Source organism: Equus quagga, chromosome 11 (assembly GCF_021613505.1).
Source record: "Equus quagga isolate Etosha38 chromosome 11, UCLA_HA_Equagga_1.0, whole genome shotgun sequence".
Lineage (NCBI taxonomy): Eukaryota > Metazoa > Chordata > Mammalia > Perissodactyla > Equidae > Equus > Equus quagga.
Genome location: NC_060277.1, coordinates 53,843,987 through 53,988,165, shown reverse-complemented (window position 1 = coordinate 53,988,165; position 144,179 = coordinate 53,843,987). Strand labels below are relative to the sequence as shown.

Here is a 144,179-nt window from a genome sequence, read left to right as displayed (position 1 = left end):
TAGCCAGTACCATGCGGTTCTGAGTAGACCAACATGCAGCAAGCCTCTGAATTAGGTAAGAGCTTCTATCTGATGGGTAAGATGCAGAGAAGTGTGTCATTGTAACTGCTATATATACACTGTTTTAAAAACAAGCATGACCCTTGTTCAAGCTCCCTACACCTGACCTAGATCTTTCCACACAAGGAACTTTGGAGGACTCTTTCGCATCTTTTAATTCTTTTGAGGTGACAGCCTTTAAAGAGAGAAGTTGATTCTATTTAGGATATCAGAATCAAACATGGCACTGAGGTGTATATATAGCCACAGATAAAGAGAACTCCAAAAACTTACAGAATAGAATCTTGGGGCAATAAGCTTGAACCAGCTTGTATTCAATTAATTGTGCAGATACACAAAATTAAGTGCCTGCTAGAAATACAAGGTTGACTCTCCTGTATTTTTATTGCCCACAGGAATTTTCTGATGAATTGATTTCAATCTTTGGAAGCCAAGCTAAGAAGTATTAGGGAATGGCATCAGAGAGATAAAAAAGATTAAAAAGAGATTTGCTGTAATGATCCTCTGTACCAATCTAGATACCAGCGGAAACAGATGGTATGCTCAAATAAGGAAAATTTGAGAATTTTAAGAAAGGACTATTTACAGAGATGTCAGCAGGGCATAGGGAAACCACAGGGCCTCGGGGCTGGTCGTTCTAGTTAGCATTCCTATGGCTGAAGAGTTGAGGGGAGGCAGTGGTTACCAAGAGAAAGCGATGTGGAAAAGACCATCTTCCAGGAGCTGTGACGCTCAGCTGAGGGACACAATCAGCTAGCTGAGAACCCATGAGGAGGGGTGCCGCCACATCGACCAAATCCAACTAATAACCAGAGAGCAAGAGAGACTGTTGATGTCATCTCCAAAGATCAGCCTGCCTGCCGTAGAACAGGTTAGAGAATGAGGGCAATGGCTCTGAAGGGACAAAAGGAAGGTACCCAGTACAGCATCTGTCTTACAACTCAGTGCGTGTAGCAGATGAGGCTGATGACAGTCTACAACCAGGGGAGCACAGAGTATCTGTTGGCATAGTCCATGGAACAGAAACATTTCATTCAGATCAAAGGGAAAGGCACAAACATGCCTTTGGCAGGGAGGTCAGAGGACAGGGATTCCTTCACTGCTGGGGAATGCATCCCTTCCAAGAACAAAAAGATCATTAGTTTTGGACTCGGCTTCTCCTAATCTGTTTGTAGGACCCAAATATACCGAAAGTCTGCAATTTCACAGGGTCAACCTAAACCCATAACTGTATTTTCTTAGCCACATTCACTACAGCACCTGATACAGAAAGAAAATTAACTGAGAAGGGATATAAAGTAAGGAAGATGAATGTTCTTAAGATTATTACAGGCCAGATGCACATATTTTAAGCATTATTTGTTTTCAGTAGGTCAAATTTGCGATGCTGGCTACACATAGGTGAGAGTATTATGATGGTCTCCATTTGGGCCAGTAATTGTTCTGTGTGTTCAGGAAGGTTCATTTTTCTGTGTATGCTGCTGGCAAACTATCAACATTGTATGAAGGACCTGGACTTCCATTTCTCTCGTTGGAATATTTTAAGAGTAATCTCAACTGACATCTAGGACTCGTGTCTGTGACATGATACGCCACTGTAAAATTTTAACATATGGTAAACTCAGATGTTAATGTAAAAGTGTCAGATACATTAATACCTCTATAATGAAAAGTATGCCAGAATATCTTTTATATTGTCTGCTTGCTAGGGTTTGTAACATCTTCAGATAAATAGATAGATAAATATAGATAGATGAATGAGAGATAGATTCTTAACTGCTTCCCTACTTTTTTTTGCAATTCAGAAAAATAAAACCAGGGTCATTGTTTGTGCTAAATGGATCAAACTTCCATCTAGGAATTTCAGAGAAAAGTTCGCACCATACCAAAAAAAACTTTCTTGGTGGTCAGTTACTCGGTAAAAAAAAAAAAGTTTGTCAGAAAAAGATTCACTATTGAGGTTTCACCAAGAACTCCGCCCACTTTTTATGAGATGGGCTCCTGGTCTCTAAACCCAGTCTGTGAAAGGGAGTGGGTTGATGGAGAACACAACGCTCACATGGGTTCACTGGTGAATTCTACCAAACATTTAAAGAAGAAATGATACCAATTCTGCACAATCTCTCTCTTCTAGAAAATAAAAGAGGACGGAACACTTCTCAACTCATTTTATGAAGCCAGTGTTGCCCTGATACCAAAATAGATAGAAACATGACAAGAAAGCTACAGACCAAAACTACAGACCTCATGAACATAGACCAAGGATCAGGAAACTACAGTCTGTGGGCCGGCTGTCCGTAAAAAGTTTTATTGGAATACAATGACATCCATTCATTTGTTATGGCAGAGTTGAACAGCTGCAGATGCAACATAAAATATGTGGTCTGCACTTCAATTATATTCACTACGCAGCCTTTTGCGGAGCTTGCCAACTCTTGACATAGATGCAAAATTCCTCAAAATAGCAAAAAAGTTGAGTCAAACAATATATAAAATATATAGTAACCAAGTCCATACAAGGGGAGGTGAGGCAAGGCTGGATGCCAGAGCCAAAGCAGAATGAGGAGGGCACATATGCATAGGGACAGGGGCAGCAGCCCAAGTAGACAGAGAGAGTATCTGCTTAGGCTGCAGTGCCCTAGAGTGGGCTGTAGGGACCAAGGCATAATGAGGAGGGTGTTCGCATCACAGGCAGCAATGGCAACAAGAGAATAGTTCCTACACAGGGGATTGAAACACTGTGTAAATATATAGCCAATAACCTTCTGCCACCAGAACGTAACTAAAAATCCCAAAAGAAAGTCCTAAAAGAATCATGGGGATATGTCAAAAAGTAACAGATGCCAGCCCAATTGTGGATAATTTGAGCATCAAAATAAATTATGATATTAATAGAATATAGTTTATTGAATAAAAATAGATATCAATGAGTTCATACTTAAATAAATAAAGAAGAAGAAAGCTATTCTCTAGAATCAGAAGGCCAACTAATAAGTATAGAAGGAACAATTGAATTATAAACAATTGCCATTTGGCAGCCATTCATAGTAATAAATAATTCAGCCAAGAAACATCAATGGATATTCAAACTAGATGTATTGGTGTGCCGGAGTCGACTGTTAAATCTTCGGCAATTTTGTGAATCAGTTGTTAAAATTATTAAAATTTAAATTATATGAATGTGTAATTAAGTAAATTACATTTAAACAAAGGTAACAAGTACTGAAACCTCACCACTTGGGCTCAAATACCTCTCTCTGAGCCACTGCAACCCAGAGCACATATTCGTCTGCTTTGGCTCTGACACCTTGTGCCACACCACTGCTACCCCCTCCCCCTGCACAGATGCCCTCTTCACCTTACTCTGGCTCTGACATTTCATTCTGCCTCCCTTCTCCTCCTAGGTGGATGCCTACCTCATTTCCTTTCATAGAGGTAAAATCATCACCTGCAGCTCTAGGCTTATATTTTAAGAGGTCAGCATTGCCAGAGACCAACAGCTTTCCTTCCCAATGGTTCTAGGGGGAGTTTTAAGAAAGGGGGAGGCCAAAAGTGTTTTATGGAGCAAACATCAAAAAGAATAATATAAAAAGAAAAAGGCTTTTATGCAGTGATCATTAGTGCCCTTGCAGGGGCCACTTGAGCAGAGTCATGGGAATGCAGGTCACATTCCATGGAATTATGGCTTAAATTGATGGTAAGGAGATGGAAGCAACAGGCAAAGACTCATTTTTCAAGAAGTTTGGCAGTCAAAGGAAGGAACAAGAAGAAGTATGTAAAGGCATGATTTTTTTCAAAGTGGAAATCTGAATATATTTACAGGCAGGCAGGAAGGAACTCATAAATTGTGCTGTGTTTGAGAACTCTGGAAATTTATTCAAATAAAGGGGTTAGATAGCTAATTGGCTACTATTTGAACTGTGCTCCAAATGATGCTACTTTCCTATTTTCTAAGAAACCATCCTGTGCTATAAACTAAGAGCTTGTGAAGGGCAAGGGATGCCTTACTTCACCAGTTTACCAAAAGAGGCTGACACAGTGCTTCCGAATAGATTAATTAATAACAAAAAACATATTTAAAGTGTGCTCTGTTGAAATAGAGCACTCAGGATTGACGGATTGCACTTGGAAGGCCTCCGATTTCCAATCTGCACTATCAAGCCAACAGAAGTAGGGCACAAAGCACAGCCTGGCCAAGGCTGCAAGACCCTCTAGAGAGACGTGGCCAAGGAATTCGGGCTTTGCACTGGAACATCATATGTCTGTAAGATAAGCCATTCAATTCCCAGGAGGATATTTGCTCAGGGATTTGCTCAAACGATATTTGAGTGCCTACCCTGTGTTTTGATAGTATCACACATCTATAAGCTGGGTTTCCTTAGTGTCAGTTGAGAAGCTCTTGTGTTTGCTTTTCAGATAACTTCTCTGACTTCTCACTACAATCTAAAAATATCTATCCCTGGGACAGTAATCCAGTTTGGAAATCTTGATCCATTCTTAAATGAGAACACGCTGCACCTAGGGCAGGCACTGGATCTCCTTGTGTCCTCTTTTCTCCTTCCTCCTTCCTTGAGGGTAAGACTGATTTAGAAGAACCATTGCCCACTTGAACAGTAAGCACAGCTGCATGCTCAAGACAGTCTTTGTCAGTCTCCATCTACTTAATCCTAAGGAAAAACGAGAATGAGGAGCAAGTGAAGAAAAGTCCCTTAATAACGATATAATACCTCTGTTGGGATTTGCAGGATTTGAGTTTCAATTTAGCCAGAATTGGCTAGGAAATTCAAATGTGTCTGAAATGCGTCAAAGGGCACAAAAACAGATGCACGATGAGGAAGAGCTATTGCTCTTCCTGTCTACTGACTCTCTACAAACAAACATGTCGACTGGTCACCTAATAAAAGTTTTACAAACGAGTTTAGTTTCCCCTTTGAACTCAGGAAAGTGAGTCCAGGCAAGACAAGAGCTCTAAGTAACCTGGTGCCCCCCAGTCTCATTCTCTCCCCTCTGGCTTGCCGCTGCCTCTCTGTTTCCCAGCCAACGGCTGAAAGACAGAATTCCAGAGTGACTGTGAGACTCTGCTGTGCCAGGGGAAAGCCTGGAGTAATAAACGGGCACTTCTAATCAGGTCACACTGGAAGTAAATCTCTCTCTCACCCTCTATCCATCACCTCCACGCTGATCCTCAAGATAAATGTTAAATTTCTCAGCTTGATTTCAAGACCCTTTCTCCACCATCTGGATCCCATTTCCCTCTCCCAACCTATCCCCGAGGCTGCCCAGTCTCCCCTTCCCTCACTCCCTGTTCCTTCACACCTTTTTACAAGTGGCTGCATCTGCCAGCAATGCCTTTCCTCCAGGAAACTAACATCACTTAGTTATGTTGCAATGGCCTTATCTGAGAAGACAGTAAAATCCCGAAGGAAGTGCTCACTGGCACCTCTTGCCACCTACAAATGAGCCTAAGTTTCAGTCTACAGTTTTACCTTTGGTCTTTTTTCAGGGAAACCTAAAATCTGTCTTCAGTAATCTACTTTGAATTGATACACCATTAGGATTCTAATGGAAACAAGAAGATCACCAATGAAACATCCAGAGAAAGACTCCACATCATATATCTGATGGGTGCAATTTGACTGTCAGCGTGAATGTGTATTGGACTGTATTATGGATGATATTTGAAGCCACTACTGCTGGCTACCTTTGCTCAGTTACGGCTAAAACGCTGAACGACTTATCAGTGTCAATGGGTGTCATCAAATTTTTTCAAGTAAAAACCCATTTGAAAATTTTAATTAAAGCTTATCATTTAAAAGTCTTTGGAAACTATAACTTAAGCTTCTGAGGTAATTGGGTATTCAAGAAGTTCACTTAAAATCAACTTCATGACTATTATGTATCATTTCTATAAAGACAGCTATAGCACCAGAATAACCAGAAATTATTTATAGTCTACATTTAATAGAGCTATTTATCCTAATGTTTCATGGAGATAATCACTAGAAGTTCCTTATAATCTATGATAAATATCAAGAGAGAATAATATCTGAATGATATTTATTGGAAGTTAGACAATGGCTCTACTAATCTCTTCTTTTGTGTTTCTCCCATAATATTTTCTTCCTTATATCCCCAGGTTTTTATGGCTTCTACATTAAAAATTAGGCCTTCCTTCTAGGGGCTGGCCTGTTGGCTTAGTGGTTAAGTTCGCATGCTCTGCGTCAGTGGCCCAGCATTCATAAGGTTCAGATCCTAGGCATGGACCTACACACCACTCATCAAGCCATGCTGTGGTGTCATCCACATACAAAATAGAGGAAGATTGGCACAGGTGTTAGCTCAAGGCCAATCTTATTCACCAAAAAGAAAAAGAGATTAGGCCTTCTATTGGTTTTCTCAAGATAACATTTTCTTGATGTTTTTAGAGAGAGGGAACATGAGCTATGGATAAGGCAACAAGGAAAAACAAGCTGACCACAGAATTAAGTGCTGTGAAGAATGACAGAATACATGCCAAAAGATGACATACTAATAGGATGAGACTTTTAGATCTTGCTTTGATGTGCCAAAGCTGAATTGATTCAAGCTGCTCTTGAAATGAAGATTCCTTGGAACTTTAATGGGTAGATGATGCTGGCTGGGGAAAGAAATACCCCAAGTAAAATCAAATATAACTGATAAAAGCTGGAAGAACTTCAAAAAGGAATCCATACAGCGTTGGTGTAATAGAGAGTATTCCTTAGCTTTGGGAGCCAAAGGATTCTTATACCTAGAAAAGCTATTCTAAGCACAGTAATAAATTAAATGATTGTTCTCACTTTTAATGAGAATGCCTATGCTCACCTCAGTTGGCCTTCTTTCCTTTCTCATGATGAATGGAAAACAATGAACAAAATCAAGTAGTGGATATTATTCCATTTTTTCATATTTTCAAAATTTACCAAATTATCTTAGACAACAATCCTTGAGCCTTCTCATAAATGCATTCATCCAATATTTATATGAATATTATATTTTCATGAGTCATCATATTCAACATTTCTTTTGGAGAGTTTACTTCCAAATTAAATATGCAATAAAAAGTCCTCAAAATATCACTGAGAAAGTTTTCTTTTCTTCTATATTTAGTCGATAAGCTAACATATTGTAGCCATCATTTCTCTTCTCATTGTTGAACAAAATTTAGCTCTCAATCTCTCTCTCTCTCTCTCTCTCTCTCTCTGTGTGTCTCTTTCCAGATGTATTTCTTCTCTACACCAATTTCTTCATTTGTTTTTCTCTGCTTACTTTCCTTCCATCCTCTCTCATTCATGCTCACATTTGACATTTTAGTAGCTAGGCTTCTGAAAAATTTCTAATAGCACATTACAGCCCTCCAGGAAAGCAGAACTCTGTAAGTCTAATGAATAAATCTGGTTTTACTGAAAATTTATCTGCTTTTTAATAAAGTATAAGGTAAAAGTTGTTTTCAAACCATCCATTTTTGTACTTTCTGAGAACTGAGAATGGAAAAGTTTAAAAAAAAAAAGAGTTCAATGGGAATGGCAAAGTGGACCTCAAAAAAGTCTAAGAACTGAGTGAAGACATTAGACCTAAAAGTGCGCCTAGAACATTCTAAAGCTAGAGTCCAGGGACGCTGGGGTCTGCAACACAGCACAGATTGTTAAGCATTGATGGAAAACCCATTGATATCTCATCAGTGACTTAGTTCTCCTTAATTATAGCTGACAAATAGAAATGGCAAGCAATAGATATATTGGAGTATATGAGGAAGCCATTTGGTGTAAACCTAATTTGGCCTGACTTTGTTTTTTCCAAAACAGCCTGACAGTGGCCATCGAGCATGCATTGTATATCTACTTTAAACATTTCCTATGGCAAGAATAAATGCCCTTAAGATAAAGGTGCAACTTTCCCCCACATTGGCATTTCCTTTAAGGATAAACATCTCTCCCTAGGCTAGGAACTGACTGCTGCGCTCACGTGTGACCACAAAGCTCGAGACAACAGACCTGCCACCCTGCTGTGTCCATCAATTGCTGTGCTAACAGAGCAGTCTTGTGGCTATTGTAAAAGGGACATTTCAATCATATGTGATACCTGCTCTTTGAGGGTATATAACCACTGTGTACACCCCACTTCTTTGGTGCCCTTCCTTCCTTAAGGAAGGAAGGAAGGCCCCGGGCTATGGTCCTCACATTTTGGCTCAGAATAAACTCACCCAAATTTTCATTTATAGATTGGTTATGGATTATTTGTCTCAACGTAGCTTTTGGGAATCAAGGAAAAGGCTGCCTTCTCCCATATGAACTCCTTACATTTCAGTTCTCCCCAACTTCCTGTGCCTTTCTATCAGTTTTCCTTGTCTAGAGGAAGTCCAGCCTTAGATTCTTTGTCACTTGAGACTGTAGGGGAGGAAGACATTTCCTCTACCCACTGTGGGTTCTTCTGGCCAGAGAACAAATTAAATTCACATGAGACAGAATAACAGGAGAAAATTAAACAAAGCTTTATAACATGTATACATGAGAGAGGCTCAGGAAACCTGAGCAACTCGCCAAAATGGATGAAGCCACCACCTTAAATATCATCTTCAGCTAAAGGCAAAGGAGGAGGTTGGGGGCGGGGGAAGTCAATCATGAGAGATTACCACACAAGTGCAGTAAACAAGATGCAGATTTAAGTCCTTGCCTTTGGCATTGATAAGAGTTTCTAGAGATGAGGTCATTCCCCTCCTTCCTGGTACAGAGAGGGAGACACCTTTACAGATGGAGATTTCCTTTACAATGTAAATGTCTCTTAACAAAGGGTAAGTAAATTCTACTTTTCGGAGTTGCTTTCCTGTCTGCAGTTTATTAAAAGTAACCAGCCCCAAATAATCCTCATGCTGAAGAGACATATCTTGGGGTGGCCAATTCCAGTCCCCCACAAGACAGTAAGCATTCTTCCTTACAAAGATAATGATGAGGTTCAGGGCAGGCCACCCCAAGATGCACCACTCTGGTATGCAGACTATTTCGAGCTGAAGACAATAAAGGCTCAGAAGACTCAAGAAGAGCATCCAACTCCCTACCCCCAAACTGCCTAAAAGACTCTAACATAGAAGGTCTGTTCCAGGAAGGAGCTCATACCATATGATAGCTATAGTATGATGTAAAATAGGTATGATAAAAGGACACCTACGAACCCATTTTTTTGGCCTAACAAAATCTTTTTAACAGACATTTGCATTGCATTCCATCTCTATGTAAATTGTCTTCCTCCCATTTGAAGCCCCAAATCACTATCCCCAACATCCTCCTTGTCTGTAGCTAAAGATACTTAAACAGGCAGTCTCAGCCAAATGGCTAAGTTACTCAGTTTCTTCTGGGTTTCTCCCATGTATACTTGCTATTAAATTTTGTTTGACTTTCTCTTGCTAACCTGCCTCTTTGATTATTTGACCAGCCATAAGAACCTTAAGGAAAAGCGGAGGTAATTCTCCCATTTCCTTGACAATAACATTTCACCACAGCACCTGAGATGGTTTCCAATTCAGCCTGTTTGTACTTGTATCTGTTTCCACTATTTAAAAATGACAAGGCCTGTCTCTCAGTCCAACCTGCCACTTTCTCTTTCAGCCATTTATGCCGTTTTCAGTTTAGAATCAGAGGATAATTTCCAGCCATTTTTACATGAGGTAAAATAGAGGCTGGAAAAAATAAAACATTTTCCCCAAAGATCATTGAATTGGCTAGTGGCCAATCCACTTTTAATTTCAGTCCAGTGGCCTTTCCATAAATCTGGTCCCCTTGTGTATCAATCAGAGTCCCAAAAGAAAAGAAATTTCTCCCAAAGGGTGCGTATCATAAGGTTTTAATAAAGAGATGATTTACAGAGGTATGAGCAAATTAAGAAAATAAACTAAAATGGTAAAGCATCCAGAAATTAGCAATGGGAACTTGCCTGGGAAGGCATCACCACCCCCAGTGCAGAAGAGACACACGGAGAGAAAACAATGATGTTGTTGTTGTCAGAGTTCAGTGAGAGCCAAGGCTGAGAGGAAGAAACCCAGCAGGAGGTAGAACGACAGAATGACAGAGCTATTGCCAGAGATGAGACATCAAAAAGAGTTCTCTCCTCCCACTCATCTCCTGCTGGTGCTTCTCATTGCCTGAGCCCAGCCCAAAGGCGGCCAGAGAGATTCCAAACCATTTCGTCCTAAGCAGTCAGCTTCCAGAAGTCAAGAATGTGCAATAGAATAGGTTAGCGCCAGAGGGAAAAAGGAGAATAGCCAGCAGTCTTTATGTGAACACATTTATGAACTAATGATTCTATTTTTGAAGTATAATTCATACCACTAGAGATATGAATCATTCCGATTTAAAAGAGTTAGCTTGATAGTTAATTTGAAATTTCATCCCTGTGTAATCTTACTTATAAAAATAAATATATTTTATATGTAAAAATATACACGACCTCAAATACTCCGAAAAACTAGAAAACTCTTTTGTTCTCTGGCCAATCAATCACTCAGCATCAGGAAATTTATGTTACTAAGCCATATGCTTTCTGAAGTACAGTATAAGCCTCCACAGTTCAGGGGTTTTTACTATATTTAGTATATTTAGTAATACTATCCTCACCTATGTTATGGTACATATTCTGGCATATTTCCAAGGAAGTAGCACCATTTTACATTCTTGTCATCGAGTGTATGATGGTTTAAATTTCTCCACATCTTTGCCAACACTTTTTATTATCTTTTTTATTATAACCGTCTTAATGGGTGTAAAGTAGTATTCCACTGTGATTTTGACTTGCATTTCCCTGATAAATAATGATGTTGAACACCATTTCATGTATTTATTGACCATTTTTCTACCTCATTTCGAGAAATGTCTAAGACCCTACGCCCATTTTTTAATTGGGTTATATGTCTTTTCATTACTGAGTTGTAAGAGCTCTTTATATATACATATATATGCAAGTCCCTTATCAGATATACAATTTGCAAATATTTTCTCCAATATTGTGGGTTATCGCTTCACTTTCTTGATGGTATTCTTTAAAGCACAAGTTTTAAATGTTGATGAACTCCACTTTATCTACTTGTCATTTTGTTGCTTGTGCTCACATCTGAGAAGGTTTTGCCTAAAGCAAGGTAATAGAGATTTACTCCTATATTTACTTCTAAAAGGTTTATCATTTTATGTCTTACATTTAGGTCTATAATCTATTCTGAGTTAATTTTTGTGCATGATGTGAAGATAACTATTTCATTCTTTTGCATGTGTATGTACAGGGGTCCCAGTACCATTTATTGAAAGACTCTTCTTTCCCATTGAATTGTCTGAGCACCCTTGTTGAAAATCAATTCAACGTAAGTGTCAGGGTTACTCACAGACTCTCATTCCATCCGTGTTCTGTCTGTCTGTGCTGATGCCTCTACCATACTGCCTTGAGCGCCGTAGCTTTATAGGAGGTTTTGAAATCAGGATGTTTGGATCCTCCAACTTTCCACCTTTGTAATTCTTCTTCAAGATTGTTTTAGCTATTCTAGGTTCCTTGAACTTCCTTATTAATTTTAGGAGCAGCTTGTCAATATCTGCAAAGAAGCTGGCTAGGACTTTGATAAAGGTTGTGTTTAATCTGTAGATCAATCTGAGGAATATTGCCATTTTAATAATATTAAGTTTTCAAATCTATGGATATGGTATATCTCTCTACTTAATTGGGACCTCTTTAATTTCTCTCAATATTTTTGTTTTCAGAGTATAAGTTTTGTTAAATTTATTCCTATTTTATTCTTTTTAATGCTATTGTAAATGGAATTTTTTCTCAATTTAATTTGCACATTGCTCATTGCAAGTGGATAGAAACTCAATTGATTTTTGTATATTAATCCTATATCTTGAAAACTTGCTCACCTCATTTATCAATTCTCATAGTTTTTTAGTGGGTTCCTTAGAATTTTCTATACATAACATCATATCATCCTCACATAGATATAGTTGTACTCCTTCCCTTCCAATCTGGAAGTCTTTTATTTCTTTTTCTTGCTTAACAGCCCTGCCTAGAACCTCCAGGATAACGTGAATAGAAGTGGCAAGAGTGGTCATCTTTTTTTTGTTTTTTTTTAGGAAGATTAGTGCTACCAATCTCCCTCTTTTTGCTGAGGAAGACTGGCCCTGAGCTAACATCTGTGCCCATCTTCCTCTACTTTATATGTGGGACGCCTACCACAGCATGGCTTGCCAGAAGGTGCCGTGTCCGCATCCAGGATCTGAAACAGAGAACCCCAGGCCGCTGAGAAGTGGAACGTGCGAACTTAACCGCTGCGCCACTGGGCCACCTCAAGAGTGGTCGTCTTTGTCTTGCTCCTGATCTTAGGGGGAAAGCATTCAGTCTATCACCATTGAGTTTGATTTTAGCTGTGAGGGTTTTTGCAGCTTTCTTTATCACGTAGACGAAGCTCCCTTCTATTCTAAGTTTATTGAATGTTTTTATCTTGAAATAGTATTAGGTTTTGTCAAATACTTTTTTGGAGTATATGGAAGTGATTGCATGGTTTTTGGTTCTTTATTCTACTGATACGGTATATTACATTAAATGATTTTCAACTGTTAAACTATCCCTGAATTCCTTGGATAAACCTCACTTGGTCATGTGTATAATTCTTTTTATATGCTACTGGATTTCGTTTACTAGCATTTTGTTGGAGATTTTGGCTTCTGTCTTCATAAAAGATATTGGTCTATAATGCTATATTTTTCTTTTGACGTCTTTGTCTGGTTTTGATATCAGGGTTACCAGACGCATAAAATGGATTGGAAATATTCTATTCTATTCTATTTTTTGGAAGAATTTGTAAAAATTGGTATTGATTTTTCTTTAAATATTTAGCAGAGTTTACCAGTAAAGCCATCTGTGGCTGGGACTTTCATTGTGGGTAGGTTTTGACTAATTTAATATCTTCACTTGACATAGATCTGTTCAGATTGTCTTTTTTGAGTCAGTTTTGATAGTTTGTGTCCTTCTAGAAATTTGTTCATTCATCTAAACTATATAATTTGTTGGCATGCAGTTGTTCATATTACTTCCCCATAATCTTTTTAATTTCTGAAAGACGGTAGTAATGTCCCTCTTTCATTCCTGATTTTTCTCATTTGAGTCTTTTTCTTTTTTTCTTGGTCAGTCTAGCTAAAGATTTGTCAATTTTATTTTCTCAAAGAATTAAGTTTTGATTTTGTTGATTTCCTCTCCTACTTTTTGCTACTCTCTACTTCATTAATGTCCTAACTAATCTTTATTATTTTATTCCGTTTGCTTATTTGGGGTCCAGTTTGTTTTTCTTTATTTAGTGTCTCTATGGTGGAAGGTTAGAATATTCATTTGAGATCTTTCGTCTTTTTAATATGAGCATATACAGCCATAAATTTCTTTCTAAGCACTGCTTATCCGCATCTCAGAAGTTTTGATATGTTTTGTGTGGATTTTCTTTCATCTCAAAGTATCTTCTCATTTCCCTTGTGATTTCTTCTTTGACTTATTGGTATGTTGTTTGATTTCCACATATTTGTGAATTTCAAAGATTCCTTTCTGCTGATTTCTAATTTAATACCATTGTTGTCAGAAAATATACTTGCATTAATTGAGGATTTTTTAGGGCCAAGTTTATGGTTTATCCTGGAGAATGTTCCATGTGCACTTGAGTTGAATAGATATTCTGCTGTTTTGGGTGGAGTTTTCTGTAGATATCTGTCAAGTCTAGTTTGTTTATAATATTGTTCAAGTCTTCTGTTTTATTATTGATCTTCTGCCTAGTTGTTCAATTCAGTACTGAAAATGGGATATTGAAGTCTCTTATTGTTGAAGTGTCTATTTCTCCCTTAATTTCCATAAGTATTGGGGCTCTATTTTTAGGTGCATGCATAATTTTATATATTCCTGATGGATTGACTCTATCATCATTATAAAATGACCATCTCTAACTCTGGTAACATTTTTTGTTTTAAAGTATTTTGTTTGACATTATTACAGCTACTCCCCCTGGCTTATGGACGATGTTTGCATGATATATATTTTTCAGCTCTTTTACTTTCAGTCTATTTGTATCTTTTAATACAAAGTGTGTCTCCTGTAGGCAAAATATAGTTGAATCTTGTTTTTTTATCCAGTCTGATATTGTTCAAGCCAGTCACATTTGATGTTATTTTGACATCATTGGATTTATGTCTGCCATTTGACTTTTTCTTTCCTGTATGTTTCATATCATTCTTTTCTTCTATTTCTCCATTATTCCTTCCTTTTTCATTAAGTATATATTTTCTAATGCAATATTTTAACTCTTTTCATGATTTTTTCCCTGTATTTTAGAGTTATTTTCTTAGTGGTTGGTCTAGGGCTTACCATTACATCGTCACTTATCAGAGTCTACTTCGTATTTATAACAGCTTGATTCCAGTGAGACACAGGAACACTTCCTGTATAGCTCTAACCCCTCCCCCTCCATTTTGTGACTATACACATGTATGTTACACATATCAATTACACACAAAACAAAATGATAATCTATTGCTATAAATTATTATTTTACATGATTTTATGTTCTTTAAAGAAACCGAAAGAAGACAAGAAAGCAATTATATATTTATAGAGTTTGTTGTATTAACCTTCTTATTTACCATGTTTGGTTCTCTTCATTTCTTCTAATGGATCCAAGTTACCATTTGATATAATTTTCTCACTCCAATATAGCTTTGCTCCCATCTACAAACTTTGTGCTGTTGTCATCAAATATATTACATTTCTATATGTTATAGGCCCAATTATATACATATTGTATTAAACAATTGCTTTTTAAATCAGATAAAAGAAGAAATATGCATTTTTCTCCTTTGTATTATCCTTTATAATGACTTAATTATAATTTATAGTGATAAATTAAATTCTTTGTACTGTCTTTTATAATTACATAGTTATAATTTACAGTTACATTATTACTAATTATCTTTATAATTACGTAATTACCTTTACCAGTGCTTTTGTTTTTCATGAAGATTTGAATTACTGTCTGAGAACACTTACTTTCAGCCTGAAAAACTTCTTTTAGTGTTTCTGATGGGTCTGCAAGGCATGAATTCTCTCAGTTTTGTTTATCTTGAAATGTCTTTCTTTCACCTTTATATTTGAAAAATAATTTTGCTACATGTAAGATTCTTGGTTGACAGTATTTTTTTCTTTCAGTAATTTGAATGTGTCATGCTACTGTCATCTGGACTTCACTGTTTCTGACGGAAAATTAGCAATTAATCTTATTGGGGTTCCCTTGTATATGATGAGTCATTTTATTCTTGCTGCTTTCAAAATTTTATTTTTGTCTTTCAATGTTTTGACTACAGTATGTTTTGCTGTGGATCTCTTTGCATTTATACTACTTGAAGTTTGCTGAGTTCCTCCAATGTGTAGATTAATGCTTTCTAGGAAATTTCGGAAGTTTTGACTCTTTTCTCTCTCTCCTCTCCTGGTATTTCCCTGAGGCTCCGTTAATTTTATTTATTTATTTTTCCCCTATTCTTTGGAATGCATAATCTCTATCAATCTATCTTCAGTTTCACTAATTCTTTCTTCTGCCAATTCAAATCTACTTTTGAGTCCCTCTAGTAATTTTTTTCATTTCGGCTATTATACTTCTCAGCTCCAGAATTTTCGCTTGCTTCTCTCCTATAATTTTTATTTCTTTATTGATATTCTCTATTTGAAGAGACATTGTCATCATATCTTCCTTTACTTCTTTATGTATGGTTTCCTTTAGTTCTTTGAACATATTTATAATGGTTGTTTTGAAGTCTTTGTTAATTCTGACCCTCACACACATCTGGGCCTCTCACAGGCAGCTTCTCTGGCCTGCTCTTTCCCATGTATGGGTCACACTTTCCTGTTTCTTTCTATGTCTTATAAAATTTTGTTGAAAATTGTACTTTTCAGGTAATATGTTGTGGTAATTCTGGACTGATTTTCCCTTCTCCCCAGGACTTCTTGTTGTTGTTGTTGTTATCTGTTTAATGGCTTAGCTAGATTATTTTAGTGATACTGATTTCCTTTGCAGTGTGAAGCCTCTGATGTTGCTTCTCAAAGAGTGTACACAGCCACCCTAGGATGACAGCAGTTTATCAGAGCTCTTTTTTACTGTCTTTTTCCCTGATCTCTCTGTTAGCCTCTCTGCCTCTGTTGGGATCACAATAGCTGTTAGGCTCTATTAATTGCCAGCTGATTACTCTATTGTTTTTGACAATGTCCTGAGGTATAAATTGCTCCTCAGTCTGATCCAGTTATATTGTGGCCCCATTACAATCTTTGAAGTTTGTTCTGACCCCAGGAGGGCTTTTCCTAACTATATCTTTCCCTGATTCTCTCTGGCAAACTAGCTGGCCTGGTATTTAGCTTGCAGCTCTGATGGAGCTACCAGCCTCTCCTAAATGGCATACCAACAAATTTCCATTGTTTCCAAGAGCATCCTCAGGCTTGAACATCCCTACATTCTGCTCTAAATAAAGTAAATTCCTTTAGGGAGAACTTAGGAACTCTTTCTTCCTGTGGCCTACGTCCATGCACCACTACCCCACAACCAGGCAAAATCTCTGAGCCACTACTCTGGGACTGGAGACAGAGACAGCCCGTGCATCTTATAGTGAAATTTCTGCCTCGGTCCTGAGTGGAGTGACAGTCTTTAGTCTTTGTGGCTTGCCTCGCCTGGAATGCAAACTCCACTCTACAAAAGAGCTGGGGTCAGGTCAGTTGGTGCCCCAGTATTCTCAGCTTGCTGCGCCTGGAGTAGCATCCCCACCTTATGAGTGGCTTCTCAGTGGAGGAAGAGATCCCCTTACTTCTTAGCCTCATTTTCTTGGAATCTAGTTTCTGCAACATGGACCTGGAGGGATGATAGAATTGGAACAACCCTCTCATGAGCTGGGATAATTACTGGGGAAGTCTCTAATGCCTCCTTACAGGATATGTATCTGGCTTAATTTTTTAATATGGTCAAAAATATCATAAGTATTGACATTAATCTTCCCACAACTCGAGAAGTAGGTATGAGGTCCAAGTTTTCAGAACTTTCGAATCAGAGAGGTTAAGAAATGTCTTAAGATCACAATTAGAAAACACCAACAGCATGGTTCAAACCCAGGTGTATGTGAGAGCAAAGTTTCCACTCTTGACTACATCACGACGCATAGACAGGAGTACGCCTGCACCACCACAGGCAAACAGTAAGGACAGCATGGTGTAGAAAAAAGGCATAGACTGGGAACCTCCTCTCTTTTCTAAATGGATGCCCTTTGGTAATAGTATAATTTTTAAAAACTTTTTTCTCATCTGTACAATGGGGATAATAATTGCAAGAATGCCTAAGTGGAGGCACTTAGCACCATGCCAGGCACAAAATAGCTTACATGTCTGTTTTATTTCCTATGTTTAAAATATCCATGGAAAATATTTTATGACTTCAATAGAAGTTCTCTCAATGTCTAACTTAATATGTTCTTGCATCAATTACGTTTTGCATTCTATCTTGAAATTAATATTGCTAATTGAAAAACTAAGAAATGAGAGGTTGGGAAAAAACAAAATATATATTATAAGAAAATCTAAAGTTAAAAGGTATATGTAGAAGATAAAATGTGAAAAACGTCTTTGTTAGTTGAACTCCACTCAAATAAATTGACCTTAAATAACATGATCCAGTGGTATTTCTTTTAAGAGATCCAAACAGCAGAAATTTAAACTGATAACTATCTCACATCTGCTTCAATTTGGCAGCCCTGGGAAATGTTCTGATTAAAGGTATTTCCCATCTGACATGCTTGGTTTATCCCATTTGGGATAACTTTAGCTACAATCAAAAAGCTCCAATGATTGACAACAGTTCTCACCAGTACCTCTCTCAACACATAAATTTTATAATAAACTCCATTGTCTAACCATCCTGTCATTGTTGACTTTTGGGAGAGTTGCTTCGGCTAAAGAGTTCTTTTTAGTGAAAGAAAATAAAACCTCCTTTCTTCTCTGTGGCATTTCCTGAAGACCTGAGGCGTTTTTCATTAACAACTCAGTGAGACTTTGGAGCAGCCTCTATATCTTACTTTCCAGTTATGAACGTTGAAAAAGAAGAAAACATGAAATGTCTCCCATAGTCTAGCCAACTATCTACCCTTCATTGCTCACATTGCCTTGAATTCACAAAAGTAGGTTTTGGTTTGAACCCTCAGGAGCTTCCTGGGTAAAATCTGAAATTAGCCCCCATACACGGAGGGCAAGAAGAGACCAAAGAAAGAGGCAGACCACTCCAGATTGGTAGATGGCAGACTTAATAAGCAAAGAAACTTACATACAAGGTTTGTCTTGGGCGGCCACAAGGCAAGAAGATCTCTGCACCCACCTGCCAGAACCTTAAAAGTTTATGTACAGGCCTTAACCAGGTTCAGTCACATATTCAGTCCAGAGGGTCTCAGCAACACCTCACTCTGTCAAGGCTGCATCCTTGAAACCACTCCTACTGTGGGAATGGTTGGCAGAACATGCGCTCCAAGGACAGGGGAGGAGATGAGGAGTCTCCGATTGCCCGGGTCCAGTTCACGGGTAAATCAGCACTCATGTCCTCTCAATGACCTCCTCTAACATTCTGTCCCTTGTGTTTTGCTCTTACAATCTTATATGTCCGTCTCGTCTGCAATGTGCCCTGAGCATCAGCAAGAAGGTTCACTAGCATGCAGATGGCTTGTTTGGCGGCTCTCTGGCTACGTTGGAGGCAGATGCCACAGCAGCAATATAGATCCTTCTCAACTTACGATGGGGCTATGTCCCAATAAAACCACTGTAGATTGAAAATATCATAAGCTGAAGATGCATTTAATACACCTAACCTGTGGAACACCACAGCTTAGCCTAGCCTACCTTACACATGCTCAGAACACATACATTAGCATACAGTTTGGCAAAAGCATGTAACACAAAGCCTATTTTATAATAAAGTGTTGAATATCTCATGTAATTTATTGAATACTGTACTGAAGATGAAAAACAGAATCATTGTCTGGATACAGAATGGTTGCAAGTATGTCTGATGTTTACCTGTAAGATCGCAGGGCCAAGTGGGAGCTGTGGCTGTTGCTGCTGCCCAGCATCATGAGAGAGTATCCTACCACATATCGCTAGCCAAGAAAAGATTAAAATTCAAAGTACAGTTTCTACTGAATGCATATCATCGTAAAGTCGAAAAATTCTAAATCGAAATATCATAAGTCAGGGAGCTTCTGTATAGGCACATACAAGAGAAAACACAGATTAACACAGATTAAGAAAATGATTCCCAAAATAAGTAACAATTTTTTCCATTATGAACTCCATGATCCAAATCACTGATTGATTAAGTCCCCTAGGCTAGGGGTCAGATCACTCAGGGTGTTTACTTGTGTCTCCATGTGATTTAGTAAAGATGATACAGTAGCAGACTCATCAGTTATGAACATGCAACATTCCGTTTGCATAATGGCACAGGTGCTTTCTTGAGAGGCAGTGATAACGTCCAAGGCCATCCTATTTTGAAGGATAGTTTTCTCATTGGAGACATTTCCGGGTTCAGTAAGGACAGGCTCTGCTGGCTATCATTTAAGGCTTACTGGGTGAATGTAGTAAGGGCTTTGATGTGTGCTAAATGTCCTCCAGGCATTTGTCATTTAAATGGTTATACCAGTGAAAAACAGAACAGATCCATCTCGTGTCTGGACACCACAGGAATAGCAGAACTCTAAAGTCAAAAAGACAGATATTTAGTAGGACCTTGTATGGGAAGGTCTTCCTGTTCTACGAGAATTACACTTGTGGCCTGATCCTTAGGTGTTAGTGTAGTTGCACCTTTAGGAATCTGACCTGGTTGTACATACGATACGTGTTGGCCAGGGCAAGCCGCACTGTTAGGCATGAGGAGATGGACTGGGAGTGGGATACACCAGACCAGGATTTCCATCTTTTCCCCTCTTTCAATGGTGCACGTTCCATTCCAAGTATAGTGCATTTCAACAGGTCTGGCTTGCAGCAGGACAACAGGATCCCAGTGGAGACTGAGCAGTTCCCCTCCACTGGAGGTTCAAAGTAATTCATCCCAGTGGGATGTCCCATTGCAAATTCCAGTAGATAACACCTCTCATAGGCATGATGGTGCTTGGTGTTCTCAGCAGCACAGCACATTGATCCACAGTGAGACTTATGGCAATGGCTGTTTCCCGCAATTTCTATATCTTTCTGGTGTTGACTGTCTCAATAGGGGTCCCCAGTCTGGCATACATAGGACAGAATAGGCCCTACTATTTGATCCTTCAAATGTATTAATGCCTAGGGCAGTACTTTAGTCCACAGGGCTAAGAGGTTTCACTTGTAAGTAATTTAATCTGCTTCTTTAATATTCCATTTTTCCTTTCTACCAACCCTGCTACTTGCATGCTGTAGGGGAGATGGAACCTCCATTTAATGTCAGGTTTTTTTGCCCATTCTTGCACATCATGACTTTTGAAATGTTGACCCCGGTCACCATCTATTCAACGAGAGCATCTGTACATGGCACTCAGCTTCTCCAACCCTCTAAAGGTGGCAGCCTGGTTTGTGCAGCAACAGGAAAATCTTGGGTTAGGCCAGACATGGTGTTCATATAAATCAAGGCATATTTAGAACCCTTACTTGGAGGAGGGGGCCAATATAATCAATTTTCCAATCCCTCAATGGCTGGGAACTCCAATGGATGCTCCCAGACTCCCATGGCAGTTGCCTTGGGCATTGGTTAGAACATGCAGGACATGCTGTCACTGTATTAAGCAAGTCCCTGTATCTCAAGGGCAATCCAGCATCCTCAGCATGTGCCATCCCACCTGAGCGCTACAGTGGTTCCTCTTCCTATGCATCCAATCTGTTGTGTTTACTGAAAGATCACTTGCTAGGGCTCATACCCAAGCCAGGGTGTCAGCTTCCTTATTTTGTCGGGGTGTCAGTGCCTGATGAGCCGGGACAGTATGCTGAGATGGAGACAGTATGGACTGCCTCAGGCCCTTCCAGGCAAAATTTTACTGGACCATTTTGGGACAGCTTTTGGCTTTTCCAGCTCCCTCTCTGCCTCAGGTCTTTCCCACAGCCCATACCCATACCTGGGATTTGTCAGTTTCCCCCAGGTCAGCACTGGATCGCCCAACATCATAAATGTCTTGCTCCACAACTGGGCTCAGCATGGATATCGGTGTCCCAAACCAGGTACACGGGACGGACTGGAGTATCTTGACTTTTATTCCTACAGTGAATGTGGTTCCATCGGGGCCTTCAAAGACTGGGGCATAGATGGTCTATGTCGTTCCCAACTCCCTAAGGATTTGTTGTACTTCCTCTATCGATTTTCAAGGTTCCATGGGCCCAGGGAGATCTCTCTCATTGGGCCAGGCCCCCCTGTGGGCTACAATAATCCAATCTATTGGGTTGGAGTGAGTACCTTGAACCCTCCCCCTCCGGCCCCCAGCACCATGCAGACCCTGCCAGAGGGCAGGGTGTGCGGTGAAGTTGCTCATTTTCTCTACCTCCTGCCCAGTCACAGAAATGCCATCACCCCCATATCCCACAGCTGCACTAACCATGCCTGGACACTTTCCCTGGCCTGTTGGCAGTTGTATCAATAAGCTCAGCAGGAGTATGTTCTCTCATTACAAATGTTTCCTGAACTGAAGCCTGCCCTGCTGGCTGGGGTTGTTGCTGTGCTTTTGTTTTCCTTTGTATTGAGTCGAATGGCTTAGGGCATTTTGTCCATTTCACTGCTAATCACTGTAACATCCTCCTCTTCACTCTCACTTTCCCAGGGATTCTATCTCTTAGCATCTCAATCAGGCTTTGCCACAGCGCTGGGACCTTAATCCATGGCAGCTTGCACCCTCCTAGCTTTGCACAACAGCACGCTACAATCTCCAACATATTATCCTGCTCTCCCACCTGGTCTGCCAGCCCCGAAGCTAGCAGAGTAGTGGACAACCGCACACCTTTCTCTAACCTCAGCTCTTCCAACTTTTTAACTGGAGCATCAGCCTCTAGTTGGGCATCAGTGACCAACTGAATTGCCCCTGGTAGAGACCAGCCTACTGCGGCAGCCATTCATTTCCCTTCTTTGCCACAGTGTGCTCTGCACTCCACAAAGAAGCACATCAAACCAGGCAGTACTTTGGGGGTGTCCCCATACTCGTAAGCATTTAAGCCTTGACCCCACATGGAGGTCAATGGCCAACACAGGATTTCCCCTGCACATGCTTCTTTCCCAAGACTCATTTCTTCAGTCTCCTAGCTAGCTCACTACTTGTTGGTTCAAAATCTTGAGAGGTTCCCAGGTAAAATCTGAAACTGACCCTTGTGCACACAGGGCAAGCAGAGACTGAAGAAAGAGGCAGACTGTTCCAGATTGGTAGGTGGAAGGCTTAATAAGCAAAGGAACTTACATACAAGACTTGTCTTAGGTGGCCACAAAACAAGTAGATCTCCATATCTGCCCACCTGAATCTTAAAAGTTCAGAGGTCTTAACTGGGTTCAAGCACATATTCAGCCCAGGTGGTCTCAACAACCCATTACTCTCCCAAGGCAGTCCTTGAAATAGCTCCTAGCGTAGGAATGGTGAGCTGACTTACATTCCAAGGACAGAGGAGGGGATGAGGAGCCTCCAGTTGCCTGGGTGCAGCTCACGGGTCAACAGGCAGTCACATTTTCTTGATGACTTCCTCCAACAATAGGATAATACCATGAAAAGAAGCATAGATTGTATAATAGCCCAAAGTAAGGAATATAAAAGCTTTCTTGTCGCTGGTGGCTCCTCAAAGAGTAGAAAAACCCAGCGGCATCTTCCCCTGCTCTGCAACAAAGTAGACATGAAGTTCAATTACAAGTGAATTATTCGCTCTTCATACAGTGTTTTGCTGTGTCAAATAGAATCTGTTGTATCAAGCAAAAGAGTTTGTTTCACCTGAAATTACTCATTCAAAATATTTATTGAACACAACCTAAATACCAGCACTTTGGTGGCTGCTGGAAACACAGAAGTGAACAAAACAAATATGGTCCCTGCCCCTATAGAAACTTTCCATGCAACAAGGAAGGCCAACATTGAGTAAGGAATTGCTGGTATGATCGAAGGAATCAAAGGAAAGTTAGCATTATTAACAAACATTGCAGGGATCTTGAACTTTGGAAGTGACAGGACAGGTGTCTGAAAGGAAGTGATTTTCTCAGCATCAAATTAAAGGATGAGTAGGATGTGACCAAATGAAGATAGCATGTTCCAGGTAAAGGAAATAGCACCTATACAGACTCAGGATTAAGAAGGACTAAGGCATGAAGTCCAGTATAGTTGGAGAAAATCAATTGAGATAAGGAGGAACCATGATGTCAAAGGGTGGGAAGAGCCCCAATCCTTGATGGTTTATGAGTCTTGACAAGGTTTCAGAACTAGACACCACTAAAAGATTTTAAGAAATGCAGTGTTATGACCAGATTTGCATTCTCAACAACCATTTTGCCTGCCAAGCTGTGAGAAAAATGACGGGAAAAAGATCAGTTAGTCTTCTGAGGAATCCAGACAAGACAATGGGGCATAGAGGAAGAGAATGGCAGAGGGGATACAGAGAGGTGAACAGTTGAAGGATGCTTAGAAGATAGAATCAAAAGGTTTTAGTGGTTGATGGGATGTGGAAAGTGAGGGAAAGGGAAGTCACGTTAATTCCTAGGTTTCTGGGTTAAGCATTTGAGAGAATGGTTGTACCATTCACAAAGACAAAAAACTTGTCTTGTAGAAAAAAGATGGTGTGGAAAGGAGTGGGGAGGGATCTCACTTTGTTCATATTGAATTTGAAATGCCTGTAAAATGTCCAGCTGGAGGTATGCCAACTCATTGGATATACATGCCTAAAGAATCAGAAGAAAGGACTGGGCTAAAAATACAGTTTTGGCATAAAAATGATATCCAAAGCCAAAGAGAGAAAGTGTAAAAGTTTCCCATCCTGGTTGATCATATGACTCATCTGAAAAATGTATTTAAAATAGATATATTCTTGGGCCTCCATCTCCAACATGTTGACTGAGAATCTCTAGATAGTAGTTTATCTCCTTAGCTCTATTTTATAATTATCTAGTGAGTTTTTAAACGTCCTTATCAGCAGACCTTACCCTAGTTCAATTAACCAGAATTTATGAGGATAGGATTCAAACATGAGGACTCTTTTAAAGTTCCCAGGTGATTCCAGTGGGTATCAAAGTTAAGAACTACTGCCCTAGGGGAATGGCGGTAATCTGTATAATTACGAAAGCATCCAGATTATACAATTATCAGCCAGATTTGAGCCTCATGTTTTCAGCCATCTTTCACTAGGATCTCTGCTCAAATAAGCCTTTCCTAACCACTCTACCTAAACTAGCATACAAACCACATACACCCAGCACTCTCCATCCTTCTTTCCTGCTTTATTTTCCTTCATGGCGCTTATCATCCTCTGACTGTATTTGCTTTTCCTGTTTATCTATTGTCTGTTTCCCACTCTAAAAATGTGAACCCCATGAGGTCAGGGACTTTGTCTATGTTTTCCTATGTAGGAAGAATCCCAGCACCTAACACGTAGTAGGTGCTTAATCTAATATTTGTGGAAGGAGGGAATGAAAAGGGATCTAGAGTTCAAGTAGAGAGGCTCCTTTTGTTGAAACAGGAGGAAAGGATGGGTACAGATGCAGGTGGGTTAGTAGCCCTAGTGGTAGAAAGGTGAAGTTTCAGTTGGGCTTCTCATTCCTATATGAAAGAGCTGCTTCTATGAGAAGTAGAAAGAAATCTCATGATCAGAGTGAGATACAGGGTTGGAACTTGAAAAATTTTGGAAACAGTTGAGACCATGCCTAGTCAACTACTGAGTAGTGTTGACAGGCAAGTTGAGGTTGAACATCACGAATTTGTAAACCACTTTGCCTCAATGGGTGATTTTCTCCAACTGTGCTAGGTATCCTTGGTACAGACATGGAGATTACAAGCAGTTGAGATAATCTGGAGTTAGGGTTTTAATACATAGATGTGACAGAAGGATAAAGGAGCAAGCGAGTTTGGTTCATTTGAATAACAGGATATTAAATGGGACTCTTCCCTTTCATTCAGAATTGGGCAAATAAATGTCCATAAAGATGTAAACAACCATTGAGTACCACCACATTCTAAAGAGAGCCATAAAGTACACTCCCTCAGAACTGGCTGTGCCATGAAACTATCACTCCATCACCCCCAATTAGCCTATATTTGCAAAAGACTGAAAATCAAGAAGAATCCACTGAAGCCAGTAAGCATTGGTGTAGTGTAGAGAGTTATGGCTTTTACTCTCCATTAAAGAAAGAATGCTTCAAACCCTCACCAAGTAAGCCACATGAGAGAGGCTCTCAGAAAACCACTCATAGAGACTGAGGGGTATCTTCAAAAAGGGCATGTTATCCACTGGGTGGATATCTATTACACAGTGGAGTTGCCTACTTAACTTACATGCCTATGTACCTCATTGTGAGGCAGCAAGGAAAAGAGAGGAGGCATTTGCAGGGGGAGACTTTCTTCTTTCATTTGGCTTGACAAGGATGCTTGAGTCTCCCGTGGTCAAACGGCCACGTTATTAAAAAATAGCCAGACTTGAGCCATCTTACTGGAATCCCTTCTAAGAGGACTTCAGGCCAGAGGGAGGAACCTTAGCAGCAAGCAATTGTGAAGCATACCATGGGGACAAAAGCTGAGTGGGAGTTGAGAGAGGTCATTTTGAGATACTGGGCAGTGGATAGGGCCCCTGCAGGCCCCTCTGAAAAGCATACACAGGCACTCCACGTGAGGAGCAGCATTTGGGTACCTGCCACACAGTGAGCACTGACAGTAAAGAGAGGATTCCAGTGGCACATGTTAAGTGGAGAAGACCTTAACCTCTTTTTGTCTAGTCTTCTCTCTTCACCTGAATTCTGAAAAAGCTGGAGTGAAAGAGCTGACATACCACCTCTGCAGTCCAAGTTCCTGGGTAAATTCTGACTTTAAGGCAGGAAGGAAAATGAGCACTAAATTGGGTTTGAGATTAAAGTTTGCAAGTGGATTAAATTGGACTATGATTTAAAGCAATGATCTAAAAGCAATGAAATCTTTCTGAGGTATGCTAAGGGGTAGGAAAGAATATCCCACAGAACATAACTGAAGGCAGTGGCTAAAGATAAATAAAACTAGTTTTGCACTCCTTGGAGTTCAGGCTCTTCAATAAATGGGGTTTGTTACCAAGACGTGGAATCCAAGCTGGATAAGGAAGGAAGTGAAGACAAGGAGGAGCTGACGGACGGGAAGAACACAAAAGGCTCACTGCCTTGAGCGTCATGATGAAGCTAAAAACAGTTGCAGAGGGGGCACTGAGCAGGCGAACTGGAAACCCAGAAGAATGGAGCATCTCAATCAGTGGTTTCAAAGCAGTGGCAGTTTGTAATGAATACAAGTTCAAGTTCAGTCCTTAAAGAGGCTGAGTGGCTGAGGTTGAGTAAAAAAAAAGGTCTTTGAAGATAAGAAAGTCAAATAACTGAGAGAATGTTGGACGTGTCATCCAACGTGGATGCTCAATTCACCCCAGAAGATGGCAGATATTGGGTTGCACTGAGGGCCACGTACTAAAGCCTCTACTGAATGGGGTGGAGTAACCACAATGCAAATAAATGATAGTGATGGGGAGCTGGGTATGAGCTTCAAACGACAAAGGCTTTCCACAGAAGGAAGATTTATTGGTCTGGAAGCAGCGCTGAAGAATGAGGAAGACACGTCCACAACCACCAACTCTGGAGGGCACAGACAGTCTCTTCAGTGTCTTCAGGGTTAAGCCAGGAGGTGCTGGGGTTGTTCACTAAAGGGGATGGGCATCTGGGGGAGTTTGTTAATAATGGAATAAGGATTCCAGATAGTCCAGTGGAAAGTTGGTGATAAGGAGGAATAGGAAGTTAGCAGACAGAGTCAAGATTCGCAGAGACATCTGTATACCACTCATAGAATCCTGAGCAGGAGACATGACATGGTCAGGTTTGCATTTTAGATAAGCCACTCTAGCATCTGCGTGGAATACTTGAGGGGGGCCAAGGCTACAGGAAGGGAGATCATTTAAAAGACTGTTATTTTATTCATGACAAGAAGTCCAAAGGTCTAAAATTGAATAGTAACAACAGGGTGATTGAGATATATATATATAACTAGACCTGACTGATTGGGTTTGAGAAGTGGAAGAAGGAAGAGTTTACAAAGACTCTTAAATTTCTAGCCTGAGAACTTGGTGGTTGGTGAGGACAAAGGAGGAAAATCAGATTTATGGGGAGATATGTTCAGATTTGGACATTGTGACTGAAGCCTCGAGTTGACCCCCAGTATTCATCTCCCTTCTTACATTGTGATAGACTAGCTAACTTTAGTTTGGCATATGGCCATCCAAAATAAAGGTAACATTTCATACTTGCAGCTAGATGTAGCCAAATGACTAAGTTCTGGCTAATGGTATGCAAAATAAATTTGTTATTATAATATCGGTTGTGTTTGCATCTTCCAGGAAGTGTGCTCAAAAGGAGGGTGGGTTTGTCTACACGCCTTCCTCCTTCCTGTAGGGAATATGGACATAATAGCTAGAGCTCTATTAACCATCTTGGATCATAAGGCTAACTTGGCCATGGAAACCACAAACAGCAGAGCAGCAAGATAGAAAGAGCCTGGGTCTTTGACTTCTTAAAAATGAGAAATAAAGAAATTTCTTGTTTAAGCCACTGTTATTTTGTGGCTCTCTGTGACTCACAGCTGAAACTAATCCTAATAAATACTAGATGTGTTAAATATGAGGCATCTGTGGAACTTCAAGGAGGGATACACACTTGGATATACTGATAGGGAACTAGGCAAGAGATCAGAGTTGGAGACAGGGTCTGTAAGTGAGCACATATGGGCCATTCCCTGCAAGCAAATCCATGTGATTTTTCCCTCTAGGCTTCAGTGGCCTGGATCTAAGAGTGAAAAAGTGAATAAATGTTCACTTAGACATCCACATCTAAATTTATTTTCTAACCACAAGTATAAGGTGACTTAGGGATCAATATTAATTTGCATTTAAAAGATTGTCTTTGAAAATAAAAGATTTACATCAGCTACTCTTTGCATAATAGGTTACCCTTCCTAAGGCACTCAGACCACTTGAGGACAATATAATCAATACCCTTTTTATTATGGAGAAATTATGACTAAAACCAAAGGAGGAATAATCTTATATGCCAAATACAGTGCAATGGATATAATAAATAGTAAATACTTAGGAATAATCACATTGACCTTATTTGTACAAAAAATAAAATGTAAATTTTATTTGAGCAATTGCATAGGCAGCATAATTCTTTGTAGACTCAAAAACAGATGCTCACAAATCTGAGAATACATACATGCAGCCACCTGTTAAGCTTGTTAAACTGTGAATCCCATTGTACAAAATACTCCATAAAAAATACTCAGAAATTAGGGTCTATGTAAATACTACTTTTAAGTTTTGAAAGCTTTCCCACTGTAGACCTCGTTAGAAGCTACAACCTCTTCCTACAGTTATTTCAGGCTAGTTTCTTAAAATTAAGGGTCCTAGCTTCAAATATAAATTATAAGTGATGAATTTCTTATGCTTCCAAATTTAAAGAGCTAGAAAAAGTATTTCACGTTGTTCTGTATTCCCCCAATGAAAGTTTGGACAAATAAATCAACACTTACATGTTTGATTTTGTGGGGTTTCACCGTTAGTTTTTATACCCAGGCTATCTGATCTCTTCTCTCTATAGCTTGTCAGTGTGCGCTCAATCAGGGATTACAAAAATAATTTTAACATAAGATTCAGCAAACTTAAGGAAGAAATATACTATGAAAATAAAAATCACAGCATGCATTTCAGCTAGTTATTAATTTTGTGCTTATCACCTGGTTAGGACTGCCTTGGCCCCTTAGTCCCTTGGCCCCTCTCCCAGAATAAACTAGAAGGTAGTGACTGAGTGCCTTGACAACATCAAGAATCAAACTCACATGCAGCCACTGAGAGAAGGTGGAATTCCTTTGCGCCTCCATTCTGTGTGGCCCCGGGCCACAGCTGGGCCAGTGACAATCTGAACTGAACCCATCTTTAGGCTCCTGATACAGAGGCGCTTCATCAAGGAGCATCAGAAACCCAAATGAATCAGAAATTAATCAAAATAAATTCACAGAACTTTGAGGTTTGAAAGCTCCCGCCCAGAGACTAAGCGTTCCCAGGAAGGGAGGGGGAAGGGAGACTACCTGCTAATAAAACTGGGTGAAGAACCCCGAGACCTAGAATCTTAGTCTTGTTCTGGTACTAATTAGCCGAGTCTGTTTCTTCCTATGAAAGCAAAGAATTGGACTGGGATGACCTCAGTGGTCTCTTCTAACTTTAAAAGGTGTGCATATTGGGAATTACAGGTGCATGCTATGAATTTAGCAATCTGCTTAAAGCCTCCTGAATAAAATACATCCATTTATTGTCTATTCCTTTTGATCTTGGTCTCCAGAAAATACTTAACTCAGACGTTTTGCTCTGTAGAAAAGTTTCTATCACTACGACTCAATCTTCAATTGATGTTAGTTCTTTCAAAAAAATATTTACATGGTTTTCTTTGATATTTAGAATGACATTACCGCATTTGTAAAACTGCAAAAGGAAGGTATCACTAAATGTAAAAATTTCCATTAAGGAATTTTCCTTTCTGCAATTAAACATGCTATAGGTAAAGTATGGTACAGGAAAGTGATCATACGCATATGAAGTCATGTGGCTGTCAGAGGTTCTTTGGTTGTTTGGGGTCTCCTAGGATACCTAGTTGTTTTTCCATCAACCCACACATCCTCTACATTCCTAAAAGATCCTTTGGAATCTGCGGGGCTTTTTAAGGCTCCCACCACTCTGTTTTATGACTTCACCATATCATTAAAAATCTAAAGTTATTTAGCATAATTTAACAGTCTTAGCAAGATGTGTAACCGTATCCAAGGATATGAATCTGTTTGTTGTAACAACCGCCTGAACACTCCAAAAGGCCATTCAAAGAAAAATCATACCACGACAAATTTTCAGTAGTTTTATTGAAAAATGCCTCTTTTGTTTCAGAAATAAATAATATAAGGCAGTGAAATTCACAATCTGCAGTTAAAATATAAAAGCAGCAATTCTACGGCCATAGTCTTGCAAACATTTTCCAACTGCTTTTGATAACTAAGAAACATTATGTTCCGGAAAAGAAGTTCATACTAAATATACAACACAAACATGCAATTCCATCTGTGCAGAATAATCTGCAATTTGGCATAAATGTTAGTGTGTCTAAAACAAGGAGGTTTAAGGCAATAAGGAACTGTATCCCGTCGATACAGTAATTTCAGCTACATGGCTTAAGTTTTGCGGTTGTTAAAGACGTGTAGGAGCACTCTATGCCCTAATGTATAACAGAAGGGAAAAGAGGAAGATAGATAATTGCAATGGAGTTGACTTCTCCCTCCTTTTGGGTTTCAGGAGGGGTATTACTTCGTGGTGTAATTGAACTGCAAATAAGTATTGGAAAAGATAAACTGCCCTCTGAAAATATACAGTCGTTCTGGGTTCCAGGACTTACTGCTTGACCTAGGAGTGTCATTGAGGCTGCCGCCGTGCTAGCTAAAGGCACAAGGCACGTTCTCTCCTTGCCGTTTTCGTGAACAAAGTACTGTGCAAGCATTTCAAGCGCAAAGGCAAAGATGTCTACAGACTGCGTGCAGCGAGCTAGGCTTCCTGCAGAAACAAGGTTCCTTGCGCTCAGAAAGGGTACTCTTGGCTGAAGCAAGGCCGGAAGAACCACGGAGATAGAACGCACACTGCTCTATCTGACCTGTGGACGAGAGTCCCAACACCTCCCCCCAGCCTGGCCGCGCCGCGCGGCCCCAGGTTCAAGGCCCGGGGCGGCGGGACCTGGCGCGCCGCCAGCGCGCGCGGGGAGGCTGCTCGTCGGCTGGCTGGTCGGCGCCGTAGTCCTCGTACTCGTCCGCCGTCCGCTCAGGCTCCACTGGCACGACGAAGGGCTCGCGCTCAGGCAGGTAGGCCCCGCCCTCGGGCACGTAAGGCTCTGTCCGATTCAACATTACAGTTATGGCATGATTTGGAAGGCACACACATAGCAAAAGCTAGATCATCACCCGAGGTGATGGCACGCCAGTCTTATCTCACAACTATAAATAGAAAAGTTACAATGTTCTGATGACTCTCATTTGCAGAGAGAATTTGATGATGATCAAATCATGAAATGGCCCTTTTTTTAAACCTTCAAAGATCCAGCAGTAGATACAATCATTGCACAAATACCTGGGAAGGGTCAGAGAGACTAGGCCAGACAACTGCAAACGCAGAACCTAGGTGGGATTTTTGCGAATCCCCAAGCAACTGTTCATGACTTCAAACTCCTCAATTCAAAGAACAATTTGGAAAGACGGAGAGGTGAGGGGAAGATTTATTGGCTCCCAAAAACTGAACTGGGGAGGTGAAAATAGGCTATCACCAGGTAACATACAGTACATGACATTCTCTGTGGCTCTCTCCCCCGCAGACTGAGTTACAGCTGCCGGGTGAGGAACACCAGTGGCTACAGCGAGACAGGAAGAAAAACTGTGACTATAAAACTTTGGTTTGAAAATCGCAGTTACGAAACCCAAATGAGAGCACATGTACAAAGAATAATAATAATAAGACACATGCCCTCTGTCAGACATATCACTATCAAGCAAGAGATGAGGAGCTTGCATTCCGGGTCATGCCGGCTTAGAGAGAGCGCAGGCTTTGATGCAGAAGCTTGCCGCAGAATTGTTAAGTGATTTTAGTGGACAGGGTCACATACAAATCATTTACAAGCCACAGTTAGTTTATTATTTACATAAGACATTTCTCTTTAACCAGGTTAATTGTTTTTCTCAAAATGGCATGATTTCAGCTGGTTAGTAGTTTTATTATGCGCCTCTTTCACAACCGAGGCTCCCCATGACTGTGTGTTTGAACTTTTTTTTTTAATAATATTTACCTACATTATTACTGGAATGCATCAAGCTTATAAACTAACACCACTGCTTTTGTCTCATTCAAGTTAGTATAGTCTCCACCCTCCTTTATGATATCAATCCAGTTCATTAACCATATCTGTAGTGAGATTCCATACAGACTCATTTCCTAATAAGCACGTGCGCAAACATCTCAGAAACAGGATTTTCATGTATTCAAACTGTAAGCAGCACTGGCGACTTAGAAAATTTGTTAGCCGGAACCTGAAACAGGTCAAAGATGATAGTGTTTAAAAGTTGAATTACTATGCAAAAAATATATATACACATCCATCTAAGTATCTAATGGTTAAAGTATATATATATATATCCATATATTTCCAATTATTCACACATACCATAAGGCAGAGATAATTTAAATTTATTTTATGAAGAATTAAATTGTAATTTTGTGAATGGGTTGCATGAGAAATTTACATTAAGATTCATTACTACTTCTGGTCATATGTAAGGATGCACATAAATATATAGATATATAGATATTTAGATATCCAACTACTCATGCACTATTTGCTAGTAGCCAACCATATCAAACAGCAGTATCGTTTTTAAAACTTGCAAGATGCTTGAGGGTGCGCTGCTGAAAAGGTCACCACTGACCACAGCATGACTTTCTCATTTCCAGATCAGCATAGCTTCTCCATCCTCACATTCCCCAAAATCAGGCATAAGAGACTTCTGCCCTCTATAATCGTCAAACACTAGAATTTTACTACCAACTCTTTAAAAAGTATTACGTGCTAGATTTCATAAATATGAATTCCTTGGACAGTGTAAGACAGTGAATTATTTTTAGTTGTCTGCACCATATTATCAAATAATTTGCCTACACATTAGAGTCCCAAAACAATTTTTATATATATAACAATTTTTATATATTCTTGACATTCCATAATTGTATTCAACAAATCCCTGTTCCCAGCCTTTAGGTTAAAAAAAAATTCAATTGGTAGCATTCTTTTGAACTCCCAAGAGAAACAGAGAGGTTTATATGATGTCATTTGAGAAATGCAAAAATATAGGAAGGAAGAGGATATAATTACTCAACTCTTAACAATGAAATAATGTTTTATGCTTTGAGAACCCAATTGCTATATAATCAAAACACACAAGTGAAAGAGTTGGTATCTTCAAGAAATTCTCACATCAACCTTCCTCCAATCCTAGGGAACTCCATTTCCATGAAGGTTGTTTAATTCAGGTGAATTTGGGTTCCTACAATGGCAACAACATACCTGGATAGCCTTGCCCGTTGTATGGGATGCTGGCACACTGGGAGGAGTCACAGTACCCAGGAGGACCTGGGGGGCCTCGGATACCTGAGTTTCCAGGACGACCAGGGGGCCCAGGGGGACCTCTTGAACCTGTAGACCCTGGTGGACCTGTTCTGGATTCTCCTTGTGGACCTAGTGTGCAGGTAAAACAAATATTTCCTCTCTTATTAAATACATCTCCCGAGGCAACCAACAATACTTTGGCACCTCCACTGCCCCAAGACTAGACGATTCATTAGTGTCTGGCAAGAAAATATTTCCTTAAGAAATCACCAATATGAACCAAAGTGTGGAACTTTCTTACCAGTGATTCATAAAGAGTTAATGTGAGAAATCCAACTACTTTAATGATTTTATTCAAAGAAAACTGACTTAGCAAGAATTAAGCCAAACTGAAGATAGGAGTGAGTTCTCTGGTTTGCTCCCACTCTCACAGAGGTAGGACCACCTGAAGGGAATGGCAACATCAGCCACGTCAGATGCCAGGAACACAGAGAGCACCTGCTCCTCACCTCCAGGCTCTGTGAAGCAATGTTGCTTCTGGACTAAGTGATAGTCACTGATGGTTAACATAAACCTAAAGATTTAACCGCTAGGACTGATCTTGGTTGCAAGGGTCTCGTGGACCTTATAATGAAGGAAAAAAATTATTTTCAATCCAGTAAATGAGATGCATAAAAAACTAGATGACGATTATTTCTTTCAAAACATCAGTAAAGAACCTATGAATGAAATCTTGCAGTGTGTCAGGCTTTTTAGTGAGACTGTATTTCTCAGTCTACTAGCAACATCTTGAAGAGCACTAGAAGAAACAGGAAATGGCACTATTCTTCTAGGCCATGAGGCCAAAAAAACAAACAGGAATTCCATGAAAAAGGAAATAGCAACCCTCTGTGTCACTGAAACTCATTCCCTCATAGAGTAAAGTTATAGTGAATGCTTAAGAGAACACAGTCAAACATTTTTTGAACAAAGAGAATATAAAAATAAGGAGCTTATACAAGCTGAACCTCTTGCTAAAATGTGTTCCATGCCCTAGGCATGCCTGAAGCTACCAGGGTTAGGCCGTGGCTCCTGGGGGCTGTAGGCTCTGAGTATTTATACCGTGTACTTACTTGATGTTCTAGCAAACCTACCTGGGGGGCCAGGCAGCCCTCGCGGTCCTGGAGATCCAGTACCCCTCTCGCCTTTCTCTCCTGGCAAACCTAAGGAAGGACAAAAAGAGAAAGCGCAGGGAGAAAATTATCTGAAAACATGTCGTTTTCATCTTAACTGATAATACTTGATTCAAGTAATTCATTTCTCCTAGTGAAAGCAGAACCTAATTTTTCACAGAAGTTTACTCTTTAAGCCAAATTCTTTCTAGACATTTGTGTAATTCCAGATTCATGGCCAAGAAATATATCTGGCTACAAGTCAGGGGAAAAATTATTTGAAGAAAACAAACATGTCGAATATATTTTTTTAGAAACAGTAATTAAGGACAGAAATTTTGAATAAATAGTTACAACCCATTGAAAAACACCTTATCTTTAGTAGCCCTATTAATACAGTATCCAAACCATCCGAATTATAGAAATATCTAAGTTTTCTCGAGAATAACAACTACTTTGACAAAAGCAAGTACCCAAAGTCCTGAACCATCTGGACTCAGATAATCCTACTTTTCTTCTTTTCCTTCAATTACACTTATCTACCATGAAATTAAAGCCAAACAAACACTTAAAATGAGTGCCAGGTCCTGAATAAAGGAACCAAAAGAATTTGGATCTAAAACTGTAGGGCTGCTTAGGTGTATTCAATTCCTGCCCAAGTCTTGCCAGTCATAACAATTAAGAAGATTTTAGTGCCTGATTCAGTTTGCCAAGATTACAGATTTTCCTGTTAACAACAACAATCAGAAAACAGCGTTATCTTTCCTGAGATCTCCTGACACAGTCATCCAGTTTTCTAAGCCATGGATCTCGATGGCTTGTGGCTGCCCGCACAGGAAGACAGGTTCATGGACACAGCTCTCCTGGGGCTGTCCAAACAAGACTAGCTAATGCAGATGGCCAGGTTCAGTGTCCCGTGCCTTTCAACCTGACCCAGCTCCTACCCTTGCAGATTCCTTCCTTGATCCCCATGCACCAGCCAGAAATGCTGACCTCGTTCACCCGGGGGGCCCTGCATCCCTGGTGTGCCGGGGAAGCCTGGCCGCCCCCCAGGTCCTGGTTCTCCTCTGGCTCCCGCACTGCCAGGGGGGCCTGGGGGACCCGGCGGGCCCGGCTGGTTGCGACTGGAGTGGTAATCATTTGGAATCTGATTCAGCATCTGATTGAATCTGCTCATCTGGCCTACAAATAGAAATAAGACTTGTTAGTAAGAAACCCAATAAGGGAGGGATGAGAAGGTGGAACTGTTTTCTCTTGGTGTCTAGTGAAATGCATCTCTATTCGTCCCCCCTCCAGGAAACATTCTAATTAGAATCCTAAAAATAAAATAAAACCCTCCAGCCATCCAGGACAAAAGGATCCCTCATAAACATTTGTCTCCACAAGCATTGCTATAAACATAAAAACCTCGTAAAATTTAATATGGTTCCCATATGAAGCTCTGAGGTTTGCCAAAAGATATCACTCAAAAAAGGCCCTTTTTAAATTAACAAATTATACTATTTTTGTGTGTACCTAAGGCAAGGATAATCAGGCCTTAGTGTAAATGGGGGTTGCCTGTGGGATATGTTGAAAAATACAGATTTCTGGGCCTCCTCTGCAAAGACAGTGATTCATGAGGTTTAGGGTGTGGCCCAGGAACCCTCATTTCTAACCAGCAGCGCAGGTGCTTCTCGTGCAGGTGTCCTGACTGAGCCTTCTGAAAGAGGGAGCCTGAGCGTGAGCCACACTCAGTGCACAAGCACGGAGCCCTATCACGTACCGGGCCTCACGGAACAGGAAGAGAGAGGCTGTGAAAAATAAGGGGCAATAAAAGGTCCCCACCGAAATGGACTTTCTACGATCAAATTAATCTTGGGGGGCCTGCTCCCACAAAATCATAGAATAACTTAAGGTCATAATATAAAAGATTCAATGTTTGCTGCTTCTATATATTCTCAGATGAAGATCAGTATACATCCTAATATGGAAACCGAAAAACCCTTCTAAAATATGATTTTGTATCAGATCGAATATAAGGATAGCATTTTTTTACCCTGGGTTATTATTTTATCTTGCTGACAATCATTAAAATATCACTAGCTTTATCTAACCAGATACAAAACTGACAATATATAAAAATAAGAGATCATCAAAAATGAAATAGAGGGCCAGCCAAGGTGGCGCAGTGGTTGAGTTTGTGCGTTCCATTTTGGCAGCCCAGGGTTCACCGGTTCAGATCCCGGGTATGGACCTGCACACTGCTTGGCAAAGTATGCTGTGGTAATGTCCCACATAAAATAGAGGAAGATGGGCACAGATGTTAGCTCAGGGCCAGTCTTCCTCAGCAAAAAAGGGAGGATTGGCAGCAGATGTTAGCTCAGAGCTAATCTTCCTCAAAAGAAAAAAAAGAAATAGAAACATATGTCTTAGAAATGTCATGACTCACTCTGAATTTTCCTCCAATTATTTAAAAAAATATTCATACATTGAAAAGAAAAGAAATTTTACCACTTATCAATTGTTCACAGACTTGTCTTGCAACTGCTCGCATCATGTTCTGAGAAGCAATGTCTCCCTTGGTAATTAAATCAAGGAGAATCATTAGTATATTATTTCTATAGTTTCAGACTTCAATGTTTAACACACAAAATAAATGGAAGTAAATTTTAAGAAATACATACTCTATCGCCTTTCTCTCCTTTCAGTCCAGATGGACCCTGAAACACAGGAATTTCATATATTAGAAACTGACAAAAATGGTCTAAAATGACTCATGGACATGATGATGAAAGAGAGCAAGTTCTGTTTCCTAACAAACTAGCAAAACGACACATCACATTTATATCCATGTTACTCACGTTTTGCTTGTCTGTAAAAAGGAATCAAATCTCTCTCTCTCTGTCTCTCTCAGAAGCACATGTCCTTCAAAATAGTGCTGAGATATGAATTTTATGATCACAAATTTAGAAGTTATGTATTATGCATGCATTTTATGATGCCATTCACAGTATAGGCCTGAAACTGAAATACATATGAAAATTGCCCCTTGTAACATTATCGCTTCTGTCACGGCTGGGTAGCTCAGCTGGTTATTGTAGATTGTCCATGAGCTTGATCTTGGTTCAATTCTAGTAAGAACCACTGGGCTTTTTGTCAATTCCCTAACTAAATATATATCTCTAATTTCTTCCAATGATTTTTTGTGCATTGAGTATAAAAGGAACCACCTGTCTCCCTTATTAAATAACTGAATCCAAATGGTGGTCCCACATCCAAACACAAATACACAACATTTGTCCCTACTCTGTCAGACCTCTCACTGGCCATGAGAGGATCTTGGAAAAAGTTTCCTTATAGTACAAGAAGTTTTTATCTTTTAGTAATGTATTTCCAGGCTGCCAACTGCTATCACGGAAGGAACATCCAAACCACTGACAAATCTGATATTCAGATCATATTACAAACCAAACCACTTCTTACAGTCCCCACCCTTTTGTCTGAACTCCAATATCCCCAAACTGGTCTCCCTACTTCCCATTTTGCCCCTGTCGAGTCTATTCTCCACACAGAAGCCAGAGTGATAGTTTTTAAAGGAAAATTAGATCACGTCACTCTTCTGGCCCCCAGGGCTTCCCATCACACTTAGAATAAAATAAGAATTCCTTACCGTGAGCTAGATGGTCGAGTGATCACCTCAGCCCAGCTATCTGACCTCTCTTCTGTTCCTCTCCCTTCGCTCCCTTTTCTTTGAGTACCTGGGCCTCTCTGCTGGTCCTTCACATGCCAGGTCCACTCCTCACTCCAGGCTTTTCTTCATTCTTTTCCCACTGCCCAGAACCCTCTTCCCACAGATCTTCAAGCAGCTTTCTCCCTCACTCCGTTACAGTGTCACCCCCTCCGACAGGCTCCCCGGCTACTGTCTCTAAAATAGCCACGTTCCCACCACCACGATTACTCCCTAACCCCTTACTCTGTTTCTTTTTTCTGCACGTCACTCCTCATCGCCAGAAACTATCTTGTTTCTTCACGTTTTTGGTCTATATCCCCCACTAGAATCTCATGAGGGCAAGGACTTTGTCTTGTTCACTGCTGTATCTGCAGACCCTAGAACATGCGTGACTAGCACATTTAGACAGTAAACAAATAAGTTTTGAGTAAATGACTAAGAATGTTCCACAAGCAGCTCCTGAAAACATCCCCTCTCTGACATCAACAGGTTACAACAGCTAATGACAAGCTAAGGGTAACTGAGCCAAGCTCTCTGCTAAGACCTTTAGACATCCATCTGCTGGTTTTGGTTTTAGCAATTAAGGGAGGCTAGAATCAAGAAGAAAAGGAAGGGCAATTTGCTACTTAGAAGGATGAGGAAGATAAAGAGCAAAAAGGGGGTAGATAAGGTCCAAATAAATGTTACCAAATTATAATCATAAGAAAAACTGAAGTTTGGCTCTCCCTTTGCCAAAAGCACTAGACTGGTATGGAAACACTATTACTATTTAGTTTGGAGCCTTTTGTAAATTATAGGAATTTTTTTTTACATTTACTGTTACTTTGGGATTGCTCCTGGTGTGTTTTTTTAATTTACTGCCACCCTGAGATTGTTCTAGTATATATGATTTGTAGAAATCATGTTTATTGCCAGTACCTAGAGATCACATTCAAGTAAAGGAAGTAGAAATTTCTTTCAGGTTTCTAGCTGCAGCCATCAATTACTTCAGTAATATTCTTATGTAAGACTCTATTCCAGTCATGGTAAAATGAAATAGAATTCTGAATGGGTAGGAAAGTTCCACATACTTTTAACAGCTCTTGTCAAGTTTCTCCATGATTCATTGAGCAAAAGAGAGTAATAAAGTAATGTGCTAGGGTACCCGCAGATTATAAAGCATATCAGGAGTCCTTTCATCTTGATGATGCTTGCTGAATTTTATGTAAACATAGAAGGCGTTCCATGTCACATAAAGATTCTACCCTGTTTGTTTAATATTAAAATTTTTTTTAACTTGGGTTTCTGTAACTTGGACAATACTTAAGAAAAGAGACATTCTTTCCGGAGAACAGTCCTGAGAGATCTGTGTCATCACAGACTTAATTATCTTTAAGATTTGTGTATTTTTATATTTAGAATTCTATTCAGACCAAAAAAACTGCTTAAAATAAATTCATGCTTCATACGTACAAATAAGGAAGCGCTTGTAGAAAAGAATATGAAGGCCAACAGTCATTACAAATACTTCTGGATATTTTAAGAACTTCAAATTCAGTTTTAGAGATACTAATTTGAAAATACCAGATATGCATAACACCATCTCAACTATTATTTTAACCAAATCATCTGAGTAAAGGAAAATTAAACTGAATGTAAGTTGGAGCAGGGCAATCTAAAAACGTAAAATAGTGGACGAGATCAATTCTTTTCATTCTGAGACTCATCTTTGAGGACCCACAACGAAAAAGAAAAGAGCAGAGGGCCTGGCTGGAGCAGGCTGACGAGGTGTTAGCGACATCTCTGCACCACGGGGAGAGGTGCCGTTACGTCATCAGGTCATCAGGTAGTTCCTGGCGTAAGCAGCATACACTCCTAAAAGGCAGACTGTCCTGCTGACCCGGCTTTCAGTGTTTACACGTGCAGAAGTATGTGTCTGGGCTCATAATCTCATTCTCCTTTTAAAGAAACTCTATGACCCCAATTTCATCCCAGAATATTATAACTCAGAAAGAAAAACTTTAGAACTAGTACCAAGTTAAATCCATGGGCTTAGCATAGTTTCAACAAATGCTTCAAACACATGACAGCAGAGATAACATAAATATGCCAGCGCCCTGCAGCCTCCTTGTTATTACGGCCACAGTGCAATGACTCTGCACGCGCCAGCTGTCCTCTTACTGGTCTGCCGTGGTCTCCGGGTTTGCCTGGCTTCCCACTTGGTCCCGTGACTCCTGGAGAGCCGGGGCTGCCCTGCAACACACAAGCCAGGAAGGGAAGGTTGCGATGAAAGGAAAATCCCATCTGAAGTAACTAACACAGTGTGGCCAGTTTTAAAAGCTTTTAAAAGAAATAGCACATATTCACACATTAAGGAGGAGTCAAATCAAATTTTAAGATAAGATGAAGGGGAAAAAACTTGAAAATTCCCATTCAATCTTTATGGACCACAATATATAGCTCTAAAATATATTTTGAAAGCATTTGAAAAATACATAAATACATATAAAACCAGTTTCACAATTCACAGACTGTGATCCTAGTAAATTGGCTACAAAGTGAGTTTGCAGAAAGCAGTTTGTGTTTTTCAGTTTATTCCTATTACAAAACCAGAAAACCCATCAAAAGACAGGAGTGAAAATTCTGGCTGGGAAAGAAATTAAGAGGGTCGCCGGCTTTGTGCTAAATTAGTCGTTGTAGCGGCGACGTCTTCCCTGTCTGCTGGGAGCTGCACTCTCAGCCTAAAAACACCTTTGGTACATTCTCCACCCTTCCATTCTCTTCCGTCATAGCCATACCACTCACCCCAGCAAAATCATGAGAACTTCTCCCTGTTGCTTTTAACACAGCTTCAAGACATTTTAGCCATATTTTTAGTCTAATACATGTAATATCTACCACCTAATACATTATGTTCTGAAGCCCAAAATTTCCTTAAAATAGACTCATTAGATTTTGTAAAACAATTAATCCTTTACCTCGTCAATTATGCAAATTTTAAGCTCTATAATAAAGACCTAAAATCAAAGTTTACTATACATTTTAAACTCTCCTTTACCTGAGAACATATATATAAAATACAAATAATAAAATTATTTTAACATATGCTCTCAAGTCTTCATATCCTGCCATAAGACATGACGAGCATCCAGCACCTCAAACAAGTTAATTGGGATCTCACCTGGATGCAGGTATATAGATGCCATTTTCAACATCATTGGCTTCAGTATTTTCCCCAAAGATCTTAATTAGAAGACCTACTTGGGTAAAACTTGCTTCCTCAGAATGACTGAGAGCTGTTCAGTAACAAAGGTCCTTATAATTAAATATCATAGACCACAGATTCTTAAAATTCTAGAACAGGAATTAACCAGTGAGATCATGAAACCCCACCACTCCAAGTGGGGAGGGAAGGAACTGGGGCACTAACCAACTAGTCGCCAAATTAGTTAAGCATATTTTTTCAAATATAACCTGATTAAACAGAAAGACTTTATATTTTAACATATCTGTTTTCTCTAGCCCATTTTGACTTAGGAAAATAAAACACACAGTTCCCTTGATGGTGCACCCACAGCACAGATGAAATGTGCCTCAAAGGTTGGGTTACCAGGCTGTTCCCTCAATGATGGGGCAGGGAGTTTGGGCTGGGGCAACAACAATGTAACCCATTCCATTCTTACCGGTGGCCCAGGGGGACCCCTGGGTCCCATTGCACCATCTTTTCCAGTAAAGCCCTATTGTAAAAATGAAATTAATATGGATTAGTGAAATACTGACCAAGTGAAAAGGAAAAACAATAAACAGGTGGCTAAGAGTGAAGGGTGAGGAATTTACCCCAATTGCAGGTGAACTTTCAATATAAAAACAAATATACAGAAAAAGACCTTTCCAACTTGTTATGCCTTTTCCTGATAATTAATTTCTATATTCATTCGTTTATATAGTTATAAATAAAATTACTTTAAGAGTCAAACTACTCCAAAGAAGGTAGATTCTTTTTATGAAGATACCAGCTTTTAGAAGAGTGTAAAGAATTCCAAAGGAAGACTGATCCTTTCTGCTGAAAAGTCAATGTCCACAAACTGGCCCAGGAAGGATCAAAGTGGGGTGAAAGGAACGTTGGTGAGAAAAGTACACGACATCAGAAAAGATGAAGGAGAGGCCAACCACCTGACAGAAAACTCCCTCCCTCCTTCCCCACGCTATGACCAGACAGCCAGGGCAGGACTACCGACGGCCGAGCTCCTGGCGAATTTCTCTCCTCTGCACAAAAAAGAGGCGGAGCTGTCTTCACTGCCCACCACTCAAAAGAAAGAAAATGCTCAGTCCTCAGTTAATTTTTTAGTGGCCGGTCTCTCCCCATCTCACACAAAAGGCCAGACCCGCATCAGTGTCCAGTTGATTGGGAAGCAAAGAGGGGCCCCAGGAGCACAGCGCATCTCTGGCAGGCTCGAGCTCTGGCTCTCACGCGGCTCTCTGGACAGTGCCAAGTGACCTCTGCCTGGAATGAGTCACTCTGCTGCCCAGCCAGCATTCATCCCAACAGCAGATCTCTGAAATCCAGCCGAGGATTTCTGAGTCAGGTCGTTTTTTATGATTGTTGCATTCTTCTGTCAAAGGAGATTTTTGTCTTATTTTCTGCAGAGAATAAGAGTGATAATTTCATCCATATTCTTGGATTCTAGCAAAAATGAAAAACATTTGGGTCACTGCCTGCATTAAGTATCCACCCTTCCATTGATTTACAACAAAGGAAGTTTAAATTATTTCTTTAAAACTGTGTTAAAAATCTATCACCCCCTCCCCACATTTTATTTTTTTTGTCAGAAACTTATAGTGATAAAGATTTCAGACTGTTTTCTGGAAGATCTAGGCCTGCTTAGCAAAAAACAGACTCCAAGTTCATCTGATGTGCCATCAACATTGCTTCTGAGAGCCACTTCAGAAGCAGAAATGCTCTGGTAGTATTGCTTGAACAGTTTGAATAGCATTTCTTCCATCTGAGTTTCTCCAACTGCTATATAGGAGACTTTTTTAAAGTAAGTATCATATTTCTCAATAATCCTCCTTCAGTCAGTCTAAGAACTTCCTGATCAACCATTTTCTTTTTTCCCAGGTTTACTGAGGCATAACTGACAAATAAAAAATGTATATATTTATGGCATACATGATGTTTTGATATACGTATACATTGTGAAATGATGACCATAATCAAGATAATTAAGATACCCATCACCTCACAGTTATTTTTTCAGTGTGGCGAGAACATTTAAGATCTACTCTATCAGCAAATTTCAAGTATACAATATAGTATTATTAACTGCAGTCACCATGCTGTACAGTAGATCCCCAGAACTTATTCATCCTGCATAACTGAAGCTTTGTACCCTTTGGCCAACACCTCTCCGCTCCCCACCTCCTCTGCCCCTGGCATCCACCATTCCACTCTTTGCTTCCATGAGTTCAGCTTCTTTAAAGTCTATACATAAGTGAGATCACACAGTATCCACCTTTCTGTGCTTGGCTTATTTCACTCAGCATAATGTCTTTCAGGTTCAAGGTTCATCCATGTTGTTGCACATGACGGTATTTCCTTCTTTTTAAGGCTGAATAGTAGTCCATTGTGTATATAAATGTGATATATCACACCTATACATATATACATACATATAGATATATGTGTGTATATATATGTATGTGATTTTCTTTATCCATTCATCCATCGATGGACACTTAGGTCTGATCAACCATTTTCTTTTAGGAGGAACATATATCTAAGTTGGAGTGAAGAGGACTTTATTCTGATATCAGAAGGGCTACCCATCTGCAGAGCTGTTTGCTATAGTTTTATTCACTCTCCATTTTCAAAGCTGCCACAGTTCTTGCTGTTTCCCCCATGAGGGAATGGCTGAGGAGCCCCATGGCTGTTTTCATAGATATACATGTATTAGATACCTGTACAGGTGTTTTATTGTTATCTTCTAACAGTCCCCAAAGGTGTGCCTCATTGTGAAAATCATCTATGCTGAAGACAACCCAGGCATCCTCTTCCTTCAAACTCCATCTTGGTCACAAGTCCTCCTTCCTTTCCATGGTCCTTGGGCTTGCTCTCCCAAGCTTTCTTCTCTTTTCTTCCACCATGCGGTTCAAGTTTCCTTCTTTCTTTTTTTTTTTAAGCTGAGATGCCTGTCCCTCAAGTCGATCTAACTTTCCAAAGTTGTTTATGTTCCACCAGCTGTGCACCCTACTTTCAGCATTAGTAAGAGGAAACTGGGTGGTAAGCAGGGTACAGGCTGTGAGGGAAAGAAGAGAATGATTCCTGAAAAGTCCCCTCACCCTCAACCTGGGAGACCTGGGTGGCCTCACCCCAAAGTTGGATTCACAGATTAGAATTTGAGAGTGGAAAAGCACAGTCCTTCCCACTCCCTCATTTTTCAGAGAAGCAGTAATGGTTGCGATGGCTGCCTGACCACCAGTTCAGAAAGAGGATATTGATGGATGTGCACTGGTGACCCACCACATCTGCATGAAGCCCACATGGGCAGATGTGATGGGCCCAACAAGGTTTCAGGTGTAGCAGCAGCAAGCATGTCAGCCTATCATCACTGTTACAGTATTTGGGGGTTTGTTTTCTAATTGAATAGACTGACTTGTCACCCTTGTAATCTACTATTGTCCCTTATTATGATATAAGAATTCAAAAAACTAAAGTGCCAGTCTCAAAAGAGTCAGAAGAACATATATATATATGTAAGATCCTGCTGGTAGTCATATATTTTAACTTAATTCATTAGTCAGAATACAGACTATTCTCGGACTGTTGTCGGAACCAGAAGATGCTGAAAAATCGTTAGTTCCTTGGTTCTGAGCAATTCTAAAATCGCTTATTAAAGCGTTCATGGTCTCCTATGAAACCAAATGTCTCTACAGTGTTAAATAGAGCATAAAGGCCACGTTCACTGTGCTGCTCATTGACTTGTCCTGGAAAATATTGGTTTTCCGCACTAATTTCATCGTAAGTCAATAGCAAACCTGAAAGTTGCCACAAGTGAGCAAAATCCCTACTAAGTACCAGTTGTCTCTCTCTTCCCCGTGGCCTAGAAGTAGTATTTGAGATTTAAAGATGTAAGAAAGATGTCCTGACTTCACTGAAAGTGCCATGGAAATAAGACTACTCTCAGAGTTACATAAAAGCTGCCTCATAACAAAGATTTTAATTTTAGGATTTAAAACAATTTGCTAGGATTCTGGAATCTCTTTCTAATCAGGTTAAATTCTTTTTATGGACTTCTTTTTCTGAATATGATAAAAAGTAAGAAATGTTCCCCAAACTAAAATTTCAAGGACTTGCCTAAAGTCCCACCATTTTGTTTCATGGACCTGGAGATAGATCTGGTGTTGTATGACCCTGATCCACTGACAGTAGCTTTTCAGCCTTCTGTGAGGTATGTGAGTTCTGCATTTTCAGCCACACAAACTGAATTGTGGAGGGTTCCTCATTAATAAGCAACAATGTGATATCATTTCCAACATCTTTATATCCTGCCCAAGAAAACTTACTCTATCTCCTGGGGGTCCCATTGGACCGGGTGGGCCAGGTAATCCTGGGGTTCCCTACACAAAAGGAAACAAACAAATGAAACACAGTAATATACCTCCTGTGGGGGAAAGATGCTTGTTATTCTCCAAAATGTTTGGAGAAAACAAAAAGTTCAGGGGGCTCTGAAGAGAAACAGAAAACCAGAACAAAGCACAGTCTAGCCATACAGTAGATGCTCAGTCAACAGGCTGGTACCTGGACTGAACAGCACGTGCTTCAAAGGCTAAGACCAGGCATGAAATGCACATAACCAGCCAGGTTTCTGCTGTGCTGCTTAACCTTGGCTCATCTTCTGAGGCACTACAGAGGCGGCTTTTCAAATAGCACTTGACAAGTGAAGGAAAAGGCAAGTTCAAAAACACTTACAGATCGGCCTGGAAGTCCCGGCTCTCCAGCATCCCCTTTCACCCCTTGGCGACCCTAGAGCAAGAAGCAGGAAAACAGCTCTCAGGGGTCCTACAAAGACTATGTGCAAAGGGGAGACATGAGTCATTTCTGACATCTCCCCATCACTTCATAAATCCAATGTAAGCATATTTTTGAAGAGAGATGAATAAATCATTTTTGAATTGATGCTCACTTTTTAAACTACAAATGCTATGTTATAATTTCCACTAATAGTGTTATGGGATAATTTTATATAATTATGGGATAATATATCTACTTTAAAAGGACATGGTTTAACATGAGATTTTCATAGAAATAAAATACGAAGGAAAAAACTATTTTTTATTTAATATAGTTAATTTGGTGCTAATTTTAATAGAAAGATATTCAATGAAATGTTGTAACATAATTTTGGTCATTATAACTACATGCTGGAAGACACTTGTTACAAAGGCAAACAGAATTAAGCAAAACTGATATGTTTTATTTAGTAGTAATAGTAGGAAAAGGCAGAAGCCCCTGAAACTCCCTTTTGGACCAAGAAACTGAAGGAAATGTGCTCAACACTTCTGACCGAGAAAGTCCTGTTCCACCACAGTCGCATTTCCAGCTATAACTGATAGAGATTTCGTTTTTCTTCTAAATGCCAAAATAATGTATCTGTCCTCTATTACGGCATCTTAAAAGAGAGCTCTAAACTCTACCCAGTTATTGTATCTTATTCATACACTGTGTTTATCTTAAGGTATAGAAAAAAGTTAGTAGTTAAATAAAATATGAGCCTTAGAAGGTAAAACACATTTTATAACTTCAAATTAGCATTTGGACCAAAGGTAAACTTTTTATTAAAATTTTTTTCAAGAAGTAATGACGTAGATAAATAATACAAGCTTGCCTGAAGTCATGAATATTAGAAAAGGACCCCAGGGCTGCCAAAAATTAGAAGCAGCTTCAAAGCTTTCAGGATGTTGAAGGCTTTATATATCACTTATAAAAAATTTTTTAAAGGTCAGATAAGTAGCAATAATTTTTTTCTACACAGTTATGTTTTGTTACATACACTATTTACATATCTGAAGTTTTAGTCACAGGAAGCCATCTCAATGACTAACCTTGTTGAGTTCCCTGAGAAAACATTTGAGTTTGGCAAAATATAGTAAAAAATGTTCCAGTTAAACTCAATGTTAAGCCACCACGCTCACGTAATACAGAAAGCCTCTGTGCTTACTTGTTCTCCCGGAATAGACAGTCCGTTGGGTCCCTGGGGGCCTGGTGGACCCTGGGGGCCTGGAGGACCTGTATCTCCACGAGGGCCGGGGGGCCCCTAAAATGCACAAGACAGAAGCAACCACAAAGTCATGGAGCGCCCTTCTAGTACTAGCATCCAGTCAGAAACTTGTCCCCATTACTCTAGGACTCCAACCATAAGATCTTTGCAAGCATTTTGGAAATCTATATGTCTACAAAAGTATTTATTAATGCAATTCCTTTCTTCTCATTCCATTCTTCCTTTACTACTCATTAAGAAAACAAGTGGAAAGTACAATAAATTCACAAGAGCACTTAAATTTCCAAAAGTCTTATTCGAAGTGGATTTTTAAAGGAAGCAAAATACACTGAATATAATATGTTCATATATTTACATTCATAGATTCATACGAGATCAAAGCTCAAATTTCATCGGATTTGATTTATTTTAAGCTAGTACTGACTTCTCTTGGACTTGGGCTTATTTCTGGGACTAACATACGTGTACCTCAGGCAAGGGAAGAACAGATATCCACTGAACAGATACTCTATGGTGGAGCTGCCTTGCAATGTGTCGAGGCGGAAAAGACAGACCCAGGTTAGCATCCCAGCCTCACCATTCCTAACTGGATTAGCTTATTATAAGTGATATTATGACAAAAATTACACATGATCTCCACAATATATTCCCCTAAGAAACTTGAGTTGTTTTATGGAAAACCAGTATGGAACTGGTAGAAGGGCCTGTGATCCCCAGTGAACACATATGTGGCCGCTCAGCTCTTTCTCTGAAAAAGAGCAGCAGAACTAGCTCCAACCTCTCCAGCTCTCTAGTGGGACTCTGCTCCCGGGGGTCTTCCAGTGATGGCCAGGATGCCCCCTCAGCTTTCCTAGGTTGCACAGAGCCCTCAGGTTCTTCTGCAGATTCCCCAGGTGCAATTCCTACAGCAGTGAGAACTCCCGAACCTTTCTTTCTCTGGCCAGTCTAATCCAACATTTTGACATCCAGAGACAAGACAAAGATAATCATGTTGCCTAAGGCACACTAAACTTGAGCTTGCTCAAGGTCACAAACCCCTTCAAGTGTAAATTTGAAAAAGCAGACTTCAATATACAGATGAAAATTTAAATGCACTCTAAAATATACTTACAACTGCCCCACTGATACCTCTTTCACCTCTGGGACCTTTAGCACCGGGTCCTCCCTAAAATATACAGTAAGAGTACATTTTAGGGTGAACATAAGGAAAGCAGGACGAAGCTGACATAGGAAAATCGCTTCAAGAAGCAGTGCACTCCCCAGACAACAAACACTTCTACAGTTACTTACAAAGTATTCAAGCAAATATTTCATCTCATACAAATATGCAGGGAAAGAGAATTTCAAAACTTTGTATATTCTAAGTGTCTCATTTTTTACATTCTGAACTTTTCTTAATTGTTAGCAAATTTTGAGGTTCATTTGAAAATTTGAGATTTACTGGAAAAAGCAATCATGACTTAAATACAGAAAGGGGAAAAATCTGTTTTGGAATTACATGAATGCCTTCTTTAGGGAAAATAATATGCAGAAAGACAAGTATCTTGAATCTCTCAGAGTCTCGGAACATGTGGTTTAGTAACAGGAATTCAGAGACCACTGAAAGAGAGGGATAAATATGCTCGTGACATCCACTAATGTTATCTTACAGTTAGAGGAAAAATCCCTACTTCTCAAAAACATCCAAGTCACATCCAAGACATAATTTTATAATTACAAATATAGATCAGGTATGTCATTGGTAATAAAAATAAATTGATAGTAATTCCAGTGACATTTTGATTCTGTATATGAAAAGCTGGTTTGTAATTAACCTAAAATCAATTTACATTATTTGCTATGACTCAACTATAGTAAAATTTTGTGTTCTGATTATCTCTGAGCTGTTCCTGTGTTAATTAACCATTTTCTTAAAAGAAGCCAATAGGGCTTAGAGGTGTTGATGCCACCGCACAAAACCAGTCCAGGCAGATCTTGGATTGGCCAAATCAAGGGGCTCCACATTGATTAACGAGGTGGATCTCTGGCAGCCTTCAGGCTTTTGTCTTGCACTTTCTTGGCTCCCCTCCCCCCATGAATAGACCTGGTCATAGTCTTCTCATTCAAGTTATTCCAAACCTCAGTACTTTCACCCAGAGTTTATGACATCATCACATATGTAAATTATCCTCTTTATATGTTATTCTCATGATCTATCTGCCGCCTAAGGTACACATGTCCTCAGTTCTAAACAAGCTGTTCTTGGGTCAGCCTCTCAACTCTGGCTCCATAACATACATGCGAGGAGCTTTCAGGAGATGGAAGGAATTTTCAACATCATGCGATTACAGATGGAAATGCAGATTCACACCTTTAAGAGAAAAGCTCTTGAATACTAGCCGATTTCATTCTTGCCAGCATGGCTGGAAAAATGTGTTTAAATGTGTTCAAATTTTCTTCTCAATTTACTCCATTCCAGATCTCAAGACACACTACAAACATGGCCTCCAACTTAGCTTGCTCTGTCCTAGAAAACATGGACGGCTGGAAGCATTTTAGGCACCACACACTGGCAAGAGGATGATCACTCCAAAGGTTTAACAGGAAAACCTGGAAGGACTGTTTCCGTTTCCTTACCGCAGGGCCCGGCGGGCCTGGAGGTCCAACACTGTCCTGCGTGCACGTGCAGGCATTTGGAAGAGCAGGGCATTTCGCCTCATCTCTCTGAAATTTTGAAAAGAGCGTTTACCTATGAATTGAGGGTAAAAATAACTTCTCATCCACCACCCCCACTTACGCATCTGGGAAACGAGGACATCTGTTTCTCAACTTGAAGAAATGAGTTTTAGTTATCGTTACAAATAATCTTCTGCTGAGCCTTGCTGTGCTCCCTTACGTCTTCATGTTTTACTTTAACAAACCTCACAAGAAAGAAATGCTTACAAAACCACCACCAGGACCGCTGGTAATTTAATCCAATTTTCTCTAATCTGGAGTTAGAGAAATGCTAGGGATCTCAGATAATCGATGCCCATTTCATTCAGAATAAAATCTGAAATCCTTCCCATGGCCTACAAGGCCTTAGCTATTCTGCAAACCAGTGCACACGACTGTGCCACCACACGGCCTGCTCCTCTCCCCTCTCACTCCAGCCCCGCTGATCTTAATGGTTCTCGGGTGTTTAGGGCACACTGTGGCCTTAAGGCCTTTGCACTTACAGCTCCCTCTGGCTGGAATGCTCCTTCCCCATTATCCACACTGTTGCTCCCTCACTTCATTCAGGTCTCTGCTGAAATCTCGCCTTATCACTGGGGGCTGATGGTACTCACCTGGCTAACATCCCCTGATTTGTTTTCCATCCTAGGACTTTTCACTCTATAACGTAGTATATATCTACATCTTAATTCTTTCTCTTCCCCTGCCTTTCACTGGAATATTCACTTTTCACTGCTGTGACTCCAGCACATAGAATAGTGCCTGGCTTATAAAAGGTGCTCAGCAAATATCTGCTGAATAAATAATGCACACTCAACCTGTGGACGGATGCAGTTCATTGCTTGCTAAAAGCTTCAAACCCATCATCAGTATTCAACTTTCTAACTATTACCACTTACACAGATACTTGGAGGAAACCCATCATCTCAAAAACAAATATGGTTATCTCTACAATAAACCGGAGATATCCACAGAGGTGATGGCTTATTCTGTAAAATGCTGATATTTTACAAGCAATAGGAAGGCTTTGCAATAAGTGAGTTTATCAAACATGCTGACTCAGCAGGACTTTTCTTACTAATCACCCTGACTGTCAGGGAGAATGTCCAGATATGGTCTTGTGCATTCCTGGCTTTCCAGAGAAGGGTCACTGGCCTGAGCTGTGGCAGCTGATGAGCATGCACATAATGTGGGTCCCCTGGCTCGATCCTGGAGATGCAGTCGCTGAGTGCTACTTCCTCTCCCAGACCAGCCACATCCGCATGCCTGATTCCTGGGGGACTCATAAAACCACAACAGGATACCATCCCACTTTACTTACCCTAGAGGGAATATCACAGCATCTGTCTCTACTGGTCCACACTGGGCTGCAGACGATATCAAAATTCTGGATTTGGAACTGCAAACAACCAACAGCAACATCAGCTAAAGATGCAGGAAAAGCATTTTATGTTACTGTTTCCACGTTTTAACCCTTGCCAACTTCTGACATAGACTCTCCAGGGTGCAAGCCCTTGGGAGCAACACAATCCTTACTTCCTCAGGAAAAAACATAAAAACCTACACCTAAGAGAAAGAGATAGCAAATCAGAATGCACCTGTGAAATTCCCACTGCTGACTCACTTCCTTAGCTAAAAGGAAATGTTTGATTCCGTTTTGTTTTTTTGAGAACATTAATTTATTTAAGAATTAAGATTATGTTTAAGGATTTGAAAACTGCACATGTAAGCCAACTTTTAAGAGTCTACCTTCATAGAAAAATAACATTAAAAAAATTCCTCACTTATTCTAAAATTGATGTTCTTCTGCTCCTAAATTCTTACCTAGAGTGACTAATAACTTTTAATGACTACCCTCAGCTTAATGATTTCAATATAGTATATACTTTGTATCTTTCTACACTTTAAAAGTAAAGTTTTTTTGATAAAAATGAAAAGATTATTTAGACATAGCCATCTTTTATAAACCTGATATAATTATTCTATTTAAATATCAATCCAATATTCAATTAAAAGTCTGGATTTTAATCACAATTATATTAAATTTGCACTAATTGTCTCTATACTGTGTAATAAAAACTTCACTTTTGAATCTAGGAGAAGAAAATCCTATCCACTTAGAAAGCTAAATGAAATAACTGCAATTTTAATTAATTAATTTATTTATTTGGTGAGGAAGATTAGCCTTGAGCTAACATCTGTTGCCAACCTTCCTCTGTTTTCTTGAGGAAGATTGTTGCTGAGCTAACATCTGTGCCTATCCTCCTCTATTTTGTGTGTGGGATGCCACCACAGCATGGCTTGATGAGCGGTGTGTAGGTCGCAGCCCAAGATTCCAACTCGTGAAACCCAGGCTGCAGAAGCGGAGCGCACAAACTTAACCACAGTGCCAACGGGCCAGCCCAATAAATGCAATTAAAAACAATAATAGAAGCCAAAGTTGTTAGCCCTTCTCTTAGAACAATATTATTATTAATTGACATTTAATGTGAACTTAATTAGCCTGGTACAGTGAAAACCTTAGATTTAAAATTTGATTACTAGATAGCATTGTAAATAGAGTTGGCATGCTCCTGCCTCAAACTGGAGCCAGTGAAAGTTGTGAATAATGCAGTCCGCTGGCTGCCCCACTACAGGGATCTTCCTTCTGAGACAGACAGATGAGGACCCCTCCATAAGGCAGCACGGTTCCAGTGACAGTCACAGCCAGGACCACAATGCTAATGTCCTGATCGCACAAATCTGTATTAACAATTACTATCTTTGAAGAACAAAAATGAATCATTTTAGATTTCACTGATTATCCTAGCAACTCGTTGTGTTGCACTCTCCAATTGGACCCTATTTCAAGATGACTACATGATGTTCTCTGGTGCCTTGACTTCTTATTTTGTTTCTAGCAGTAAAGCATAATATTAGGTTCTATCGGTACCACAGTTTCTCAATGTAATTTTTCCAATGTTTTGGTCTGAATAAGAAATTTGACAATTTAAAACTCACTGAGGAAGAAAACCTCACTGATTACTTTAAAAATGCTATTTCAGTCTTAACACAAGGTAAGAAAAATGAAAGCACGTTACTTACTGTGGCTGATTTCCTCTCCCCTTTAAGTAGTTTTCCAAGAATTTCATAACCATCAGTTGTGATATTTCCAGCTTCTTTGATGTCTTTTTCTATAATTTCATAGCAGTCGATGTAAATCTTAACACTGTTTGAAGTCACTACAATATGAACCTAAAAAGATCATTTGTTTCCATTATAAAATTGCTACCCCCCAAAATTGTCTGACTTCTGCATATTTCAGATCACAGATTAAAAGATGCGTTATTCAAGCTATTCTCATCCCAAATCAAGAGTCTTGTACTAAAAATCCAACAACCACGTTGCAATGTCAATGTCATTTATAAACCACATCAAATTAAGTGAGCCACTTAACTTCTCTGGGTCTCAGTTTCCTTCCTCCACACATATATGCATAATTTTTTATTTTCCCACATGTACTCTTACTGAGATGACCAGAGATAATGTAGTAGATGAGATGACTCTGTAAACTATAAAGAACTATTCAAATACAAGTTACTAAATCATCAATATATTATTATACTCGGTACAAAGGAATCTCAAACGTCTTCCACTGGTTTTGCTAAGTTCAATTTTTAATTTGTTATTCTCTAAGCTCGGTCAAAAAGAGCTTGCACACCATATAGATACCTAACACAGTAAAGAACTAGCACGTGTCTTCCATGGACATTCAGCTGTGGAAATCAATAGACTCAAGATTCAATTTCCCTATAAGGAAAGAATCTACGGTGATTTATTTTTTGTCTGATATTGAGGACATTCGGAATTTTTAGAAGTCTTTTAGTACAGATAATTAATATAACATTTGTACTTCCATAATGTAAAGAATGGCTGTGGGTAATCTCTGAGTGTCTAGTTATGCTCATAGCTCCCCTTATCACAGCACAGATCCTCAAGTAAGCACTTAAAGATTGCTTTGAAAAGTCTGGCTCCAAGTTAAAAGCAACAGAAATTCCCTTAAATGCTTTGAGTCAATAAGTATAAGGACAATCTCTAGAGATGTTTTTAAATAGTAAATATTTTTCCCACATAGAATCACCACCAAGACACTGATTTAGCATCTCTATGAGTGGTAAGTATGAATTACATATTGCTTTTATATACAAGTTATGTATAGCTTATCAAAGAGAAACTTTAAACGCCCCAGGGCCATCTTCTAATACTGAATTCAAGAAGAACATCATGCAAGCCTTCTCAAAATATTTATTAACTAACAAGAACTAAAACTTCTTTGTTGGCTTTTGTATGAACAATTTCAGAGGCAAACATTCGCAAAGTATTTGAAAAATAGTATCCAGAAAAATTATTTCAAAGTCAAAACTTTTAATTTGTAGCAAAACTATTCCAAATACACCTGTCATTCAATGTTAACACATGCTAAAAATATATTTTGCTACAATCTCTTCAGTGTGTTTTATTGCATTTTAAACTCATGCATATTACATTTCTGAGTGGGCTCTTCATCTGTAGACCACTGTCTCAAGTAGTAAGGGACTATTTCCCAACTGTGAAATATTGTTGTCACAGACTAGTAGAAAGAAATAGGAATATTCTTGTCAACTCATCTACCTTCCCAAGCTCTGCCATTCCCTAAAACTTTATTTTTCATCTATTCCACTTTTTCCTCTTATTACAAATTTCTCACTTGGATCTACATCATCTATTACAATCAAATGGAGACACTAAAAGCTTTTCAAGGGAATCCTCAAGAAGAGATAGTTGTCTGTCATGCCCTACTTAAGGTCTTTTAGCTTATCTCCTTTCTCCCAGGAGCCCCTGCATGTCATTTTCACTCATTTCCTGCTATCAGAGTACCACTCATTCTCATCCCCGGGACTGAAGAACTTCAGCCCCCGAATCAGACGGATGAAGAAAGTACAGCGTTTGAATCCTTGGTCAGTGAAGAATGTAAACAGCCAAGAGTGATTGAACTTGGAACTTGAATTGATGAGATAAATGAGAGTAGCTTAAAATAATGAGGTGGGGGAATGGAGGAGGAAAAAGAGCATAGTGAAAAGTAGAGGAGAAATTAAAAGAAGAAATTTGAAAAAAAATAGGTAGAGAATTTGAGGAGAGAAGAGAGCTTGTGAGACGGAGAAAGAAGAGGCATTATTTAAAACCTAAGAATCTCTCTCTATAAAGGCAAATAAAGAAGGGAATTTAAAAAAAAATTAACTTGATTTGCAATAATTAGTAACTGTCCCTATAGACCTCTGCAAAATATTGCCTTTTTTTGCTCAAGTAAAATGAAGCTTTTGATGAAAGTTGGAAATTAAAAAATAATAGTTCCTAAATGCTTGTCAATTGGTTAACAGAAGACTAATTTCTAATATCTTCAGTGGGTATGGAAGGAAAAATAAAATAGTCCTTTTTAGCAAGGTACTCAAGTATAAGTTTAATAAGTGTATCAATGAGCCAAAAAAGTTCATAAGAACTTCGCCAGATTCAACATCTATTATCAGATAAGAAGCGGTTGAAGCTAATAACATTTGTCAAACTGGAATTCGCTTTCACAATGAGGCATTTACTTTACTGAACTTCACGTGAAGAGCTCTACGCTGTTAAGGAGAGAAGCCATTACAGATCTTTGCCTTTCCTTCCTCACTAATGTGCACGCTGAAGCCTCTGAGGGACACGAGGACAGTCCCTTGCCATCCTTACCAAGAATTTGATCCATGAATAAGAAAAGCATTCTGGAAAAACATTCAGGAATAGAATCAGCAAGAAATCCAGCTAAATCTACTTAAGTACAGGAAAGTTCTTCAATTTTCACTTGAGAATCAGATTAAACTGGAAATATTTGTCTTCTGTGTATGGGAACTAACTTTGAGTGCCACACTGGAGAAACTGCAGACCACTTGTGCAAGAAGTCGTGTTCCTTCAGTTAACTAAATCCAACAGATGAAGACATACCATTAAAAATCTGTTTCTAACCTAGATTGTTCTTTTCATTTCTAATGCTCCCAACTTCAGTACTCTTATTCGTCAATTAATCATCCTTGAGAAACCTGAGAGAAAGTCTCTATTACCCTTGAATGTTGACATACAGAAAATTCGAGACCAACAAGAATAGACAGCCCCCTAAGAGCGCATCTTAGAACTTTTAATAAGATTTTTTAGAAAATTCATGAGTGTGTTCATGTAAAAGTTAATCTCATAGCATTTATCTTAATTATTTTGGTAAATAATGATAACTTTTGGCCTGGTATGTTTTCAATAAATGAGCAAGCAGAAGCAGCTTACTGTATTCTATAAAAGAACAATTTTATCAATTAAAATACAACACACAAAAATTAAGCTTTTGAAACAAAACGATATAAAGGTTCACAATAAAATGGTAGGTAGAAAAAACAGGCATACAATATTGTATATACTACATGACTCAAATTTTAAAAAGATATTACCATTGAAAATGTATCAAAATGTCAATCGTAATTATCTCTTGATTAGTAGAATTATTGTTTTATTTTAAATTTTCTTCTTTGAATTAACCAAATTCTCTAGAATAAGATTTTGTTTTTAAAAGACATAGCTATGTTTCTATCAATTTAGCATGCCTTTTTAATAAATAATAAAATTAATTAGTTTAAATTTTTGGCATATTCTTTTTTATATAGATAACCAGATAATCTTATGTTTTTACCTTATGAAAACTTCCATAAAATAATGTCTTCACTTCATCTGTATCAAATGTAACAGTTTGCACCTCACCTCTTGTATCCTTGTTAAAGAATGATAATGTCTTGCTAGAAGCTGTAATCAACACATAATTGTTATTAAATCACATGCCTCATATACTTTATATTGAAAGTGTTAACAAATAATTCTTGTTGGAAAGACTTCTAAAAAATTCGATAATTTCAGTTGAGATAAAGGGTAATTAGATTATTTACTGATATATTTTAAAAACTTTAAACATAAAAGCATATATAAAGTAAATATATATATTCAGAAGGTTCTTAAAGGGAAAAGAGAAAGAAAGAGAAAACATCATCGAAAATATGTATGCATGTGCCTTAAAATAAGAAAAGAATCCTTACGGTCTGCAATCACTCCAACTTGCGGCTTGTAGTCTCTGTCTGTGATTTGCCAAATTGCAAAAGGGTCACTGGGGGTTTCTGGGAGAAGTCTGAACAATAATATAATTGTGTACGAAGGAGGGAGTCCATTTGGGTGTACTTCTCTGTTGGAGAAAACAAAATTAATTAACTAATTAATTAATTCAGGAGGACTTCTCATCAGAAATAGAGAATATTTTAAATCTTTGGACCAGAATCTCATTATGGGTAGTATTAGAAGCCATGTATAATAATCTGACTACCTAGTAGAAGGGGAAACACTTAGGGAAGACATCAAAAGAATAAACACTAAAGATGCATTACCTAAGTGGTAATAGATTATTTATAATCTGATAAAGTCACAAAAAGTCTGGAAAATTGCCAAATGGTCTTTATCTTATTGTTAATAACTAATTTTTTCTAGACACGTAGATGATTATAAAATTATATAATAATTTTAGAGTGATAAACATTATATCTATGGATGTAATTTAAAGAGAATGAATCTTACTAAATATACTTAATTTCTAATGTCAGGAGTATAAAATCATAAGGAAGATGGCTTAAGGTTTCAATTTCTCCCTCCCTATCTCTAATAGTTTAGAATTCTAAATTCCTCCCTTGAAATCAAATAAATCAAATAATATCCAGAAGCTCACATGTTCCCCAAAATAAAAACAGTCAGACATGTTAAGGCCATATACATGTGTGATGATAAAGAGATGTGATTAAATTAAAAGGAAATGTTTCTTGGTTCTAAGGCTGTTACACAAAAAATTGTGGTCCTATGTGTCCTTCCAGAGTTGAGTCTATCATTATTCTGGGGGATACTTTGAAGCAGAATTGATGGGTTTCTGTCTGAGACCATTTAATAACACTTCTTCCCTGAAGGTAGGAAAAAGGCCTTGATAATCAACTCTTGGACAGAAAAGAAGCTACTCCTCTACAAATTTTGACAGAGGGCACAGAATGTCTCTTGAGGTTTCGTGTTCTAATACCAGACTACTAGTACTTCTGGAGTAAGATGCAGCCCTGCTTCTTCAAACCGGTGCCCTGGACCGGCCGCCACAACGCCTTTGGTAAGTTCAAGAACCTACTGTCTTCATAATATTCTATGTTAAAAACAATCCCTTCTCATTATAACTCATCTCCACCTAGATCATTTTTCTTCTTCTTCCTTAACTAGTGCTTATGAAAAAATAATTTAATTGCATTTATGCTTCTTTCAGCCACAAGTTCTGACTCTTGAGAGAACAGTGGGCTCTCGTAAGTTAAAATATAGGAATCGTACCTTGAGGTGACTGAGTTAAACACTGGGTATTAAGGTTCACTGAAAAACCTAAAACTGCGCACCGATGTGGTGAGCCACCAAAGAACGAGAACATACAGTGTGGTCAGACTACAACAATCCAATCTGTTCTGCCTTAAAAGAAATTAGCTTTGGTTTGAGTCTGAATTTTCCATCAGCTTTCCCAGAGCATTTGAAATTTCAGACATCATTTTCCAACCCTGTCCTAAATTTCTGAAAGCTTTATTTCTCCTTGTTCTTTTCCCTCCATAAGTTGCCAAACACATAATTTTCAACATTAAAATGTTTTCCTTTTAATGAATAAGAAACACATATCTTGGTTATCATACCCAGGTGCAAACTTTCATGAAGTGAAACGACAACATCTAGAGCTACCCAACAGATGCCCGAGCGCGGGCCAATAAAAACGAGCGGCTCCCTGTCTGATCACAGACAAGCAGAACTGCCCCGTCCTTCATCTCCTGGAGGACTGAAGCACTAAGAAGAGCGCCTGCTCTCCTTCTGCACTCGTTCCACCCAGTCCCCTTGCACCACAGGGGAAAATGTTCAAAATAATCCTTTGCCTTCCTGTTTCTACAGCCTCCCTCAGAAGAAGCATAGCTACAATCCTAGCTTTAAGTTCAAAAGCACCAGCAATCACAACACTGCAGAACCAGGACGAGATTCTTGGGTCTGAGAACAGGAAGCCTTGAGCCCTAGTTCCTGTGTGAGCTGATGGAAGACACTTAACCCAACTGCATTTAAGGAAACTAAACTGGGTCATCCATAAGGAACCTTCTAACAATTCTCAAGTCCCTAGATTCTTGACTAAAAAGTCAGAAAAGAGGTCCTGACTAAGAAGTCAGCAAAGATTCCAAGAACCTCAAAAAAATGTCTGGCCCATTATAAGGAAAAGAACCTGCTGCTGTCACACTTACGCCGTAGGCTGATTCACAAAGGCGTTCTTCTGAAGTCTGTAAGCTGAGTAGCTGGGGAAAGACCCTGACTCCAAAGAGACTCCTTGTACAGAAGCAAAGCTCTTCTCTGTCAGGTTGTATGCCTCAAGCATCTTAAAACCTTTACATCAGAAAAGAAAGGAAAATATTGAAATGGGGTCATTTTAATTATTTTATGCTTAAATCCTGAAATAAATTAGCCCAAGGGTATAAATGCTTACCTGGTGAGGTGTAGCCGTCCAAGTAAATGAGCGGACAACCTGCAATGCACAGTGAGCTTTCAGTACGACCCACCAACACAGAGAGCAGTATGCACACACATCAAGGAATGAGACTGGTCATTCGTTCATCAAAAATAACATCAATCTAAACTTTCATACATTATTCCTTGTAGACTTCCTATGAATAGGGGAAATTTTACCACTCACCAGAGTAACCAATGTTTTCTGAACACTCTCTACTCCGACTGGAATTTTACAATGTTCTTAAGAATAGTAAAATAGAATGAAAGGGGGAAATTTTCAGATAGTTTCCAGTAAAGTACAGGAATTTTCTCGCAGGGAATTTTAGATTCAAGCCAAGGCAGGAGCAGTTTGTCCCTATCCATGCCTCTTCCCTGCAAAGCCCCTGAGCCTCCAGCTGCTACCGAGCGGCCCAGCACCTGAGGAGCACGCAGCAGCCTTCGCCCTGGGCCCCCAGAGCTGAGACCCCAGAGGGCAGCCTTCAGGACCACCTGGAGGGGACGGGAGACAACTGCAGCTCCCTACCCACTTTCACCAGTGCGACTCCATTCTGAGCTTCAGCATAAGTTCTCATAGTAAACCACTGACATTTATTTACTATTCCTACGTCTAACCAGATTCTGAGTTTTGAATACTATGTTTAACAGAGGGAAATATAAGACTTGGAAAGCAGAGCCCTGCATAGGATCAGGGGTCTAGACTAGCCACATAACTGTCTGCATAATCTAATACCCCAAGAATGGGTGCTCCTGGATGGGGAAGAGGATAAGTTGACTTAAATAATCAATCTTTGGTCCTTCACTGTATTTTGAAAGCCAAACTTGAGGTCTTGTTATAACAAGAAAAATGTACACCCCAAACAAACAAATAAGAACCAAGTGAATTGCTATGGAGCACACAGCACAAGTCAGTTTTTTCGTTGCTCCCTTGAAGCACGGATGTTGATGGAACAAATACCAATTGATTACTAATAGGGAAAACTGCATCTCACAGAATCGCTTCTATTAATGCATTTCAAAGCTGAAGATTAATTTACTCAAATGTCATAGCATTGGGATGGTGGGAATAGGATATATTAAAACACTTTATTTCCATACAAGGAATATTACATCTTCAAGGCTAAAAATGGACCTCTGACAAGCACACATTTAGCATGATCTCAATAGGAATGATGATTCATCAGGTTCTCAAGTGACTGCCCAGGATCTATTTATGCACAGACCTGACCCCATATAGGACAGGGAATTATCCACTAAGTAGTTATTTTTCAAAACAAGTGAGATTATAGATCCGCTTGGACCATGACTTACTTGAAGTGGCAGTTTCACAGACAAAGGTAATGAGATTGTCCTCGATCTTCTCAAAAGACTCAAAGTCATCCACAATGAACACATGCCTTTCACTTGGTTTGCTGGCAATGTTGGCAAGCTCATTGTAGTCAACGTCAGCCACACCAACTACAAAGACACTGAACCCTGCAGGCGGTGTTTACAGCGTGAGTTACATATCGCTTTTTCCATCCTTTGTTGTTTAAACTATTCAAAATAAAATGTTATCAGAAATGATGCTGTATTTTCTCAGTGTATGCAGCAAATCCTTCTAATTGACATAAACTCTCTTTAATGAATACGTACTTTTTCCAGGTCTTCCTATTTTCTGGTTTGTAAAGCTCAATTAATTAGGTTTCTTAAAATAAAATCCTAACAATTAAAAGATGAACATTTTAATAGCAGAAAGACCCAATGAGGTGCACATTTCCTTCCACAGACCTGCAGTCCTAATATACCCATGACTTCTGCAGCTCTCTTAGGCACCATTAACTTTTCAAGCTTAGGTGACTCAGAAACCAAGAATGGGCTCATTATAAAATATGAGTTCTTGAAACTGATTTTCTTAGCAAATTCTGGCTCAAAGGCAACACTTTGGCTACTTTCAAAATGGTATCTACAACTCCTTCCCACTAGCAATAAACTGTCATTTATATAGGCTAACAAATAAACAAAGTCTTCACTCCGAAAGCTTAATTTGAAAGCAGAAAAAACAGACGATATAAGGAATTAGATATAAGTAAGGTAGCTTGAGGAAGCATTCATAATCCCAAAATTAAATCAGCTAAGAGCCCAAAATATGCAGAAATCTGCTCAAAGTACATAATGTAATAGCAACAATTTATTAAAAGATCAGTGCAAAGAACAGCCTCTACTGAAAAAAGACAGCATGCCTTAGCATTAATCATGACTCATAATTTTAGCCAAAGAATCATCTTCAAGGATGTGCTAAAGGTAAAGGCTTCCCTGTGTTTCTCCTTGGATACAACCAGCATCAAGATCCACTTCTGCTGCGGCAGGAAGCCTGCTCTAGGATCCTCCCAGTATTGCATTCTGTCGCCTGCCAGCCACTACGGGGAAGTTAGGTTTGCCCTTTGACAGATCCTGAGTCACATCTTATACAAAGAATACACCATATCATTTTTGAGCAATTCCAAACCATTCCATAATTAAATATAAACTAACATTATAAGCTATGGAGTACAGAGTAAAGCAGGAACAATAAAGTAAAATCGGCAATTTTGGCTTTTTGCAATGATTCTTGAACATTTAAAACTGTTAAAATAAGGGGGTGCAATCCCCAGGCATCAGCTTCATGCCCCTGCTTACCTGACTGCTGGATGACCAAAGCCGCCTTCTTGACTTCATCCTGTGACCGACCATCCGTGACCACAACCAGCACTTTGGGGACATTCTTTCTCATGCCGCTCTCCCAGGTCAAGACCTTCTCCTTGATAAATGTGAGAGCCTTGCCTATAGAGTGTGACATGGGACATTTTAGTGTCACCTCAGTGAAAACTATCGAAATGCCATTTGTCAACCCCAACTGATAAGACCCTGAATATCAGAGTGAGATGGTCCACTCACGCTCCGCCACTCCAAATGCCTCGGAGAGTGAATGTCTCCCTGTGCTCTGATTAACTGTACCTGTTCTTGTGTTTCCTCCTCTGTACCTAATATTCTGGAGGGCCCCAAGGGCAAGGGCCTTGTCGTTGTACGTGTTCAGCTTGAACTCAGACTTGACTTCATCACTGTACTGCACAAATGAGACCTGAAAGGGAATGTGGTTTGGTGGTGAGGGTAAGGCATCTCTTTTTATATTTCAGTTTTTCAGTGATTCCTCTAGCTGCAGAATGGGAAAAAGAAGTGTCTCAGATCCTGTAGAACTGTATAAGCTCTTTATAGCGAATACTATAACACTGACTACTGTTTCTCATTAAATTCTCTAGATTCTAATCTTCAATGAAATTGCCAATAATTGATGTTAATAATGTAAGTGCGCTGTATTCATATGATTCCTTTCTCTAGGATGTAGGAAGGGATAGGTGAAGTTGGAGAGCAGTGAGACCCCAGGATAAGATATGAGAACACACCATTTTGAACACAAATATTGGCTAAGCAATTGGTTCTCAGCCAATTACTCCTTCTCGCTGACTACATCCATTCTTCATAGTAATATAAAAATGTCGCATTGTGATAATACTCAGCACTCATCACAAACTCGGTGGCAGTTTTATTTAGTGTAAAGGTTAACAGGCCTTGTAGTCAGGATTCACAGGGCTCAAATCCCGGCTCTCCCAGTTCACAGCCGTGTGACGCTGGGCAACTGCCCCACATCGCCCAGCTCCGGCTTCCTTATCAGTAAAAGGGAGACAATTACACTTACTTTCTAGGGTTATTTTAAGGATTAGTAATCACCTATACAAAGCAACTAGCACACAGAAGTTCATAAAATACTGTAGCTATTTTTTAAGATTTTTTGTTAGAAATTTTCATTTTTAAAAGGATAAAAAAATGGCTTAGTTGTTGACACATTAAACTAAGAATATAATTAGCCTGATTTTTTACTCTTCTTGGGTTAGAACAACATCCACAGGATTGCTTGGGATTTGAAATTTAGTATATTCCATAAAGTACTATTCCACAAAAGAAGACATGATTTGTTTACGAAGTTATTTGTGGTTTATGTCAAAATCTCTTGTTTACGTAATGTCTCTAAGATGCCACAATGAAGAAGCACAAAATGGAAAAATAAAGAGGAAAAACTCACCAAGAGGAATGGGGAAGGAAAGAAGAGACTTTGAAAAAATAATAATGCAATACAGTCTCTTGCCTTAGGAGTCAATGATTTAGAGAGAAGAGAGTTGTACAAATCATGACAATAAAAAGTGATACTTGCTGTAACAGCAACATAGACCCAGAGTCAGGTACACCTAAAGCTATCAGGGAAGCCTCCCCAGAAAGGGTAGAATTTGAAGTGGGTCTTCAAGGCTGCAGAACACAAGAAGCAGTTAACAATGGCTTTAGTCAGATTCCCGGAGAGGTCTGGGGAGACTCTCAGAAATAGCCCAGAGCCATTGGACCACTGCCTTCAGTCCAGCAGTATGCTGGGAGTCACGGAGGAGAGACCCAGCTTCTCTGGCAGGTTAGAGCTAAGCGATTAATTACTCTTTGAGTCCTCTCACGGAAGGATAAACTCCTGTAAGTTCCTACTCTAGTGAAATGAAAAGTTTGGCATGACTGCACAGCAAGATTCTTGGTAGTTTTCATTTTAAGAAAACAAATGAAATCCCTCTGAGTCAATAACGGCCATTCTTCTGGTGAAGGTAATATCTGCAATGTCACGACAGAGGGAGTAGCTGGGTCCCACACACCCACTCCAGTCACTATTCATTTCTGAAGACTCTGACTTAATGGGCACTGACAATCACAACACATTTAATTTCCAGAACATTAGATGACCTTTTATGGAAATGTATCATTGTTGGACGTTTTAAGCAGGAAGTTAGAATCAGAACCTCCTAAACTCTTCAGCAGAAGTAGCATCTAGCCAAGAGAATACCTACAGGAATATTTATTTTTCTATTTGTCACTTACACCAACTCCTTTCCAAAAATACATGTGTAGAGAAAATAGCAAATAACAAAAGTCAAAACATAGTCTATAGTGAAAAGTCTTTCTACTGAAAAAGAGAAGTCAAAGGAAATAGCAAGACATCAGAAATGAACAGCCACCTGTGAAACGACACCCACCTGAATTCCTGCAGGACTGATTTCATCAAATGCTCCCACGGTATTGAAGATGAATTTGACAACTTTGTTAAAATTATCATCCCCGATACTCCAGGAGGCATCAGTCAAAAATACAATATCTGCCTTGGCCCCTTTGCATACTAGGGAGAAAAAAAAAGAGGAAGCCCCAAATCTCATAAGTTCTTTCATTCAAATGAAATCACATAACTGAGAGAGGTAGTCTAACACCTCACTGTTCAAACTGTGGTTCAGCAGCAACCGCATCGCCTGGGAACTTCTTAGAAATGCAGGATCCCAGGCCCTAATCCAGACTCCTCGGATCAGATCAGCAATAACCAGGTGCACAGACGACTCATGTGCACAATCGTGTCTGAGAAGCACTACTCTAACTGGCCCTCCATCTCTGCTCTGGAATTATTCCTTCTCTTTAGATCATTATGCGAATATACGCTCTTTCCTCATGGAACTCTTTAAGTAGCTTCAAACAATAGATGAGGAGGAAATCAGATGGAAATCAATGGTGTCCCGAACTTAAGAACAGCCATCAGTGGGTTTGGAGATTTTTGTATAAATTATCAAAGATTTGGTGCAAATAAGGTGTGTTTTATTTTAAATTAGGCCACTAGAATCATACAGAGGGAGGAAAGGCAGGGAATAAAATAAAGAAATGTCTTTGATTTGAATTTTCAGACTTGGAGGCTAAAAAAAAATTAACAAAATTTTAGTGTATAAAAATTTAACATGCAGAATATACAGCACCAACAGTGAACCCTAATATAAACTACGGACTGTGGCTGATAATGACATGTCAATGTCAGCTCATGGATTGTAACAAATGTACCACTCTGGTGTTGGATATTGATAGTGGGCAAGGCTGGGCATGTAGGGGACAGGGTGAACATGGGAATTCTCTGTACTTTCAGCTCAATTTTGCTGTGAACCTAAAATTGCTCTAAAAAATAAAATCTATTAAGAAAAAAATCTTAGCAGGTTTTTAAAAAAAATTTTTTAAACTTTTTTGTAGAGGAAGAATCCCCCTGAGCTAACGTCTATTGCCAATCTTCCTCTATTTTGCATGTGGGTCACCCCACAGCACGGCTGACGAGCAGAGTAGCGTAGGTCAGTGCCTGGGATCCAAACCTGCGAACCCAGGCTCCCTGAAGTGGAGCACACCAAATTTAATCACTACACCATAGGGCCGGCCCCTTAACATGTTTTTAAGCCAAGATTATTTACTGAGTTTCTTTCAACAGTCTAATTTAAAGAAACTCATTACTATTTTAGCTTCTAATATTATTATTTTACCCCATAATAATACACTTTTAACTTTTAATTTTACTTATCTAATAGGTTTAATAAAGTTGTAGCACTCTAGAGCCTTCTTAGATAAATGAAAAATATTTTAAAATCTGAAATGCTTCCAGTTAAATGCTGGAAACAGAATGTGGAATTAATCAGCTTAATTTGATAAAGCACTGAGAATTGCCCCAAACTACTGAGAGACCAGTCTTAACAGCTCAGTGTGACTTTTTCCCACTTTAGTGCACGTGACAATTATGTCTCAAACTTTGGTGAATGGAAGTTTTTTAGCTTTCTGTAAGCCAGGGCACTTCCCAGGTCAGAAGCCAGGTATCCCCAACGCCAAAGACCCCAGGCTAGGTGGCAGATGCAGCCAAAAAGGTCCACAGTGCCTGCTGATGCCAGCAGCCAGCGGAGAGAAATGCCCACCAAGGGTCTACGGACCATGTAAGGTATTAATCTGCAAAACTGAGGGAACAGACTTCCAACTGAAGAGCTGGAGTAGTTTGTGACTGATTGTATTCATACCAAAATCTGCCTGGAGGGGGAGAAGAATAAGTCACTGGTAATCTTTTCTTTTAATCTAGAAACTCTTCAGCAAGAATAATGAATCAGAAACGTTCCGTATCAGTTGTAAAGGATGTAAGAAGGCTACAAACCCCCCCCTCCCCCCGCGGCACGCTGTGTGCCGTCGCTGTACGCACCCTCGCGGGCCGGCGGGATGGTGGGCGGCGGAGGAGGGGTGGGCGGCTCCGTAGGTGCCTCTGTTGGTTTTACGGCTAGAATTAAAAAGGACTAATTAGAAAAACACAACAGGTGCACATTTCATATCATAGAAAGTAAATTGTAAGAGCAATTTAAGTCCTTGATAACGAATCGAGTCTCATTGCACTGACATACTGGGAACTCTATTTTATCCCAACTTGGCATTATTAGTAGTCATTCGAGGTGACTACAGCTGCAGAAAGCAAAGCTGAGAGTCAAACGACAAACGTAAGGCCTTCAGATAGGGTCACGTGAGTAAAAGTCACTAACATGGATGCACAGCCACCTTCTCACTGTCGGCCAGAGCCATATCTCCCTCTTTTAGCCCTTTCTTTAAAATGACACCAACTCTGGAACAGGGGCAACATGAATTTGCTGCAGATAAAGGTCCTGCACCAGCAATAGACTCCACCTTCAGGAACCTGTCATCATTACATCATTGCTGCTGCCCTAGGGAGAAGTGCCTACACAGGGGTCGCGTCAGTCTCCCACACCTAAAGCATTCTGTTCCGAAGCCTTACAGAGACTTTCCAGATTACTCAAAAACTTACTGGTATGTTCTCTGACAGAGACACCTGGTCCCTCGAGATTTGGTGTCTGCACAAAAACAGTGACACCATAGTCAGTGTCTGGTGAAAGGCCAGTGAAGCAGTGACTGGTTTCTGATCCACGCACTGTAATTTCTTGTCCTCTCGTTCCTGATTATGACAATAGGAAAATGCCAGTGTCATCATCAACTATATTTAAAGACAGTTTTATATATCCTTTTATAAACAAAATGGCATCTTCTTTACTGGAGTTTAAAGTGTTGCTCCTGTCACCTCCACCTCATTTCTTGCACACGTACCATCTGCAGGGCTGAGTTTCAGCCTGTAGGAGGTGGCTGCCCGGTGAGGTGACCATCTAACACAGAAGGTATCCCAGCCAATCTGGTTGGTTTTCAGATCTGTCACATTTAAATATACTACAAAAGAAAGAAAGAAGTTTACTTTGTAAATAAAAGCAAAAAAGCATACTTTTAATCATAACACAATTTTAGAACTTGCACTGAGGCTGAAAAAAAAAATGTCTAAAGTCTTACTATGTCTCCTTATAAGAAATATACGCGAAAATGTGGTGCAGCCAAAGCATACCTTCCTCTCCACCCTGACCTTCAAGGGGAGGAAATCCACACAGTCCCTCTCAATGCCACAAACGTCAAAGACGTCTTGTGGAAAATAATAAGAAATTTTCCTGAAAGGCAACCTGCTAAGTCTTTAAATAGTTATTAAAGCACGTGGTGACTATAAAATCTGAGGGCCAAGTCAAGATTCACGGCATTTCTGTGAAAACTTTCATTGAAATCAATGCATTTAGGTAATACATATTTTAACATCAAATGTCAAAAAACTACAGAGCACCTCAACTCTAATTTTACAGATCATTCATGGATGATAATTTCTATAATTTTTATCTTTCAAAATTCAAAATATATTTTATGAGAAATAAAAATATCATATTCATTTTTTGTATGCTCGATTATATTATTTATATATTGGTTTAGCTGGACACAAAAGGGCCACCTACTTAGCACTGAGGAAACATGCATACATTAAAAAGAAATAAAATTAAAACAGGCTGACCTGGTAACTGGTACTAGACTTTTTCGTACGACCATGAAAAGATCCAAGACTCACATGTGGTGCCCTGATCCGTCAGGGGGACGCTGAGTCCTGAATCGTACTGAGCATAGACATTCACGTCGTAGGTGGTACTGGGGTCGAGATTGTGTAACGTGTATGACGTCACTTCTCCAACGAAAACTTCCATGGGCTCGTTGGAACCTTTAATGACAATCACAAAAATACACAGAAATATGCCATAACCGGTCTCAAATTTTTCTTAAAATCAAATAGCTGATACTCAAGTGATAGTGTGAACAGCGCTAATTCCATAGTCCCTTAAGCATTGCTCACAGCAGCACATGCTGTGTTATGTGGTGAAGACGAAACTACAGGCGGAGACTGGACTCGTCACCCTCTTATTCCTAGAGCATAGACAGTAGCAGGTGCGTAACCACTGCTCCTTTAATGACTGAATCCATCACACGGTCAACTACCCTGGACTGCAAGCCTCCTCTCTAAGCCGCACCATGCCAGCAGAGTGCTTTGCACATAGTAGATGCCCAATTAACATTTTTCCAGTTTGCTGTAGAGATGATTTAAGAACGTCTATCTCAGACCTCGTGCCACAAGTTTGATTACGGAAGGTCCTCAGTTACCAACACATCCTCCTCCTTTAAATTTTCTCTCCGCTTCTTATACAGGCTCACCTTTCCTTTCTCTTGCCCTCTCTCCTTTATTTTTCTCTAGTTCACACCCTTCCTGGGTGCATGGAAATACCCTACCAAGTTTGGTACAAAGAACATTTTTCTTCCATTTGCCTAAGCATATGGACAGAATGTGGAAACAAAGAGCATAATTTAATCAAAGTGATATTCATAGGTGGAAATGTTAATGCAAAGTTGACAAGCCTGTCATGAATAAACTAAAATACACATGCTCAAAATGGAATAATACCTTGACATAATGGGAAAAATATACAAATTTATATTGATTAAGCATGCATTATTTCACAATCATAATAACATAGGATGTCTGCGCACACACACAGATTCCATTTGTGTAATTTTATGGACCAGGTCAAACTCTGAATCATGCAAATTAATGAGAGTCTCATCTACACCCACAGTAGCAATGGTACTTTAGACCATTGACTTAAACGTTGTTTCCAGAAATATTACCTCTAGTGGGAGAAGGCAATGTGATAGCTGAACTATCAAGAAAATCTAATTATAGAGATGTGATAAAGAGCAACCTCAGAGACAAATACCTCTCCAGTGCATTTTTATGATGATAAAAGTGCTTTCTTACCCGCTGGCTTATACACGATTTTATATCCAAGAACCGGGGAGGGTGAAGGATCCCAGGATACCCTGAATCTCGTATACCATTCATCAGAAATGTGGATGTTCTGAGGTGGAAGTAGTCCCACTGCAAACAAATATTGCCACATTTTACTGACCTTTCATCGACACACAAGGGCAGCACAGAACTTTATGAGTATTGATTATGAGAACTGATAGTGCAGTCCCATGAGAGCAATTTAATAATATCCCATAATGTCCTGATCTAGAAAACAATTAAAAGACATTGAAATGTTCAGCAAAAAGCTTAGCAGCTTTCCAAGTTCAAATGGCAGCTCAAACGGACTCAGGAACTCGTGATTTCCAGAACTGGCATGTTATATAATGCAGAATTATAGAAAATAATAGATATCCCATACCATTTTTAGAATTTTATAGATTACAGATTGTTAAAGCCAAAAAGCAACTTAAAGACTATCTAATACAATCACCTTATTACATAAATAAGATATGATTTGCCCAAGACCACACAGTCAGCTAGCGACTAAAACAATGTTCTTTCCCACCTCCATTCTCCCCTCCACCAGAAGAACCCAGAGTGAATCCTCAAGTCTGTCCCGCTCCACTCCCTACAGAATCAATGCTGTCATGGAGCATCCTTAGTCACTGAGTTATTATTCATAGCATTTCACAAATAAAGAATTCAACTCAAAAAACTGTTTTCACAAGAGAAAATAGAAATGGCTTTGGCCCTTCTTGGCCAATTCAAGATCTAGTAAAAAATTTTATATTTTTTGATAAGCACAAAATTCTAAAATATGCCCTTTTCCCTAGAAGGGTACCCAAATCTATTCTAAAATCTGAGGGAACATGGAAAATGGGCAGCTGTTAAATTGAAATCATCGTGAGTCATTAAGCTGAGTCTCGCCGACTCGTCAGGCCTGTAGACACAGGTATCGATAAACATAGCAGTCCCCAGCCTTGACAGACTGAGCTGAAACAACTCTATTCCTGCCTTCCTCTTAGGAGATTTCAAACATCGCTGCTCCCGAGTTCTGTAATGCTGTCAAGATCGCGTCAGCACCAAGAGTCTGGGCAACTGAGGGTAGCAAAGAACCTGAAATCATGCTACTTAGGTGGATTTTTGCCGAATGAAGTGGAAAAGAGGAATGCCAATATTTACCAGCCACAGAACTGGGACCTACAGCCCAGCCTGACTTTGTCTAAACCAGTTAAGGTCGACCTTGGCTGCACGTGAGAACGCAAGCAGTCGAGGCCACGCCTCCGCCCCGTCACCCGTCACCCCCGTATCTCTGGGGGGCGGGGGAGGGGGCACCGAGGCAGGAGCGTTTGTTAAAGCTCCTCAGGTGGCTCCAGTGAGCAACCAACTTGGGGGAACTTTTCTCTAAACCGTGAAAAACTGCCACCAGCGTAAGCTAGAAAAGAGGCCCAAACATTGGTAATTCTTTGTAAATTACCTGGCATAATAGAAAAAATACTTTAAAAAGCTAAATTTGTAAAGATATAAGGTGATTATGAATCATCTTGCTTCTTTATAACTTAAGATTCTTTCGTGATGGAGTGTTTTTTGCTGATACTAAACTGACTGAGTTAACAGCTCAGCCTTAACTGATACCACACAAAGGAAAACAGTATTCAGAGCACATGCAATGGTTTTCCCAAGGAGAAACAAAACTGTCTTGAGCAAAGCAAAATATATAGATTTTTGTCTCCTTTTTCTTTTTTTAGTGAACCTTTAAAAAGTTAAAAGTCAGTTCTATAATTTTGACAAAATTCATTGTCTAATATAAATGTTAATACAGTATTAACGTAGTATTTGAGATGCATTGGTAAAGACAAAAGGTGAAGATTATAAAAAGTATGACATTTACCAGTTCTTCCATTTCCTATTAGATGGCCACCATCTCCATCTTCGTAAACAGCAATAACAGTAATTTTATATGGAGTATCAGATTGTAGGGGCTGCAGAATTACATTATTTCTTCTGCCTGGGACTGTGGTCTGCAGGGGAAGTACATTTAAATTTACTATCAGCTAGAGGACTTCCAGGTCAAAAGACAATATTGTTTTATGTATTTCCACAAACAGTAATGGTTTCTTGGTATTTTCTTTCTGTTGCACAATGCTCACGGCCGGGCAAACTGTAGGAGAAGGGTTTTAGAGTCAGATCTGGGCTCGAATTCCAGAAGAGCCGCTTCCCAGCGTTGTGACGTTGTGACGTAGCGTCTCTCAAGGAAATGGTAGGGCTGAGAGGCAGCACCTACACCCTCAGGACACTTGACTGAGCACCGCACGCTCGGCCGTAGGGGGCTCTTCCCCCTCAGCCGAAGTGTTACATTTTCACATCCTCCTTCAACAACACGGACCATGTACCCACCGTGGGCGGAGCACGGTACCAGCTGCTGGGAATACACTGGTGAGCAAAAATGGACTCAGTTTCTGCCCTCAAGGACATCCATTTGGCTGATACTAATTAGGTGAAAAAGAGGAAATGGACAATACATTCAACTACTTTGGTGAAGAGGGAATGAACCGATCGCTCGCCCCACCCTATGCTTTGCTCCTACAAACAGCGCGCACCACTTACGCCAGTGATTCCCAGCACAGAGTCCTGGATTACAAATGGTGAACTGCGGGAAGAAATTATATTTTTTATGTTTTCAGAAAGGGGAGGGAAATTGTGTATCTGCCTGTGTCAAGGCTGAATAAACGCTAAGCGTGAGCTGCTTTGCTTTGGCAAACTAAGTGTTAATACTGCTTATCTCATTTGGATCAGAAACGCTAAATGAAAGTTACATGTGTTTCTGGTTAATAAAAATGGGGGCTTGAATTAAAGCTTAATATATCAAGTTCAAGTAGAGGAAATATTTTGTAACATGGGGATAATGGAGGGAGAATGATCAAAGAGGATATACGCGGCAAAATTGTTGAAAACCACAGACTTAACTGCTTGACAATCAACATTTTGTGTCATCTTCTACTAACCCATCACACAATTAATCACTAACTGTAAAGAAAGTGGTGAGCTTTTCCATCCGCAACAAGCGGATACACATAGTGAGGGCCACGAGGAAGCTACAGGAAACCTGTTCTGGCTCTAGAGGGACAAAATTTGACATTCAGAAAGTTTGAAATTGGAGCTGGCCCGGTGGCATAGTGGTTAAGTTCCCACACTCCACTTTGGTGGCCCGGGGTTCACAAGTTCAGATCCCAGATGTGGACCTACACACTGTTCATCAAGCCATGCTGTGGTGGCATCCCCTATACAAAATAGAGGAAGACCGGCACAGATGTTAGCTCAGTGACAATCTTCCTCGAGCAAAAAAAGAAAGATTGGCAACAGATGTTAGCTCAGGGCCAATCTTCCTCACCAAAAAAAAAAGAAACCAGTTTGTAATTAATATGAGAGCATGTATATTTCAAAACCAAAGTGTGCTGAAAATTGCTACATTTAGAGAAAAGAGAGCTAAATTAGCACTGAAATATTTAAGGGAAACCTTGTAGAGGAATTAGATTTAAAGAAAGGATAGGATTTGGATAGTCACATCATTTGAATATTAATTTAGGCAGCTCAGAATAATAGATATCATGTTTCACTAGATTTAGTTCCTGTGGTATAATTAGGTGGTTAGACGCCCATTTCATGAGATAAGCCAATTTTTCAACGTTTTTAGAACAGAAATGAGCCCAAAGACATTGATTCTCTGTGATGTGGGAGGCCACACCAGGCACATTTGGGTGGTCCCAGTATCATGTCGGAGAAAGTCATAAAATGTGACTGCCACACAGGAGTGAAGGACTCAGCTGTAATCACAGCGCACTCCTAAAGAAGAAAGCTGAATTTCACCTTCCAACCAAGTAAGAGATTACAAAATGCTCAGATAAATGAGAACTGGACTCACATATTCATCAATCGGATCACCCACAGTGGGAGAATAAATGATTCTGTATTGCTGAACTGGCCCATCGGCATGATCCCAGGCCACAGACAGGCTATTGGTTGTCTCCCCAAAGACTCTCAGATTTCTTGGTCCACCTCGTGGCACTAAGTAAATAAAATACAATACAGTTAGTTCCTGCCTGGGAGCGTGGTGGACACGGAGGCAGAGGCAGGGTATAAAAGAGCTTCACTCAGGTCTGAACGAGGAAATCACTTGCCGTTGTCTCACCATTAGTTAGAATGTTTACTCCCTTATGATAAAATATACATCTCCTATGGTTTTAACATGAAAGCATAGACAGTAGACAGCGCTGCATTTCACAGCTATGTTACCTGCTAAACTTTCAGCCACACAGAGCTAGGTTTGAACCTAAATGTACAGATTGAGAAAGAGATTCTTTTAGCCACTATAACCACCTCCTGTTTAGTGAAACAGAGAGGCCAAGCCCTCGAATTTCCAAAGTGCCCTTTTGGTGAGAAGATCCACTGCACAGCAGAGAAGGGAAGAAACCCTCCCTAATTCAGGTCCCGGATGAGGAAATGGCCAAACGAAGTTCACTCAGCACAGAGGGCAGTCATGGGCCCAAAGCTTTAGCCAGGAACGTAAACGTGGGAGAGCCCAGGTAGAACCACACACCCAGGCCTGCCCTCACCTGCACAAAGGTGGAAAAGTTCTCACCACCTCTCACTCCCCTCTCGCCTCCCACTCCTCACTCACTCAGAGAAGCCCTGCCAATCAAGTTACAAGGGAATGGGATGGAGAAAGGATTTCTGCCTCACGCGTTCGGCCCTGGCCCGGGCTGGGATTCCCCTCTCCATCTGAGTAGAGAGCCACGATGTTCACAGAATAGGGCGTGTCCGGAATCAGCTGCTCCAGGCGCACCATGCGGGTGTTTCCTGGCACCACCATCTGGAGGGGAGGAAATGCCAAATTCTGCCTGACAACAACCCAAATGCTTACAAGGCTTTGATTAGTCAGTAGAATGATGTTTATAATAAAAGCCTGAGCCCAGGCGCATCAGAAGCCAAGTACTATGCTTCCTCATGAGACCTGCTCAAGCCACCTCACTAGATGCAACTGACGCCCAGAAATCCCCTCCGAAGAAAGGTAGTTCATACTTGACCCCTAGTAGCTTCAAGTATCTCCTGTTTATGTTTATTGTAAGGATTCTCAAATACAACATCCAGGGCTCATGATACTTACCCAAAAAGCATCTCGAACCTTAGACACACATAAAAGAAGGGACCCCACACTAGGGGGAGGGATTGTGTATTAAAACAGAGCGCTGCTCCATGCAGTGGCTAAGGGCAACATTGTCTGCATGTGTCTTACCACACAAAGGGACATGCAAGTCGATATTCTCACAGAACACATGGATTGTCGTTGTGTATATCTTTGTTCATCGTCGTTGTTTATTTTTGTAAAGACTTGTAAATTAAATTAGTCTATAAATTTACTTTCTTTTAGATGTCCTGATTCTATCTTTATTCAAATTACTGATTTCTGATTTCTACATTATTAATCTTCTTACAAAACTGAATAGTATCTGAATTGAAGATAGATTGGGCCATGTGTGAGAGTCGGGGAGGGCGAACTTTAAGATATTTTCATAACAAAGACATTTGTCTGTTACAACAAAAGCCCATACTGTCAAGGTCCAGCCATGATTTGCATTTACTACTGAGGTTTTTAACTCATATAACTAATTTGCATTTTTCCAATATTCATTTTTGCTGACTAACTGCATAGTTAAAACACCTGCCTTAATTCATTAAAAGCAATCACTTAATTATCAAACACTGATGTGTTTGTGGTTTGCATTCTCACAGCCTACCACACGACACAAACACGAGCCTACGTTCACCAGGAAATGAAGTTTCCATGAGACTCGGGGCCACACCAACAATTGGCTTATTCTTCTGGGCCAGCAGCCACAGCATGAGGCGCAGCAGAATCTGAAATCCTTTGCCTGAGCTCTAAGATGACAAGATTACTCACAGACTCTGGGGGTCTCGTGCCGGCCTCAGGAGAGTGCACGATGCGGTACTGCTGAACGGGCCCCGGCGCGGGGTCCCAGCGCACGTCCAGGCTGTGGGGGGTAGGATTGTACACTTGGATGTTTCTTGCCAGTCCTCTCACCACTGCGGAAAGAAAAGCCAACACATCTTTCTTAAGTCTGTTTATATATGTCGAGCTTTTGTTATCACTTCTCCAAGACGTATATTCTGTTACACAATAAAATACTGTCCTCCTTAAACTTCTAACCATCTACACACAAAAGCAGGTTAACTCTCCAAACCCAAATTTAGTCAAAGTTAGCCAGTGATGGCCTTTGTCTATATAGAAGCAAAGTTGTTGCCAATAAAAACAAGCTAGGAACAGTATTAGTACTGGGTCAGCCATAAAAGGACGAGGCACAAGAAACTGAAAAGAAGCTTCAGTTTCCCAACATAAGTAATGGAGAGAGAGAACAGGAATTTTATAACGTCTGCCTTCTAAGCAAGAACTGACAACACTTATGAAGCCCATCTAATTCAGTCAGCGAGTTTCCATCATTCATTCTTTCATCAATTCCTTCTTCATTCAACAAATAGCTACCAAATGTCTTCTGCGATTAAAAGAAAAGGCAAAAGGAGGGAGAAGTAAAACATACACTCAGTTCCCAAGTTACTGCTCCAATAGGGACTTAGAAAAATTTACAAATTGAAAAATTTACAAATTAAAAAATTTACAAATTAAATCCACATATTAACTCCAAACTCCAGTTTAGCTAATAACATCATCTTTCTAGACCACTAATCTTTTACCAAAAGAAGCCATCCGTACTTGCTTCCTTTTAGCCATGAGCGAGTATATTTTTAAAGCTAAAGAAATATTCATGAGTATGCACAAAAGCCTTTAAGCACTGCTACAAAGAATAGTAAAATCACTATAACTGGTTTCTCAAGAAGTTAATGCAAATGAAAATGCACACGTTTAATGCCAAAAAGCGCTTCATCAGCAAACCAGAGAAATGTGCAGCCGAGTAACGTGATGAACAGATTTCAACAACGCACTCGAGTTTATAAAGCACAAAGCACAGCTCAACGAACTCCTGTCAGTGAGAGAGAACAACCGAAGAACACTAATGATTGCGTGCACATTTCCAAATCTTGAAATTATCATTTCAGAAGAAGAATGCCATTATAATATTTTTATTTCATATGCTAAAATATTAACAGGTGATGGCGTTTGAGAGGTGAACTATGGGTAATTTTTATTCTATCATTTTGAATTTTCCAAATTTTATTTAATGGGCCTATATGGCCTTTATAATAAAAAGCAAAATTTATAATGCAAAAGCTAGCTTTTTGTGCCTTCTTACTTACATGTCCTTCCAGTATCTGACGTGCGTCCTCCATCACCTTCAGTATAAACAGGAACTACCGTAACAGTATATGGGGTATCTGGCTGCAGACTCCTGAGAATGGCATAATTGGTATTCCCAGGTAGTGATACCTGAAGATTTTAATAAAACATAAAATACCTGATTTGAAAACCTTGTGAAAGAAATAATACTCTCACCCCATGCTCCACCTTTAGAACTTCCTAGAATGATTATTTTCCCCAGCCCCAATCCCCTACAATTCCCCTATCACCTAGGTACCAAGGCACCAACCTATTACCCGCTGTCAAGTTCTATTAAATGAACATGAACTTCTTGTTAAAATAAGTTGGTTAACTCCTTTAGCTATTTTTTAAATCCTTCAGCTACAGTTTAAACAAAATGCATTTTTCACCATAGGAAATAATTACCAGTTCCTCTGGACCACCTGCTGTTGGTGCATAGAAGAGCTTGTACTGACGGGGATTTCCCTCTGCATGGTCCCAGCGAACATTCAAAGTGCTGGTAGAAGGGTCGTACACTCTTAAGTTCCTCACAGTATTCAGAGGTTCTGAAATGCACAGAAATCACATCACAGCGTGACCCTGACAACCAGGCACACACAGAACAGGTTCACTGATATCTCCCAGGAACCCTAGAAGATTGCAGGCAACCCACAGTGGGCAGCCCACAAATATTTGTTGAACAGTAGCGAATAAATAATGTCTGTGATAATCTGGTACACGTCTCATCTCTTCACAAGATATTTTAGCCCCAAAGTGTTTCTTTTATCCTCAAAAGTAGTAAATGTCTTTCTCCACAAAGAGAGACAGGTAACTCCAAGCAAGGATATTAAAACAACATCTTTTTAAATGCATTTGAAAAGGTTAGCAAAGCTCTGTGTCACCCCAGTGTTTCCAGATAAGGAGGTGATTCCACTGCAATGGTAGGTACTGCATCAAAGAAGCTACAGGCGTCTGGGTTCACTTACTGGTCTTGCCTCTTCCCGTCATCCGACCGCCTTCACCGTCAGGATACAGGGAGGACACAGTAATCGTGTAAGGAGTGTCAGGCTTCAGCTTCTGCAGGACCACACTGTTCTGCCGTCCTCCTATTGTGGTCTTGAGCACAACAGGGATAAGTGTCAGCCCCGTGCTCTCCATCTCACTAACGTCCTGTTAGAAAAACCTCTTTCTACAGGGGGGTTGTTGGAGAACTTTGCCAAGATCTGGAAACATGTGCCACAGTGAAGGTTTAAAATATATCTTATGGTATAACTTTAAATGTAAAATATGCACCTTAAATCATAAAAAGCATTCTGAGCCTAAACCCAGTGACCTCAAAAAAATATTTCAACTTGCTCACCACCAGCACTGCAAAATTCAATCCAAAACACATTTCACAGATCTCCTCCCAAAAAAGACATTAAGTATAAGTGAGCTGCAAAGGAATTTTAAAATAGCAAAGAATTGCGTAGTATTAGATGCTCCACACCATTCAGTATTATTCTTACTTTTTTATAGATGTTTCCTATTTGCTTTAGAAACACATTAAAATGACTCAGCAAAAGATCTAAAGCTTTTGGTGTTTCCCCCAAAAAACTGCCGCTCTAACAGCATTAGCTGTGTAAAAACTACCTGACCGGACCCTTGGCCAGGCCACACCCAGGCAGGGCTTCCCAGTCATCTCCACGATACCAGCTTTGTGGTATAAACCTTTTCAAATTCCTCCTTTATGAAGTTTGAAGTTTTTATTCACTGCTTCAGGCCATCTAGCTATAGTCTTGAAAGAAAATTCGTATGAATTGTTAACAGTCTACCAAATTCAGATGTTTATGCTATACTAACTAAAAATCACATGAAAATGGCCTGCTGGCCACAGTGAGTGCACATGTGCATGACTGGACGTGACACAAGTCCAGATGTCTCCAGCTGAGCACCCATCCACTCAAGTAGTCTGAGTTCCAAAGAAAACCTCACTGATTACCGTAGTCATCCTCAATAGGAGCAAATTGAACGACAGTGCTAATTTTCATAAATTTAATATTTGAAGTGATGAGAAAAAAGTGTCAATATCAGTACAGGCCATTTGATATTTAACAAATCTGAAAGCAGCCACTTAGCAGAATTCGCCTTATGAGTTAGCAGGGTGGTATCTACCTGCTTCTCTCACCAACTCTCCAAAATAATTCTAGCGTCAGCCATCCAGTATTTGATTACTTCATGGACTAGCACTAAAGCGCAAATACCCCTAAGAGCAACAAACCTAAGAGATTATCAGCTAACACTTTCCAGGGGGCAAGTTTATGAGACTTTTTCTAATTATAACAAACAGCTGAGGGACGGTAAAACAGACCCTGGACGGCAGTTGGACGGTCAGTGTGCTCCACAGGAGAAATGCTAAAGACAAGCTTCACTGGCTTCCCAGTTCTGCCTACATGTGGCCTGGCACAGACACAAACAAGTCTATTTCTGACACTAAAACATTACCGTCAAATGTGTCTTATCTGAGTTTATGCAAAATCCAGTTGATTACAGTTGGTATCTAGTTTATTATTGATAACCTATTTAACTAAAATAGACAAATTCTCAGTCCAAATGTATCATACCACCTAAGACTAGTTCTACAGAAACCTCAAAAGACCAACTCAAAAGTCCTATCAAAGTTCTGATTCAGCTAAACCCACTTACTATGAAGTATCAGAGACCTTTAACCACACAGCTTTAACCACCGCCAGCATCTACTCTGCTAATATCTCTAAACCGGGAAGAGGGGTGACCCATTTGCTGGAGCTCAGCAGGTCAGATGATTAAAGGTCAATCACTCAAATCTCTCTAAGGTTACATGAGGAAATATTATAGCCCCCCCTCTCCAAAAGTCAACAAAATAATGGACCTTACCAAAAGAGGTATCTGAAATAAATGAGGAAGCATCACCCTATCCAGGTAAAAATCCTGGCACTTCCTGACCTAGGATAATGTGTGCAGTTCTAGTCACACATTTCACGAAAGCAAAGGTGGAAAAGGCTCAAAGACAAGACAGCTGACGTAAGCAAGGTGAATGGACAAGGAGTCTGCTAGATGAGGGAAGACCAAGAAGATAAAGAAGATGAAGGCTGAGTTTGCAGTCCCACCCTCATCAGTATCCTCCATTCGGATAACTATAAAAATGATAAATAGTCAAAATTAGCTGGACAGGTGCCCCGAGCTGGAAACACCAGATCTGCAAGACACCTTATGATGTGCAAAACCCAGAAAAATTAGAACAAGGAAATTTAGCAAACTTTCAGTACTTGATTAAGTTAGAGAAATATGGGTTGAAAAATCGGTATAGACTAAAAACTCTAGATATCTTCATGGATAATCCAGCCCTGAGGGTTTTTATGGGAAGCGTGAGTGCACTGAGGCACATGCCTAATGCTGTGAGGCTTCCATAAAAAAAATTCTCGTTTCCCATGAACATCCACTGAGTCTCCATCAGGAATGGAGTCAAATAATTCCATCCGATACAGTAAATCTTGCATCTCTCAAAGTAGCAAGCATGACTACTAAACTTTGGGCATGAAAAGAGTTTGAGGCGGAAAGGTAGAATTTGTCCAAGTTATACTTTTTTCTTAACAAATTACCGTCTGCTCATTGCCTTCCCCTGACGAAGGCTGATAGGTGATTCTGTATTTCTGCACACGACCGCTAGCAGAATCCCACTTAACAGTCAAGCTGTAGGATGTTGCATTGTACACCTGAAGGTTTCGTGGGCCACTTTTTGGAGCTGAAAGAAGATTGTTGAGAAAGATTAAGCACACAGAACAATGCCTCCCCACTAACCACTGTTTCCAAGGAAATAACAGAGTTGTATACTTCTAGGTTTAGAACTAAATTTGACCCCATGATAAATGATGGTCACTGAATCACAAATGACTCCTTAACAAATAGTAGCAAAGCAAAGTTTTTCAAGAAAGCCCTGTTTAAAAGAGGTCCCAGTCAACCCCTTACAATTTAAAAGCAGAAGGATTGCTTGCAATGGATTTTGTGGTATTTTTCATCCATTCATTCATTATTTGGTCATTCATTCAACTCAGCAAATTAAATTCTTACCTTGTGTTGTTAAGGGTATCAAACGCACTAAAAAAATAGAATTTGGGGAGATATTACTAATATGGCTAAAACTCCATTTTTAAAATTAATTTTAAAATAACAATGTCCTATTTGAAAGCTGAACACCTACGTGTGCGCTCACTGCCAATCAGGTCATCACTTTCTGACTCATCCGGATAAATGGCAGTAACAGAAACTTCATAGAGAGTGTTCGGGTTCAGGTTTTCAAACACCAAAGTATTTTCATCTCCATTTACGATGGTCTTAGGGAAAAAGGGGAAAAAAACAAACCCACACAAAACTAAGTCAGCACATATAGCATACACCAATGGCAGTGTGTTGACATCGTTTAGCCCAATGGTCTTCCTGCTTTGATGCAGGACAGGAGCTCAAATGTCACTAGCAGGAAAGAATGCTTTTCTGGCAACAGAGCTCACATATATTTCAAACAAGACTCCCTACAATGAAATAGGATCTAAAAGGGAAAAACAAGAGAAAGACAGAGAGTTAACACTACCTCCATCTTATCAGAGCTTCCAAGAGGCGCCCAGGTTATTCTGTAGAGAGACACATCTGACGCTCCGTGATCCCAAGTACCTCTGAAACTCTCTGGTGATACTTCAGTGATCCTTAGGTTTGTTGGGGCTGGCACAGTGCCTACCATGAGAAAAGGCAGCCCTAAGTTTTTGAATGGAATCTGCAAACTTAATTTAATACAATAAAACTGCCTTGTTTCATTTTAAGGGACATGGAAAAACTGTTGAAAACATTGCTTAGAACCAAATATTTTACCAATTCAGTTCATTTGAAAGATCAATGTAAGAGAAAGCTCCAAGAACTACAAGCATTATATGGATATAATAGGTTACTATTTATATCCTATTAAAATGGTGGTTTTTTTAAAGGTACCATTCAGTAACACTCTTCTAACTCAGCAGTTCTTAATCACTTTGCATTTCAAACCTTTTGAGAATCTAAGGAAAACCATGCAATACACATACACACAGCAATACACATAAGCACAAACTCTGATGTATAATATCAGAGAGCACATGGACCTTTATGGTCCATGAAATGTTATGATCTAAGTAATCCAAGCATAAACTTTTCCTATAGATCCACTAACCCTAAACACAAGGTGAAGCAGCCTGCACTGACTCTATCCAGAGACAGGAATAACTCTGGAGTGCTGGTGACTATCTGCTGCAATCCCAATTAAAAGCCCTTCCACAGATCAGGCTCTCGAATTAGTTTGCAGCACAAGCAAGTTGGAAGGTCTGTCACCAGTCCTGAGCTTCCACTGTCATTAATTTCTCTATCTCCTGGTAACCAAAGCCAACGACACAAAACCCAGAGTCATCAAAAATTTGTTTCTAATAATTAGAATGAAAAGTCCCATGGAGATAAAGAGAGTGGTACCACTTTCACAAGCACTCCTGCAAAAGAAACCAGCTGTTCAGGATGCACTTTGGATGTATGTAAAAGTTATTAGGAAATCTTAAGGACTAAAAGCATACATTTAAAGTATTAGTTTAGTATACTAAATTTTCTGCTTTCACTAGTCTTTTTTCCTGACTTCTTTTTCTCTGTACCACACCTGCTATGTTTATGCAAAGCTGTCGGTCTATTCATATGCATCAATTTTCATTCTAGCCACTACCCTTACCAGCTAAGAGAACTGATGCCAAGAAGGCAACTCAAATTGCTAAGGGATAACACATAGAAGAAAACAGCCAAAGTGGACAGTGCCTGATGTTAAGGCGCAGGCTGTGACATTTGACAACTTGCCCTGATGATCACATGGAGACAGCTGGGCACAAAAGGAGAAGCTCTTGAGTTCCTGGTGAGGCAGCTGCTGGACAGGAAATAAAACCTCCAAACTGCGGCACTGATCCCACCACTAGTTTACTGGGCAAGACAGCGCAACTCACTAAATTCTCTAGACCTGCACCTCCACCATGGGAGCCACTAGTTCCATGGCGCTATTGAGTACTTGAAATGTGGCTAGTCCAAGCTGAGATACGTCCTAAAGGTAAAATCAATACATGCTGGATTTCAAAGAATTATTATAAAAATATAATGTGAAATATCTCATCAATAATTATTATACTGACGCATGTTGAAATGATAATGCGTTGGATATATTGGGTTGAATAAAGCACATTATTAAAATTAATTTCATCTGTCTCTTTTTACCTTTTTTAATGTGGCTACTAGAAAATTCTGAATTACATAAGTGGTTCCCATATTTCTTCCAAACACTGCTGGCTTTAGACCTCAACTTCTTAATCACTATATAATTAGGAAATTATGTGCTGAGCACTGTGCCAGCCACTGGAGATACAAAATTGAACAAAATAAATGTCTCTGCCTTGACTAGGTGGGAGCAAGGGGAAAGTAGAACAGATAGAAAAAGACCCACAGACGATAGTAATTGGGTTAAATACTCTGGAAGTACCACAAGAGGGAGAGAATGGACATCCCTCAGTGCGGCAGCAGAATGGAGCAGGGGAGGACGGGCCCAGGCAGGCTGCCGGTCTCTCCCCACCTTTCCACTGTGGAAGGCTCTCTTCCTCTGCAGCCCCACAGCACACAAGCAGAGTGCCACTTACCCACCCTCCTTACACAAACTCATGTATTTTTCTTATCTCCACATTGACATCATCGGTTATTGAGGGCAAAGATGCTTATATTTTGTTACCCCTGACAGCACTTTACCTATAGTAAGATCTCAAAAAATATTTGATAACTAATGCAGCTTTTCCAGAGAAAATGTTCAACATACATCAAGAATATACTTTCTCCCCACCCCGCTACACACACACACCCCTGTTAAGTATCTGGAAGATGAATTAGTGACAGCAACTGATAGAAATTATCAGAAAAGGAATGGACATAAAGGTAGAAGATGGGAAGAAAATAAGTGAAAAACAATCTATGAATCCAAAGATTATTAAATACTCGCAGAAATAGCATTAAGAACCAAAATGCCACAGTAAGTTCCGCTATACAGGCATGTGATATGGTGTCCCAACTATTAATAAAGAGTGGTGACAACTCACGGGTGGTTTCCTGAGCAGCCGCTGCAGGAGACTCCCCCTCGTCATACACTGCGGAAACGCTGACCGTGTACAGGGTTTGAGAGAGGAGGTCTCTGAGAGGGGTGCTGGTCCTTGACCTGTCCACCTCTACCTAGAACAGAGCAGTGGACGATTTTTACAAAGCATTTAGTTTTGGTATTTCTCTGTTATTTACTATACCTCTCAGCACAAGAGCGTAAGAATTGTGGTACCAAACAGAAGCAATGTTTTCCGATTTGTATAAGAGCACAGGAACTGAGGACAGTTTAAGTGTTTCCAAAGTGGAAAAAAATGAGTGTACTAGAGCCGTATCTGACACTACTGTTTGGCAAATGATGACTCCCTAGGGATTCAAATGACTTGATCATTTTTCACCTGTTTCCCTTCATATCACTGCCTTATTTCTTCAGAAGTGTTCTCCTGTGCATTATCTCATTTACTATGCACAAGAACCCCGTGAGACCCACTGGTCATTGTACCTCTTTTGAAATTGAAACCCAGAATGAAATGAATGTGTGCACAGGTATAAATTAGCTTTGATGTAATCCAAATGACCAGCACAGTCAATAACTGGTTGCTTAGCAAAAGTATTTCTATCTATTCTATATCTATATCTATGTCAATGCCTCTGAGATTCTGACAATAATGAGCCCCCACCAAGCACACACAAGTTTTAAAGCCACTCACTGGGGAAGCCCCTCAGTTTGCTCCAGCTTTGAATCAGGTTGTCATGGAAACAGCTCTCTGCCCCAACATCATCTCGAAAAATGCTCACTGTTAAAGGGGCACCCCTCTAACCAGAAATCCCTCTTCCTCCTGTCCTGCTCAACGGTCCTATCTTCCCATGATCTGACAAACTCCTGCTTTTCTTTCCTGCATCCCTTTGCTAGCTTTATTTTTAGAAACATTATTATGACATTTTTTAGTAATTCATAGAAGGCAGAACACCATATAAGGCATCTGAATGAGAAGGAAATACCATCTAGATTCTATAACTCTTTATCAACTAAAGGATGATGTTTTGAGATTAATATCACACAGAAAAACATTTCTAAACTAAATCAAAACAGTCCAATATATCATTGATATTCAAAAAGTGCTTTATTATTCTAACAAGTTTTCAACACTATATTAATAAAGAGACAAGTATTCTAAACGTGCTGTCATCTATACTTGTTTAGGTTCTTTTGTTCAACCTACTGCGAAAACAAATATTTCCAAATCCATTCTAATCTCCAACCTACCTCTTTAACATCCTCTTCTGGTGTTTTGTAGCGAACAATATATTTGCGCACTTTTCCAGGCACAGGCTCCCAAAGGACGTTCATGGTGCTGTGAGTCACATCTCTGAGCTTCAGATCCCGAGGTCTGGGTAAAGGTACTGGATGTGCATGAGAAACTAGGTTCAGATGTGGTTCTCAATCACAAAGCTCTAAAGCATCCACACAAGCTTTCAAGAAGTTGTTTGGAGAAAACTTAAAGATGTACAGCAAAATAACCAAAAAAATGACTGCAATGATAAAGCGCCACGATTCTATCAGGTAGAGCAAAATCTTCTTAAGAAGGCTTGTTAAAAATAGGATAAATTTAAATTTTTATTACAATTCTAACTTCTCATTTATATGTTAACCTTTTCCACTCTATCTAAATAAGCTCTTACATGCTGCTCAGCTATAATAAATAATAATACACCATAAATGTACAGCTAATCTTTCTTTATCAGATATTTAAATCAGTTAAGATAGAAAATAAAATCAAATGAGTTAGGCTCCCTTAAGAATGTGATAGGAAAACAAATGGTTATGACAGCGAAGAATGAAGATGGGCCAAAATTAAGTACCCAATAAGCTTATAGGAAAAATCCACAGAAGCCTACGTGGTTAGAAGAAAATCCAAATGATAAATTTTTACCAAGTCAAACAAAGCTTTACTTTAAAAAGAATGGGGAGGAGGACAACTAACCAAGAGATTTTCTTCTGTTATATGAGACATATCTCACTCTTTCCATCTGCTCATTTGGCCAATTTCCTTTGTCATCAATTTCAGCTCTGTACATCTCTCTTCCTGAATCTCTCTCTCCACCTCCATGTTTCTGGACCTCCATCCCTTCAGTGTTTTTGTCTCTGCATCTCTCTCTGCCATCCCATCCTCCACTGTGGCAATCCAGCCCCATATCCAAATCCGTGACCCGATTTATCTTTCATCCCACTAGGACTTTTGGATCTTCTCTCCCGGTGCTCTCAGAACACGTCTCCATCTCTGGCTGGTTCCCCACTCTTTCCATCTGCGACTACTCCATTTCCACAAAACTACCACATCTACACAGGGTCTAACATTTAAAAGATGGTTATTTGTTGTTAATGAATTTATCCTGCCCTGCCCTACAGGGGCTCTTTCTCTTTTCTGCCCCATCATGCTTCTGTCTCCGTCCACTCTCCCTCTCGAAGGTTCCTTCCAACTTCTTAATGTCCTTAGAAACATGGACTGAAACTCACAAAATTTAAGCCGAATCATCTATCCCAGCATGCCCACCTCAACAAGCATGAAATGAAACTACCATATAGGTAAGGCAAGGGTCCTAAGTGCAATCATTGTCACTTTCCAAGAAAAAGCACCTAAATGCTAGTGAGACAAACCAGAAACACAAAAGACTCTGATCAACACACTCAAGAGAAGAGGAAACCATGAACAAGTCCATGTGCTCTATGCTGCTTTGGATTACGCACTTATGGGTTGCCAACACCTAGCACAGGTGACTAGAGTAGAATAGATGATCAATGTGTTTTGGGATTGAGTTTATTGATTAATTCACTTAATTGAAACAGACTTATTCATACACGCCATAGAGTTTCTACTTCAACAAGAACTAAGGACATCTTCTTCTTAAATCTAGTATCTTCCTCCAGAACTACATTCACCCAACATTCCCTTCCCACCAATGCTATACACCATATTTCATGGGTCTACAACAACATCAGTTGTAAGATGCACCATTATTTTATGTTCTATGCCCTGACTGACACCTGGCCAAGAGCAACTGTAAGATACTATTGATTGTAAGGTACACCTCAATATCAGGCATGTTAAATGTGAAAAAGAATGTAAATCCTGGAATCAATTTAAGATGCTGCCATAAGTCTAGAATTAATCTTAATTCTTAAATTTGATTGCCGTAAGTAATAACCCTATAACTTATGTACAAATTATCAAATTATTGTTAGCATCATTGAGTGAAAGAAAAATCCTAATGAACATGATGTTTACAGCAATAAGGAAAGAAGGAAAACTAGCAACGACTTACAGGTGACTTTCCGAGCAGTAACAGGTTCACTAGTGAGGTCGTGCAGGGCGGCCTGGACAGTAACCGCGTACTCGGTGTTGGGAAAGAGGTCAGTCAGCTGCACATCATTCACCGTCGGCCCGACGCGCATCTGCGTGTGCACATCCAGAGGGGAAATAAGCCAGTCAAATCAAACGTTTCCACTCACTGGGGATAACTAACTACAGCCTATTTTTAATCACTAGATTATAGCACAACTTTTATTTTTCATTTCTCTGAACTGCATTTCCTTTTTCATGCCAATGTTTTCTAAAATGTATCACAGACCACAATTCTAATTTTCTATTTTTTTCCATTTGGTGTGTAAAGTTATAAATGAGTTCATAGCTAACCACAATTTAATGGAGCTTTGAAATCTATACAGTCTCAGGAAGACCCAGTGATAAAGTAACAAGTGTTTCCCACCTCTTTGGGTTTTGTCGGTTCTGTGGCGTTGACAGGTTCGTACGACAAGGAGTAGCCAGTCGCCCCTCCCACTGGCTGCCACTGCACACGCATGGTCGTAGGGCCAACATCATAAATATTCAGGCTGACCACAGGGACTGGCACTGTTGGAATGTAAAAGGACAGATCAGTCTCTAATTCCTAGCATTCTACCCATTTTTTAATTGTGGTTTCCTACTTAACTATTGATACTTGTATATGCTAAATAGAGAACGGGTTGCTATGAGAAATCAATGAGTTAATATAACCCTTTCCTTTCACTAAACGAACCCATCTCATTGTTCATTGCCACCCCATACGCAGGACTGCACATTACAACTATTTCGCAGAGGAAAAAAGGTTAAATTTCAAATGGCATTCCAGCAAGTCCATATGGAAGCCAAAATCGATACCAACTTGCTGAGATTTCAATCTCTTTTCCTGGAACATCTCTAAGTTGACTATTTTCATTCTTCAATCATAGAATTTCATACATAAGTAACTAACAGTATTTTAATTTGTCTTTCTTTTAAAAAATATTTTCATGAGTGCCATGCATTAATAACTGGAACTTAGGGGATTTATGGGCTTTTTGAAGACAAACCCACAAGACAGAGTAAAAGGTTTACAATCTCTTCTTCACTTAATACCCATATAGCTTTTTATTTTTTGTCCAAATACTGAGTTTTCAGTTTTAAGGAATTATCAGATTAATCCTATCCATTATGAAATACATTATTTCCCACCTCATATGGTCAGCCATGAAGAGAAATAAGAGAAGAGATAAAGACCTAAGGAACTAAGCATAAGTGGAGTCAGTTCTTGCCTTGGAGAGAGCAATGCCCCCTCTTCCTCTTATAAGTGGCCTCCCTTCCCGCTGGAGCCCAGCCAAGAAGATGGGAGAAGAAAAGAGTATTTTTTTTTTTCTGGTATGCTTTTTGTTGAGGAAGATTGGCCTTGAGCTAACATCTGTTGCCAATCTTCATCTTTTTTTTCCTCCCCAAAGCCCCAGAACATGGTTGTCTATCCTACTTGTAAGTCATTCTAGTTCTTCTACGTGGGGTGCCGTCACATCATGACTTGATGAACAGTGTGTAGATCCGCATCCAGGATCCAAACCAGTGAACTCTGGGCCGCTGAAGCAGAGCATGCAAACTTAACAACTCAGCCATGGGGCCAGCCCCGGAAATAGTATTTTCATATGGGCTCAGAAACCCTACCAGGGACAGGAGGGAGGAACACCTCTCCCAAAAGCTTTATTCAAAACCAGAGGCCTTAGAGCTTCTCTAGTAAATGCCAAGGGCCAAAAAACAGGAGAGATCTCATTGCCAGCAGAAAGATCTGACCATCTGCAGAAGTGAAACAGGTCACCTCTGCACAGCTCCTCTTCCTAATCTTAGTCCCACTCCCCACAGAGTCTCTTTCCTCAAGAAGTGAATGACTCTATTAAAGGTACTTTTCCCTCTAAGTTATCTATGGCCGTGACTACCCATTCCACCCGTGGGGCCCATGATGGTCGAGCAGCCAGGAAGATCAGACAACCACTCAGTGTTTATCCAGCACCTGCGCAAAGAACGCACTTGGAAAATATTTGTCGAATGGATAACGAATAAAAGAAGGATTTGGAAGGCTGACAAAAATCCCACATGGGCTGTCATCTCTTTATCTTAAAAACAAAACAATGAGATGTTTTTTTCATCTGACTTACAGGTTTTCTCTGTGCCCTTCAGAGGCTCGCTGTACTCATCTTCCACCACGGAGTACACGTTCACAACGTACTCAGTCTCAGGCTTCAGATCTTTCAGGACTGTGCTCCTCTCCAGTCGGCTCACATAAAACTAGGGGGAAATTTAAAAATGACCACATCGTATAGTCATTTCCCTCTTTTCAACTATAACTACAAAGTAGTTAACTGCAATGAGCGTAGAAATCATATTTCAAGGAGGCCACTGTCTTTTGGCTTTGGAAACTACAACTAAGTCTTGGACAAGTCAGACAATTTATTCTCCCAGCTGTTGTTTCCTTATTTGTAAAATGAGTAGATAAAATTAGATCATCTTTAATGTTCCCTTCCAACTCTAATATAAACATGAATATATCAGGCATTCTCTAATTAAGTTTTAATTTAAAATCCTATTGATATTCTGCAATTCTTAGAAACCATAAGAATTCAAGCAAAGCTCGTTCCTTTCATTAAGCCCAAATGGAAGTGCTTGCCTAGCAGGGAAGAGAAAGCACCAGTGTTGACTCAGTTCTGCCCCTCTCTGCATGCCTCTTGCTCCACACCCAACATTTTTCTCAGCAGCCTAATGAGGAGGACCCAAACTCAGAATCAGGAAGGAGTGGGTTTAGGTGTTGTCTACTCACTTCTTGACGTTTTCCACCAGAAACTGGGTAGTATTCCACCTTATATCTGTCCACACTGTCAGAAGGAGGTGTCCAGCTCACTCTAAGAGAACGATGGGTTCGCTCAGAAATAACTAGGTTGGAAGGTGCTTCCAAGTCACCTACACGTGGAAATAAAGTACATACACTTTTTCCATTATCATAACAAGGTGACGAAATTTGAAATTAGGTTGAAACAGTATTACTCTCCATGTTTCAAGCTTGTACCCACATCCTTTCACACACTAAGTAGCTACAGTATATCCATATGGAGGCCCACTGCCCATAAAACCTCCCTGAATGGGTGTGGGCAAAGTGTTCCTTAGTCTCAAAGATTCAAACCTGAGCTCATTGTCTTTCATTAAAACTTGATCCTGCTCTTCCTTATGTCACCACCAGTTTTCCAGTCACCTAGACTCAAAAACCTCTGAGCTACCTTTGGATACTTTCTCCTCTCTCCAACCTTGTACATATAATCAATAAATAAGGATTTGGGTCCTGACCATTCCACTGTTTCTATCACTACTGGCACCACCCAAGTTCACTGCCCCCATTATCATTTTGATTATTCATATTCATGCCTTATCTCCTTAACTATAGATTGTGCTCTGTGCAGACAGAATTGGTTTCTTGTTCATGTTTAGTTCCCCTACAGGACCTAGTTCAGTGCAAAAGAAGCTAACCACTTTCTTATTCAAGAGAGAGGAAAAACAACCACATCTTTTCACATTTGGGACTATCCTACTTCTTGTGACTGTGGTCTCTGTTGATAGGTGTAAGTGAGATGACTCATACAGAACAATATCTGGAATAAACATCAATGAAAATAGAAATAAGCTCCATATGACCATCAGAGATATGTCCCAAGTAATAATTTAAAGAGAATTAATCCAATGACTCCATGAGCATGGCAAATCACTCTCATGTACACTCTTTCCACTTCCTTTGTAAGCCAAAGCTGGGAAAAGTATTTCCATTCTCAGTATCCTAACCTTTATTGTACTTGGGTCACAATCAAGCCTACAAAATTATCAAGCAATTTTACTGTCTGGAAACTAGAATGAATGCAACTATTACATAGTCGACTAAGAAAAAGAAAAGGACAACAGATAAAAGACGTTTTCATCCTCACTCAAAGTTCTGTACAACTAAATAAAAGTACAACACTCTCAGCTATTTCAGAGCCAGAAGCCTACAAATTCTGGCTTCCTGGCTGGTCTATTTCTCCAGGGAAAAGGTCAGTCTGCTGTTCAAAATCCAAAAAGAAAATCTGCAAAAGTCTGGAGAGAAAAACTCAAGAAGGAACAAATAACGTACCCCCAGGACCCAAAGCATGTGAACCATTTTTGCCACATTATTTGTTAAACTCTTTCCAACTTTTCTAAAACCAAAATAAATTACTAAAAGACAGTCTTTACCATTATCCATGTGTACTTAAAAGAAATTTTTATCATATAATAAGGATCATAATTTTTGTCATTAATTTTCCAAAAAGTTTCATTTTGGTGCTTACCATGTTTTGTCCTGTGATTTATACAGATAGGAACCATTTTGCACCACCTTCTGTCACCAAAAATTCAGTTCTACAATTTTATTTCTAAATCTTAATTGCTTATCAATAGCTACTTTTTTTCAAAGACCTCAAAATATCTTTAACCATTTAATCCTGGGTAAGCAATTTAACTTCTGTAAATCTCAGTTTCCTCACTAGTAAAGAGAGATTACATCATTTCTCAAGGTCCAAACTCTAAAATTATAATTTCTCTTTATATTTAGGGATTATAAGTGCAAAGTATCAAATTTGATCATCTGTAGTTGAGACAAAGCAAATCAGATACAAGACCCCTCTTCCACTCCTAATAAAAAAAAAAGATAACATACTTTAGAAAACAAAAGTCTGGGAACAACCATTTAAAAGCAATTTACATAGCATGAAGATGCTTTACAAGAGAATAGATATATATCAGAAAAGAAAGCATCTCTCTTCCTTTCTTCTCCACTCCCATTTATATTTGTGTGTGTGTGGTGTGCATGCACAGATAAACTACATGTATCCTCAAATGAACCAAAAATCATTTCTAGTTGGGTGCCATCAAAAACAAATCAGAAAAAAAATCAGAGATGAAAACCAATGATTCTCCACTGGGGACGGTGTTTTCCCAGCAGACATTTGTCAACATCTGAAGGTATTTTTAGTTGTCACAATTCAGAGAATGGTACTGGCATCCAGTGGGCAGAGCCCAGGGATGCTGCTAAACACCTCACAATGCACAAAAGAGACACTTTCCCCCATCCAGAAAAGATTTATCTGCCCCAAAACATCAACAGTGCTGAGGGTGAGAAAGCCTGGGCAAACCTGACCTGGACCTTTGACACTGTTACACAAGTTAATGGTGAGGTCATCCACGATCCTGGAGAGTGACTCAAAATCAGCCACGTTGTACGCGTGGGTATCATCGGGATCCGTTGCAATCATCTTTAACTCAACTTCATCAGCATTTTTAATACCTTGAAAAGAACGTATGTATACAAATTAAAAGCACTTCTCAGAAAAAAATTAATGGAATAAAGCAAATATTTTTGGGCTACCCTTATATATTCAATGTTAACTAGAACATATGATTTTCCTCAAAAATAAAATGATTATCTATAGTTATAAAATAGAAACACATAAAAAATGATATAAACTGAAGATATTCTAAATTAGCTTCTTTTAAATGCTTCTAGCAGCAATTTCCCACTAAAAAGTGTCTCTTCGGTGTTTTTTCTGGAAAGCAAAATAATGGATATCAAAAATAAACATGGTGCTGTGGAAAACCAAACAGGAATTTTCCTGAATCCTATTAATAGTACATTTGTCCTCTTGATCCATTACTTTATTCCAAGAAGCCATGTAGTTTTGTCTCTTTACAAGGAGAAAAGAAGAAAGTTAACTAACTTCCTGGCACATCATTTTGATAAATTATGTGATAGGGAAAATGTGTTTGTTTGTTTTTTCATGCTTCAGAAAATATTTTTAACTACAAAAATATCCTCAGTTTTTGTAACCCCGAGGGCATGGCTAGCCTCGTCAGTGCTTACCAACAGCAAACAGCTCCACGCCTTCGTCCTTGAGTTTCTTTGAAGGTGCCTCGACATCATCTTGTGATTTTCCATCAGTGATGAGAACACCAATTTTTCGAGCCCGAGGCCTCATGCCAGCTTGGGTCTTGAAGCTCTGTTGACGAATGAAATTCAAAGCCATGCCTAGTGGGGTTTTTAAAAGAGAACCAGTCACATCATTATTCAGCCACAGCTTCGACCAAAAGCAAGAGCTGAGAGCGCACCAGGCCATCCTGCTCACCTGTGAGGGTGTTGCCTCCTTTGTACGGTAAGTTGGCCACCGCTTGCAACAAGCTCTGCTTGTCTTTGTGAGCATTTAATTGCCACTCTGTCCTGGGGTCCCCACTATACTGAGCAAGGGCTAAAATAACACCATTGGCATTAGCATATACAAAAGAGCATCATGAAAATGTCTAAATGTCTACAATATAGTCAGACCTACCAATTTGTACTCTTTTAGGGCCAATCTCAAAGACTTCCACAATACGAGAAATGAAACTCCTCACAGTTCTAAAGTTGGCCCGGCCGATGCTCCATGATCCATCCACCAACAACACAATGTCTGCTTCGGCTCTCGTGAGACACTCCATCCCTGACACGGCAACCGGGAGACAGGTCAGAGGAAGAAGCAAATTCGCAGCACAGTTGCTTCCTAGCCATGCCTCTTCCACCCCCTGGATGCTCAGTGTTGCCTAGCTGTTTCAGTTCTGTAGCTTAGCTCCGTGATTTGGAGTTCAAGACTCTCAAAATATGTCCAGAGGATTTATTAACTTCAAATAACAGTCATAGGAATCATCAGTTCCTCCAATGATTATTTCAGTGGCAAATCCTTCTTTCATCTTTGTCTCTATTTCCTGGCCACAGTCACAGACCCTGGAGACTTAAATTAAACCATCAATGTAAATTTGAATAGGCTCACAAACCCAAAAGCTGAAGTAACTAAGTGAGAATGTACAGTTATCTAACTATAAGGCATTAATAATTTTAATAAAATTTTAATGTGATCTAAAGATTAGACGTTGCATTTTTCTGCAATATTTGATGGTCATTAGCTGATGAACTAACAGTAAGCTAGGAGAGGTTTTAGTGAGCCAAAAATATCTTTTAAAATAATTAAGCTCCTAGGTAACTATTACATATATTCTGAAAGATTAGACACAACTCTTAAAATTAGATCTTTTGGAAGTAAAGATATACTGCTTTAAAATCTGATAGATATGATATTATTTAGTTATTAACTACTTAACTTTATCATCTATTATGTATAACAATCAGGTAAAAACAGATGGTGAAGTCTGCACATTTAAAAACTCAAGAGAGAAGGAAGACAATTTAGAAAAAGTATGCAGACAAATACGGAAATTGAGAGCTGTAGAGACAACAAGCACAAACACTGACACAGAGCTAGGGGGCTTTGGAAAGAGAAAACAATCCCAACATCCTCAGCGCACAAGCTACAAAATAAAAATATAAGTCAGTTAATATCATCATAAAAGAAACAATAGAACATTAATGCAAAACAGCAAGATTGGGCATTTTCATAGATTTTATCCACATCCGTATTTTCACACGCTTTCTCTTCCAGGAGCTTATGTTACCAACTATCAACTTTCTACCTTCTCGCCATGTTAGTGTCTGATCTTTGTATTACAAAAAAACACAACGCATCGAGAACAATTAAGTGATGCTCGCTGTCCAAAGGCGTCATTCGCATGCTGTGCGTGACAGCAGCACTGAGGACTCCCGAAGGCTGATCCAAGCACCTAAGCCTTTGCAAGCTCTCCTGCTCTGCCCAGATCTACTCTTTTTTAGTGAATTATGGAAAATATTTAGAAATAAATTCTATCCACAACTTCCACCTCTAAGAATGTTCAAAACTAGCTTGATGTACATCAAAGCTGTAATCGTGGCAGGAGCAGAAAAATCCAAAGGATTTATGTTACCATCTTGCTTTCCAAGTCCTGGCTGCCCACTTATTATTGTAACTCAACTCTGCTCGCTCAGCCCAAATAAACCATTTCTGCAATTACTTTCACAAAATAAAACTGCATTTTACTCATTAAAAAGAGAGAAAATGTACATTATCTACCCATTGTAAAAATTCATCTTTACTGATGCAATGCTGACAAGAAAAGCCTTAAAAATATAGGGTCAAAAGTATGCTTAGCTGGATGTTTGGATAAATATTTAAGTATGTAAATTATTTAAATACATTTTAGTATAAAATTTTTATAGTCGCTTTTCACTGTATGATTAACCTAACAATTCACATTTAAAATAGTTTCATAATATTGAGTTTTCCTATGGGACTCTAACTCAATTTCTTACCAGAGGATAAAATTGGCATCACAGTTGTGTCAGAAAGGGTTGTCATTTCTTGTCCAACAAGCGGCGAACTTTCTCCTCCATCAAACATTCCAAAAACATTTACTTTATAGGTGGTACCTGCCCTGAAACGTTAAAATATATAGTCTGTATGGAGAGTTAGCACAAGTGGTAGTATTTTTTGTTTGTTAAAGACATTCATCTTGAATTACAAACTTCCATTCAGAGGAAGTTATAATGCATAAAATCGTAAGAGAAGAAAAACACTCGCCATCACATTCTAGTTTAACTCACTGTGTGAGGCATCAGGGGAAACTAGCCAGCCAGCCTGCTAGAGAACACTACAGGCTCACAGCGCCAGTCTCTGTCTTGTCTTTCTACCAGATGTAGAATACCCCTCCTGCCACTGAACAGGCCAGGGGCGGACAGACTCTTTCCTCTTACTGCTTCTAAGCAATGGGCTTTAAGAAGGTAAATGCTGTAACTTGCAAGGTGACCTAAAGTGCCTAGCACCATGTCTGGCGCCCAGCAGGCTCCCCAAATTTCCTTCTCCCTATTCTGGTAAAAGTAAATAGTGAACATTTAGATAGATTTCAATACTGTTGAGTGAATGGTTTAAACAAACAAACTCTACAAAAGACAACGCACAGTAGTCCATTCTTTTTACTGTAATGAATGTAGAGTGCTGTTCAGATTCAGACTTCCTTGTTTTCCACCGCACAGCGTGAAGCGAGGCCTCTAATCCTCCCACCCATCCCCGATCTTGCCAGCTGACACCAAGCACGGGTCCTGCTTTCTTTCCCCCATGGCACAATCTGGGAGAGGACTCGCTCTCAGCATCACAGTGCAGGTCGCCTGGGCCTTTTCAGAAGGCACAGGAACCCCCACATTTCCGCAGAGCTGCCTGGGGACAAGCTGTTTTTGGTGAAATTGTGTGATACAGATGTTAATTTTTAAGAAGCAGGATGTTAGTGAAAAAATGTCATTCCTGATCACTTAGAAACAAAAATAATTAAAACATTACAAAAAATTGTGCTCAGGCCTGAGTTCGACCGTCTAAACCCTAACCTGAACTTGAGCAGTACCAAGAACAAGAAAGCAACTTCAGTTAATTTTAAATACTCTGCTGGCAAACAGACACATAAATGATCATCCGTGGAAGGCCCACTAATTTGCATAGTTATTCAATCGCTTAACACAAACTGAATATAGTTCATTCCTACCTAAGTTCCTCCAAAACAACTGTGTTGTCATACGGTCCAACCACTAATTCCCCCAGTCTTCGGTCATCCCCCGTAGGGTGGAAGGTGACCTTATAGCCCTTCACTTCCCCAGGGGCAGGCTCCCAAGTCACACGGAAGCTTGACATGGTTGGGTCAGATGTTTTGAGGTTTCTCGGTGACTTAAATCGAGAAGCTGTAAAAATAATAAGATCTTAAAATATTATCCATAACTAGGCTTCGGGGTTTCTTAGTAGCCCCTACGATAATAAATTGAATTAAAAATATCTATGTGATATACATGGGAATCATCACAAACATAACACTTCAAAATGCATATTTATAAACAGGGTTAAGTAAGATAGCACAAGACATAATACCCAATAAAATCATAATAACAGAGTGTCACCCAAGTGGAAGTGTATATAATTCTCACAATTCAGATTAGATTGACATTAGAACATTAATGTGTAGAATCATTTTACCAGGAACTAGATTGGTAAAAATAATATGCTAAGTAGGCATCCTATCTAATTATTATAATTTAATTTATTACAGAATCAGTTTTGGACATTTACAAATGAAGTAGATGTATTAAAGTATTCCTTTAAAATATAACACACTTTCCCAAAAAAATTATTATTTTATACCTGTTGTTCCTGATCCTTGCCTAAGCTTTCCTTCTCCTGTCTTATAAATTGGGAGAACTGTGATGTCATACGTGGTCTGGGGTTGAAGTCGCTTTAACACTGTCGAGGTGACTGTGGGTGGTACTTTAGCAACCATCTGTCTCCCTCCTCCACGTGGGCGATACACAACACGGTAGTTGATGACTTTCCCAGGGGCTGGTTTCCAGGTAACTCTCATTGTGTTTTCTGTTTCTTCATCTACTTTCAAGGTTTTTGAATCCTGGGATACTGTGAGATAAAAGGAAGATTATAATATATACCATGTTAAAATAAAATGTGTATGTCCACCTCCCCATTTGTGTGAAAAGAAGCCATCTGTGGTTTCTTCAACTCTGTCCCCCTGCTTGGCATTGTGATCCCCATCAGTTCATGGTGGCGTGTGAGCATAATCTCCACGAGATCACAGTGAGATGTTTTCTTTTTATCTGGCCAATAACTAAAAAATGGAAGTTCATATTGCAAGGATTTCCTATTTGCATTCCAGAGACTTTAGTAAAGAAAACATCCATTTCCGGAGATGAGCTTTTAGAATTTTTATTTATTTCCATCTGTAAAGAATTCCTGTAGCAATCACGCTGTGGGGGATACTAAACCTCATGAATGTGGGGCCAGAAATATTACTTGGATCTTTTCAGAAAAAAGTACAATCCATAAATGACTAACCAGAGTGACTATAGTTAACACTATTTTTTGTGATGGCCACAAATACGTAAGACTACGAACACAAGGGAATAGGGAGCTCTAACACGTAAAACTGTCTCAAGGGCTCAAAGATAAATTGGTAAACACTGAGTCTTTAAGGAAGCACCATATATAAAAAAGTGTTTGATTACAGTCAATATTGTTTGTTAAATTATATTTTACTAATATCCCACAATTATTAATAACCATATCAGAAACAGGCCACCAAACATCCACAAATAGCCAACATATCCCTTTTCTTATAAATAATTAGAGTTATAAGCAGGATCACTTCATTTATTTCAATAATCTTTGCATTCAAAGGTCATAAGCATTTTCTATAGGAAGAGACTAAGCTAAAGGAAACATTGCAAAGAATCCTTCTTGATTCTAAGAGAAATTTCATGTTCAAATAGGCAAGGACCACCCGAAACAACTAAAAAGCCTGAAAAAACTAAAACTTTATATAGGGAGAGAGATCATCATTTTTCAGACACTGAACATCAGGCAGCACAGGACAGTGATTCCTGAGAGAGAGTTGACAAATGAGAAAATGAGAAGCAAATGAAAGTGAGCTTCACGAGCACCCTGGCTTATTGCTTGGAGAGAGTTTCCAGCCCAAGTACAGGAAGGGGGAGCCCAGACGGAGCCTGGTGTTCTCTCCTAACTGAGGAGATGGTTTTGCGAGTCTGGGGAATCCAAGGCACCTAGAAGTTGCATGTCAGAGTGCTGTAGAGGAGATGGTGTTACAGAGAACATGCTCCAAAATTCTGCCACAGGTCCTCCTTGAGCCTTCAACCTAATCAGTGCGTATGTAGGAGGAAACTACCCCAAACCAAGGAAAGAACCGCCTGCAAGAGCAGAGGGAGCAATTCCTGGAGTTCATGCAGGGCCAGAAATGCTTTCCCTAGCCAGAACAGAAAACCTCAAAATTCCCAGGACATCAGGAGATTATTTCCCCAGTAATGGGGAAAATTAGCCCCAGTCTCGAGGTATCTCTGGTCTAGCTCTAATAGAGCTTAAGAAGGAAGCTTCAAAAAGATCAAACTATTTCCAAGTAACCTAACTGCATCCCAGAACAACGCTTAAGGATATTTACAAGGATATAAAAATAGCTGGCATCCAACAAAGTAAAACTTACAATGCCTGGCATCTAATAACAATTGCCAGGCATGCAAAGAAGGAAAAAAATACGACCACGTGACAGACTGAATGATTGTGTCTCCCCAAAATTCACTTGTTAAAGCCTTAACCCCCAATGTGTTGGTACTTGGAGATGGGCCTTCGAGGAGATGAATAGATAATTAGAGCTAAAAATACAATGTATAAGATAAAGAATGCACAGTATGGTATTAACAGCAGATTAGAAATTGCAGGAAAAAGATTAGTGAACTTGATGACATGATAATAGAAACTACCCAAAATGAAACACAAGAAAAAAAAGATTGACAAATTGAACAGCACAACAGTGAACTGTCTAATAACTTCAAGCAGACCAAAACACGTATAATTGGAGTACCTGAAGAGAGTGGGGGCTTGATAGATAAAATATTTGAAGAAATAATGGCCTAAATATTTTCAAAGTTTTTCAAATATAAACCCTCACATCCAACAAGCTCAATGAACCCAAAGCACAAGAAACACGAAGAAAACGACACCAAGCCCCATCAAAAGCAAATTCTTAAAATTAGTGATAAAAAGAAAATCTTGAAAGCAGCCATATAAACAAAAGATACATTATTTATAGAGAACAAAAATAAGGAATGATAAAATAGGTAAAGAAATTTAATATATAATCATGAATTGTGTTTCTGAGAGCTGCAAAAATATAACTTCAACTAAGAGTAAATTGGTTGCAATTTTTTATTGTAGGGTAAAGAAACTAAGAGAATTCTCAGCCAAGTCCATTACTTTCATAAAATATTAAAATTTATTCAGATTAATCTTCAATTTTCCATTACTATTCTCCAGGTAAGTGAACTATTAAAAGAAAAAATATTTATATTTTCAAACAAAAAGTATAAAGACCTTACATAGAGTTTTGAAAATAGTATGAGAAAGAATAGTATATAGAACAATCTATTTGAATTACTCATTACCAATTGTCACAACTATTGAATAAATTGATGTGTGTCTAACACTTTTCTAGAAAGAGTTGTGCTAAAATATGTTTTCTGACCTCTTGTTTCTCTCTCTTAAATTTTTCTTCAGTGGAACAAGACATCTCTTTCTTATATATAAAATTCTCAGACCAATTTCACACAGCTCAGAATTGAGAAAAATGGATATTTAAGTCTTATGAGTGTTGGTCTAAAAAGAAACCTATGGGGCTGGCCCTGTGGCCGAGTGGTTAAGTTCACGCACTCCGCTGCAGGTGGCCCAATGTTTCGTTGGTTCGAATCCTGGGCACGGACATGGCACTGCTCATCAAACCACGCTGAGGCAGCATCCCACATGCCACAACTAGAAGGACCCACAACGAAGAATATACATCTATGTACTGGGGGGCTTTGAGGAAAAAAAAAATCTTAAAGAAAAAAAAATGCCATAGCCAAAGATGATGCATTAACCTTTAAAAATTTAATTAATTAAAAAAATAAAAAGAAACCTATGTTCCCAAAAGAATGTGATCCCAAATTTTAAATTATTCCCCAATTTAAATATGTTAATACCAGTCAAATGTAGTACCTCAGATCTTAAAAGTCTTCAAGGAACTCAATTTCTGCCTTTTAATTAACTCTTTAAAATAAAGGAACTGAAGTTAAATAAAGTACAACATATCTCACCCTAGCTTTAATGGAAAACTGTCTATTTTAGGGAGAAAAAAAAAAATCCTTTTTGGCTTCCCATAAGTAAAAAGTAAGATTTTTCACTTCATTGACAGGTATGACACATGCTATAAAATGCTGTAACACTCACATTGTAAGTTCTTTTCACGTTTTAGTAACTCTGACAAGACGCTTCCCAACACCCACCGTACCTCTGCTAACCCAGCTGCCATAAACCATAGGCCCAGCACAGAGTCTCCCATCTGCTGTCTTTCTACTGGCCACAGTGCATGGTCTTAATTGTATCAACAGTCTACACACCATGTCTCTGAGCTCAAGGGGAAAGCAGTCCTGAGACTATTTCCGAAATCTCCCCTTGCAGTTTGCAAGACACTCTAAGAACGTGACCTAGTGACTCTGCCCGGGTGTCCACACTTTAGGACTTGTCCACCACCCAGTCACCACATCTGACTCAGAGTTCTCAAAGTCCTCTCTACGGCTTCACCTTCCACAAAGAGAGTGAAGGAAAACACAACAAACTGCTCGCAGAGAAGAAAAGGCTGTCTGAACACTTAACAGAAGCTGCTGATGGCACAGCCCCCTCTCCCTGTGCCAGAAAAATCACCCAATTCCTCTACTTCTTTCTAATAAAAAGAAATGCAAGAGCTTTTTCCCCTTTTCCTAAAACCCTCGCAAAACAAAAGAAAGAAATTTTTCTCCTATAAATTCTCAGAAATGCCCATGCTTAACAAATGACTTTTTAGGAAAGAGAATGAAGAAATGTTGAACCTCTTTCACCGGCCAGCTGATAATAAATAATGATAGGTCATTTAAAATTATTCACCCAAAAAAAAGAATATTAATAGGATTAAGGTAAATCTGAGCCACCAGAAAACTGAGTAGACTTTAGATTTAACCTTACCAAGTAAGGTAGGAATAAAGGAGAGAATCTAGGATGAGTCTTAGGTACATAATAATCACAGTCTCGATAGACACCACACTTCCTCAGTCACCTCTAAGTGGCTGGGCACCATGCTGCTGCTTTGCACACTATTATTTCATCTAATCTTCATGACAACTCTGACAGACTGCATTCCACTGAATGGGAAACTGAGTCTCAAAGAACGTGAAGTGACTTGCCCAAGGTCACACAGCTATAAAAGTGTGGTGTGCCTGAATTCTCTTAGTCTCCATGCTCCTGATCTTTTTACTAGCTGTTTCTTACCTAGTTGATCATTCCATCAGAAAAAAAAAGAGAGACATAAATACACATAGTTGGAAGGGAGTCAATATTTCAAAATTTGACATAATTTTTAGATGTAAAATGAGTCTGAATTTAAACCACATTCTTTAAAGGTCCTAATTTTTCAGTCCTTATTTATCATATAAAGAAAAAAAATAGGGCTGGCCCAGTGGCATAGTGGTTAAGTTTGCACACTCCGATTCAGCGGCCCAGGGTCCGCAGGTTCGGATCCCAGACGTGGACTTAGCACCACTTGTCAAGTCACACTGTGGCAGCATCCCACATAAAATAGAGGAAGACTGGCACAGACGTTAGCTCACGGCAAATCCTCCTCACGAAAAAAAGAGAAAAATAGAAGTGGTTAAACATCATGTCACTTGAGCTGATAGCTATTAGGTAGTATCGACACACACACAAACACACTCGTGATGTTACCTACATTCAGTTGTGGCTTCTCCAGTCAAAGGTTCTCCTTCTCCACTGCTGTAAGTTGCAAACACCGAAATTTTGTATTTAGTCTCCGGCTGCAGATTTTCTATTACAGTATGAATTGCATCTTCAGGAAGATTTTTCTCTCCAGCCTCAACATCATCATAAAGTGATTTCCAGGAGACCCTATAACCACGAACCATTCCTGGAGCAGATGTCCAATATGCCCCAATTGATGTGTCAGTGATATCTTTAGTAATTAAATCCTGAGGTGAACCACGTTCTACAATAGAAGTTAAAGAGGAATCATTTTTTAATGTCTACTAGATACGTAAATATTCCTTCATCCTGGTAAGCATTCTAATTTGCTGAATTCAAACTCAATTTGTCTAAAGTTGCCCATTCTTCTTTCTGAGTTGTCTGTCCTGTTCTGTCAGCAGAACAGATTGATGGATAACCCTTTAGAACTGGGTCTGATTCCTGCCTCTCACCCTGGCCCCAATACCTCCAGTCGGATTGTAAGGTCTTTCAGGTAAAGGATGACATCCAAATATGAAGGAGTGCGTGCCTAAAAAATTGTTTTCCAAAGGAAAAAGTGTATCTAAATGCAAAAATTTTACCACAGTTCAGTCCGCCTTATGACCTAGCACATTGTTCACACAGATCTTTATTTCTTTACCGTCATCTTTTCCTCTCTGATCTAATTGAAATAAGCGGCGTTTCGATGTATGATTTACGATAACTTCAACAATCTCATACCACTTGCAAATCTTAAAATTCCAACAATCATTTTCTGGTGGAAACTCCATTCATCCATGCAGTTAAAAAAGGAGAAGTGCAAACTTTCAATACAGCTTAACCCTAATGAAACTGAAAACCACCAAGTCTTCTTGAGAACTTAAAAGCAATTAGTCATCAAAATAAAACACACCACTTGTTCCGGATGATCGAAAATGTCTGCTACTAAATTTTGGCTCTTTCATTCAAAAAAAATACAACCCAAACGGAAAAATATGGAAACCTCAACTTAATAGGAGGCACAAATGTCTTCCAATAAAACCCTCACTTTCCATCATTTAACTGTAACATAAATATACAGGCCCCTTTATGTTGGCGACCTTTTCTAGGGCTTGTGCCACAGTATGACACAAATATAAGACTATGTGCTTCTGCAGAATACAATTTACCAGTAACTGTTGTATATTCAAGCAAATGGCATATAATGCTGTTGCAAGAATTATGAAGGCTATTATTTTACTTGAATCAAAGAGTAAAAGTGAATATCTTAAAAATACTCATAATTAAACAATTAAATTTCAGCACGAAGTGTAAAGATAACAATAAATGAAAAAGAAATCTGGGTTTACAAAGATCTATGGTATATGGTAGAATTTAGAGGTAAAAGTAAATAAAATAGGAGCTGGGCATCTTACCAGACCCCAAGCCCAAATGGAAAATTCTAGCTCCATTATAAATAACTCTGCCTACAAGACGTCTCATCTCTGGAGGGAAATTAGTTACATACTTCACTGCAACCAAGAATACTTATTTGCGAGAACATAATGACTTTTTCCCTTGGTACTTGAGGCTATTCTTATTTGAAGCTCTTCCTGAACTGTGTTTGCTACTTAAATGGCCACACATCTTTATATTTTCTCTACTTACAGGAATATAAACAAAGTGTTTCTTTGGTTTGGCTTGGTGGTTGTGTTTTGGCTTTTATTTTGTTTTCCCAACTGGTACCCAGCACTGTCTCTGAGTCTTAATGCAGCACGCATTTCCTTTGCTCGACACCCCCCCTTTTCTCATGTCCTCTTCTCCTACATTTCCTAAGTTGCAGTTAGGAAAAGTTGTTTTGAAATAATTGTACTTGAAAGTGACTGAATTTAAGTGAGCTAAAAACTGCATTAACGACATTCTAAAAAAGCATTCCAAAGTTAGTTAGAATGTGGGAATTATGTTTCAAACTTGCAATTTACAAACAATAATTTCAGCTTCTAGCTTTACGAAAGGTTGTGCTTCTCAGCCTGTTTTCCTCCCTACTTTCCACAGCACTGAGTGTGACATTGTTTATTTCCGTGACAACAGACATCAATCTCACAAACACAGGCTAATGATTTCACTGTGAGAAAACAATAGGATGAGAATCGTGGTTGAAGCACAAAGACATTTCTGGGCTACAAATGAAAGGAGCCTAGATCACTAGATGTATTCCCACAGATTTTAATCCACTATTTTAACATCTTGAAACCTATAAAACTAGAAGAAAATACTGCTAAAACTGCAACAAAGACCTTTGCAAGATGTATCAATGTTCTGAAAAGAATCTGTAAAAGCACTTTTTAAGATACAAATGAAATATTAACTAAAAAATATTCTGAGTTCTCATTAATGGCATGATAACCCTAATTCGAGTGAGCACTAAGTTTGCAAATATAAAAAAAAATTAGTTTATGCCTGTGGCACACAAAGGCATTATTTGCAAGCACTGGAATTGCAACATTCCATGTCAGTGACAGAGAAATACGGGATCCAAAGAAAGAAGAAAAACACCTCAATCCAGAAGCCAAGATTGAAAAACAAACTGTTTCAATGGGCTTCTTTACATCAATCAGTCAGTTTGATAAGAATATTCCTAAATATTAAGTTTACACAGTTGTCAAATACATTGATAAACTTTTTTTCTCAAAAAAGCAAGAGGGTTGGGTATTCTAGCTATCACATTACACCAAAATTTTGAGAATATAATGTACTCGTGACAAGCAAATTTTATCAGACCTATAACCCTTGAAGTTTCTAAAGATGGAAACTTGGCTTGGCCAAATATTAGATTACTAAAAAATGAAGCAATTGGAGTGCACCCTGTGATACAACTGGCCAGCTGTTATTGGACCTATATGTGCAACTGACAGAAGGGGCCACCAGCAGGCTGTGTCACCTCCTGGGGCCCTGGGGCCCTCAGCAGCAAAATAACTGGACTGGACCAGATCAGATACATAGAATCGCCTGGAGAGCCAGAGAGTAGGCCATGCCCATTCAGTTACATTGGAACATCCGGAGACACGCTGAAGTGCTGATGCTTTCTAAAATCCTTTAAATCTCCTCTGTGATTTTAATTCCTCTACAATTCTTTGCTCTTTTCTCATTTCCTTCTTTCCCCTTCTTTCCCCCGCTCCCCTCTGAGGCCTAGAGAGGCATTTATTTGGAAGGTGTGCTTGGTCAGGGTGGGAAGAAACTCTCACACTTGCTTTCACTCTGAAATGGGGCTCCTTTGAAACAAAGACAGGTATGGTCACAGCAAAACTGGTCAAAATTGTTAGACACAGCGACACTGTGAGGGACTACTTGATGGTTTCTTTATCGTATGGGTCTACAGCCAAGCACAACAGTCACCCTGAAGGTAGTGCATGAGCTCAAGGCTGACCCTCAGAACTGAGAAGTAGATTGAAGCTTCTCATTACATCCTTCCCATCCTAGAATACACGTGGGATGTTCCCTGCCCTCTCCTCCCCTCCGTCCTGTCTCGAAAGGAAAAGGCTCTCGACACATGCTTCTTATACAATAGTCATCACGTTTTCCTGTTACTGAATTCAATCCAAGTGTTACCTAGCCAGGCATTTGCTTTGGTTTAATATATTGAATTGTAGATTTTAGTTCTCAATCTAAGGAACTTCAGACTTCAATAACTACAGGAAGAGATTATTTGGCTTGGTTTGGTTAGACTGGGTTTGAGAAACAGTCTCTTTTTAGAGTCCCTGGGAGGGAAGAGGAAAGAAAGGAAAAAGAAAGGAAAGATGTCAGAAGAGCAGCCTGCAGCCTCTTTCCAGGAAACAGGACTGCCGCCCAAGAGGGGAAGGCCTGGAAACGGGGCAGTGAGCAAGCCTCAGCTCCAGGAGACTTCTGCCACTTCGTGCCTAACCTTTCCCCAAGCCTGGATCCCCTTCTGCTCTCGCAAAGGCCCTCTCCCCCTGGCACCCCTCCTCGCCCTCTGCCCCAAGACCGACAAATGGATGTTTGGTGATATTTCGGTTTGTTCAGGTTTTTTACCCAAAGGAGACTGTTTTCAATAATATTTAACCTGACAGTACTTGTTTTCTGCTGTTCTGGACGAGACGCCTGTGCTTTGTATAGTACTTTTATCTCTGGTAGTAAATTTCTGGCAACTGTTTCAAACAAGCTATCTTCTACAAGGATGGGCTGCCTTCATCTTTACCCCTTTGATCCCCTCTCAGTCGCTTTCCCATCCACCCTATTCTCCCAGTACCAACACCAGTATGGGCATAAGGAATAGCAATGCTTTTCTGTCATAAATTTAAACATACGTTTCAAAAAATTCATCAGTTTTTGAAATTGTGATATCAGCATTTCTGCTCTGATTATAGAACGTATTCACGTATACTCAAAAGGTGCTCTTCTCGTGCCTGCTTGAGTGCATCTCTCCGCTGCTGCTGTGGGAAGTAATGTAGACAGGTGCATTTCTCATGATCTGAACATCCACAAGGGGTTGATTTCTACTTTTTTCCACATATGAGACCAAAGAACCTCATTTAAGTGACTTTCCTACATTTCCTTAGCCCTTTTCCATTTGCTTTCTTAAAAGCAAATCCGCATCCAATTCAAATATAATTATAACTCAAATTAGCCAATGATGATAACTGAAAAATTAATCATAATAAAATGAAACTATATTTCATCTTATAGATTATTCCAGCCATCTTTCACCGAGTTTCACATACCACTTTCAAAAATAGAAGTTAAATTGAAAATGTAATGTAAACCCTCTCCTAAATCAATTTGTCTTTTCTGTTAGAGCTCAACTCAGAAGTTATCCAACTTTCCACAACAGAGCACAGAGGACCTTCTGGACCACGTCCATGTGGAAACACACTTGATTTACAACCAATGAACTGGAGCCATCGTTCCAAAGGACAAAGGTCACTATTGATAAGTTAACTTAATTACTTTAAGCAATACATAGCTCTTAAAAACCTTTTAACGATTCGAATCACCCTTCAACCTCAAGGCCTCTGTGAGATTTCTTCCACAACTGTGATCTCTCCAATTTGGTTTAGATTCTCTGATGAGCAATTAATTCGCAGAAAAGGAAACAGGAAATACTGTTTGGTGATTGTGCTAAAGTTCCCCGGAAACATCAGAGTTGTTATACCCAGAATGTATGATTTTTCAAATTACGAAACAGCAGTAAATCTAGGAAAACACAGAGGCCCTGTTTCGCCCATCTTGGAGAGGCCCTGTGACTCGACACCATGCAGAAGAATTCCTGTGATGTGCTGAAACCTCACTGTAACAAAATGTCAGCAGAGTTAGCTCGATTTGATGTACAGGAGGCCGTTCGTGTCTAGGACATTGTCAGGTTGCTATAGCAACTGAAACAAAGGAAATTGTGAAAAGTTATCTTTTCCACAGCCAACAAACAACGGTCAAAAATAAGAGGATCATATTATTTCCAAACTGAAATTTTCATTCATTTGCGGCAAATCTCTGAATAAAAAGTGGCCATTATTCATGTTGAGGTTTGTAAGAGCAGGTTTTCCTCTCTCTGAACACTACCGGTGCCGACTGGAAGTTCTATTGCGACTTAGGTTTCACTTACATGGACAGCAGGGTTTCAGTAATCTACTTTAACAACAACAACAACAGGAGAAAAACAATGTAAATCAAACCTAATGGTCTGTGCTCAAATTCCTCCGAAGTTTGGCTCTGAAATAGTAATAAACTCTGCCTCTGTGATTCTATTTCATGCAGTCCCAGAGCCAAGCGTGAACTCCCCCAGTGCCAACGCTAATAAATCTCTCTTGCAGGGACAAGGGAATTTTCTGACCGTTGGCTGCATTTCAAGAAGGCACTAGGAACAGATTTAAGTCTGGGATGCTTGTACACCACACAAAATATTTTTTTTAATTCTTTTTGTATTGAATAGAATGCACTTCCAGCAAGCTATAAAATTTGCAACCTACAGAATGCTCTTGCTGGCTGAGCCATGCACCTCTGGATGGAAGAAACATTCCTTCAAGGTCTGCTCTTGCCACCTCCTCTCCCAAGAGAAAACCCGATTGGAAAAACAGCAGCCCTCAAAAGCAGCTGCCTGGCTCTGCTTCTGGGCTTTCCATTCCCTGCGTTTACCATCATATCCTATTCCTGTATATGGTATGTGGATTTGGCTAGGTTAATATAATAAAATGAAATGGAATAACCAGGGGCAAAAAAACTTCTATTATTTTAATTTAGTCACAACTATGCTTTCACATTTTTGTCAAGTTTACCACACATAATGCAATGGAATAAAAATGTTAATAAAACCAGGCTGGCAGCATTTTATGTAATCTTTCACTGTAGTAAGGAGCTTTGGTGTAAATGAAAAAATTTAATTATTACAATTTAGTTATCAATTAACTATATTTTTAAAGTAAACTTGCAAATCATCTAGCTTTCCTCTCTCTCAGGAAATGGGAAACATTAATTTTTAAACTTAATTTTATTACCAGTATATCTCCCTTAGAGATAATTTCCAATCAAATATGTGCACACACACTCACACCCACATACAAGCTGGTAGATTTTCTACACCACCTGTGCAAAGATATAAAATTATAAACAATTTAGCTATACACTTGGCCTAGAAAAATCACAGCCCAATAGAATGCATTTGCTCTTAAATTAAAATGTGGATTTTGTCTCCTAAAGATTTTAACATATTATTTCTTAGTAAAAATGCCTTAATTTTTAGAATCAGAAAGATTTTGACTGAGTGTGAATATATTTTTTAAAGCAAGAAAATGCGGAATATCAGAAAGTTAAAAAGTATAAGCAGAAGTAAAACTATTAAATTATTTCCAACAAATTCCTTATATGAGAGAAATTTTCACAAACAGAAATAATCTACAACTATTCTGTAAAAAATAAAATCTCAAAAGTTTATCCTTAAAAAAGTCCTACGAACCATCTGTGCTGAAAGCCTGTAGCCAGCACGCAGGCAAGACAAGTGCCAGCGGCTGGAGGGCCAGGACAGCTTCTCAGAAACCCCCGCTGCAGCTCCAGATATAAAGACCCCATGCTTTCATTGTTTGGATTCCGTCTCTGTAGTTAAGGCAATTTCTGTTTCTATCTATTATTTTCAAAACTTTAGTGTAATCAATCAATCTCTCTGAAATACTTATAAACACTATATTTTTAGACATCAGTTCTAAAGTTAATGTGATTCCCTCTTGATAAATTTTTTTTTTTTTTTTAGGAAGATTAGCCCTGAGCTAACTACTGCCAATCCTCCTCTTTTTGCTGAGGAAGCCCGGCCCCTGAGCTAACATCCATGCCCATCTTCCTCTACTTTATATGTGGGACGTCTGCCACAGCATGGCTTGCCAAGTGGTGCCATGTCTGCACCCGGGATCCGAACCGGAGAACCCCGGGCCACTGAAGCAGAATGTGCGAACTTAACCACTGCGCCACTGAGCTGGCCCCTGATGAATTTTATATACGTATAATATTTTACCATCCCCAAAGAGTCTCACGGACATCCTTCCATTTGATCTCCACAGTCAGTCTGGGAGGAAGGGGGGACAATGACAATTCCCTCTAAATAGATGGGTAAACCAAGGCTCAGAGAGGTTAGGGGTTATTTCAAGGTCACGGGGCTAAGGAGCCAAACCAGGACTCTTCCAGCAATCAGTATTAATCTTTCATTTAAGTCCTCTTCTAAAAATAACAATCATGAACTACTGGAATTAAACTCTTGATCACTATTAGAGATAGAATTGTGATTAGAATATTTTTTGTTTTTAATTCTTGACTAAGTCTTGAAGTTTTAATCAAAACTGCCTATGTAATTGTCCCTGCCAATTACATCTACAGTCCTCCAAATTTGATGGATATTTTGCCTAATATCACTGTGATTTCACATCACAAAAGATACTTCAGGGGCTGGCCCAGTGGCATACTGGTTAAGTTCGCACGCTCCTCTTCAGCAGCCTGGGGTTTGCAGGTTCAGATCCCAGGCACAGACCTACCCACCGCTCATCAAGCTGTGCTGTGGCAGTATCCCACATACAAAATAGAGGAAAATTGGCACAGGTGTTAGCTCAAAGCCAATCTTCCTCACCAAAAAAAAGAAAAAAGAAAAAATGATACTTCAGATTCATTTTCTTCCTGTAATCATTTTAAATAAGTCATATGAGGATGGTGATAACAGAGGGAAATCTATGCCTGACTTCTCAGTTAGGCCCCCAAGTGTGGTACTGACTCATCACCGTAAGCATCCACTACAGCCCATTCTCACTGTGGTCAAGTTAAATTTGCATTTTCTCTCTCTTACACAACTTACTTTGCAGTTGCGGGTGAGTTAAAGCTCAGCTGCCATTATATCTCAAAAGATCCTAAGAAATATGAAGCCCTCTGACGATTAACTCTAGAGAACCAAGGAAACAGCTCTGGTCTGATTGGTTCTTACTAAGTCCTGCATTGACTCTGAACTTCTAACACAGTACTGACTTTTAGAGTTTGTTTAGAAAACAAACAGAAACTTGGGTTCTCTTACTTCTCAAGCTGTTAAGAATGCTTCTATGCATGGTGAGTGAGAAGAGACGGAGAGTCAGAAAGGGCTCCCCTCTGCTCCTGGTGACAGGAGCAGCTGCGTCACCGGACAGCCCAAGCCCCCCCCGCACCCCATGCACGGGTGCTTCCCAAGGTCCCTTCCCACACGAAGGTCACACACTGATGCCCATTTAAACAACCCACAGCATCACAGACACATTTCTATGCCCTGATTATGCACTCAGCTCCCCAGTACACTTCTTAATCAAGTTTAATTTCTCAGTTGGTTACATTCTACATCTCTGAGTAAGAAGCAGTTTTATGGTTATTTTTCAACACAAATTCCTTTTAAAGAAAGGAGATTGCGCATTTCCAGATTTCATTCTCTGAAAACATTTTAAGCTTCCTCAATGCAAGCGCAAACAGGCTCAGGGATTTCTACAAAATATGACAGTAATTACCTTCAAGTGTTGTCCCTTCTCCAAAAAGGGCATCCCCAGCCCCAGACGCATACAAGGCCGTCACAGATAAGGCGTACCGCGTCCCTTCGTTTAGTCCACTCAGCACGGTGCTGGTTGTGTCTCCCTTCACAGTGACCTCCTGAGCTTCCCCTCCTGCCACTGGGGTGTAGGTGACGAGATACCGTTTCACTTTTCCGGGCGCTCCACTCCAAGACAATCTCATGCTTGATGTCGTAGGATCAGAAACTCTTAAATCTCTCGGGTTCCCTCTAACTTCATTAAAAACAGCAACAACATCAAAACTCATTATTTAATAAAATGACTTGAAAAACACTTTGTTGCTTTACATATATGTGTGTGTGTGTGTGTTACATCAAATTTATATCCTGGGTGAGAGTACAGCCATTGTAACTGCTGACCAGCCAACAGAGTTTAAGCATTTCTAAACCAGGCCCCAGGTGTTAGCAGAAACACAGCAAAAGACATCCACTTGCTCTTCCGCGTTAACACAGGTTAAAACCTTTTGTGTTGGAATCTTTCATGTAAAAAACTATAATGCTTCCTCCAAAGTGGCACAAAGCACTATAAAATATATATACTTTGATTCGTGTCACAATGTAGATTCTAACTCCTCTAAGAAGACTTCAATGAAAGGGGTTTACTGGCATAATGCTATGAACATCTCAATGTAATGGCCAGGAAATACACTGATATGATAAAATGATAAATGATAAAAATGATGCTCTCCCTAGAAAAAGACAAAGAAAGAAAACAGCCCAAGTGAGGCCAAGGCTTGGGTAAAAGTCCAGGGCCGCCCATGCCTTTGCAGCTCTGATTTCCTGACTTTTTTGGTAGGGTGGCCATGTAGCCTCTGCAGGGTCTCGAGGCACCCAGCCTGTGCCACTCTCACTGGGTACACAGCAGCCAGCCACTTTACTCCGGAAAACAGATCAAGAGTCACTGAGTCTTCTTACGGTGCCCAGCAAAAGAGCCCAAGATCCTCAACTAGAAAAGGAAAAAGGGAAGCAGTGACTTCCCAGAGAAAGAGAGGAAGAAAGCAGGTGGAAGGAGGAGTCTCTGCAGGAAAGGCTGGTCGCCAGGCTGCCCAGGAAGGAAGCAGTGACTCCAGCTGAGCTGGATGGACTCTCCCTGTGAGTGACTGCATGAGGGCAACAGGGTCCACAAATACAGACTCACCACTTACTAGCAACAGGACTCCAAGCTATTATTTGGTTTCCTTAGCCTTGATTTCCTTGTAAAACTGGGATAATACTAACAACTTTGCAGACTCTATGCAAGGATTAAGTGAGATAATGTATGAAAAGTTCTTTGCTCAGTAACTGTTCATTGTTGTTAACATGTTGTTATTATTATTAAAAACTTTAAAGATAGAGAATCAAAAGAAAATTATAAATGCCGTAATTTTTCTCAATGAAATAACATTAAATATTAATAATTTGCAACAAGTATCAAAATTTCTCCAGGAAGCCTAAACATCCCATTTAAATAAAAACGGGTTACGATTTAAAAATGTTCCTGAAGAAGGAATATACAATCTGCTTCAATGGTACACGGCAGTTTGATTTTTAACCTCTAGTGACTTTTCAACTTATATTAGAATATTTAATAGTATTATTTTTAAGAGAATATTTAGACCATGTCATAGCATTCAAATTCTACTGACACAAACAAATACTGTCATGAGTAAGTCAAAAATTCGAGTAACTCAAGTCTAAAAGGACTACAGTTTACGATACTCAGATAATTGAGACAAAGTGTCTCTTGGCTGATAGTATCTGGATAGTTGTCCACAGCTGCGCTGCAATCTGACTTTGGTTGTCACTACACGGGCAGCATATTTCCTCTACCTTCTTCAGTGGCTGCATTTCCAGTCAACGGAGTGCCAGGTCCCGAGAAATATTCAGGAACAACAGAGACTTCATATTTTGTGTCCGGAGTCAGGTTCTCCAGCGTTCTTCTCCTCTGATTAGCTGGGGTGGTAACTTCTTTGCTTTCGCCACCAGCAACTGGTCTGTATCTAATTCGGTACCTTAAAACTCTCCCTGGAGCTTGAGTCCAGGTAATTTTAAAGCTATCTGTGGTCTCATCTGTCACCTTTAGGTTTCGAGGTGCTCCTTTTACTGAAATTTTAAAAAAAGTTGACTCATTTTATATGAGAAATACAAAACTAGCTTTTAAAGAAATTATAGCATTTCTCTAAACAAACCCATGAGCAGTTTTTTGACAAACATTCTGGTTACAGCAATCATTTAGCCAGATATTAACTAGATTCTGAAACAACAAATACTTGACCACATCCAGAAAAAGAATAAGTACTGTTAACAGTTTAATCAAATAAAGAGGTATATAATAGTAAACTTTTAAAATCATACATACTCTATTAAATGGTAAATTCATGTTGACATAAAATTCAAAAAAAAAATAATTCATTTCTTCAAATATAAGTATCTAAGTCTTTCACTCTTACTAGATTTTCCCAGAGAAGTAGGAAAATAATACCTAACACTCAGGTCTACCATATTTACCCACTTGAACCAACCGTCTTATCCAGTCAGTCCCACAACTGACTTTTTTATCTGCACGGTCATTTGACTTGGAGAATAGTTGGACCATTCACGTGTTGGACCAAACACATTATAGGTACTTAATGAATGCTAGTTGGATCTAAATCTTGAGGTCAAATTGCAATGTGAGTAACACCCATTGATGTCATATGGCAAGAAAAAAGAATAAATTAGTCAGAACAAATGAGGCAGTTACACTCATGGCCTTGAATACTGGCTCTGAAGCTTAATACATGTGTAATTTTGAACCTCAGATTACCCATCAGTAAAAATGTGATTAGTTATATGATTACTGAAGTGGGTAAATTAGACAACCATGGGAAACAACTGTCATAGTGCCTAACACACTGCAGAAGCTCTATAATTGTTTAATGAAGGTATTGAATCAAAAACTTCCTTATTGACTAAAGAAAGCTTAAATCTCAGATTTCACTACAGACAATAGAATTGGAAAGGCATTTCCAAATTGTGTTGTGGTGTCCCGATAACCAAAAACTAGAGGTATACGAATGCAGTTGTCTCTACTCAAACACCCTTTGGATTAAATCTCTTCTTGAGACATATTCCCATCCCCATCCCAAAATGCTGAAGAAAAAGGGCTGAGCTTATCAAGCAGCAATGTGGGCATTGCGGAAAAATCATCAGAAAATCAGAAATATCTAAGTATGGACTTCTACGTTATACAATCACAAAACTCCTAAGACAAGAAGACACTCTAGGCTATTTAGTTTATTTGCTGGCCTTCAGGTAGAAATATATCTAAACCATGCACAAAAGAAAAAAATAAATCTTATTTGAAAGGTCTTTCAGAAAAAAAAAGATTCTCTAGCTTGTATCAGCAAGATATGCCAACACGTGCCTTCTCCGTCAGCAAATACTCCCTTGCAGCTATCTTAAATTCCTCATGCTGCTGTTTCAGCCTCTTCTCCTATCCCCAGTAAAGATGGAGAAGAACAATTGACATCTCTTCAAATATTCACTGTATTTATCTTAAAAAGTAATTGTCTGGTTTTAATCTTCTCCCTACCAGGTTCATCAGCACCCTTTAAATGTCAAAAGTAGTGAAATGTATCAGAAAGTATTCAAATCTATTCAGTAAAGAGGACACATCTAAACAAATACTGCTTAAAATATTTGGTAAAACTTGTACACCCAGGTTATTAGCAGTATTATTTACAATAGCTAAAAGGTGGAAACAATTCAAGTATCCATCCATGGGTGAATGGGCAAACAAAATGTGGTACACACATACAATGGAATATTATTCAGCCATAAAGAAGAAAGGAAATTCTGACATATGCTGCAACACGGAAGAACTCTGAGGACATTATGTAAGTGAAATAAGCCAGCCACAAAACAACAAATACTGTATGACTCCAGTCATATGAGGTACCTAGGGGAGTCAAATTCATACAAACAGAAAGTAGAATTGTGGTTTCCAGGGCCTGGGGAGAGGTGGAATGGAGAGTTACTGTTTAATGGGTATGAGTTTAGTTTTGCAAGATGAGAAAAGTTCTGGAGATGGATGTGGTGATGGTAGCACAACAATATGAATGTGGAAAATGCTACTGAAATGTACACTTTAAAATGGCTAATTTCATGTTATGTATATTTTACTACAATTTAAAAAAAAGAAGGGGCCGGGCCCACAGCCGAGTGGTTAGGTTCGCGTGCTCTGCTTCAGTGGCCCAGGGTTTTTGCTGGTACGGATCCTGGACTCGGACATGGCACCGCTTGTCAGGCCATGCTGAGGCAGCGTCCCACATGCCACAACTAGAATGACCCACAACTAGAAATATATACAACTATGTACGGGGGGGCTTTGGGGAGAAAAAGGAAAAATAAAATCTTTGAAAAAAAAAGAAAAGAAAAAGAGTTGGTAATATATATCTGCCGTCATATCCACAGATAAAGCAAGGCAGTTTTAGAAGTGTGTGAACGTTACGCTGTTGAAAGGTGAGAGAGAAAATGCTGGATAAGCCATATTTCAAAAGTTAATTCCCGTCCTCTATGTCCGCTAACCTCAAATTCATCAAAATAAATCTAAAATTTTTTACTTAGAAGGTTTTTTCTCCTTCTAAAAAGATTTGTGAATAGTTGTAGTTTAAAGATGCTGAATCTTACAAAGGCATTCACAATTCTAAACTAGAAAGCAGATGGTTCTTTCAAATGGTAACCCTGTTCTAAAATAAACTGCTAGTTTGGGGAAACAGTGGCAGAAACCCTATCACACCTTCTGCAGTGGTCTCCTCTCCAGCGATGGGAAGGCTGAAGCCATCCTCATACTCTGCAGTCACGTTGACAAAGTATAGGGTCTCTGGCTTTAGGTTGTTGAGAACGACGCTGGTGCTCGCCGCTGGCTCCACCACCGTGACCTCATCATCCCCGGTAGCTTCCTTGTAGGTGATGTGGTATGAAAAAACATTTTCTCCAGCAGGAGACCAGTTGGTTTTGAAACTATAAGAAGTCACCTCAGAAAAACTAAGATCCCTTGGAGGAACATAGGCTATTAAAAAAAAAAAAAAAAGAAGGATATAGTTTAAAATTTTTAAATCGATAAAGTAAAAATGGAATTAATGACTACACATTTCCGAAACGGCTTATATTCATTTGGGAGCGTGATCATTGAGACCAATATACCGAGTACATATTCTGCACAAGACTATTGAGAGGAGGCCTCTCCCTTACTGCCCTACAAAGAGGTCCTCGTCATCTGTCTTAACTATTTAGAATACTAAGTTATGTTGTTTAAATGACTAATTAAATTTGGTTTGAATTTTGAGCTTTTTAAGACAAAGCAGTAATGGAATGGTCCTGCCCACAAGTGGGATTTAAACAGTAACAGATCTAAAATGAACCATCAAAACATCCCCATTCATACCTGGCAATCAGATATTCACCTTTGGTGGTAGACTGATATTTCAAAGCAATAATTAAGGAATTTTTCCTAACAAAACAATAGTTATTAAACTAAAATATAGGAAGAGACAATATTTAAGGGATACTGTCTGTCCTCAGGGGACATACAATCGAAGAGGGGAGATGAGAGTGTGAAGTCATTAATAAAACCAAACACTACATGTGAATGCCAAATGACTGAAAGTAATGTCTTATGGCACTAGAACAATTAAGGAAGGCTTGATGAAAGAGATGAGATGTGTAACTCAACGTTGAAAAATGGAATTGGAACAAATGAAAACAAGAGGGGTAGGGAATTCCTGATGTAAGGAACAATGCCCAAAAATGGTACAGGAAAGGGATTGTGTAGTAGAACTCAAAGGTCCAGGACTATGTTCTAGTCATTTTCTGTTCAAAGGATCAGGCTCAGCATCCAGCACGTAGTAGACACTCAATGAATGGTTGTTGAATTGGACATGACAAACAGGGTAGTTCCCAGCCCTGCTTCAAGATCTAGGATCAGAAACATGTCATGACTATAAAGCAAAAATATCTGGGAGGAAGTCATATCTCAGAGTTAAATCAACTGAGTTTAATAGTTTTCAATAACACAGGAAAGCTCCTCTCTCCTGCATATAAATAGAATTGAAGAAGCATATTATCCACAATTTTAGAACTAAAACTGCTTTGTTCATGAAGAGATAACTTTCACTCTACAGTGTCTACTAACCTTTTTTCTTTATAGCTGCTAATTCTTGCTCAATTCTAAGGCAGATCGACTGTGTGAGTTCAAAAGATATCCTCTGAAAAGCGTCAAAATCTTCCACTGTGAACACATGAGTCTCAGCAGGAGGAGAGGCAATCGCTTCTAATTCTGAGCGAACGGCATCTTTCACACCAACCGCAAAGATTTCAACATCTGAATTCCTTAGTTTTATAGCAGGATCTCTGAAAGCATCTGAAGATTTCCCATCAGTGATAAGAATCATGACCTTTGGCACGTTGCTCCTTGAACCCTTGCTAGGCACAAATATTTTCTCTCTGACATAAGTCATTGCTTTCCCAGTGTTTGTAGATCCTCCTCTGTAGGGGAAGGTGTTTATTGCTTCAATTATATCTTCAACTTTCGTGAATTTTTTCAAAGTGAACTCGGTGTGAGGATCCCGGCTGTATTGGACAAGACTGATCTGTACCCTGTTTGGTGAAATCTCAAAACTTTTTACAAGAACTTCTAAAAAGGCTCTAACTTTAACAAAGTTTGCAATCCCAATGCTATAGGAACCATCAACCAAAAACACAATATCGGCTTTTATATCCACACCACGTGAGCATTCTGTAAAAAGAAAGAAAGTCCATTAAAGTTTAACAAATATGAATGAATCATCAGAATACAGCTATTTGGTTTTCTTAGTAAGCGTGCTTCTTTAAAAGAAAACTATTGCACATATTTTGTCTAAAACGAAATCTGAACCAGTAAGGCAAACTGTCAAATGGTCCTTCACATATTCCAAACCCAATGATCCACCTGTTAACTTACCCACTTGAACTTTCATTGGCTGAGTCTTCTCCATTATTGACACAGGTTCACTGGATGTCAGTCCCTTCATGGCAGAAACACTGATCTGGTATTCCGTATCTGCTGAGAGGTCACGAACACTGAGCATGGTCGTCTGAGGTCCCACACTCAGAGCATGCTGTCGGCTTCCAGCGGTCATTGGTGTAAGGAGGATTTTATAGCCTGTCACTGGGCTAGGAGATGCACTCCAGCCTAACTTAATGTATTTTGATGAGACTTCCATGGCAATCAAATTTGAAGGCGGTTCAATAACTAAAAAGTAACAAGCAGAACAGTCAACAAATACAGTGAGATATAACCGTATTAATTAGGTCTCTAGATTTGAATCTTCAATTCTCCTTACTCAAATTAATCATGAATGCATCAGTCGTCATCGTCCAACCCCAACCTCCCACTTCCAACTGTATCCATCAAACCAAAAGAGACTCAGTGCCTGATTTTTTTGTCAGGGAGCGGAGAAGTTTAGGGGTAAAGAATATCCTTGGAAGAAATTAATGTCGGACATCTGATGCCTAATTCTTCCCTGGGACCAAGATCTCCATTCCAGTTTTGGTATTTTACTCATTGCCTTTATTCTCAGATACCAAAGCAGGCACTTGACAAACATTTGTTAAATCATTGACTTACTCAATCCTTTAGAAAGTTTTTCTCTATTAATAATACCACAGGAATAAAAATGTAATCTTTAAAAGACATTCTATAATATGCCAAAAAAGATAAAGAATTCACCAGTTCCAAAATGACAGTCTTACAATTTACACAATTTTATTCCCACTTATTTCAAGGTGAGAAACAAGTTCAACTATGTTCATAATGCCACCAAGAAGAGGTGAAACAATGGCTTACAATGTGCATACTGACAAGCAAATATTGAAATATAAAAATTTCTCTCCTTGATCAATGTAGAACATAGTCACGTACTGAACAGACAACAAAGTATTTTAAGATATTTCAGGCAAAAATCTTCAAATTTTACAATTGTTAATGGAATCAATTTCCCAGAAAATATACTTCTAATTTTTCACGTCAGCCCACAAGAAGTGGATGAGAAGACAAGTACAAGTTTACTCATCATTGCTCAAAGAGGCGATCAGATGCAGTGCCTAAAAATGATGTCTAAAGAAGTGAGAAGTAGTGAGAGGGAAACAACAGATGTGCCACCTGGAAGTTTGGCCAAGCCTTTTGAGTTATTCAGAGACAGTACAGGGAACAGAAGTCACAGGCAAACGCCAGCAAGAGAGTGAAGGCCACGAAGGACAGAGTGAACACCTGCAATGTGGCCCTGCACCACACACAGGGAGAGTTCACACAGAGGCAGAACAAAAGACTGGCTTATCCTCACACACGCACCCCAGTGAAGACGAAGACGAATTAGAATGTTTTAAAAGATTGAGTGAAGAGAGGTTAACCAGAGAAAAATGGCGAGGAGGATGGATTTTGTAATAATACAAAGCAAAAGAGTTAGACTAGGCAGTGAAACAAAGAAAAAGATTCAGAGCCCATGAAGTAATGAGAAGGAGTTCTGAAACAGAACCAGGGCCAACGAACATTGCCAAAATACTTAGGGTTTGGAGATTAAAGAGTTTATGTGATTGAAGATGTAGCTATTCATAACTTATCTTTAATCACTTGTCAATTCTCAAACGAAGAAGGGAACAATTGCGGCAATTGTGACTTTTTAATGCCCAAAAAGATGCTTATGAAATGTCTCCTGAAATGTCTTTTCTTTCTCTCATGTACTTAGAAGCAATAGCTGATTAAAAAATGGGAACATTTTCCAGATGTGGGAGGATCAAATTGACTGATTGAAATATTCTTAAAAGCTTTGAAAACAATATGCAGAGCATGATGATGGAAAACCCTTTCCTTTGCCATTTAACAGAAGCAGTGCCGTTAGTTTACGTGGCAGAAGGCTAAAATAAATGTTCCCCAGACTGTGAATGTTTAAATCAGAGTATAAAATAATTAAAGCAAGTACTCGAATAGCATAATTATGGACACTTTAACCTGCATAGAATGGTCTTAGAGAAAAATAGCAAATAAAACTTGTCCAAAAGAAGAGTTTTAAGAACTTTACAATGATATAAATATTTTATTTAATATTCCACTAGGAGGGAAAAAACAATACAACTGAAATCAACAAGCTGAGTTACTGAAAAACAATACAAATGGAGTATACCATTGGAGAATCACCGGAGGGTGTGTTTGAGTACATGTGTCTACTCCTAAGATACTTGCAAAGCTATAAATTATATCAAATAATGGAAAAGGCTAACACATGGGAACACTTGAAAATTCACTTACCTTCTTCTCCACTAACCAGTTCACCAAGTTGTTCATCAACACCTGAGCACACCTGGGAGATGATCTCATTCTGAATATCCACAATTGCATCAAAGTTGGCCACGTTGAAAACATGATTTAGTGAAGGTGTGGAGGCAATCTGTTTGAGTTCTTTTGCATCTGCAGCTTTAATGCCTTAAAAAAAAAAAAAGGACAAAGATATACTGAAAAGGGAAATATGCTGAATTTCTTTGCTTTCTTAGTCTTTCACAAGTGAAGACATTTTTAAACCCTTATTCAGTCATAAAGCAGAACTGCTTTGCTTTGTAACGGATGTGCAACTATTCAAATGACAAAGGCATCTTATAATTTCACATAAAGTGGCCAGCCAAAGAGGAAAACAAATGGTTAGTAACACAGAGTGGGCTCTCATCCCAACCATGCCATCATTTGTCCCTGCCATCTGTAAAGATAATACTTTTTTCTTCCAGAGTCCTGAATGAGCCAGAGCCCTCTGAATTCTTCAAGTATTACATAATATAGGAAACACATAAAAAACACTTAATGATAATACAAGGAGGATCTTTATTAGAATCGTTGGCCCAGCATTCTTTGAAAAGTAGAGGGCTGGCAAAGAATGTGAATACCACCTCACTTAATGCACATGTGAAGGGAGTTGCAAGAGAGAAATAGATACGCCAGCAAATTTTCACTCAAAGACGATATGGCTTAATGGCAAATCACCGTAAACGCAGTCAACACTTCTATACGTCCCTGAGGAATCAACCCTTTGCCATCCTAAGCATTAAGTATTTCCTAGTTCTAAAATGAAAACAACCAAACTCGACCTACCCAAAGAGAAAACTTCAACCCCAATACTGCGAAGCTCTCTTGCTGGAATTTCCACTTCATCCTGAGATTTGCCATCCGTAATAATAATTGCTACTTTAGGAAAGCCAACTCTTGCTCCAGCAGACTCCATGAAAGTATTTTTAATTAAGTAATCAATGGCATCCCCTGAAGTGAAAAAGAAACATGTTCCCTCATGCTGCACTACACAATTTTGCAAAAGTCAAAAAATATGTGATTAATTTCAAAATTACTTAACATGTGATAATTGTTCAACGCTTAATTTCTCTCCCAAACTGGTATTTCACTTATTTTAAACAACACAATTTGTAAAGCATACCTGTCATTGTGTTGCCACCTTTGTATGGGATTTTTTTAATTGCAGCAAGAAGTTCGTCCCTTTGGTAGTACTGATTCAAGTTGAATTCAGTCCTGGGGTCAGAGCTGTACTGAACAACTCCAACCCTTGTCTTCTCCTCTCCAATATCAAAAGCAGACACAAGAGCAGCAATAAAGTCTAAAATGTACTTGAAATTATTTCTTCCCACACTCCAAGAGCCATCCACGAGAAACACTAAATCAGTCCAGGCACTGACAGAGCATTCTGAAATACATTTGATAGATTTTTAATGATTCATTATTAAATCTATCCATCATTAAGGAAGACAAACTAACATCGCAAAAATGTTGGCTCCTTAGATCATTTTTTCATTGGAACATATTCACACTGTTTTTCACCCACAACTGACATGCACAAAAGAATACAAAATTTTATTAGCACACGTAGAAGCATTTTCAGTGCTTTCACGAAGATACATTTATAGAATCATGTGTCTTCAAATTGCTATATAAGACCTTATGCAAGAAGAGATAAACAGACGGCACGACCTGCTCTCCAGAAGCATGTGACCCAAGGATTTATGCTATTGACCTATCTATCTTTATAAACTATACCCTTACTGTTTCATCCAAGTAAAAATTATACAAAACACCTGGGAAACACACAAAAGAAACGTAAACAAAGTGTTTTCATTTCTTGGTATTTAGTAGGAAATAAATACACAACAGTTGCTGTTACCATTCAAGCAAATATAGTTGAGTGGAAGAAAAGGGCAAATCTTTTAACATTCTCCTGCATTTTACAGTATAATAGTCTAAAGTTTGCAGTGGATTAGAATAGAAGGTTACTGGAGTCCAAAGAAGTAAAAACAAGCATAAATACGATGCAAGGTAGCCAGAATATCCTGTTGTCCCAATTATCAATGCATTTAGTTTTGACAACCAAAACCTACTTTTACTAAACAAAGGGGAAAAAGCATATTGGTTCAAAACCGAAAGTACACATAGTAACCTTAAATTACTTAAATGCAAAGATTGGCTTTTATAACCTAATATAATATCTTTCCTCCTTTCCGTGGTCGGGGGGAACAGGTTGGTTTTCATGAAAATCTGCACTCCTTAGGCAGCACTGAGTGAATTTTCTGAAGATGATTCTGTCCTTGAAGTCAGCTCACGGATAATAAAAGAAATATTTGGCTAGGAAGAGGAGGAAAGGGTCCTGGAAAATTTTGTAAGCCAAGTACCAGTTGCTTGCCTAAGTAATTTCTGCACACTATTTCATGGGCCAATATAAGTCTGCTGAAAAGTCAATATTTGGCAGAATGCTTTGATTTAGAATAAATATTGATAGTTCAGGAAGATATCGGCATTACAACTGCATACTGTAAACTTCGTTTCAGATTATTAAACACAAGAAAGAATGATAAACAGTGATGTAAAGGAAAAAATTCCAGATAAAGAGGACTTTGCGTTCGTAATCTTTTTATCATCATCCTGGGTCATAAATCTAACTTTTATAAGGCGGCAAAAGTAGAAGTCCAAAAAAGGCCTTAAGGGTCCATCCCATTAAGTTAGACAAAGCAGGATAAGACAAAAGGAGCTAGAAACTGCAAAACCTAGACCAGCCAACAGAAACTGCTTTCATTTGGTTACAAATGCCTCAAGGGTCACAGTGTAGCTCGCTTTGTTTGGGGTTGGGCTCCTAATTCTATACCGTAAAGAACATTGTAAAACCATGTTTTCCATGCCTTTTTTTTTAGTATTTGCCTCCATGACTCTTTGTGGGGGTGGGGTAATAATGGTGGAGGTGCAGGACCTGTCAGAATGACCTGGGGAGTTGTTTCAAACTGCAAAAGCCTCGACTCCAATCTCTCACCCCACCCATTCCCAGATGCCACCGCCCCAACACCCCTGGAAAATATGTCATATTCTTTAGGTATGTTAGGACTTACATGTTACCAGAGATGTCTCACAGAGACTCTGGAAACAGTTACCATTGCCATCAACTGAGGCCATGTAAACACCCCAGAGATGAGCACAACATACACACAGACTTAGGAAGATATTTTCATGGCAACTGAATTTCTTCAAACACTGTGAGGGCCTCTCTCTCGTGCTCCATCTTATATTTCTCAATGTCCCTAAGCCACCAGCTCCTGCTCTCAGTCTGTCTGAGAAAGAAGCCAAGTCCCACAGGGGCTTTGTCATTCACCCACCCTTGAAGTCCCGCAGGAAGATTTCAACTCAGACAAATTCAAGACACTTCCAGTGAAAACAATATTTAGTAAATAGAACGAAAAATTGGCTAGAAAGTCAGAATGTAGATATTACAACCACTTGGTCACATATTATATTGTCTGTACTTCTTCCAGATAAAGCTCATAGACATTAATAAAGGAATAAGATCAAACTATGTAGACAGTTGGAACATAGGACATTTATGACTTCTACAAATCCAAACAAAAATATTAAGAGAAATACTTACTTTGTATCTCTGTTTTTCCAGATTTCTTCTCCCCTGGCTTCATTGGACCACCTGTTTGAACTGAGTCAAAACTTGATTATTACAAAAGGAAATGAATTCATACAAATAATTCCTAAAAAGAAAATATCTATATTGCCTGTCACCATTGCCTTTCAAACGTATGGTCCATGCCCACTTGGTCAGAGACTACTGCCGAATAAGCATTTCCTTGCAAATAAATTATTTTTACTGAGATTTTAGATATATTTCAAAAAGACATTAACATTGTTGCCTGGCAAAGTTTAATGTTTTTAGTAGTTTTCATTCATAACATTCCTGCTGCTTCCAGAGACCAGGGTTATAAATCAAGAATGAATTAACATCCGCTAATAACTAGGACCATAGAAAGAATATTTAATACTGATATAAATTAACTCAGCTTAATAACAGATTAAATCTAAAAGTTTGAGAAGTCTTCCACAAAATAAAAAGTATGAAAGTACTTTATATGTATGCTTACTTGTTAGCTGGCCGATAACTGGCACGCTTTCTTCTACTTCATCATAGGAAGTGATTGTCACCACATACTCTATTTCAGGTATAAGGTCTGATAATAAAGTTTCAGTGGTACTAGCTGCAAGGGTAAATTCTTTAGTGGGCCCATCTGGAAATATAGAAAAGAAAATATGAATGCAACAAACATTATTCACGTATAACATAACACAATATAATGTAATTCCCAGATACACTCACAACCTGAAAAATTCAATATGTACACTTTTCTTCAGAACACCCAAGCATTATTTTCTACTGTCTTCCAAAACCAAAACTTTGAATTCTAGAAATTCAGTAAGTAGATTGGCATTGCCTTTACTTGTTACAATCATATTCAATGTTTGTTTGAGGACTCAAAGCTTCTTCTAGATTAAAGATATACCAGAATATTAAACAAAAAAATCCCTCATTGTTTTTGAAGACTGATGTAGACAACAAAATCTTTCTATAAATGAGACATAAAGCAGAAAGTAATTTAATTTTAAATTATGCATTGGAGGAAAGCAGAGATAGAGAAATAAGGGATAAAAATCAACACAAGGAAAATAAACATCACAGGCTAAGATGAACCTCGAGTGGGAAATAATCTGTGTGGCAGCAATGCATTCTCCCTACTCAAATGGGTACATACATTAATGGGCAACCATGGTCCTCTGAATTGACTTAACTCGGTATCAGACATTTCAGGATACAGTGTACTGAGTGTTTACTTAGATTTTGATAATTATGTACTACCTTCTAGATTTTGTTAATTCTCAACTCAATCAGGGAACACAGTAGTTCCTAGAGACTAAGTGCCTGCTAAGATTTTTAATTATATTAAGTTTCCATCAAAACGTAAATAATCAAGAAATGTAGCAGGTGTAATGGAACCGTGAGAAATGCTCCTGGTTTACACGCGGAGCAGGCAGAACTGCCCAGGGCCCCATGGGCCAAGAAGACACCAGGGCTCTGCTGGGCTGGGTGGTCCTAGTGCCAGTTTGGGGAGTATAGGAGTCCGCAATTCCCTACCTAGGAAAACTGAATGGACTCTTCCAAGTGCTTTTCTACTTTAGAATAAAGGAACTAGTTAACTGCGATTATATTTGGGGAGAAAAGATTCAAAGAGGAAAAAGTAAATTCTTGACACTTTGTTCTCAGATCACGTTTTTTTTTAAAAAGCTTCCCAATTCCTTGATAAATCAGCATTTAAAATCATTAGTATTTTTAAAGGCCATAAATATTTAAACACAGCTCTAGTGATAAATTATGTTGACATCATCCATCTCTACAGTCACCCATTCAAGACTGCTTCCTACTACTCAGCCAGTGTTAGTGGCAATAGTTATTTTCCCACTTCATGTTAGAACTCAAAGTTAATCAACTGAGATTGGTTCTCCATACTTGGGCAACATCATGAACACTAAAAATAACTCTTAAGAACAACCAAATGAATTATGTTTTTTCAAAGAATCTTAACCTAAGATCTACAGAATCCACCCAGCCAAAGTAAATTCACGTCTCCATCATAGCAGCTCACCATTACCCCCAAATAATGTTTCCTGAGTACTGAAGTGTGTTAGGACACGGGGTAAGGCGTAACAACTCACTTCAGCACTTGACACTTTAAATGTTGGAAAGATTAAGTATTTCAAGAAGAGAGAATTCTATTTTATAAAATCAAAGATTACCAACAAATTCTAATCAGGTAAAAAAAATGTCCATTTTTAATAACAACAGCTTAGCACAGCAAACCATGTTAATAAAGCTCAACGCTATAAAAATATAACCTGGACTACAAGGCTGGAAATCTAGAGACTTGAGTCCACCAAACATCTGGTGATATTGGCTAAGTCCCTTAGGTTTTCTAAATCTTGGCTTCCTCATAATAAAATGAAAATGGGGAGAAGACTGGATTACATCATCTTGGATGTCGCTGTCCTCAAACCCCAACATCTCAAAACTTACCAGTTGTAGGGTCCACTGTTATTCTGTAACCCACAATTGGATCAGCTGGTCTAGCCCACGACATATGAACAGTATTTTCATCTATAATTTTAAAATTCAAGTCTGAAGGTGGGTCAACTGCAAAAGAGAGAGTTGATATCAGTTACGTTTTCCAATGTCACAAAACGGCCAATTAATAAAGAATTGTGTTGAGCAAAGCTTACTAAAATTGTCTTTGCATAAATTTGTTTCCAACAAATATAAAAAATATCTTGTTGGATAAGAATAAAATTAAAAGCTGACAAGATATGACAAAACATCAGAGAGTATACATATTACAGAAGACAGCACAAAACACTCTTGATTCTTGAGTTGCTAGGTCATCCAAGAATGGCCAGCAAAATCAAGCATAATAGAAACATATTTGGATACAAGTACATACAAGTACAATGAAATCACATATAATAACCACATATGCAAACAATTCACATAACAATTAAAGGAATCTCAATACATGCTGAGCGCATTTTGAATAAGCATGCCAAATCACAACCTGCTTATAACCATAGAAGTTAATAGAACATTGACATGATACTTTATTCCCACAATGTGGAAGAGAATCAATGATGTTTTTGGGTCATTCTCTGCATCGTTGCCTCGTTATTAATTTTTGTTTGATAAATCTCAATCTGTAGCAGAGATGAAAAATGTATTTTAATTGAAAGGAGAAATCATGGAAAATTTAGCATTGCTTTGTCTCACAAGGAAATATACATTTAAATGTATATTCATATTCATTAAGACAAATATTCAAAAATATTAATAAGGGATGTTAATTTATATGTATACAAACAGTGATATACAGATGTTTATAAAATGAATATTCTGCCTGTTTACACTAATTTGCTGTATGTTTGCAAGGTGGAAACTAACACTGTTATCTTCCCTTGCAGCAGGTATACCCCATACTAGAAGTGGCATTTTAAATTAAAATGCCAGTATGGTCCTTTACAAAACAATGGTTAATTATGAAAAGACAACATCAATGTATATTTATGGACATTTATTTACAGAACTTAAAGAAAACAGTGAAGAAGGATCAGCAATCTGAAGATATGACTGTGCATAAAAACTTGAAGAAGTCAATGAAAGGAATAATTGAAAAGTACAGAAAGAAATAGTTTACATACAAAACTGTACAGCATCATGCATGTGTCAATAAAATGTTGACTTGTTTTTAGTTTCCCACAATGAACGAAAGCCTCCATGTACAATAGTCATTACACAAAGACGTTTCAGAAATATTTTATAATGATATTCTCTCTGCAATGTTCATGCCTCATCATGCAGCATTGTACTGACTCACTGTCAGTGCATGGTCGATGCATTAAAAATTATTACTCTTTGAAGTAGGTCAACAAAGTAAGATGACTTTCAGCCATACTCTTCTTAAAGTATTTAAGTCTGAAAGTATTCCTTGTGAGTCAGAATTTTTGCATCTATTTTGAGAGATTACAATCTCTTTTTAGGTTTTCACAGAGGTCAATTGAAATACAGTAGTAGCTTTGAGACATGAGTCATAGAATTTAACTGGGGTTAAGGATTTATATAATATTAATAGCACGTTTTAATGGAAATAAAACAAAATTAAGCAAACATTTGCTTTAATGAACTGCTGCTTCCAACTGTATGAGATGGCTTTTTATTTTTATTGGATACACTAGTAATGGAATAAATGTTATTTTCTTACTGTCCATACACAGGCAGTGAGATTAGACTATTAATCTACATGCACAGCTTAATTATTCCACATTCTGCGTCCGTAACCATACTGCGAGGTCTAGCTGTAGTCATCACTTAGTATAACAAGCATGCAACAAATGTTAATAGGACAATAGGTGTTAAGAATATCATTATAAAATATTGTTCCAGTAGCAATGGCTCAGGACAAATTTAATGCAAAGGCAGACACAACTGGCCTGAGCATGCTTTTAAAAAAATCAGTACATGGAAAAACAGTACCACCAACCTTGCAAGGAAATTGACCTGAAGCAGCGGACATTAGGTTAAAACTGCTGGAGGGCAGCAGCGGCCCACCTTGTTGATTTCCAAATGACCAGGATTCCAGAAAAACTGAAAAATTGACTGTTGGGAAAAGTCTTTAACATTTCAGAGGACTTTAAGGTGTTCATAGAAACTCAGATGTGGGACTTGGGAATGAGAAGGAAAGAAGGCCGACCGGCACGCAGACAGCAGAGAGCCTGCCCCACGTTTCTTCCCGCCACTTTTACCCTTTTTAACCCTTCAGGCTTGCCATTCTGTTTATACATTTTTTTTTTTATTTCATGAAAAAAGATAATAATGCAGGTATGAGTGTAAACCCACGTCAACTTGAATCAATGCAAAATGCATTTTCATTAATTTTGAAAATCTTCTCTTTTTCATAAAGATAATTCACAACTACCATGGTATTGTCACAGGCCGTGTCTGTGTTCCCTGAAACAATGCAGATGCCAGAATATTTCAAATATGAACTATCTACATATGGATTTTGATTGCAAAAAGCCATAGTTGCATAGAAGGAGAATCTGAACCAAGAGAAATAGAACTTAAATTATAAATAAGGTAACAATCAGATATATATTCAAAAAACCTGAATACTGATAATGAAGAGACTAAAATTTTAAGTGTTCATAACTCCAGTAGTTTAATTTCATATTTATGAATAACGCTTTTTGTTATCAAAAAGCTATGCTATGAAAGCTGCATTCTGATTATATTTTTGTTACATAAATTGGCAGGATTTAGAACTGTTTAGAAATGATAATAACGGCTAGCATTTGTTGCGTGTCTACTATGTGATAGGCAGAGTGCTAGTCACTTTATATATTGTCTCTTTTTCTTCTCATGAGAACCCAGCTTACCGGGCCTTGTTTTCCCCTTTGCACAGACCAGTCAGTGAAATTTAGAGGAGTTAACACAGCTAATAAGCAGCAAAACTTTGATCCCATAGACTGACTCCAGAGCATACAATTTTCTACCATACTGGGTTAAATGTAAAGAATAAGAACTATTTAAATGAAAGATTAACTTTAGAAACCAATATTTATACATAGTTTCCTTTTAATATATACCTATATATTTCTCTACTCTATAAAAAACCATTATTTAACGCCTGGTCAGTAATAAATATGTGGGATTCAGGTATCTCCAACTCAGATATAGACAGAATTTGGTATGTTAACTTTACACACTTGTTCGAGCAATTTTAAAACTAAAGTGTCTATCTTGATATATAATTCAGAAAACAATTTCTTTTATTATGGCACCCAAAAGTAAGATATGCTCAAGAGTTTACCAACTGTGGAGAGATGAATGGATGGATGGATGGATGGATGGATAGATGAATGGAAAGATGGACATGTGGCAGAAGAGTCTAATAAGTTTTGGTAAGTGTATAAATTATGTTAAAGATAAAGCAAAACTGAGAACACACTACTGAAATATCATCCTGATGAACTAGTAAGATCTTTAGCCTGATCTTTGTGATAACAACACTAAAGAGGGTACCACCCTAAAGGTAGAAACCTCTAGAAGTGTGCAAAGAGAGTTACCCTATCCAAAACCATTAATTTATATTATTTTACCATCCAAAGCTCGTATAAATTTAATGATCTTGGCCGTTATATAGACATTCACTTCATGCGTGTTTCTAAGATACCAAAAAAAGCACACAATTGAAAAGTTAATATTTCAGACAAGTAATGGGTTATTCTGTACTCATTACAAAATGTGTTCTCTCATTAAACTGATTGGATTGATCAGTTTTGAGGCAAGAAAGCACAGTGTGGGCGAACTAGCACTAAACCAGGGCTAGAAGACCCAGATCTTGTCTGTGCCTTGTCCCGAGGAGCCGCGTGGGTTGACTGAGTCACTCGGCCTCTCTGGTCCTCATTTTCTCATTTGGTAAATAAGAGAATTGGAATAGATGATGTACAAGTTCTCCACTAGTTTGAAATTCCTGTTTAAGTCGGACATAAGATAATCAAACTATATAAATTCGCCTCTTAACCTAGATACAAGATAATTAAAACATATGGCCTCAACTCACTGAAGAATTGATACTACCGAATTGTTCATTATATATTATAAACTAGAAATCAGGCTTACTAAAATCAAAACTTGGTTTTTCACAAAACTTGTGTTCATCTCAAATTCTAGACTGATTAGAAAGGTGTCTAATTCTCAGGGAATACTGGCCATTAACTTTTAAATGCAAAGCAATAAATTTTCTAAATGGCAATTAACATAATAGGATACATGAACCAAAAATAATTTACACATTCTAGGTCATACAGGGAACTGGTCAAGTTACAAGTTAATAAACTCTATGCTATAGCTAAAAATTACAAATAGTAAAAGCGAAGAAAAAATCACTTTCACCCTTATTTCTATAGAGCAAAATACCATATTATGAAACATAAAGTTCCTCCTATAAAAAAGGAGATGAAAAAAGTGAATGCCAAAACTTTTTAATTAATATCCAAAAAAGTGTTGTTTGCAACATATAAAAAATTAAGTAAATATGGAGAAAAAGGAACCCTCATACACTGTTGGTGGGAATGCAAACTGATACAGCCACTACAGAAAACGGCATGGAGATTTCTCAAAAAGTTAAAAATAGAAATACCCTATGACCCAGCCATCCCATTACTGGGTATCTATCCTAAGAACCTGAAATCAGAAATCCCAAGAGTCCCTTGCACCCCTATGTTCATCGCAGCATTATTTACAATAGCCAAGACGTGGAACCAACCTACATGCCCAGAAACTGATGATTGGATAAAGAAGATGTGGTATATATACACAATGGAATACTACTCAGCCATAAAAAAAGACAAAATTGGCCCATTCACAGCAACGTGGATGGACCTCGAGGGTATTATGTTAAGTGAAATAAGCCAGTCAGAGAAAGACGAACTCTATATGACTCCACTCATAGGTGGAAGTTAGTATATTGACAAGGAGATCTGATCGGTGGTTACCAGGGAAAAGGGGGGGTGGGGGGAGGGCACAAAGGGGGAAGTGGTGTACCCACAACATGACTAACAAAAATGTACAACTGAAATCTCACAAGGTTGTAATCTATCGTAACATTAATAAAAAAAAAATTAAGTAAATAGAAATTGGTTGGAAAATAGTATGAATACAAGTATGAGTTGCAACAGGGAAAAAAAACTAACTATGGTGACTTTACAGCAAAGGTGAAATGACACAGCAGGAAGCAGACGTACGAGTCGAAATTCAGAAATGCCCCTCACAGAAATATCTCAAAGAAGTTCTGTTTCCAGCTCATTGTCTCAGAAAGGCCATGGCCACAAGTTTTGTTGGCCCTTCACGGTCTCCTGGGAGCACTTACTTGATAGTTCCCCCCTGAGCTGTGCTGCCCACCATGGGCGCCACCAGCCACCTGTGGCTGCGCCGCACTTGAAATGTGGCCAGTCCAAAACGAAACACACGACGAGCATGAAATGCACACCCAATTCAAAGGCTCAGGACAAAAAATGTAAAATAGCCCACTAACGATTTTTATATTGATTACATGTTGAAATGATAACATTGTGGATATATTAGGTCAAGTTAAATATGTTGTAAGATTAATTTCTCCTGTTTCTTTTTCCTTTTTTAATGTGGCAACTAGAAAACTTTGGCATATATGTAGCCGGCAACTGCAGCCCACAATCGACTTCTTTTTGACAGTACCACCCTACAGAACAAGGCAAAAAAAATGAATGCTACTAAAATATAATTATTAAATGCTAACCTAAGGAACTGGAAGACAAGAAAGATATAGATTAAGAAAGCAAATGGAAGAGCTCTACTGCGTGGAAATAAATACAAACTGAAAAGATAACGTGAAATACAGAAATAATGTAGATAGTCAAATGTTCTTTTTAACTGCACTTTGCTAACCAGTCATTATCCAATTCAGAACTGATTTCTTTCCACTTACATCATTTCCGATCTAATTCCTCTGCTAAGAAGTCTCGAATTTTTCTGATTTTCAAATAACTATTTTCTTAATGAGCAATAAATAGGCCGCGTCAGTGAATTATCTAAAATATCTTTAGTAGGGCTTCCAGAAGTTCCTCAAATAAAATGCCTTCCTAACAAGGACATAGAAAGGAACATTAAAGCAACCTCACCAGTATTACTTGGCAGAGGCCACTCTGAAAAGCCTCTACAACCACAAAATGCTAATCACACAAGGAGGGCAGCACGGTTCTGTCACCTTTCTAAATAGGCATACATTTTGGAGACCCTCTGCTTTTCCTAACCTTAATTTTTTTGTACCTGCAGTCTGAAAGTAGAACATCAAACACAACAGAAAGGTTTTGAACATCTCAGTGTTGTCATGAGGCAGCTCTACTTTCCCAGACCTTAAGAGAGCACAGCCCCGAGAGCTGGTGGGGCAGGGCAGGGGGCACCACCGCGCCAGGCAGTAGCAGCTCTCTTCTCCCTTAACCACATCAGGGGCATTTCTTTTATTGAAAACAAATTTGAAGATGTCTTTTATATACCTTGCAGAACAATAACTCTAGTCTGTCAGGTCTCCAATGATCACTGAGGGGACACAGAAGCTCCCATCGGCTCAATACACAGAAATGGCTTGTTTACTAAGTACTGAGAAGTTAGCGCACACGACAAACAAAAAAGTGACGTTGAAAATCTAGCAAAAGTCCCTCATTTTCTAGAAGGCGAGCCACATGGAGCCGTGGTGCAGACGCTGGGGTCCTGATCTCCGGCCTCTGGCCAACCCGCGCTCAGGTAGGGTGCTGGAGGGGACAGCGGGGAGGAAGGGCCAGCTGCTCTGGCGCCCGCCTGCTTCCTGGGCTGGGAGCCTTGGCCCAAACCCAACCTGTCTGCGTAGGGTCGGACCTGGGCCACGTGCCTACGAAGCCTAGTGAACCAAACAGGGACAGTAGCGACCCTGAGCCAAGCGAAGACACCCCGGGTCCCAGATCTCCGCTTGCCACCCATCCCCTGGGAGGTTTGGCGCCACCTCGTTTCCCTGCACCGTCCACCCAGACGACTGAGCTCCCCACAAAACACACAGACGCGCAGAGGCCGCGCTGTTTAAGTCTTTTATTTCGTCCTGTCACCGAGGTCGCAGCCCCGAGCCAGGTGGTCACCCGCCAGGCAAGCGAGCGCCCGCGCTCCGGGCTCCTGGGTACCCCCGAAGGGTCCTGCGCGTAGAGCTGGGCGCAGCTGTCGCCCCCTCCCGGGCGGCTGGTCCTCTCGGAAGGCGACAGTGTAGGTGTCAGTGTGGACAGCACACCGCAGAGAAAAGCGCAAGGAAACCACACAGCACTGTACGGAACGGATTAAGCAGAATACGAGAGAGCTGGACCTAAGAGCTGGGAAACGGACAAACCTCAGGAGAAGGGGGCGTTTCTCTGGAGGAGAGAAACCCCTGAGAAAACACGAAGTGCGAGAAAAACAGAGCAAGCAACAGGGGCCAGATTGAGTTGTCTTTTCCTTTCTGCAACTCTGCATTGTTACTGGGGGAGGGGGAAGGAAGAGCATTTTACCTTCTGCCTCGATGGAAGACAGCAGCAGGGCCGCGCCCAGGGCGGCGAGCGCGGGGGGAAGCCGGGTCCGCATGCTCGGCCTCTGAGCTCACCGCCGCATGAAGGGATCTGCGGGAGGAAGCAGTGACCGCATCAGAACCAGGTCCCGCAGGCCTGGAAGCAGGTTAGATCTGGAGCCTGAAGCCTGGAGCGGGGCCAGGACCCGACCAGATCCGCCTTAGTAACCACAGGGCTCGGCCCAGCAGATAATGGGCCTATTGTGGAGCAGTGGAAGTCAAGTTCATCTACAGCGGTTTAATCATGGCACTAAGAGGGAGTCGAAGTTTAAAGAGGGTCCTGTGTTCCCGGAGGCTGGTCCTGCTTAGCATCCCGGGTGAAGCCTCACCAGGCCCCACATGACTTCATCCTGCCTGGGCAGTGGTAATTCAGAGGTCATTTTACCCTTGACTCAACCAAACATCTCTTCCAGCTGGGGATGCTATTTGGCTGGCTGCTCTTTCCTAGCTGCTGAACTCTTTAGGTAACTGCACTTTAGCAGTCTCAGGGTAATTTGGAAAAGTATAATAAACCTCTTTTACTCTCTTTTTTCTTCATTTTGTTCCGCCTACAAATATGCAGCTCTTTAAGGGTCTGAAATGGATTATACAGAAAATGTAAACCCCAGCTGAAATGACCCTCCTGCTAGCTGCCTCGTCTTCACATCTGAGAAACCCTTTACCCAAGATGAGGGGAAACAACTCGAAAATACATTATAAAAACGGACAAGCAATAGAAGAGATAAAACACCTTTGTTTTTCCGAGATTTTTTAAAAAAAATTCTCAGTAATAATCTTTTCATTGAACTGTTAATTTATCCCAGATGACAAGTACATACGCTGCAGAAGAGAATTCGTTCTATTCTGATTTTTCCTGATTCTGTAACTAGGTTAGGAATTCCTTAAAGACGAAGGGTCTTATTCATCTTTTGTGGTTCCCAGCACACAGTAGGCACTTAATTCATGTCGGCAGAAGAGAATCTTCTAAAACATTCTAAGGTCCAATCCAGAGACAAAAGCTCCTAGCAGCGAACTGAACCGGGAAGCAGACAGAGGCAAAACGTAAAAAGAGAGTTGACTCTGAGGTACATAAAGTATTGTAGGCCCCAGGAAAACAAAGTCGTGCTTGGGGATCCAAAAGTGAGCCGAAGGGCGAGCCCTCTTTGAGAAGAGGAGCTGACAAGCTGCAACCATGTCTCTCCAAACTATGGGCACGGTGTGCGGATTAGGACAGCTTTCCTCGGCCTGAGTGTAAACTGCACTTTAACTGTCTGACGAGCAGCGTGCCAAATTGCCCGCAGCTCCTTTTTATAAAGCCAAGATTAAAATTTGGCGCTGCTCTGGGATCCAAGGGCTCTCTCCATTTCTTTCTCCCTAATTAACCACTGTTTGACGTTCTAACCTCTTCTACCTCGGTGGAAAGCAAGAGGTGAGACTGGCCCATTGTTCCCATCATCTGGCCTTAACTTTGCTATAATAATTTCCAACTCAGTTGGCAGTCGTGCTCTCGAAAAGTTAAAGGCTGACAATCGACCCACGGAAAAGCTGTGCGGAGATTTTTTTTTAAGCTGCTGAACTCTGGACAAAACCCCAGCGGTGGAAGCGCTTTTTCTGTGTCTAGAGCGCCCCCTATCGGCGGCCCTGCTCGGCGGCAGGAATGAACGGCGCAGCGCCCGGGTGTCCAAATGTACAGTCAGTTCAGCCAGCCAGCCAGGCATTCTGTCCATAGGTTTTCAAAAATTTTTTTCTCCTCCTTTTAACCAAAACATTTATCTGAATGCTTAGCAACACTTCATTGAGTATTCTCAAACACAAATGTCTGAAAGCGGCCGCCCCTACGTGGCAGCGAGGAGTCCCTAGGGCCCTTCACCCTCATGAATGAACATGAGTCAGTTGCGGAGGGTCTTAAGGGATTGTCTCCTTCTGCCAACTCGCTCCCTCCCCCACCCTGCTGGATGTGGCTAATTCCTTAACCATGGAGTCCAGTTAAAAAGGGAAGTTACCCCTCCCCCCACCCCGCAGGGTCCCTCCAGACTCCATGCGTGTCACCTACCTTCCCTCCTACCCACAACGACCTTGACATTAGTTAGCCGAGGGCAAAGTTAGTGCTCATTTCATTTCTTGCTCCATCCTTCCCCACGCTCCAGCAGATTTCAGAAGGCCACATAGTTTGAGTTGAGGTTGCGGGGAGGGGGTCCCGGAACGCCCCGAAATGGTCACTCGAGGATCCCTGAGGATGCTCGCTTTGGGGCACCGTGGGTACGGGTCCCCGCTCTGTAAATGAACCCGAGGCCTCACGCGTCCTGATCCCTACACTCTAGGATGTGGGATGGAAACTAGCTCAGAGGTTCCATGGACGCCGTGTAGGGCCTCGACCAATGCGCTCGGAAAGAGGTCGGAAGAGGCAGCTTTCTCCAAAAGCTGGGGGAATTCGGCGTAGGCTGAGTACCCTAGAGCTGGACTAACCCACCATCTCGGATGCTTTAAAAAGCATAGGAAAGAGCCAGAACGCTCGACCAGGAATCTGTCTCAAGATGCCACACACACCCGCGCAGCCTCGACGAGATGCAGAGCACTCAGCCGGCGCCCCAAGGAATTCCGCACCGTGCGCCACTCCCTAACTCCGCAGCGCCGGGCGCAGGAGCTCATCCTGGTACAAAGCTCCACCGCGAGGTATCGGGGATGGGTGGCCACCGAACAGGGCGCACCCCTCATTGAAATCGACACCGAGCAGGCTGCTTTACGCACACCAGCTGCCCTGCATGCGCTCTTAAGCTAAATTCTCTCTCCCTCAAAGACACAATGAATCACAAAACTCCAGTCTACCCGGCAAATCTCGGGCACATCTCCACTCTTACAAGCCCAAACGCTCCTCGCCCGGATCCTTAACGGTTCAGGGCGGAGCAAGGCACAGGCTAGAAGCAAGTTTCCCCAGTTATCTTTGGGAAGGGAAAGGGGTAGGAAGGCGAACTGACCTGAGCGGCTGTGACCGAGAAGCGGCGGCGGCAGCGGCTTCCAGGGGTCGCAGAAGCCGGCGCTCGGTGTGACCCCGCACGCCCGGGCTCTGGGCGCTGCCTCCGGGAGCACCTGGCGGCAGCCGGGAGTGCGCAGCGGCGGGCCGCGGGGGCGGAGGCGGGGAGGACCCCGGGCGCAGCGGCGGGCGCTGCAGGTCGGGAGGGGACGGCACGGCGGGGGCCGCGGCTGCGGCGCGCGGACGCGTCTGGGGCGGCTCGCCCTGGTCGAGTGGGAAGAGGCTCCGCGCCGCGGGCTACTTAATAGAGGGCAGTTCCCAGCTCTCAGTTTACTCGGTTACGAAACGCCTGAGAAGGTGGACGGCTGCCACGGGGTGATGTATGTTCCTCCGGCGGTGAAGGAGGTCTACTTTTGGGAACGTGTGCATACTTCGAGCATTCCTTCGGCGTGAGGTGGCGATCGCCGTAGTGGAGTGCCCCGCCGCGGAGGAGGAGGGGGAGGGGCTGCGGGAGGGGGCAGGGAAGACGACCGCCGCAGCCGGGGTCACTGCCAAGGGAAGCCGCGCACCCCCCGCGTGGGACGGGCTGGGCAGCTCGGGTTTTCCTGTCCGTGCGATTTTCTCTTAACGAATTGATATTTCTAAATTAAGAACAATGGGAAGGAGGGAAGCGACTCTCATTTTCAGAACTGCAAGAATGCGTGACCGACCCCACCCCATCCTAGCCCGATCCCCCATCATCACCACCTACACTTTCCTCCCCCTCTGTCCTGGGTGCACTTAAAACCGATTTACAGGGTTTCCATTAACTAACTGTCTGTGCACGCGGCGCGCCTCTGTCTTTTTCTATCTCGGAGCGGCAGACAAACCCGGACAGCCGCCCGCGCGGGGCTCAGCGCTGGGATGGCTTTCCCAGTCCTGTCTCTCTGCCCTGATGCTTCGAGACGGAACTTGGAAGCTTAACTTGAGCCAAGAGAGAGGGCGAGGAACTCTATGAAACCTAGGGGTCCTCGGAACAGGGAGCTGCTCAGGAACACGTTCCACCCACTGTAGAAATTTCTCACCCGGGTCAGAGCAAAACCTGGCCCCAGGTGGAAGCTTGGGACCGACGGAAAGCTCTGCCCTTGCAACCCTACGGGGTCAAAGCAACAAAGGGGAGTAAGTTTCCCCCTACTCCTGGGGAAATAGAGGCCAAATGTGGGGCTGACCTTCTGCCAGCATCATCTCTTCTTTTCGCCGCCCCTCCCCCCTCCGCTTCACCTCTTGGCCCTGAGCAGGGAGCCTGGCACTCCTGGTTACCAAATTGTATTAGGCGCACGGGAGCAAGCGCGGGGCTCTTACACTGTGGCACCAGCAAAGTCTCCAAGAGAGGTTCAGATTACACGCGTCTGTGAGCTCAGCACAAGCCCTGTGCCTTTTGGCCTCTTGAGGCCCAGGGGTTACCCCTACAAGGTTGAGTTCTGGGGGATGGGGAAGGGGGCATGGAGGCAAAAGCAGGAGCGGCGCCCTGGAATTGACCGCCTGCAACAGAAGCAGCAGAGGTCTTGTCGCCAGTGTAAACCTCTCTTCCCTGTTTGATCTGACGTCCGCTAATTTGGCCTTCCCTCCACTGGGAGTGATAACCTTGGAACTTGTCTTTAGAATGACAAGAACTTGGAGGGCGGCCCCCAGCACTCCGCCCCACGCATAGGCTGCCTCCAGCAAGAGCCAGAGGAAGCCAGAGAAGACTGGAGGGAGAAAAACGGGAATCGCCACCTCTGCACATTCCCCAAGCACACACGGCCCACTCCAGCTGGGCAGCTCGCACAAAGAGCCCACACATGCACAGTGCACAGGCTTTTTCCCCTTCAAATTTTCACAGCCCCATTGTCTGGCACAAACCTCCGGCGCGCGAGTGTGTCCTGAGCGCAAATAACCCGACGTGCACAATCGGCCCGCGGGCATCGCCCAGGTACCAGTGAGCCCCTATCCCCAACCTGTGGAGAGCCAGCCTCCGCACCCGGGCCAGCCCTGCACCCGAGCGCCTCGACTCGCCTCGCACAGACGCACGCAGGCGGGTGGCAGCCTCAAGGACAGAGCCAAGGAGCCCCGAGAAGTCCCCGCAGCCGCCGTCCGGGCATCCAGTTGTGCTGCGCCGCACCCGCGGAAGCCCTGGCAGGCTCCGCGGCCTGGAACGGCCAGGGACGCCCCTGGGAACCGACCCCCGCAGTCTAGAAAGGAAAATTGCTGCCTTTAGTGTCAGCCCAGGCTGACTAGGGTTTGCATTTCGCCCAAGTGCCGTGTGTGAGTGCGTGTGGGTGTGTAATGATGGCAATATTGTTGACTAGGGAGCAATGTAACTCTGGGAGCTGATATTCTTGGTTTTAAAATAGTCCTCTCCGGTTGATTTGGCTCGGAGCTGCAAATGTGTCGAGGATCCCGGGACTGGAGCAGTCAGTGGCCCGCCAGGGAGCCGAGGGCAGGGGCAGGCCTCCTCTTCCTGAGGCTGGAGGCCATGGGCTGCATGGAAGAGGCGTCTGCCCCCTGGAGCGCGCACTTGGCTCCGCTCTCCACGCAGACCGGCGTCTTGGCGACCCGCGTGGCCATCCTCTCCTGCTCCGCTCCAGGCATTCTCGCTTACATACTTTGATTTAATACGTTTGAAAATAGTTGCTGCAAAGGAGTGTAGGTAACATAAATCACGGACGCAAACGCCCTCTCTCCCTCAGAAAAAGGATCCCTTCTCAGAACTTCCAGAGCAGGATGAGAGAAGGAAGGAAGTCACACCGGGATCGGGGAGTACACAGACGCACACCCACAGGCTAGTCCCAGCACACGCGTTCTCAGAGGACACGAGTGCAACCCAGACGCATCCGAAGGGGCGCCTCGGGGCCTCCCAGCAGGACGTCCGCATTGTTGGGCCTCCAGGGCCCTTCGCTGGCCTCCCGGTATGGTAAGCGGACAAACGGGTAAAAAGCGTATAAACCTTCTCGTGTGCCCTTCAGTAGTGTGTCCAGTTCTTAACACCCCTTGGAGCCCGTTAATGTTTGTATGGACTGAGGCAGAGCTGGTTGGATTTACGTATTCAGTTGGGTTGCTTTCTGCGGCTTTTATTCCTCAGGTGTTGACCCGGGACCCCCTCTCCTCGCTCTTCGGGTACCGTCTTCTGCGCCCACCTCTTCTCCCTCCGGTTCCTGGGTTCCCGGCGGCTCCAGAGCTTGGATTTCCTGTCCGACAGCGCGATCTAGCGGTCACCGCGAGCCCTGGCGTCCGCGGGAGCCGACAGTTTTAGGGGGGCTTTTGAAAAATGTCATTTTATCTATCTGATCCCCAGGACTGACTGAGAGGCGACAGGATAGGAGAACGAGTGGGGAGGTGGCATAAACTTTCTTTATGCCCGTTAACTAGCCGCCTAGGAAAGTCTTGCACCAAGGCTGCTGCGGGGTTCTGGTCGGGGGTAGACAAAGCAAGAGGCCGTAATTTCAGGAAGAAATTCAGATTATAGCGCCGCCCTTAACTTCCCCTCATTGATTTGCTTCGGGTTAACTAAGCCAGCATTCCCGGCGACACGTGAGACTTCCCACTGCGACTTCCCGCTGAGGCACCTTGTGGGCAGGGAGAGAGAAGCTGGGCTGCACGTGCGCTGATCGCTCAGCTCCTAGGCTGCGCTGGGCCGTACCCAGAGTAAACTTTGAGGGTCTGGGCTGAAGAAAGCCCTCACAGCCCTTTGAGATGAGGGTGTGAAGTGAGGAGGCAGTGCTCCGCCTGCGTGATTCTCAGAGGCGGAGAGGCAGTGACCAGCAAGGGTCAGACGCAGGGTGTCTGAATCCTCTCCCTCGCACGCCCGAGCCCTACGCAAGTCAAAACGCATTTAACCAGCACCTTCTATGGGGCTGTGCAGTGCCAAACCCAGAGCAGCGCACAGCAAGATAATTAAGATGAGGCCTTGCTTTCAAAACTCTGGAACGCCTGGGGCACTGGAAGCAGCCTCCTGCGGCCCACGCACATCTCCCAAGAGATGATTCCTTCAAAATGTTTTCAGCTGCAAGTGAGACGCTGTAGACAACCCCCTCTCTGCACCAGCGGAGCCGAGGCGCGGAGACCAAAGCCGCCGCTGAGGAAGGAAGAGGGCGCCTGCGGTTCTGCCTCCTCGAGGGCCCGCTTCTCCGCAAAGGACCGTTTCAGTGCCGCCCATGGGCTTTGTGGCTTCACTCAGACCTTCTCCCCCGCGGGAGACGACCTCCCCACCAGAGGGTGGGCACTTTTGGAGCAGAAAACAGTACCTGCCTGGTGCTCCTCCTACCAAAGCAGGTGGCCAGCTCCAACCTCCGAACTCATGGATGCATGGAAAGCTATGAACTTCCAAACACACCACATCCAGATCAGACGCCTTCTTAGGAGAAACCCTTCAGATTTCATCAAAGGCCAGTGCTACTGGGAGTTGATTATTCAGTTAGCTCTGACCTCCTTGAGCACAGTGTAAAAGATAAAAGGAAATAAATTCACTTGAGAATTGAGAGAGCAACCCTCTGCCGCTTCTTCCTTTGTTTCTGTAAGATTCAGTACTGTGCTCATCATCCTTACCACCGCAAGGGGCTTGGAACCCATTTATCTTGTAACTAGCAAAGTAGCACAAGGTTCAGAACTTCTGGTCAGGCCACTGCTCTGTGTGTCAGCAGTAGGTATGTGTACACTGACATACACTTTCAGGTTAGTGGAAAATGTGGAAAAGTCTTGGAAATTCCTTTCTCAAGATTTTTTCTTGGCCTTCAAACTTACTGCCTAGCAGACTGAAATGTAATAATGATGAAATCATAGTCCAAAGGTTTCATTGGTCTCATTTGGAGCCCCTGGGTAGGATGAAGTCCAGCCAGACCAAGGCTCCACTTGATATGCATTTTTATACACTTACTAATTCATTCAGCAGTATTTATGGAGCACTGACGCCCAGATATTCAAAGCAGGGCTGCTCGGCCTGCGCATCTCCTAAATCCACAGGGAAGCGCCCTCTGGTGGAGACGAGGACGAAGACAGCCGTTATCTAAGACGACTCTCAAGTCCTTTTTACCCTGAGCATTCATTCAAAACTGCCATTACTGTAGTCGTGATGCTCCCTAGGAACGTTGGAAAGGTTTTTTTGTTAAGGCAAATCTAAGGAAGCCCTGTCCATAAGAAACTTAAGCCTATAAATAGGGCCAGAAATAAACATAAGAGAAAGTCGAATGATTCAGGAGAGGTGTGGAGACAGTGTAATTGAAAGGCAAAAGACCAACGTGAAAAATAATTTGGGAGGAAATACACGGTATAGAGAAACAGGATAAATGACATCACAGGAAGAAATTAGCTTAATCCACCATTCAGAACATTCCACAGGAAAAAAAAGAAAACAATTTCTCCACAAACCAATTTCTCTGTAAACCAATCTCTCCACAAACCAATGACAAGAAAAAAGGGCAGAAAGAGTAGATTGTTATGAAAAAACATTTAGGAGCCATAACAACCAAATAATAATAATAACAATAATAATAATAGTTGTCAAGAACTGTGAAGGGTGTGAAATTTTATCCCACTTGCGAGCTAACAAGTTAGTCGGCTACCATTTCATGGATGCTGGCAGACACACAAGGAACCAGGACAAAGGACTACATTCCTCACGGCAATAGCAGCAGCCCGAGTATCATCATTTGTGCTGGTTCCCAAGCCCCAATTCCGACCGGGTGATGCAAAGAGGGTCCGTTGACCCGTCATTTGCAGTGGGTTACATTACAGGAACGGAAGCTGAGCTTGGGGAACCCTTTATAAGGGCAATAAGCCTGTCTGACTTTTGCCCTGAAAGGAGACATTATCTTTGTTATACTGGACAGTAAACAAACTTGCCCTTTGCTCTGGAGGGAGAAATGATCCCCTCCAGATCCAAGGCTGCTGGTATACAGACAGCCTAGAAGAGATCATCTGGAACCAAAGCAGTAAGTGCCTCTGCTGTAAAGACACACGGAGGTGTGAGAG

The 144,179-nt window shown here is 40.1% G+C and overlaps 1 protein-coding gene across 2 annotated transcripts; it reads right to left on the bottom strand.

Annotated features, from left to right (window-relative positions):
- Positions 1–30,233: 30,233 nt before the first annotated feature.
- Positions 30,234–138,619, bottom strand: COL12A1 (collagen type XII alpha 1 chain). Of its 2 annotated transcripts, none has more exons than XM_046676244.1 (66): positions 138,199–138,619; positions 135,189–135,296; positions 127,618–127,734; positions 125,636–125,779; positions 125,137–125,196; positions 122,653–122,916; positions 122,316–122,480; positions 121,485–121,658; positions 119,142–119,432; positions 118,335–118,937; positions 116,940–117,212; positions 113,990–114,262; positions 112,122–112,394; positions 103,124–103,396; positions 97,954–98,220; positions 97,307–97,499; positions 96,087–96,208; positions 94,201–94,350; positions 94,000–94,119; positions 93,738–93,902; positions 93,018–93,164; positions 90,639–90,778; positions 89,980–90,109; positions 88,254–88,396; positions 87,810–87,939; positions 85,753–85,889; positions 84,491–84,620; positions 81,946–82,085; positions 81,559–81,691; positions 81,429–81,455; positions 80,960–81,102; positions 78,326–78,455; positions 77,766–77,905; positions 77,339–77,468; positions 75,969–76,111; positions 74,750–74,879; positions 73,932–74,074; positions 71,901–72,030; positions 70,016–70,135; positions 68,780–68,926; positions 67,951–68,067; positions 67,655–67,801; positions 67,043–67,117; positions 65,040–65,179; positions 62,935–63,058; positions 62,617–62,760; positions 61,270–61,434; positions 59,939–59,977; positions 59,700–59,838; positions 57,456–57,598; positions 57,059–57,168; positions 53,419–53,568; positions 51,656–51,733; positions 50,257–50,343; positions 48,752–48,805; positions 47,581–47,676; positions 46,332–46,385; positions 45,926–45,979; positions 42,046–42,099; positions 40,544–40,615; positions 37,338–37,373; positions 37,165–37,231; positions 35,668–35,856; positions 34,657–34,725; positions 33,482–33,652; positions 30,234–31,264 (listed from the first exon to the last, which is right to left on the bottom strand). In XM_046676244.1, exons 2-66 carry the CDS (start codon positions 135,259–135,261, stop codon positions 31,089–31,091), a joined length of 9,363 nt encoding a protein of 3,120 aa, XP_046532200.1. In that variant the 5' UTR covers positions 135,262–135,296; positions 138,199–138,619; the 3' UTR covers positions 30,234–31,088. The 2 variants fall into 2 exon arrangements, with proteins under 2 accessions (XP_046532200.1, XP_046532201.1); XM_046676245.1 differs by lacking the exon at positions 30,234–31,264 and adding an exon at positions 31,628–32,450 and having other exon boundaries at positions 138,199–138,618.
- Between the last annotated feature and the right edge of the window lie 5,560 nt (positions 138,620–144,179).

Bases quoted from the DNA above. Each gene is read 5' to 3' on its own strand.
- COL12A1 (XM_046676244.1), bottom strand. From the start codon at position 135,261: ATGCGGACCCGGCTTCCCCCCGCGCTCGCCGCCCTGGGCGCGGCCCTG. The intron at 125,780-127,617 runs GTAAGTTTTGAG...CTATATTTCCAG, and splicing joins AACAGTGGACCCTACAACTG to ATGGGCCCACTAAAGAATTT. The intron at 118,938-119,141 runs GTAAGTTAACAG...TTCTTTTTACAG, and splicing joins GCCAATGAAAGTTCAAGTGG to AATGCTCACGTGGTGTGGAT.